At 43.5% G+C, this 144,179-nt stretch overlaps 1 protein-coding gene across 3 annotated transcripts; it reads right to left on the bottom strand.

Moving 5' to 3' along the window:
• Nucleotides 1-60,759: 60,759 nt before the first annotated feature.
• Nucleotides 60,760-100,237, bottom strand: LOC120901845. Of its 3 annotated transcripts, none has more exons than XM_040310166.1 (3): nucleotides 100,053-100,237; nucleotides 97,057-97,289; nucleotides 60,760-70,745 (listed from the first exon to the last, which is right to left on the bottom strand). In XM_040310166.1, exon 3 carries the CDS (start codon nucleotides 69,640-69,642, stop codon nucleotides 67,015-67,017), a length of 2,628 nt encoding a protein of 875 aa, XP_040166100.1. In that variant the 5' UTR covers nucleotides 69,643-70,745; nucleotides 97,057-97,289; nucleotides 100,053-100,237; the 3' UTR covers nucleotides 60,760-67,014. The 3 variants fall into 3 exon arrangements, with proteins under 3 accessions (XP_040166100.1, XP_040166099.1, XP_040166101.1); XM_040310165.1 differs by having other exon boundaries at nucleotides 97,057-97,286; XM_040310167.1 differs by having other exon boundaries at nucleotides 97,057-97,286; nucleotides 100,109-100,237.
• Between the last annotated feature and the right edge of the window lie 43,942 nt (nucleotides 100,238-144,179).

The raw sequence follows: 144,179 nt of genomic DNA, 5'->3' as shown, positions 1-144,179 counted from the left end.
GGCGTTTCATTTTCTAATCACGTAGTATTACTTCTGCCCCCGTGGTTTTGATTTATTATTTTCAGCTTCACTTGCCCGTATCCACCAATACGGTATGGTCTGGTGAGCACCGTCAATCGGGGGAATGTGATTGAATTTTTTCGCGTAAGTTATGCTTCCTTGATGTGTGACTTTACCCATAACGATAAGGGCAAAACAACGGAGCAGCGCTGCCCAAAGAAGCAACGTTACAACCCTGCAAACATTGCGTTTTGTGAATGGTTGTGTTGCTTCTAGGAAAATCAAGAGGTATCTGCAAATGGGTGAAGCGTTTTGTTTGGTTTTCATTTATAAATTTTCTTTTCGAACAAGCTGTTTCCTTACTGAGTTATCTCATGCGACCTTGATTTGGATCTCTACTGCCGGTAGAATAGAAAAGTAAGTTCAAAAGTCAACTGCTCTTACGTGTGCGCTTTGCTCAAACATGATGCTTGGCTTGCTGAACTGAAAGAATCCTTGGTTGCATAAGTCCTCTTAAGCAATTCCTCTTTACTGTGTGAATTTTTTTGTTCAGTTATTCACGTGTCGACCATAAAAAATAAATATTCAACGTCCAAATGAAATTGTATTATTTTAAAAGTTAAACACAATTTTGTCTGAAATATGCCCGGCTAGATCAAATTCAATTACCCGCTTATCCATCTACTCAGTCCAGCTAGCCTACAGCAAATTATTTATTGTTTACACCAGGAAATGATTTCAGTTTTGCCTCAATTGGAATTGTATCGTATTCGTTCATTGGAATTGTATCGGACATCTTATTTAATTTTATTGTGCAATCATTGCATATAATTTAACATTTTTGCTTTCGGTTCTGAGAACAAGGGTGCAGGGTTTTTTAAGCACACGATGCAAACCATTACTCATAGTAAGAATATTGTTGGAATTATTCAGCATTTGTATTTAACATTAATCTTCAATGCAAAGATATTCACGGGAATGTAATGCCAAAGAAACGGAACACCTTTCTCATTGTAAAAATTCAAATAGAAATAAATCAACAGAACTGCTCCACTCGAAAGCAAGAGGACTTTAATTACGGTACACTTAACGGTAACGGTTTTTCTGCCATCGACCGGTCGTATTGAAGCTTCCCTGGCAGAGCAATGAATGGCATTAAAATCTTGACGTCGGTAGCAATAGACTATGCTGACTGTATTTTTTTCTTTTCTTGATCTTTTTTTTCTACCCAGTCTTTTCCGGCTATCATTGATCGAGGGCTCCCATTTCGGCAGGTCATTGTTTGTGGCAAAACAAGGCTGTGAATTTTTAATTTTATGAAATAACCATCTTCATGAAGCCTCATGCCCTGGATCATTCGCACCATACCATACCTGTGTCATTTATGAGTACGCCATGTTTATAATGATGGAAACATGGAACGAACGATCGATGTTTTTCGGGCGTAGGAAACACGTTTCTCGAGACTTATCTCGTACGGCACGAGAAGACCGCCACTGGTTCACTCTGAGCTGACCTTAGCCGTGAAGCGTTATCTCGTAAAACATTAAAACCAGCTCGGCAGTATAAATTTTCACCAGACGAGCCATAAAGCTCCATTTGCATAGCACCACTTACGGCCGAGCGGTGTTTCTGTTCGAGCAACGTTACACATTACAGCCTCGATGCCTGATCTAACCGGCGTTTTTTGAAATCGATCGTTTGCAGCACACCATTAACGAACAATAAAATGTAGCAAATTGAACGCACCGGTACACCGGCCTGATGGAAGCAAATAAATTGAATGAATTTTTGTGTGTGTTGTGCTGGAATGTTGCTTGCCAATCGATGAAATTTCTTGCCAAGGGCTTTGAAACCACACCAATACTCCCGCTAGGGTGTTGAGGAATGTTTTCAACATTTTACACTCGTAAAAAAAGACCTTCAAGAGCTACACCCACTAGAGTGAGTGTCTGGAAAGTTTGTGCCGCCAGTGCAAAATAAGATAACGCAATAAACGAAATAAAAATAAAGACTGCGGATAAAAACAGGCTACAACGAGATATGCATGCTAAGCCATCAGAGCATCGTTTCTATCCCTCAATTTTGGTGCGTTTTCCTCTTCCATTGGTTCGGGTTGTAAATTAAATAAAGCAAGCAAGCTCATTACCTAAACAAAAACAATCTCCAGTCTTTCAGGGACAGTGTGGCAATGCACCGGGCAGCAATCAGCTCCTGCACCACTGCTGAGAGTGCCTTTTCCTTCTTCATGGACTGTGCGGTTCCTGTAATTAAAACTCCAACGCTTTGCATCGATTGTTTTGCGATGAAGCATTTCTTTGCTAATTAAAATGAATAAAAGTTGGTAGGGATTGTGCCGTCGGCGTCATCGTTGGTTGGTTGGTTGGTTGGTGAGTTGTACGGCTTCACGTCTCGCACTTTTGTTCTTCTATCACTGTGCATGCGATTTGAAACGGTTGTGAGAAAGGGAATGCGCGGTAATGGGGAGAAGGTTCGTTTGCATCCAGACGGAACTATTTGCATTTGAAAGGGGATGTCGATTTCCGTGCATTTTAAAATGTTTGTAGCAGCTACTGGTTTCGTTTTTAACTATGAACCGTTATTCGTAGAAATTTGATGAATGTTTTTAAAAGGTTTTTTACAAGTATTACAGTGTATTGATGTAAAACGTTTCTGTTTATAGTATAAACTCAATGAGGACATAAACTCAAACAATACAAAAAGGAAAAATAGTTCTGTTGGGATTTAAAAAAGAGGTACTTTTTCAAACAGTGTAAATATCCTTTTGCCTGTTATTTACTACAAAATGGAAAATTACGCTTTAAAAATTCATTTGTTGATGTTATTTACTATGCAAGAGCATAAAAATCATAGTTGGTATTGCCACGGCATCATATGATTAATCAGAGAGTAAGTAATTAGAGAGAGTAAGGTTAATTTTCAACTCATTGAATGACTATTTCATTTACTTTAAAAGGTTTTAGTGAAACCATAAATAAATTAAATCCAGATGTAAATAAAACATTTAGAATTTTCCCTGTTTTGCTTTACTCCTGCTGCGTTGTTTATTTAAAAATAGTCTCACCCTAATCCCACCAAATCTTCCATCATTTTGCTGCACAATCCATCACACCATAATCTGGAGCTGCCCTTAAAGCAATACTACTTCGGGCATCAAAGCTGGTCTGCAATTTGGTCGGATTCGCTCAATTCACACTCACACGCAACACGGTTCCGTTTGATCAGCTAGCGCACACTCTGACATCACACACATGGGACGGACATGTGCAGTTCATTAAATTCCGCGCGACTCATTAGGGGAAATCCCCGTCAGTCGGTCACGGCTTCACGGTGGGTTAATGAGCCGGATGCTCTATTGCTCGAGCAAAGAACGGAGCACCTTTTCCGACGCAACATTTAAATCACGCTCTTGGGCTGCGTTCCCCAACGATCATAGGGTTTATTTATTTTTAGTCACGCATCCCAACGTCATCCGTTGCTGGCTGCTATAAATCCACAGTCACGGATGGTCTTTTGCGTTGCATGGCTCACGTTTGCCGAAGGCGGATGGAATGCACGTGCTCCGGCCGCGCGGTTGGATGGCACTATTTTGAAGATTAACAAGATTTGAGAAATTAATGGTCGCTTCTCGCACCACTCAGTCAAAGGGCGGGACTCGCCAAAGCGTTCAGCGCTGTGTTTTGATATTTTTCCGGGTCCGGGGAGTTTGTAAACATCGCTGTTTTTTTTAATTCCAAGGGACGAGGTGCTCGGGCGGCTTTGGTGGGACTGGGATTGTGAAATTTATTTGTGGAAGCACTAATTTTAACTCAACCACGGCGGACATCGCTTGGAGCGTCGCGGCATCAAGGGCGCAAAGTATTTTCGTAGTGAGCTGTGAATTTTCCAAACCCCCGGCGCACGTGCACCAGCCAAACAGTGCAACCGTTTTCGATGGATGGAGATTTATGATGATGGATGACAGTTTCAACTAATGACTACAAGTGCGGCTGGTTAGTCGTGCCTTTCCGTGCAGTCGTTCGTTCCCTTTCGGTGCTGTGTGTTTGGCAAATTCATGTTTTTATCCGCTCCCTTCCACATCCCAGCGCCGGCAGCGATTTTGCCCCACATTAGGAAGGGCAAATAGGTCCATTTTTTGTATGCATGTGTGTGTGTAATGCTCTTGTTTGGTTCCGCAGTTGTTGTGGGCTAGTGCGCGTAAATCATTTACGCTCGCCCCCTTTTTACTCATCGGATTCGGATCGAAAATCCGGGTACAAACACGATCGATCGGGTTCGCGGGGTCGATTATCAATTGATTTATGTGGCGACCGATTTGTTCGGCCACTGTCGGGGCAGGATCGGCTGGAGCTGTACCTAACCATCAGCATTGTTGGCAACGAGACACAATCCAGGACATAAAACGTCGGCCCCTACCGATGCCTACCGGCTTGTTCCCTCTACCGCGAGATGTTGGCTTGTTCATCGAACCCTGTACGAGACCAATGAATCGTGTTTGATATACTGATTATGAGAATTGCAATAATTTCAATTCGAACTCAGAGGCAGAGCTGTTCATAGTGGTGGCGGTTGTGGCAGGCTGCCTTTGGAATTGAATAACCGGACAAGGCATGCATCTCAATTACCGGGCGTGTTGATAATTTTCGTCGTAAAAGCTGGGGTCGATTCGAAATGCAACTGATTAGATCCTCGAACCCGTCGGGATTGTTAATGAAGAGTGTTGTTGCTGTGGTATGTTATGGAAAACTGGAGGGATTACATTATGCACTGGATGGATGTAAATTAGTTTTGCATAGAAAATAGGGAAAATATAGGATTATGTGTGCTGGTGCTATGCGGTTAGGAATGCTTGTGGTTTCATCGAATGATATGTGTTTGCTGTTGTTGAAATGCATCAATAGTTGATTGGTTCAAAAACACAAGAACAAAAACTACGAATAAAACCACGCTTTAATTTTAATTTATTTTCATTACATCGATCCAAACCATGGTTTCGCGGAAACATTTTAATAATCGTACGATTTAAAAATATATATATTTTTTTTACTATATAGAATATCGAGAGATTGGTATTTCAAAGGAAAATCAAAGTTTTAATCAAAATACTGTTTTTGAACAGTTCTGAAATAAGTCTGCTCTTTTTGATATTTTGATAAAAAGGTGAAAAAAAGATCTTAACAAACATAACAATTTACTCCTATTTTTATGTAAAAGATCAAATTTATCGACTTCGTGACAGTTAATGTGTTTGATAAATAAAAGGACTTTCTTGAAAATATATAAAACTATGGTCATTTTTAAAATTCGCCATTAAAACCTTTTTTCAAGAAATTTTACCATCAATTGCCTCAACTAATTTAGATTGTTATGCACTTTTTAATTTTTGGCTATGTTTTTCATTACAATTATATAAAAATTGATATGAGTGTGACTGTTTGGAATAAGAATATGCAAGCATATATTAATTCAACTACCTATTCACTTTTTCATGATGTTATCATGTCGTCTAAAAATGAAACTAAAAATTATGCATGTAAATATATTAAACAGCATGCATGCTATCACGAACTAACATAAATATACTTACATATATAGCTAAAGCCATCATGTTCGCGTCACATCAACCTGTTATTATTTTTAAGTAACGCTTAAGCAAAATCCATAAATTATTTCAAAGTAAATTATACGCTACCACATCTGCGTGCACTTGTGCATAACAACACCTTTACCACTGGGTACTTTCTCCAACAGTCACTTTATACTCGATGCACATTCAGCTTGCTCCACCCAGTACTTGAAACCAACTATTAAAAAGCAAAATTGTAATAATAATGTTTACAGTCACATGAAAGAGGAAAAAATGAAACAATCGCCTTCGTTTGAATCGAAACAATTTACCGCACGGAAACCCACGTCCCCTAGTCAGATAAAATGGCTGAAGGCAATTATTTTCCGTTAAACATCCACATTCCCTTCGCCTCACCCTTGCCCCTCACCCGATCGATCGACTTGAACCGACTGCCAACCACCGTTTGTTGTACACTGTTACTGGGCGGCACCAAACTCGTGCTTGCTTTGAACCAGCGTACGGCAGTAACGGGGGGTAGTAGTTCGGTGTTAAGCTTTCACTCCCGTTCCTTCTCTGTCTGCACAAAATGTGATTTTAATCCTTCCATTTCTTCTTTCCACTCGCTTCTGTATCGCTCGCCAATTTATTAACAAAGCACAGTACACACACACACTGGGCTGTGTTTGCCACCGAACGGGCGGGAATCGTTGCTTACCTGTGCAAATCTGTCAACGGCGAAAAGGGAGTGCAATGCGCACTGCACCCGGTAGACGCAGGGCGCAAACCCCGGTAAGCAGGTAATTTATTTGCTGATCTCTAAACTTTTCAAACAATAAAATGCTTAAATGCATAAATAAATAAAAGCAAACAGGCTTCGTGATGCGTACCGCCGCGAGAGGAGTCAGTTGTGAGGGGGGGGGGGGTAGAAATGCATTTCAAACCTTCATTCCAGCTGCAGTGTTGGAAGGTTGTTGGAATTGTACATGGTCTACTCCTTTGTGCAAAGAGCCATAAATCAGTACCGCGAAAGCGAATTGAAGCCTCGAAAGGGCGTGCAGACTGGTAGAGCGTTGGCTTGATTGTTTATTTTGAATGAATGCATTCACATTTGGTGCACACGGTGGGGTCGACGCGAAACAACACAATTATTAGGTTAGGTTTCTGTTTGCTCGCTGGTACATTGGCGATAATTTCGAACACAACCGTCCGCCAATGTAAGCGAGCTGCTATGGAAAGATGCTATTTTGTGATTTCATTTTCAATCTCCTACCCAAAAAGGGGACGTTCCATGATAAATGTGAATATATTCCTCAATTTTGTGCTCATCCTTTACGCGTTTCAAAACTGATTTCCAAATGTTTTGTTTCTTTCTTTCTATTTTGTCTGTTTTACAGAAACCCCCAAAATTCGCATTAATTTCTGCAGCACTGTTTGACAGGTTTGACCTGCCCGCAGACTGGGCGCATACGGCGGGATAGCAGCAAGTTGTCGCACCCGTTTCTTTTCCCACCGGAAACGGTGCATATGTTGATTCGGTTAAACGTTTGTATCTGAAATTGAATCGCCACTAATGGGCAGCTCGTTACCATACTTATCGGATTGCATACTTTTACATTCAAAATGCAAAATAAAAATTCATCCGCGCCTTTTTCCCCTTTCTTGTTGGACTGCTCTGTGCTAAGCGCCATGTTGGTAGGGTTTTGCATGTGACTGGGACCGTTTCCAACAGGGGGTTTCGCTCTACCGATGAAGTCAATCCAATCGTCAGCTTGGAATGGAACGGAAGTGGTAGGTTTTTTTTGTTGTGTTTGAGTTGTTCGAGTGAGAGGTGCCCTGCAGCAGTGACTGGAGAAAAGAAATCAGGAAAAAAGCCCCGATTCCCAAACGGCTCGTTTGAAAGGCTGCACAACTGCAACTGTGGTTCCGAATGGGTGAACGGGGTGAACTATTCTAGGAATTGGATGGAGCCGCCTGGTGCCAGTTTGCAATTGCCAGCGAAATGGTAACGGTGAGAAACATGTGGTGCAGCATCAATCGGAGCGAACCGGTGCTGCCCGGCAAGCTGGTCGACAATCGAGAAGCAAAAAGTGCTTTTTTTGCCCAGGCACTCACAAGTACCCTATAGGGTAGTGTGATTCGTACCGGCTGCGTACGAGAAGGATGCCTTCAAGCGGTTTGATCATACTTTTTTCTAGACCGGTCTGAGATACATGCGTTTTCGTTTGGATGTGGTTAAATTGCTTACGGAGAGGCAGTGGCTCCATGCACCATCCTTTCTCCACGAAAGAAGCACTTTGTACAAGTGTGCTAAAGTGTGCAGGGGGAAAAGAAAACAGATTATATTAGATGAAAGGTTTACATAGAAAGCTTTCATTTTTCGCTTGTTATCTTGCAATTGTGATCAGCTTAAAACTGTGTTGGTTTTTGCCCATTGAATGGCTTGTAGTAATGGTATATGCTTTTAAGAATAAAAGCACTTTAATGAATTTCGATTCTTGGTTATGAAATATCTTGCCTATGGATAAAAGGATAAGAAACAGTTCAAAAAGTTTTAATCAGGAAATTAATGAGAAAATTGATATTTTTTTAAATCAACTAGTATTATCTGCGAAATGCGCGTAATGCTCTTGAAATACATTTTCCGAATTATATTTATTCTTGCTGTCGATATAAGACAAAAATACCTCCACCATATAATATCATAATTCTTCTTCTTTGGCTCAACAAACGCAATCGGTCAAGGCCTGCCTGAACCACAGTAGTGGGCTTGGCTATCAGTGCCTTACTAATTACACATATCAGGATTGTCAGTCCTACGTATGGTAACAAGGTCCATTTGGAGCTTGAACCCATGATGGGCATGTTGTTCAGTCGAACGAATTGACGACTGTACCACTAGACTGGCCCAATTAATAGTAATCAACTATAAATGTATTTATTTTTATTTTTTAATTAATATTGTCATGATGATTGCATATAGTTACTCTCTCTCTCTCTCTCTCTCTCTCTCTCTCTCTCTTTGAAATTCTGATTTTTCATCCATTTTAAATGAGATCCATATGCGTTATTCTTCTTTAAGGTCAAGTTTGAGTAAATGTTGTAAACAATGTCTAAATGGTGCAATTGTACAGAGTTTAGGTTAGCAAAATGAATGTAAACTTGTCCAACCCTGTCACTGCCTTTAGAGCAAGCCTTTTAGAGTGGGTTTCTTGTTGATGTTTTAAATTACTTCTGGCGGTGCGGGCCTTACACAACGAAGATGCAATTAATTAACCTTTTCTTTTGTAAAGAAAAAACGAGAACAAATCAAATAAAAGCGTTCCAGTAGCAAAACAAAGGCTTGAACAAAGCAACTATTCCAGTTACAATTTGCATTGTTCGTTGCTGTCGATAAAATGACGTTCGGTCGTAATGGTAATGTGGTAGTGTAAAGGTGAATATAAATCCTTTGGGTAGATGTAACGTTAACAATCTTTAGCAGTAGTCTTTATTGTAAGCAGAATAAATTAAATATATATTACACGTGAAGTTAATCAACAACAAAAGAATATATTAAAACCAATATTAAACTCACTCAAACAATCTCCATACAAGTCTGTGTAATTAAATCATACTTTTACTGGAAATATCCCCTTACGACGTAATGAAGCTGAAATGAAACCGTGGAGGGAACGCCATGCAAAAGCGTTGTAATCGTGAAACAATGTCCGTAGGTTGATTTTTACCACCTTGTGGGGCTTTGTGCGCCATTCTTATTCAACGAAACCACCATGAACAAAATCGGGAAATCTTCTGTTCGGTTGGCTTTCCTTACACTTTTTCCACCTCGAGCCGCTCACTGCAGCACTCACCAGACCGCCATCCCACGGGGCTCGGAAGTGATGGGTAGAAAACCAAATCGAAAAAGCAAGAAAGGATACCTACCCACCCTCCCCCGAGGGAGTGTTGTCAAACGGCCATCCGCACCGAGCTGCGCGAAGCGGTTAGAAGTTTTCGCCAGCTATCTGCGCTTATTGCTTTCATTATTTCAATCGCTGCCAGGGTCCAATCGGTGCCGGGGTCCGGGTTCACTTCCATGACCTGGTTTTTTTGTTTCCCTCTGCTCACGGCACCCTTTCCACTGTGCAATCTTCGATGGCAACAATGCATTTGGTTGTCATTGTTCGTCGCACGCCCGGACTGGCCAAGGCTTGGGCTTGGCCCGGGATGGTGCAAACGACGTTTCCAAGCTCGTCAGCAGCTGCATCGCTGCACTTATTGTCTTTTGTGGTGTTTCGCGGGCTCCACCGCGAATCGAGCTGCTTCCGGGAAGAAACGGCAACGCCCGCGGGCGCAGTGTAAAGCATTTTGTACTGTTCACTGTTCACTGTGTTTTGTGTTGCCCGTTCTTGGGAGAGCGCGCAATACGCTGCCTGTGGTCGCTTGCGTTTGTATTCCCTTCCTTGGGGGGACTGGTTTGTTGGGGACTGTGTTATATTAAGTTAAGATGTACAGCTTCACTGCAGTGACACAGCTTGGTGAACGTTTTGCTGTAAAAATGAGTGTTTTGAACAATTATTTTGAACCGCCAACAGCCAACAGAATGGTTTAGTTTAATTTCTTTTTTTAGTTGATTACTCTTGAGTTTAATGAGTTTTTGAAAAAAAAAAGATATATGATGATCGAATAAAACATATTTTTTTATTTTTTGGAAATTATTTGCAAACTATTCAATATGCCTTATCTCATTCGTTTCCATTGCTTGAACTTCTTTTTCCATTCAAGCTTGTAAACTATTCAGCAAAACGAACGCATACACACACACAGCATGATAACCAGTTTTGTCCGCAGCACTGTGCCAACGAGAACTACAAAGAAAATAAAACAAAGCAAATAAAACTTTCCAAGTAAAACGAAAGGCACCACGGTGAGAGCTGCGCTTCAAAGCGCTGTCACGCGTTAAAAGAAAAAGCCGCAAGAAAAACGCATTCTTTTCAATTTGCCTTTGTTTCCTTGCGTTATCGAAAGTGCACTTGGCCACATTGGCCACAAAAACAGACTCAAAAAAAAAAAGGAGTCACAGGAAGGAGACTTCATTCCAATTCAAAAACTAAAACAAAAAAAGGGAAAAAGAAAGTTTCCAACTTCTTGCTTTGTAATAAAAAAAAAACCCTGTAAAATACGGTTTTGGTTGGAGATTTTGTCTTTTTTGTACTAAGTACAGCATTACTTTGTTTTGTCAGCTTTGTTTTCTTAAACATTTCAAACTATTTATTTTAACGTAAACTCGACTGATACTGTTATAATATTGCCAAATTGTGGAGCCTTGAGGTAAAAGTCAATAGAAACCAAAAGTTGTGTGCATATTCGACGTCATTCCACATCAAACGAAACTAAACAAGGACGATTAATAAACACCTGGCCAACAAGCGATTATTTCGCTGCCTACGCTTATCATTGGCTGTCAAATAAAAGCATTCGCAAAGTTCGCACAACACATGGCATAGTTTTCGATGAGCATATTTCATGCTAAGCTTTATTCGCCGTACAGCTGCCTTGTTGTTGTGTTTCGCTGCTGCCAAGCATAGCTCATGTTCTTCTTGAAGAAATAACACACACACACACACACACACACACACACACACACACACACACACAAACAAACAAACATTGCAAAACCGCTCCATCCCCACGCCAACTGGCAATCGTTCAACTTACCTTCGTTCTTGGGACGATCTTTGCCCCCGTGCACCGGTTGTTTGCACCGGAATGTACCGGAACACGGTCCCCTGCTCCCACCTGGGGCTTTGGTCCCGTGCACCAAAACGCAGCATACTTTTGCATCCGGGGCAGCTTGTGCAGTTGCTGTGTAGTTTGCTTTTGAAGACTTCGCACAGTCGCATAACTCGCATACACGGCTGCCGTGCGAGTGTAAACGTGCCCTCGCCGAGCCGAGGGTCGGTGAGCCAAAAGCGTACGCCCGTGGACTTCCGGGTCGGGGCAAAACTTGCAGCAAGCGAGCATTGTTCGAATTGTTTCGCCTCGTGCACTCGCGCTTTGCCGCTCCTGCTGCGGAGCGGTGGTCACCGACACAGACGGTGGGAATTCGTTTGCTGGTCAAGATGCACGCGTCCAGGCGCGCACGCTTTTCCTTTTTGCCGAGCGGACGTCTTACGGTCTGGTAGATCCACGCTGCTCCATAGCAGATCGTATGCACGGTTCGGGAGGGGGTGCAGCTTCACGAAAAACTTGTTTGGACAGATTTTCCGCTTCATGCTTGCCGGCACGCTTAAGGGCTTAAAATATGCTTCCATCCATCTAGTGCAGCAGCAGCGACACAGCGACGTTGACGGAAGCGACGTGAAGCGTTTCTTGCTGCAGAAGTTGTATCGTACACTCAGCACAGCGGTGCAGATAATGCCTTCAAACGGGAAGGCCAGCCTCAAAACTTTGGCAACCTCGGCAACTCACCGTGAAAAGAAATGAGACGCGTACGCGCACCGAAACCCACCAGTGCATTATGAACCGCTCATTCCAACGGAGCTTTTGATGGCACGGTTGCATACTTGAAGGGGTACTTTCGAAGAAACCCTGACGGACCCCCGCATTCAGCAAGCAAACAAACACTAGAAAATGTCAAGGTGATGTTTTGGTTTTGGTGCTTTGTTTTTGCTTTGCACAAGCCAAAATTACCTTCAAAGTTTGCAGGAACGATGCGTCCTATTTCACATTGCAGCGGTGGCAAATTAATTGCTCACCACAAAATGCGCTACGCACGCGAAAGCTAATGAATGCACAAATAAACCTGACCAGTGGTGTAAATAAACGAACGCGGCTTTGAGTGACGGCGGATGCGATGAATGGGGTTCGGAATATGCTGCATCGGGCGAGGGGAATTGGAAAACCCCAAATATGCCCCTTTGTAGTGGGCTTGAGTGGTGCGTGTGTGTGTGTTTTTTTTTAAATCAAATAACTTTCCGCGGAAGGTACAATGAAATTGGTTGGTATTTTGTTGAGTAAGCTAGTTAGCTGTGAAACGATTGGGATTGGCCCGTGGATTGATGAAATGAAAAATGGATGAAGAATCAATCAAATGACGGAAAAAACACATGACATGGCGATGCTTTTATTGTTTGCTGTGTTTGCTATCACATTCCGGATGAACAGTTCACATGATATAAATAATTGAAGTTGTATTGGTGGAATTTACAGGGTGAGAGAGTGCTTTAACCGTACAAATGTCAATTTGATTTAATGTGCGTTTTGCTGAATCTCGTTTTGCCATTTTCATGATCAGAGATTCGGGTATATTCGATTTTTAGATAAAAAAAAAATTCGAGGTAAAAACGATATTTTCCCTGGTAAACTTTTCAATGGTGCAACAGCAAATGTTGCTTTTTGCTTGTTGGATGACATTGGTACCCATTACAGGGTTGCGATGGAGCGGTATCTAAAGGAAATTTAAAGTGCAAATGGGAATGTTACCAGCAAGCAAGGATGCACGACGTTGAAGTGATCTCCATAGATTTTATCTGAAATACGGGACATAGAATACACCAGAACGCGCTTAAGCACTTGTATTAATGTTATAATTAGATCGTATATTGAAATTTCATCATTACATCGTATCGAGAATCAGTTCCATGTAGCCCACCAAGGTGATTTTGTTAAAAATCTGGACCGCAGATCGAAAATGTTTGCCTGCTTACGAAAAGGTGCTGCTAAAAGCATTCTTTTAAAACGTTAGCCAAACGGCTTAACCGTTATTAGTTAAAAGTAGTAAGTATTTATCTTCAGAATCAGTTAATATTATTGTACCATCATATATATCAATCATACATGAGAAGCGCATCTGTCCATGCCTCAGACGTATTTATACAAGAATACGTTAATTTTCGTACTCGATCAGTGGTAATCTGTTTCGGGTGTTGTAGTGCATCCACTCAAACTTGCTTACAGATATTTCCAAGGTATTTCCGGCCGTATTATGCATAAACTAGTTCGAGTTCATTTTTAATCAAACCCTTGTTGTCAACCTTCTATTAGTCCTAATTTAAAGGATGCCAAAGGTAACGGACAAGCACGCTTTGATTAATCTCACCGCGAGGCTACATGAGGTGAAATATACAGCGGAATGAACTATTTGACAGGCGAAATATCTGACAGATACAGCTAAAGGGTTGGCGGAGACACAACATCCGCTTTCTAAATTCACTTAAAAATAATATATTTTTAAGCAGAACATTCCCTAATTGGAAGAAATTATGAACTATTGACTCAAAATGGACGAAGTACTCCATATTGAAGTTATTCAATGGGTTTAGTTACGATTTTGTGCACGTCATTTGTTTACATTTGCACATCAGCTGGTTGCTGTGATGCTTTATCCGTCAGATATTTCGCCTGTCATATAGTTCATTTCGCTGTATATTTCACCTCATGTGGCCTCGCGGTCATGTTAAACTTTTATATTCGACACGCCTTCTCTCGAAATCTTAAAGTTATTTGTGGAAAAAGTAAGTGCTTTTAATGATTTAAGATAGTTGATGTTATGATTTTATGACGCATTAGATCGAATTTTTTAAATAAATTTGATGAGTCATAGTCTCGTTAGAAATATTATATTGATTTATTTATTGAATATTTAACTTAAAAAACCATGTTTTTTCATAGCATGCATATAAAAATATGTAAAAGTTTGTATTGCATAAACTCTCGAGAACAACATTTTTCGAGAGAACATTTTTAATATAAGGGACATAAGGCATTAAAAATTTCCTTTCAACTGAAATAACCCAATATTTATCGGTATTTGCTCGGGGGTTTTTTTCTTCTAATTTTTCCAAAAACGACAATCCTAAATACAAAGAAAAAAAAATTAAAAATTCAACTTGGCAGGGCCAGCTAAACTGTTCAAACAATGAGGAAAGAAAACGAATTCGAACCCATTACAAATCTACAAGAGTACCGATTGTACACTGTACACAAATTTCAAATCAATAAAAACTTGTATACTACTACTGCTACTACTACTTATCGGTATAAAAACCCCGTAAAATACCACGGTCAATTTCCCAAGGTTCAACACTGGACATGATAGACGCTGGATGCAGTCTAACTGTACCTACATGGGTCTTAAATGCCAGTTCAAAATAAAGAAGCATTCTAATATGTTCAAAACTCAGCTAGCAGCTGGGGAATACTTCATTGTTTTACCATGTAATAAATACACCTCACTAAGAATCTGTTTGTTTTAAATTTAAACTATCTTATCCTTTGCAGTCGTCATCACAGAAACGGTTCATACAGCTAAACATCATGTTGGAAGTTTCCTTGTAAAAAAAAGTGATTGAATTGCTTTTATGAAACGTTTACATCCACTTGTGTCCAACAGTCCAACACAACAGGTGATGTCAAACACTTTGCAAAAGCGATCTCTTCTCTACTCGAAAAACGAATATAGATAATTGTAACCGATATCAATAGACTTCCTCAACCGCTTCGAAGCGTTATGAATACATTTGAAAAGAGAAAATGTTCCACAATTGATGAGTGCCATAAAAGTTGCATTTGCTAAGCACATTTTTCAGTGCACAACGATGAGCTCCAGAGAAAAGCTTTTTTGTGACATTGTTTGAAGAGCCGGCACAAGAGCAGGAGGGACAACAATTGCATTCTCACGCGCACACACACACATAGGAGCCCTCCAAAGCTGTCCATAAAATGTCTTCATCCAATCCAGATCATTCACCATCTTTCGGCAACTCGAGATCGATGCACTTTGAAAGTTGTTGTCAATGGGGTACCATCCATCTTGCGATGGTAGCACACTCCACTTCCGGCCGCAAAAAAATAAAGACGGTAGGCAACGAGGGGCGAGAAAAAATATCTTTCAATCTCGAAATAGTTGAATTTGTTCGTAAAATCACTAAACATCTGCTTCGCTCCATCATTCGCCCTTCGGCAGTGAGTGTCTTATTGTTGGGTGGCAGAATAGTGGTTGGAATGAGCGAAAAAAAAACTGCAATCTCCCTTTTCCGCCACGAACGTCTGCACAATGTACGGCGCTGATCGTTCCATTCCGTGCTCCGTGTACCGCATCGAACTATACCGGATGGGATATCGTTGTGGGAATCAATTTGCTAAAACGCTCTGTAGGAAGTGAATGGAAGGATTTGCTGTCACTCGCTGTGTGTGTGTGAATGTCTGGGTTGTTTTATTCTTTTTTTTTTATTCCCCCCTATACACGATCGACTAAAGCAAATCGAGTGAAGGCGCCATCGGCTGCTCTTGCAATTTCGATGATGATGATATTGTGCACGCCCATTAGCATCTCTTCCTTTTGAGCACACTCACACACAGTCTCGTTTCAAGCAAGAAAAAAAACCCCCGAGCTCAAGGCAACCGAGCGAAGATTATCTTCCACCGGCAGTTCGTTCGTTCGCGCCGTTTGGCAAGCTCCCAATGGGGTAATAATTTTCCAGCTGCTGGCGAGAAATAACTTATTTCCACGTTACATCTTTGCGTGTGCCCGCGTGCTGCAGCAGTTTCGATTGTGTTGCAGTGCGCCGTTTGTCGACGATTGCGGTGCAGCATAACGAAAAGCTGTGTGTTTGTTGGTGAGTGAGTGAGTGCGGAAGGGTACCAGAGAACAGAACCGTACGAACCGATGCAACCGATTCCAGTGTTTCCTTCATGCAAAACACTTGCCTTACACTTCACTTGCTCCTAGGGCAGCGTGCGCACAGCGCAGGAGGAACGCATTTTAAGCGGCTGTCTGTGCGGCTCTAGGAAACTATCTTTTCCGCTGCCGGTTTTGGTGCCTTTATAGCCGACTGCACTTGCGATTGGTCGAAATGAAATGCCACTAGCGGGGAGGGGTTGAATTTACTCGACTCGATTCTCGTAATCCTTGGAGGAATGTAAAATTCCAAAATTACTGAATCCGTGCATTGGGAAGCGTTCGGTTGGCCTCATGCAGTTAGTCACTCAAACCGGTCGAAAGTTGTTCGTTGCACTCTATTGAAGAATTAATCGCCGTTGCGTGAAAACACTTACAAGAGAAATTAATTGCGGGTGAATGCGGTGTGTGGATTTTTGTTTTATGTTTACCTCTATTTCAATGCTGGAATTCTGGGAAACGGTTTTCAAAACGGTTGGTCAATTTCCGTGGAAATATATTCATAAGTTATGAGGGAGTTTTTACGATTCCAATTTTTGTTACAAACAGTTCATTCCAAAACTACGCGTGCGGCTGACGCCAAACTGTTTTATTTTATTTAAGAGGGTTTAATCAACTAAATTATGTGATTTTTTTTTTATTGTAGGGTAAATGTATCAGTATTGGGCAGGTTAGTGCAGCAGTTTCACAAAAACTGCTCGTACACTTACAATATTTATTACTTTTAATGAAAGTGACGTTATTTTGAACGATAAACTATCGTATTATGTTGTGCTATTTTTTATTTGCCGTTCCAAATGCATTTTCTAGCGATATTTATGAAATTGCAACCACTGTTTTTGTTTCTATTTTCGGCAGTTTGGTCCTATTTTCGGCAGGCTGTGGTCCTATTTTCGGCAACGAGAATACGGGTCGGTAAATGTTTTAATTAATGCCAAAAGGTTTAAAACAGTTTTACACTCTCACTTTCCTAAAATTGGTGTAGAAAAGTACTTAAATTATTAGTTTTATGTTGCCCATTTTGGGCATTTTGCTGGCAATTTTTGCATTTATTTTGATTTGAGTTACAAACAAAGTAGGCATTGGAGAAATGAGACTGTTTGACAGCTATAGAGTACGGCTCCGACTGACTTACAAATTATTATTTTTCCCTCAAGTTATTGGATTATGTATAGTGAAATTGGTGAAATTTGATACAATAAATGTGGTTTTATGTGTCAACATATGCGTTGTAGTGCTCTGATCAAGTTATAAATGAATATTCAGCCAAATCAAAAGAGTGTTATTGTTTCAAGTTTCGGCAGTAGCCCAAAGCATTGATCTGTCAAAAATCAACATTTACCGTGTACCTTTTTTCGGCAGCATTTAAAGAGAAAAATAACTTGATTTTCGTGATTTTTAAAATCCAAGCAGGCTAGAATAACTGCTGCAGGCATACAATCTTCCATAAAAACCACACTTTAATTGTGTTAGTTCTCTAGTTCTCTTGATAATAAAACCTGCCGAACTATTGGCTGACAGCAAATCTGCCGAAAAATTGTGAAATCCGCACATTTTGATTGATATTTTGAAATATATGTGATACTTCGTATATGAAGAACAAATGAGTAAATCTCTATTTAAAAATTATGTATGGAGACTATTTTCAACGCGTTTTTTTCATAATCACACGTTTTTAGCTACCCTGTCGAAAACAGGTACACTGCCGAATACTGGTACAGTTACTCTAGTTCAAATTGGGTCAATTAAAAAAAAAATATATTTTCAGAAGTAATATTCGTTTAAATAACACTTGTAAATGAACATTGTGAATGAAATATTACTTACAAGAATCCTATTGGGCATCATTCTAATGGTCTATTGGCCCTATCTTCAGCTAGTAAGCAATGTTCATGATATCAATACATAAATTATTTGATATTGTAACAGTAAAAAAAACAATCCAAATATTAAAAATAAAAAGTTATTAGAGTCTAAAATATGTTCACCTCAGAATTCATGGAATAGATTCCGCAGAATTAAAACCCTAGCTGCCAATCAAGTTGATGGTTTTGATCAATCCATTTCCTCTGTTTACCTCAAGACCAGGTTAGCGAGAGAGAGAATGAGTGAACATTTTCACTTCCCCATTCCATGCCATTTTAATAGTTCCCCAAACAAAGTACACTAGCACACAAACACATAAACCCCAGCGTAAAGCAACCATAAACACAATCCATCGCGTTTTGGCGCCCGACCCTCCCGAAACACTGCGCGGCGTGTAACTTAATTAAATTTAATTAAAAATTATTCGATATTTAAATTATTCCATCCTTCAACCCGGCCACCCGGCATCCCGGAATGGAATGGGAGGCGCGCCAGTCCATGTGCATGCTGTTCACGTGCGCTAAAACAGAACTAAAAAGCGACCGCTCCGTTAAAGCGGGCAAAGTATTTGGGGAACGCTCACAGTGCGCTGTTTGGTTGGTGGGTTTAGGTTGTGTTTTTTTGTCACTCTCCCTCTCTCTTTATTTTGGCGTGTTTGCACTCCAAAAGATTCGCCACTTTCTCGGAAACACCGATAGGCCCGCCGCTGCACGTGCTAGGGCGCGATTCGTCGAAGCAATAAAGGGGTATACAGTGTGGGACGGGAAAGGGGAGAAAGCTCAAAACTTCCAATCACCAAAGACGAGCCAAACGAACGGTGTCGAAGGCCCCTGCCCGTGTAGCGCGCTCCCTTTGCCACTTGGTTTCCCAAGAAAATGGCGGGGGGAAATAAACACGCGGACTAGATTTTTCTTCGCTCCCATCATATCGCACCACAATGGTCGTTAAATGCCACAAGGCACTCGTTTCATTTGCGTGCCGGCATTTCCTCCTTTACCGATGCAAAGAGGCTCAACCACACGTGTGAAATAAGTGAAAGCACCCGAACACACACAAACACAGCTATTCGTTCATACACACGTCCCTGCTTTTTGAGAACAGCCCGATTGTTTGCGCCGAGGCAGACACTCTGCGCTTTAACACCGGTTGATCCGTGAACCATGAATTAATGCAAAGTTCTGTGTGTTAATTAAAAATTATAATTCATTCCGCACGGCCTAAAAGCGGGTGACACGGCGCTGGCAAAACCGGTCGCGTTGCGCCATCGAGAAGAAGCTGCAGCGCACTGCTCCACACTGTGCGGTCTGTTGGCGTATTATTGCTGCGAAACGTTTTCTTCAAAACCGAGTGCGGGCTTGGGTTTGGCATATCGAGCGCGTTGGTTGTGCGGAGAATTGCGGCGGGAAAACTGGCGGAGATAATTATGCAAAATAAATTATAAAGCAACGTATAAATCATATTTTTATGTGTACACACCACAGCGCCCGGGCGAAAGGCAGTTTTGCCCGGGGGTTTGCTTCCCACCAACGGCAGCAATCACCTTCTTGGGGATCTGTAGCACCATCGCCAGCAGTGTAAATGATCTTAACACTCGCAACAAACAGTCCAAACCGGTCGTCCCGTACCCCGGAAGCAACTGGGAATGGGTACGGTTTGGTTGCAACCAGCAAATTCAACCAGCTACCCAGCCCCATGGATGGAAAACGAAAAGAAAAAAAAAACACACACAACTGGAGAAAAAGTGCTTTGATCCCGTTTGCCATTTTTCCCGGAAGGTCGCGGTGGTATTTGGTGGTGTCTTGCTGTCGGGAACCCTCTCGAAAGGTCGCTCGCGAACGGGAAAAAGGGGTTTGATTAAATTTATGAAACGAAAGTGACAAACAAATTCCTCACGTTTAGCAGTGAAATCAGGGCTACTTATTCAGCATTATTGATTTTGGCGATACATTCTAATATCTGCGTGCAGCTCGTCGGCCCCTTGGAGGGGCTGTGCTTTTAATGAGATGAGATCCGGGTTGCACATTACGTGACATTTGATCCTTGTTGTTTTTGGGGGAATGCGGCGCTGCTAGATGATGTGAATGTGTCCTTTCGGTTGAATCAGAGCTGGCAAACACCATGTTACTACGTGAGTGATTTGCAATGGTTATTGTTCATGATTTAAACGAAACACATTAGCATTTATTTGTTTACTTTTCGTTTACATGATGTCTAACAATCCAAAATAAAGTGAAAATGGAATTAGGATATGAAGCTCTGATACAATTATAATTTTTTTAAATCTTATTTTATTTTAAATTCAAGTTTCATCAGCACCAGTTTGTTATGTGATAGTAACAAAAAAAGTTAAACATTATAAATTCTATTTGTAGTAAACTTGTAAATTTGGGAAGTTTAAATGGTTGTGCAACGCAATTTCAAGGATCCCCTTAACTCTGAAGTGTACGTCGAAACTGAATTAAAATGAGAAATTGATGACGACCCCTTAAGACACCTACAACCAAAATCAAACGCATACCGATCTTTAAAACGATTGATAACCCATACTGGTTCAGGAACTGATGATGACCTGATGACTGTCCTGATATTGTATCTATACCCTGGAACTGATCACGAACCCATATCGGAATTGTAACTGATCATAATGGTCCTGTAACGGATACTGAACCCAATCCAGTCCTGAAATCAATAAAGAATCCATACTGGTCTTGGAACCGATCAAGAACCCATACCTGCCTTGGAACTGATAAAAAATTCATGCCGGTCCTGGAACCGGTCATGAACTCATACCGGGCTTCGAAACCTATCATCAACTCAAACCGGGCCATAATCTATCATGAACTGATGCCGGTCCTCTAAGCTATCATGAACTTAAAACGGTCCTGGAACCTATATGAGTTCATGATAGAAACCTGCCCTGGAACCAACCATGAACCCATACTGGTCCTGGCCCTTAGCATGAACCCATACTAGACCTGGAATCTATTATGAACTTATACTGGGTCTGGAACCTATAATGAACCCATACCGGTCCCGAAATTTATACTGATCTCATATATGCCCCAGAACCGCTCATGAATCCATACTGGTCCTGAAACTATTAGTAAATCCATACTGGACCTGAAACTGCTACTGAATCTATACCGATCCCAGAACCAATCATGAACCCATAACGGTCCTGGAATCGATCATGAAACCATAAAGATCCCGGAACAGTACCTGTATTTGGATTTGGAACGATACTTGAACCTGGTTCAAGGAAATAGCGTAGGAAATGTAAGAGAATTTGAATAGTGATGATGCTATGATACACCAATATACCTCAGTTTTGTATTTCACGTTCCCTCTTATCATTATTTCAATTGTGTCTGATGCGTTCATTGTATGTGCGCCTCTGTTGTGTTATATTTTATCTTGTTTTTCAAGATTTAGTGAAAAAAAATCAAACCATTTGAACTTCATGTTTGACATGCCTGCTGCTTCTAAATAACCCATTTGGAAGGTGTTTTTTATGTCCCTCGTTCAAATCCATCCGTCCCTTATCTAACAGCTAATCAAGGCTCGTAATCTGACATTTTTCTTTCGCCAGTTTTTGCTTTGTTTTTGGTGCCGTTTCTTTGAGTGTTGGAAAGATTTATGAATTTAGTTTGCAGGCACACAGGTAGAGCTACGAAATCCCGGGAAACGTTTCGTCTCGTCGAGAGGCGTGCTGCGTTTCTCCGGAAGTATGAAAGCATAGAAGAATACATTATTTATTCACGTGAACCCTTTTTTCTCGTCCTTCTATATGGGTGGAAAAATGTTTCTATTTGTTTATATTCAATCCATTTGCTAGAATTATTTGTATTCTAATAAAAGGACACTTTTTATAAACACACTCCAGAGTATATTTGAATGTGGTTGAAGAGATGAGTTTGCTTCCACACCACCATCGAATCTAGCTGCTCCTACCACCTCCTATCAATAAACGCTTCAACTATCCCACCCCCATTCGTAGGCGTGTTCGCGAAGTGCGTGTGAAGGAATAAATTTGCTCCTCTCCTAACGCTTGCTTCCGTTGCACGCTATGCTGCCGTGGAGACGTGGTCGAAAAATAGCCCAAAACCGTGTTTTATATTATTCTTACGGCTGTTTCCGAGACAAACACATCCAACCACTGGAACCTGCGTTTGTGTTTTATTCCTTTCTTTTGTATACCAAAAATGCGACTGCAAAGGCAAAAGAAAGAATTGGCTCGTGTTGTTTGATTCACAATGCTTAAAGTTTTCACTCCGACCACGCTCACAGAGACACACAGCGCGATACGTTCCCGCCCTCCACGGAAGCGGCCGAAAGAGTTTGTCCCGAAAACGGGGCCTAGACACAGCACAACCGAGCGGAGAAAATGGGGAAAGGATCGCGGCCGCTGCTCGACTGCTCGACTCGGCTCCGTTGCGCCGATGGATGCGGCAATCAAACGCCAACCATTTGGCCGATTTCTGGTGTAGCTAATTTGAATTTCTAATGGACGAAATATATTAAAAGCGCCCAGCATGTCGGGTGCTGGGGAGAAAGGAAAGTTGTTTCCTCTCCTTTTGTTTTGTTAGACGCTCGTAAATGATGGTGTGATGAGCACACTGTCAAGACACACACATACCCAAACACAAATACGTTGCTGTAAGAGGGCTGGTTTACGAATTTGTGTGTGACCATTTTTTATTGACGTTGGATGGGTTCCGCATCCACACATTTGTTTTCCCCGTGCTCCATGAGATGCACACTGGGGGCTTGTTGGGGTATACAAAGTAAACACAGTGCCGAGGAAAAATGTTGGGTCCATATTGAAAGGGGAAAAAAAACAGGACGACGATTTTGTAAGGAAAAGTGTAAAAGCAAAAACACAACACGTCTGCCGCTGCACGGCTTCATTTTCGACTCCGTTTGTTTGAGGGTTTTTCTTCTTTACTTTGTTCACTATCGCCTGTTCCCTCTGTTCGTGTCCAACGCCCGGTAAATGGTTTTGTTTTTAGTGATTTTTTCCTCTCTCTCTCTAAGCGCTGTGCTGTTTCTTCTTTCTATCGGATTTTCCGCTCGGACCGACCGTGCCAAAATGCTCGTTTTTGGGGCCAACTTCCGAATGTCGTACACCGTGCCGCAACAGCGAATGGAGTAAAACCAGAACAAATCCCTTCGCTACCATTTCGTTTGCTTTTCTCTTTCTTTCTTTCTCTCGGTCTTTTTCTGTCTCTCTCTCTCTCCGCCTTCCAGCCTGTAAACTCCCGCTTTGAAATATGTCCTGAAAAGGCACGGCAGCGTCGTTTCGTTCGCGTCACACTCGTGACGCTCTCCATGCTCGTTTGCTGATTTTCATTTTTCACTCCATTTTCGGCCCATTCCGCGCTGTATGCGCTGTGCGGGAAACCCCGGGACCCGTTATTTGGATGTCAATCGGAAGGAAGTGGATTTTTGTCGCATGACCGAAGATGGAAAACGGTGAGTGTGAGTTGGTGTGCTTGTGACACTTCATACTCGGTGTGCGATGGTGCAGCACCGCAAGGAGTCGCCGTGTGACACGTCCCAGCATACACCAAACAAAAAAAAAAGGACACCTTCCCTTCCATCTAGCTCTAGCACCCCAACCCCTGTCAAGTATGTTGTGCGCTGGCAAGTGTTTGAATAATCCAAGCATCGGATCGATTTTATTATTCGTCCGTTGTTCTTTGCTCACCCGCTGTTCCTTCGCCTTCTCTACTACAACCCCCCTTCCCACAGCAAAATCGTTGCACACCGTCCTTGTTCCCAGTTGCCCGGATGAAGCGATGATTGACTTTTTATTATGCCGGCGAAGTAACACGATAATGATTGTAGGGAAAAGATTTACATAATAACGCGGAAACAATATTGTGTATTTGATGAGGCTGTAGTACGGAGCTGGGGTGGAGGTTCCTTTTTCGTGCAGCCTTTTTGCGTGTTTACCACCCGCAAAGTGCTACATTCTTTGGCAGTACCCGTTCGCGTTTGCCTTGCTCGGTGGCTGAATCTGTAATTAAAAAAGGCGACTCATTTGCTTGTGCGAACTGAAAATGCGCGCCCGGTGCGGTTTGCAAATGGGAACTCGTTAGGAGATAACATTAAGCATAACTTTGTCATAAATGGTTGAGTGAGTTTCAGTGGTTTCATTGTTGTATATTTTATGAAGTTACTTCACAGTGCGTACGGCGGCGATGATTGCGTTCGAGTAGGTTCGAAGAAATTACAATGAAGCGATTTGATGAGCATTGTACTGAGAAAAAAAAGAAAGTCATTCAGACTTTGGTTGGATTGCGTAGAATTGTTGGATGGTTCAATTTGATTACGCAAGGAAATAATTTTTCTTTAGTATCTCTGTTAAAAATATGTTTTAATTTTTTATATTTTTTGGTTGATAATGGACTATGACATCCCGAAAGGCCCTACTTCTCTTCTTCTTTTTTGGCACAACAACCGTTGTCGGTCAAGGCCTGCCTGTACCCATTGGTGAAGTGAGCTTGGCCTTGTTTGACTTATTGTTACCATAGCAGGATAGTCAGTCCTTCGTATGGGGGTACGGTCTATTCGGGGGGTGAACGCATGACGGGCATATTGTTTAAGTCGTACGAGATGACGACTATAACACCAGACCGGCCCAGAGGCCCTGCTTATTGGTTTTTGTGATTCAAATGGAATATGTGAGTCTGACAATGTAAAAAATGCTACCACACGCATTGGTTTCAGCGCTCCAGGGCTGCATCATTCGTTGCATTGGTTGCATTCCATGTGGTCACCACATACACTAATTGCTGAATATTGCCAGGAGCATATAGATTGACGAATGCCATACTAGATATGTGTTTAAAGTATTAGCTTTCGGAATGTATGTTTAACGATTTATTGGTTCATAGCAATTGTATCACATAACAAAAACATTGTATAATTGCTTTACTTGCTCTTAATCAGTAGATATCGGCATGTACTTGCCTTGAAAAGGATACTTAATGATTCATTTTTATGCATAACGTTTGTTACCGTTTTAAAAATATTTGAAGGCTTAGAAATTCCTTGAAAGACGACTAAAACTTGATTGTAGAACTAATATTTTCAAAATAAAATTGTTATTTTCAGAATTCTAAGCAGCATACTATATGTTGATCACTTCTTAAATTTATCTAATTTTTGTTGTTGTTATGGATACAATTGCACCAAATGACCGAGCAAATGAAATGTTTCTTTACCATGTGCGTTTCAAAATCTCTGACCGAAACTAAATCATATTTGAACAATCATTTGGTTCCATTCGTCCAATTGCTATTGTCATCTAGGTAAGAAAATGTATTTCTGAACTTGGATTCCATTGCTACCATCATTTTCTTACAGTCAACACAACTAATCAAAACTTTAATCATTGTCTTGATGAGCTATGGCACTCTCCGCTGAATGCTTACTGCACAGTTGATTGTCTTCATTTAACTCGTCAAATTTTTCTATTGTTATTTCAAGGTGTACTGTTGGTTTGCTTTTTATGCTATAGCATCTTCCGACTGCAAACAAATTTCACTGATGGATGGAATACAAGGCGGAAACTTAAAAAAAAGTTCTTAGTGTTTGTGAGCTTGTTTTTCCAATGGTTTGTATGGTGCTGTGTGGTTTGTAACGAAGCAAAATCGCTGACAAAATATATTTTGTTTGTGTTGGCATGAATTGTTGGCTGTCCATTTTTGGATGGGTATTCGCATCTCGTTGAAAGTGTCTTGAGATGCTGATGCTACTTAGGCATTGAGTTTTCCTACGCTGGCCCTCGAAAATAAGTTGTACCTTAAACTTGAAAGTGACAGAGAGCGTTACAGAGCAAAAGGAAGGATATTAAAAACGGGAGACCGAGAGAGGGAGAAAGTTTTCTGATATGCTAGAAGTTCTATAATTCTTTTCAAACAAACAAGCATAATGACAGCACGAGCAGAGCAGAGCGAGTATATATAAGAGCATGTAAAACCAATGAACATGGACAAAAAAAGGTAATGAAAACAAACTTCTCACGAGCAGAGCAGAGCCAGACAGAGTGGTAGGGAAAAACAGACACAAGCATAAAAATACGAATAACTTAACACAACTAACGGCAGAAGAAAATCCAAACTTTTCCACACGCCTGAATGTGTTTTTTTGTTGTTTTGCTAAGGGGATGCCTCTGCCTACCAGATTGTCAAGAGATGTTCACATGAGTAATTTATATTTCGTTTCTTTTTTCCTTTTAATGTGTGTGTGTCTGGTTACCCGGACTGTGTGGGTGGGTATGAAAAGTGCTTGATCCTTCCCACACATACACACACACACATACATTTAGCGTGTACCGGTAATAGACAAAGTCGCCTGCATCACGTTCTCCGGCTCGTCAAGCGAAAAACTTTTCATCAAGTGCCGGGAAGTAATCCGGGCCCTAATCCCGGTGCGAGTGGCGTAAAAGTATTACACATCTCGTTTACGTGTGCGTGTGTGAGTGCGTGTAAGTGATGAAACGTTCGCACGAGCGCAAGGACAATATGGTTTGGGCACCGGCTGGTAAGAATGTTATCCGGGACAAGAAAGGATAAAGCACTCAACAGCAACGGTTCTGCGTTCTGTGCGTACTGCGGTGGGTAGAATGCTTTTAATTTTCATTTTTAAAAGTTATTAAACCATTGAAAAGTGAGTTTTCCTTTTCACGTTTCATCTGGGCGAACGAGCAATTGGATGTTGTTTTTTATGTGTATATGTGTGTGTGTATTCAAAATATAAGAAAGGTTTCCTCCCATCCCAGCAACATTCAACTGGAAGCGAAATGAAGAGCTCGGCGTACATTCAAAGCAACTGTCCTGTGACGGGACCCTGATTCGTATTCTGATATTTTCTGCCAGACAAAATGGGGCAAGTTGGACAAATTTCCTGGGACCGCCATCGAGATGCTTCTGCAGGGGATGCAAAGTTTTTAATTTGGAAAGGTTTTAATTTTGTGTATTTTTTTCTCTCTATTTTTGGTGTCTTTTTCGGGGAGTTTGTCATTCATACGCTGGCACAAAAGTTTCATTTCATGCGTTGGCACGTAATGGTAAAGTGAATGATTTTTTTGTTGTAATATTTTGGAGTTTTTAATGTGAAGGTGAATTGTGAATGAACCAGATAAAACGAAGGAACAAAAGACGGTTGATCTGAAGGTTGTGAGGAAAGGAAATAATGAAAGAATGTTACAGAGCCAATTCATTTCGATATTGAAGTTTCATCTTCTTGCCATGGTAGAAAAACTTCCTTTTTTTAATTAAAAAAAATAATTCAAACATGGTAGTAGTAAAATTTATAAAATTTGTAGCAGTAGAGATATAATATTAAATTAATTGAATGAATTTGACGGAGACTGATGATTTCATATTGCCGATTATTTCAATTGATTTTTTTTGTCGTTCCAGAACAACAGTTTTTGCTATAAAACATTAAAAAATTACGGTTACTATTCATTTATTTCCTGGCTAACGAGTTCCACTGCACTCATTATGGTGTTATTGTTCCAATCGTATAGTGGTGGAAATTAATAAAACCATTGAAATTGAAATCAATCAGATTTTGATAAAAATGCAACCGACTAGTCAAGCTTGTTTAACACATTAACATTGCTGATATAATATTGAATATTTACCGTAATTAATTTTAAGATGTATGTTTGATTTTTATTGTTGAAATATCTTACAAATTACAGTTTCATCATCAGCAATTTCACTCAAGCATAATTGCTTCTCGAAGTTATTTAATTTGTTATTTAATTTGTCAACAGTTATGTTTATTTTGACTTGAAAATTAGTCGTTAACATATTTACACACAAGATTTCCCGTTGCTATGTTTTGCATATGTACGAATGATAAAAATGTTCCTTGTAATGAATATTTTTACCTAGTTTTATGACAACAATCATACAAACATTTCTTTTTCCATTCAAACATGGTAAAAAAACATAAAAAAAATTGAAATGAATTTGAATAAATTAATAACATTTAAAAATATTGTATGAAAGCTGCTTAATAGCAATACAACCACAGTAGGTACGTCAACTGTTTTAATAATAGGTAATTGATAGACAGAAAGCAACTAATGTTAATAAATACTTCTTTTATATAGAAATATTGAATTTGTGTTCCGATTGACCGCACCGTTTTTACCACACAACCTTGCTCTCACATGATTTATGGATTATATTTTTGATGTTGCTTGTTTGCTAGTTTGACCATACCAAAAAAAATCACATAATTGCTTGACGTTAAAATAAAAACTGTTCCTACTTCCTTCAGAAAACTCTCATTGAACAGAACTCCCTTTCCCGTTTTCCGCAATTTAAATTCATTGTTCCGCTAAAACTCTTTTCAAGAGTTTTTTTTTTCACCAGAGTTAATCACACTAATGACAAGCATTTTGGTGTGTTCAGTGCTCTTCAACAGAAAAAAAACTCATTTTATTCACCCAACAGACGCTTGAGGCACGAAGACACATTTCAGGGGGTGAATGAAGCCTGAGCACATGGCGGGGAGAAAAATCTCCTACATCTTCATAATACTGACAGTGCAACGTGACCAGAACCATCTCCCCTCCATCCGCCCACCTGATCCGATTCACGTGTCGAAGCTGAAGTTTTCGCTGGCTGCTTTTTCTTCCAGCAAGGGAGTGACCCGGTTTATGCCGCTTCATACCAACCCGCCAAGGGCGGAACGTTGTTGGACGTTCAAGTCCATCGAAAGAATTCCATCGAGCTTTAGCGATAAAAGTTTGTCGTTCCCTGGCTCCCGGGCGGTGGTAAACGCTTGGACCCACGCGATGGACATAAACACATACACACACATACACACACTGTGGTATGGCAAGCAACTACCCCGACAGCACGTCTGTACGTGGGCGACGAGCAGGAATTTTCGGATGAAGAATGGACCACAAACTATTGCACCGCATTACCGCCTGTGAGATCGGAACCAGTGCTAGGGGACGGGTGGAAGAAGGGGGGCGTATGTTGACGCGGACGAAAGCGGGACCGATTTTCATATTTTAGCTGCAATGCCACAAAGCATCCCGAACGTGCACACATACTGCCTGCTTTTGCTGCTGGCCGCACTGTTTTGCTTGGTGTATCACTTTGTGTATGCAGCATTATGCTATTGCCAAACGCTACCCAACGCCAAAGCGCCCCCAAAAACGGTTCACACAAAATGAGACCACAAAGCCTGCAAAGGTTGCCTCCTTCTCCACTCCGCCTCCTCCAGAATGTCTCCCGACAGCAGGGCACGCTTGGAGAATGGGCAGCATTATGATAAGAAAGTTTTAAATTTATTCAAAATAACAGCTCATAAGAAAAGATGAACAAGAGCATTATTCTTGTGGAATCTTCGTGCCAAACTTCCCATTCATTTTCTTCCACACCGCGTCTCTCTACCGCGTGTCACCATTCCTTCGTGCGGCTGCTTCCGAAGAGTTTTGGGATGCAGCAGTATGCCCTGCGCTGCATCAGCAGCTTGGCATCGTTCGGCGCGTCCATATGAATGACGGGCGTGCTCAGGATGGCTCGCCCAGTCTGCCCCGTGCCGTGCTGCTGCTTTGTGTAAAAAATGTGCTTGGTTGTGGTCCCGTGCAGGCCAGCCACAGCCCTTGCCACATTGTCCACCCAGCAGCTGCCGCACATGCGAGCGGGGCTGGCATCTGGAGCGTCGGGCTTTGTGCTTGCTTTCAACTAATTTGGAAGATTAAACGGGCGCGTCGAGCATCGAGCAAGTTCGACACACCCGAAACAGCCCCGGTCAGGATGAAGTTTTTCCAGCTTTTTTTTTTTTTTTGAGGGGTGGTTTTCTTTTCTTTAGAAGGAGCTTGTTTGCATACGGTGGAGATTGGAACGTGCGCTAGCTCTACCACAATGCGCTCGCTAATGCACTTGCATTTGCATAAACGATTGTGAAAATACAGAAATTGAGCAAGAGAATGGCAGCGAGTGCGTTCGGGCAAGCGAAGCGATTTGGAAACGATAGAAAACAGGTGCCAAATGATCGTGTACTGCTGCAGAAGGCTGCTTATGATTCTTCATGTGCGAGGTGAACGAGGCTGTGCGTTAAACTTGAGTGTGGGTTGGTAATGATTCGCAAGAAAGTAGGGGGCCATCCATACATTTCGTAGCGCTCACATAAAGCCATGAGTACTTTCTTCCGTTTGGGGTACCGAAACCTCGGCACAAAACATTTCAAGATAGTTCAATAATTCCATGTACCTCATTGGTAAAAAATAGAATTCGATGTTGTTAAAACACACAACATCTAATCATCATTCATAGAATGAGATTGCTTCTTGTGTTACATTGTGTTCCACTGAAAGAAGAGGAGATCAAGAATTATAAAAGTTGGATTGAAATAATGTATGGATAGATCTTTAGAGCATTGTCAGAAACCCTCAGAGCCATGCTTATAAAATAAAGTCTTTCTGAGATTAATTGTTTGTAGTATGAAGGTTTTAAGGGTAACATATTTTTTAACAATTTTTCTCTTCAAGAAGTTTCCCTAGCATAAATTTCTATAAGCTCTAAGCTGAAAGTTCTTTTATGCTGAATCATTTAATGATTATGTTGAATACGGACAATGGATGACATATTCCGGACAGTTGTTTTCTAGGTTACTTCAAAGAACATTATATTACCTAACAAGAGAAACATCAAAAGTCCTATGAACATTCTCTCTAAGTACTAAACAGTTTGGATGCTCACTGGAAAGTATCCCGTTGCAAGGATATCATATCATATGGACAAAGCATCCATTCTGGAGCAAATTTCTGAGAGCCTGGTGATAGGATAGGCAACATTTCCAGAAATCAAGCCATTCCAAATCTAGAACCAACAGTAAAAACAAAATCAAATGTCCAATTAAATTCCTTTGCCCAGATATTGGCATGATTAAGTGCTCGATGCTCCATTAAGAAATCAACGCCTAGCCCCCGATTCTACGAAAAAGTAAGGAAGCGCATCTTCTGTATCCCACCACTCCGGTCTCTCACTCCATGTTACTGTCCCCGGTTTGAATGAGGCTATAAAATTGGGCAATTAATTTTTATTTCTTCGCATCCTAATACTTCCAATTCCGGCCCCGATATTGGTGGGCTTCCGGAAGCTCAGCAACGCTGACACATTGCTTGGTTGAAAAATCGATCGAGCTTTCTGAGAATGGAAGCTTGGAAGCTGGGAAATAATTTATAAATTAACCGTATCACTCACAGACGCTAACTCCTGACAATCTCCTTTCCCATGTCCATGTCGGTTGCGCGCCTTTGCTCGTTACAGGCAAGAGTACGCATTACCTCGTTGTCGTTGTACCGAACTATTCGAAACGTTCGTCTATCCTCCAGGAGGTCCTTTTTCTTGTTACCCCAACGAGCAAACCAATCTCCTTTTGTTGTCATCCCTCACGGGAATCTTCTGTTCTCCTACCAAAAAAAAATCCTCTCCACAACCACGAGATGCTTTGTTTTGTGGTTTCTTCAAGATATCGTACTTTACGTGTTTTTCTTTTGCATTGCATCAAGCATTCTTGTGCTGTACTGCCATCACCCGGGAAAAAGTTGTCCCCGAATTGTTGGTTTTTTACATCCCATCTCTCGTCTTGTTTTTGTGTAAACGATTTGCACATACAAAAGCTCCCTTCAAGTAAGGATGCGTTTTTCACCAATCGTGATGCGTCGCTATCAAGCAGGGCCACGGCAACGCAGGGGTTTTCTCTTTCCGTACGAAACTGACAGAGGATTTGGGAAAGCATTCGTCCCCCGCTCACCCGAAGCAGATGTCGGTACGGCGAAGATGTCCTTCGCGATATGAACACATTTCTTGCACCCTTGTGTACGTCTTGTATGTGTGTGTGTGTGTATTTGTGTGCTGGTGTGCATGGCTTCTGTTACGGTTCCCATCTCCCGTCCGAGCGCTTCGCTAAGTCCGCCCGATAGTGCTACTTCAAGCTGTCTTTCTTAGGAGAAAACCTATCTCGTCCGCTAGCGCAAAGCTCTGTTTGTGCAGCGAGCATATCCGCACGAAGACAACGGTGTGTGGTATGGGTTGCGGCAGAGAGTTTATTTACTGTCATCAATTATCCTGTCGAACGATAACTTCACTGGGATCTCATTCGTTGCTTTTTCTTCTCTTTTTTTTTTTTGTTCCATTTGCCTGTTTGGTGAAGGAAATGCTTCCAACACTAACCTCAAGCAATGGAAGAGACGGCGTTCTTCTTTTTTTGCGTTTGCCACCCCGTCCTTCAAGCTTCAAGCAACTCGGTGCGTCTCCGCCTTGTTTGTTAGTTTGTTTGGCTTTCCGTTTTGCCCAGATGACAGTTTCGCTTGTGCAGGGCAATCGAAAGCAATCGAAACGGGAAGCATTTCGCCTGTTTTTGTTTTGTTTTCTTTCGTGTCGCTTTATTTGCTGCGAAAAAACACACTCTGAAGTACTGCTGTGCCGAGCGATGTAGGTAGCTAAATGACATTAAGATTTCCAATTTCGAAATCGAAGCACTTTATCTCCTGATGATGCTGGAAAGAGAGTGTGCGAGGTTAGGGCGAGCATAAGGAAGAGAAGAGCAGAGCGGCTTCATTAAAAAATGTATTACGAAACAGAACACAAACGCCAAGAACAACTACGGGGTGACAAAAACGTTCCCAGATTCGCGTTATTTTATTTGCTGTTGATTTTAAGAGGGACAGAGCGTGCTGAAGTGAGCTGAAGAAGGAAATGTCCTTCAATTGGACGTTAATTTTCAAGCTTTTTCACCATTTCGTCCCCTTTTCATCGTAAAATATCCGCATCGTTTATTTCACGATCCTCAAGCTCGATGGACGAAAATCGATCACGCTTAATTGGTTAATGACTGCAATTGTAGTAGAGTGCACACTCATACACACACACAGTTTCAGTTCAATTTTGGTTAAACACATACCCTTCTTTTTGTCTGCTTCAAAACCCACCGAACCGAAGCTTTGAAGCAGCGGGGTGTCACGTTATTTTTGGAAAAATAAAACGACGCCACCATCATTACCGCACCGTAGATTGATTCGCCAAACAGAAGCCGCACGCAAAGGGATGCATCGATTGCAATTACAATCAAGCAGGGGAGTAAATTAAGGGCAAACTTTGCTCTCCGCGTGAGTGTGTGTGCGTGTGTGTGCCAGTTAATTTGTATCGTTTTTCGTTGACAATTTAAAATGCACTTCAGCTACGGTCCCAGCACGATAAAGCGGCAATTAAAACGCCGCTTCCGTACCAACCATCAATCTTTAATGGACGAGCGATTGTCTAGCAACTTAAAAAAAGAGATGAAGGAACAATTGAGAAGGAGAAGTAAATAGCCTTTAATTTACAAACGTTTAGCAAATGTCCATTACATAACGATCCACCCGGATGGTTGCGGGTTGCTGGCCCCTTCCGGGCGAGATGCTCCAAAATGGGAAACCACAATGCATCCACTAGCTTCAATAATGCAACCGCAACGTTCGTTCCCTTCCCTTCAGGGACGTAAGTCCTGCAACGATTCACGTCGCAAAAATGCAACCCCAAATGCATGAGTGTACAATGAATTTTGTAGCTTTATGTGCACTGCACTATTAGGACTATCCCCGGTTCGGCGCTTAGTGCATACATACAAATACACACTCACTAACTCATCTCGTCGCTCTAAAAGCGGGCTGTAGGCTTGTAGCTCCGTTTCTACTTGTACTTCACACGCCCAGCAAGCACTTCGCAATTGGCTACCTCTCTCTCTGGAATGGTGAGCCACAAATCGCATAAAAACAAGTGCACTTATAAATATTGCATTTATTAAGATGAACGGAACGATCTGGCCTGCCCCGGAAAGGTGTTTGCTGCAAGTGCACTGGTGCATGATGTACTTTTGTCGTCGCTGCCTGAAGAAGAAGATACGTGCCTCGTCCTTGAAGCAAGTTGTAGTGTGTGGCTTGTGCTTTCTTGTGCCCCGGTTGGATGGCATTCGAATCGAAATTGGTTGTTGCTGGGGATTTGAGAAGCAGCTTGAGGCAAGTGAGGCAAGTTCCTGGAAGCGATCTTGCGATGGAAATGGGAGCGTTGCTGGAACAGGGAAAGTGCAAGGGGAGATAGTTTGAGGGTGCATCAAGTGTTCGCTTTGAGAATGTGGGTGCTTCTTCACAGGCTTTGCTGTGTGGCGTAGGTTAGGGAAGCTTGATACACTTAACGATTGAAACGAGATGTCTCGGGAGAAATGTGAATTAATATTTACACGAAAAATGTGTTTTTTTAAAACTTGTTAGAAACTGGCGCAAGCCAGATGAATTATATATTTTTATGTTGTTAATAAGCGAAAGGCCACGGGAGTGACAAAATGCTGGCAAATTTTTCAAAATGTGAGCTTTTGTCACTTTTTTGAGCTTTTGTCAAAATGTTGTGACCTGGAGCAGCCAGGAAAAAAAGTTGACAAAAGTTGACAAAATTTGACGTTCGTTAAAAAGCGTAAACAAACAGCTATTTGGCGCAGTTGTGACCCATTGTTATGATAATAATGCTAAAATGCATGATTCTAATTGATTTATGTACCTAGTTAGTGCTTCTTAAACAAAATATCGATGATATTCAGATGTTGAAGCTTTTTGTCGCTCTCGTGTCTGTTTTTGGTGCGGCCACGAGAAAAGCTCTTTTTTGCAGTTGACAAGCAATTTTGACAAAGTTGAAAAAAATTTCAACATTTTTTCAGCTCCGTGGCCACGCGCTAAATAATGGACAAAATAGTTTGAAATGGAGGTTGGGGCGGTCCCGTGGCAAAGTCGTCAACTCGAACGACTCAATAACATGCCCGTCATGGATTCAAGCCTAGGATTCAAGTCTCGAAAGCCTGTATTGGCCGGTATGTCCGCGTAGAACGTTAAGCCAAATAGAAGAAGAGTTGTAAGTCTTACAATTTATATAATAGATCAAAAATGTTTTAAAATGCAAGGATGATTATTACCGGGAAAGAATAAGGTTAAGCATTAAGTGTAAAAGGATTATTTGAATACGTGGGTTGAAACAGTTTTTGGGGTTTTAAGATTTTTTTCACATTCAGAAGTTTTCGTAGTGAAATCATTCCAAAACCATACTCTCAACACCACACATACCACGTAATGAATCGAGTCAATAATAAACTTAAATTTAAACATAATAAATACAAACATTATCATAATCCTTACATCTTGTTTCCAAAGACAGATGCCAGGGAGGAGAACGAACTAATAGTTACAAGAACTTGGCAGACGGATTTTCAAGAAGGAACCGTCCAGTTTTGGTACGGAAAACTAATTTAGGTCACTTTAACCGAGGGAAAACTCGTGCAAGTATGGCACATGACTGACGTACACACGCAGTGAAGTGTATGGTTTCTTCCCTTTTCGAAAAAGTCCTTTACGCTGTTGGCCACTGGCCAGGATGGCAATGGCTGGTCCTACCTTCGCACCCGTACAACACCCAACCCCGCGTAGCTTAGCGAACAATCAGTTCGGTTTCGGTTGTTTATGTTTCTGACTGGCATCCATTGACGGAAAAAGGCTCCTCCGGATGGTTTCTTCGGGGCCGGCACGAACCCTCGAGAATACCCAGGACACTCATTTAGTTTCGGCAGTTTCCGTGGCCCTGGCGCCGGTAGCACACAGGGTAGGTTTGTTTTATTTGGCAGGCGAAAATTAAGAGCAACTTTCGTCCACCGGCGTCTCGCTGGGAGTTTACCACCGCGCCAAGTCAAGACGCTAGGGCCGTTTGGTCGGTCCCCATTCGCTTCTCGACCTCTCCCGGAGTTGATGTATTCCCGGGAGCGTAGCACGGAAAGTGTGTGCACAAAACCGGGCGCAAAAGTTTTGTGAATGTTTTCTTTGGCATAGATTTTTCCACACCGTGTCGGTGTTTTTTTTCTTCCTTCCTTGTCTTTCCCTTTATTTTGTTTTTTTTTTTAAAGAGCACAACTTTCATTAGTTGCTTCACCACGGCGCAAGTAGCATCCGGTAGGAAAAATTGTCGCTGTCAGAAATTTTTGAAAAGTGTTTAGCCGAAAGCGCGGACTGTTCTGTTTCTATCGGTGCTTGGGGATTCCACACCGTCAAGGCATGGGATGTTTATTTGAGTTTTTATTACCGTTTTTTGTTGTTGTTGCTGTGTTGCTGCTGCTGTTCGTCATTGGTTGTGCTTTGCCCCAAACGTCGGGCAGAAGAGGTGGAAAGTGCAATCAAATTTGTCCCTAATAAGCAGCCCTCGGTGGCAATTTGCTTTGGCAGTGGCAGCTGCGGAACGATGGTCCAGAGGGAGTTGAACAGCAAGATTTGTACACGTTGTTTGCTTTTGCTACTTCAACGGAAAAAGCAGGCGTATGCAGGGGAATCACTTACTATTGAAAATTGAAGGTAAAAAATGGTGTTTCTGGTTCATTCGAATTCGAGTGAAACGAGTCTATGTGAATTGAACTTTTTTCCCCCCGGCAAGAAGACTTCAAACGTACATTTCCATGCAAATGAAATCTTTTAACATGTTTCTAGTTAACGGTGCTGATAATTAGAAATTGATTCATGTGGCATTGGGGATTTATAAATTTCGTTCAAACTCAGTTTTGGAAAAGCAATCACAGCAATTCTTTGGGGAGACGTTCACTTACTTTAGAAATGGTACAACAAAATACACAGAATATCGTTTTAAGCGCTTTTTCAATAATATTATGATAAAAATATATTTTTTCCAGTAATGATGTTGAGTTTTGTTATTCAAGTGCAAAATTATGTAGTTATCATACGCATCAAAACCAAAACTGATCAACCAAGAGATAGGTACAACATTGCACAAAATAGTAGTTTTAAATATTTTATTACAAACACGGTTTTATTAAACGGAAGATGTAGTTTACATTCAGATGCTTAAACAATTTGAACAAAAATATTCGTTTTTAACCGTTTGCAATAAATATGTTTGGTTGTAAACTACTTAACTTTTTAAAAGTTTAAAATGTTGCTAGTTATGGTTCTTCTATTGTTGAGATAGCGAAATAAAACAACTTCATTACATTAGTTTATTGAAAACAGCCATCGCATTGTATCAAAACCATCCCGCTAACCTGCAACAATCGTAAAGATGCCAAAACCCACCACCGCAGGTAGCGTAGCACCATGCCGTCAATTTCGTATCATAAATTTTGCATTGATCGGTGAAGTTGCTGAAAAGTTGACGGACCAACTCGGACTGCCGACGACGACTGGTGCCTAATCTCACCACCGCGCCATTATCGGAGTGTCCGTAGAGTAAACCCCAAAATGGATCGTTCCCAAAGCGGGAAGGAGGGGAACAACACCAGGGTACGGAAAGGAACTAAATGGGAATTTCATCGCCTTGACACTGCGATTGTGGGAGAAAACGAAGGAGACGGAGGATTTTTTGGCGAGATAAAGCGAAACCGACTGAAACCGGTAATGCTAAAAGTTTGCCTCGTTTTCGGGAGGGGCAGAAAAGGAGCAAGGAAAAGGAGCATTGCAACAACAACAAAAAAAGGGACAGCTGGAACACTCTGACAGTGGGCAATCCCAACAACCATGGGGGTGGGGAGGTTTAAGGACGGCGGAAACTTTCTCTATTTAGCTGAGTAATTGATCAGGTGGGAGCGATTGGATCGATATTTATTCGTCTCCCAGGATTGGCTCTTGATCCTCCCTCCCGACCCTCTGTTGAGAGGAAAGCGATGGCTGACTCCCGGGAATGTGGGGATGGCTGAAGAAAAAGTTTCGCCCGTTAGCTTGAGGTTGATGTGCTGCTCGATTGGAATTTGTTCAACGTCACCGTGTTCGGCAGTGGTTCGATCGGTTTTTGGAAATAAATACATTCAAATGCGCACGAGCCGAACGTTTTGCGGGGGTCCTAAAGCTAAACAACAAACCGAGCAACAACTGGCTTCAAAGAATGTTTGATTTTTTTCCCTCTTCTTTGTGAACACATCAAACGCCACTGCGACGATCTGAAAAGGGAACTTGGGGAGAACTAGGTGCAGGAGAGGGGGAAAGATTTGCTGTCGTTATTTAGAAGCATTTCTTGTACGCTTAAGCTGATGTAAGCTGCAGCATATAAATTGGTCCCAAATACATCAAAGACAGGCGTTTGAATGAAAGTAAATCATCTTAGTTTTTTCTTTCTACTTCAAATGCACAAGTGATGTGTATTTTCACAAGATGTTTATAGCAGAATAACAAAACCAACAATCTGAATTCAGACATTCAGGCTTCAGAATAAGCTCAACATAGCATCCAATTCACTATGAATAGCGGGTTTCGCGATCATTACAGAGAGCTGTGCTTACTATTCTTACCCCTCGCATACATCGCACTCACCAGCAGATTTTACCCGTGACCAAATTTGCTAAGATCGCTCGAGATGCGAATGGCCGCTACTGGTCCGAGCCGAACGTCTCTAATTAAAAAGGTAAACAACTTCTGGCAATCAGGAAAAATTACACAGACACCCTAATTGTATTAGCCACAATTAACGAACGAGCAGCACCCGAAACTAAGAGAACGACACGCCCGGCACACCAACCGGACAAGAACCGCACCCCGTACCTGGACCCAAAACCCGGTCGTACTCGGTTGAACGAGCAGCAGAGAATCGGAACGATGATGCCTTTTTCGATGCTAACCCGTGGGCTATTCTACTGTGTCTCTGTGTGTATGTGTATGTGTGCGTCCTGCCGGAGACTCACTGCTCCGGAAACCAGTTTACGGCAAACTACAAAATGGCTGGCCGGATTTAACACACACACACACACACACACACACACACACACTCGATTTGGCACACTGTCGTCGTCGTCAACGGTGCCAAAGCTTTCGCTGCACCGGAGGCTGTTTTATTATAAATTAAATACAGCTTCCTACGAGAAGACGTTTGGCTTTAGGGTACCTTTTCCAGCTTCCCGTATGGAGTTCGTCTCTGCTACCCTTTTTAAACACTTCCATCTGAACCGGAGTTCCGGTCAAGCGTTTCCGCTCACGAGTAACAGAGCCCATCTGTCACACTGGTACCCTTTAAGCTGAAGATATTTTTCTACCTTTCCACCTACTTCCAGAACATGGCCGGCATAGCATCAAGGTGGTGTTGTGCAAAAACTAACAACATCTACCGGGCATGGGACAGGGCCCATTACCGCGACCGCACTAGAATCTTTTCAGCATTGGGGGTTCGTGTAAGCGCATGGAAGCAGCGAAAAAATGTTTGCTACTACCAGCAAACGCTCCAGCTCGGTACGGAAGCACACACACACACACCGGCTCACGCCCACTTATAGATAGCCTCGGGAAGGATCTGGCACCTTCAGTTTGCACACCGAACGGCAGCTCCATGCAACGAAACCAGCCATAGCGATGGGGAAGGGCAAAAAAGCACGCAAAAACGGTTGCAGAAAGCGTACTGTGGTTCGCTGCTGGTAAAGGAACGAGGGGAATTCCAAACAACGTGCATGGTAAAAGCTAGCAAGATTGTCCAAATTTAGACACATACAAACCCCAAACCTCCTGGTCTGCTTTTTGTAGCCATTTTCCAATTGCTTCACCTTCGGGCCGACAGTTCGTTAGCTTTGCCTGTTGAAGCCTTCCATCGCACGGTGTTACGGTTGTACAATGCACCCACACAGAAGTGCATTAGGAGCGCGTCGGTAAGTAGCATCGAAACGCAAGAAGATAGTATACAATAATCAAGCATCTTTTACCGTAGATTGTGATGGAAAGGAACTAGCAATGGGAGAAAAAAACTACGAGCTGATGCTACACTGAGGGACCACTGGTGGTTTCAGTACAAACTAGAGCCTTCGCTAGTGCTTGGAATGCATGGAACGAGCGCCAAATCAGACACAACGCTACCCAAAAAGCTATCGTAGCGAGAAAATGGCACGCCCCCCTCGAACCGACAGCCTTCAAGCAAAGGCTCGTAGCTGTTTTGCAGCCATACAGCAGCAGCAACAGCCGCCCGGTGAAAGTATTTCAACCCCAACGGTTGACCCCATCAAACCGGGTCGGCAACGATCGAGAAGCGCAAGGTTTAAATACCACTCCCGGGGCCTCAGCATCACCCGGCACACAGACACGGGCGCTGCGAGTATTAAAGCATTGCTTTGGGAAGGGAAATATTTCTTCGGTAACTCCCAAACAACCCCGAACACATCAAACAAACGAGTGAACGGGTAAGGCAATACAAGACAAGAAAAAATGCTACACCATTCACTACACACAAGCCTTTACCGGGAAGGTTGTACCGGTCGGGTTGTGTAAACACATGTTCCGATCGTAAATGTCTGCCTAGCTGAAACGCTGGCAGCTGATGATGTGCTTCCTTCGTGAAGTCACTGGAAGAAAACACAAAGAACGCGAACGGATTTAGCAGGAATCGATTGCTACTCGTACACTGTAAGTTACCGCTTTACGATTTGGCTTCCGCTTGATGAGCAATTCGTGAGATGAGCTACGTTGCTTCGGTTTACGCCAATGCACGCGCTATCACTTATTAATCAGACATACTTACTATTTGATTCGTTTTTTGCGAGTATGAGATGTGTTTGAGCTCGCAACGATAAGTGTACCGTGCCATCATTCACATCAGATGGAACCTGGTAGCAGTAGGGTGCATTCGATGCACCAGAATTTTGTAACATTACTGTTTAATTTACGCGGCAAAGCGTCTTCTCTTCTTTTGGCGAAGAATTTGATATCATTATGCAATTTGGTTGATAATAGCGTGATTTGTTTCGCTTACACAATTAATCAATTAATCAATTACAATTAATCCGGGAGAGAGTTTTGAGGTTTAAAGTGTACGTTTTGTACAAAGAGAAGCAAATAATTTATCATAGGGATCATCCATCAACTACGTGACGCTTACGCATACTTATACTTAAGTGTACCATCTAACGTTACGATTGGTTCCAGAGGTGGGAGAGGAAGCTGCTGTTTTAATAAACATAATTTCACATTAATTTAAATATATTTCCTTAACTCACTTGAACATTTTTTCAAGAATTTTTAGTTCCTTTTCAAAATTATTTGGATGATTCTCACATGTTTTTTTTAAATAGTTGCTGCGATTTATTGAGAGTTATCCGGATTTAGTAGGATCATTTCTATTCGTTTTCGATACTACGATGACAAATCACAGGAATCAAACAAAACTATACGGTGAATGAATCGTGAGAAGAACCTAACAATTATGAGAAACTACTAATAAATCGCAGGAAACGCTGTAAAGTAAATGCAAACATTCAAAACTTAAAGAATTCAGTAAAGAGTTGATTCTCGACGAATGTTAAAACTCTCCAGAATCGCGCTAAGTAATTTGATCACTTTAAGCGAGTTGAGGGTGGGAGTCCGAGTGCTTCATGCAAAATCTTTATTAGTGTTACTTAATTTCTTAATTTGTTGTTTCTTATTTTGGAGTATTTGACTTAAATTTGTACGTTGTTAGCAGTAAAGAATGCGTTTAACTCGCATCAGTTTGATGGTAGAAATGATATTCAACGACTACCACTCACTTGCACAGATTGCTTGTTGCTTAGGATTCAATATCCCCCTTTCAATGTGTATAATTCATCAAGGATGAAGCTTTTCTTCCTGCAAAACAACCACGCCACCGACTGCAGCAGGTGCGTTAGAGAGATACGTTCACCGGAACCATGGTCCCAGCTTGTGTTTCTTCCACTACAGTGCTTAGCATATACACGCACAAACACACTTGTGCATCGCACAGCCGAGTACGATGTGTACTCCTGCCTTTGCGCAAAACTTGTTGTTTGTTTCCCGATTATTCCATTATAGAGATTTCGAAATTTAATTAAATGTTTGATATGACAAATCGTGCTATATTTCCGACACATGCATTTATTCAAGTTTAATTAGGTTTGCACCCGTGCGTCAAACGCTACCGGTCGCCCGATGCTTTCCATGCACCCAGCAACGTGCCGTGCGACGTGCCTTTGCAGGACGTCCAAACAGCCATCACTGCTGGTCGTAGGTAGAATAATAAATCCCACCCATTTCCATTTACTCGTACAAAACAGGCCGGCTCGAGCTGGAAAATCACGGTGCGATCGGGAGTGAAATATAATTTTCACGGTGCACGGAATTACTTAAGCCCCTCCGCACCGGCTGTACCCACGGCTCGTTGCGAAAACGGTTCCCATCGAATGGCTGCAATTTGAATGGGAGGTGCAAATTAGATGCAGGTGCGTGTGCATGCGTGTGATGCAAGGGATGCGTGTTCATTTTTCGAGGTCAACTATAGATTTGATTGCTGTCCAACGGTACACACCGGGATTCGTTCCGGTGGGTGCTGGGCCGTTGGAAGCTGCCACTGAAGCTGACAGCGAGCAGTTGGACAGATTTTGCAATCGTAATTTATCACATGCCGCACGCTGACAGTGCCCGCTGCAATGCTGGGTGAGGTATTAGAATAATTTGTGATCGGTAGAGAAAATAATGCAAGTCCCCCTTTCGGAATTACTGTGGATTTGGTTTTTTTTGTCTGTATTGTATTTTCCCTACCCGCCATTTAAAAATCGAATACGAACTAATTTGGAATGGTGCTGATTTAAATAGAACCTGGTATAAATTTAACTACGAATTATGGTAAAACATTATCCATACAGACTACTTAATGCTGCGGGCATTAAGCAGTAAAGCTCCCGCCGGTCCGTTCCCATCCGGGACCGCTGGGGCTTTCATAATAGATTAGCGTCTGGTCGGTACCATGACCACTAGGATTAATTGAATGGATTTAAATGATTGATGAGCGTGCGTTCGGGCTCAGGGCCGGTCGTATCCTGCAGGTTGGCTTTTGATGTTGATACTATGATTTTCATGCTGGCGGCAATCCATCAATAGTTTTGCAGGAACCTGAACTAGCTTCCCGGTAGAAGAGTGTGTACTTACGCTGACTGTGCATTGTGTATTTTTAGAGAACGTTCCTTCTATTCGAATTTCATTGACCAACATCGGAGAATTAACAGAATGTTACATATTTCAATCTATTGATTGTTTGATCCAATGTTATATAAAGGTACATATGTCTGATTAAAATTTATTGTTAAAGAAGATGATTAAATTATACGTTATTATTTGGATTGTGAATGAATACTTGGAGCAGTTTTTAACCAAATAGATAAAACAAAATTATGCAAACATTAAGCTAAAAACACAAATAAAGTAAATGTTTGCATGTCTTCTTTACATTTACAATTACATTCAATTCATTTAAAATAAATAATTTATTACCATTTGCGAGAAGTAGAGCACAACCAACACAAACATAACTTCAAAAGAAGAAAGAATCAAATACAAAATTCATTGGGTCCTCATAATTTGATGTTATATCATTAGAAAACTATATTGCAGAAATAATGTACTTAAGGAAAGTTTGCTAAACCATTTCCTACGCACCGTGATCGTGACTCTTGGGTAAGCGGTAAAAGCTCATTTAAGCTCCCTTTAGCACCAGGATTAAGAGGTGTCCACTGAGAAACGGTTTGTTCTGCAGTGTTGCAACGTAGACGGGACACCTGCAACGCACCTTTTTCTCGCGGACCAAAACCCTCAAGAGCTCATACTGATTAACAATGGAATGGGCTTGGGTGAACCTTTGGTGGACTCGTAGCTTTCCCTTGTGAGCGCAGCCGGTGTGGCTCAAGTCACGTCAAAGTTAGCTCACACTAACGAAGCGGATTTCGAGTGGTCATCCACCCGGTGTGTTGCGTGTGCTGCCGGTGACGTTCGTGATGCCGTGTGCGAGCCATCCATATAAAACTGCAGCACCGTACCAGGGTAGTAAGGGTAGCACCGTGGGACACCTCTCACCTGAGCATGTCACTAAGAATCGTGCGTGTGTTACTGGCAGAGCTGTACGATCGCCGTACGCGGCTCCCGCGCCTGGTTCCCAGTCAACAAAGGCAATATGCATATAAAATCGCAATCTACATTTATAATCAATTCCATCGGGAGTGCCGCAAAGCACTCTACGGAGCCGGTCCATCCTATACTGAACCGAACCGAACCGAACCGTCCGAAGAAATGAAATGGCACATCATCGTCATCATCATCATCATCATCATCAACCTCGTCGTCGTCGTTGTGGTGAATGCAGTGGACCGATCGAGGTCCCGGAATCCCAGGGTCTCCCAGTGATTGTGTGATGCACGTGCTGCTAAATGAAAATTGTGAAAACTGGCGGCATTTTCTTTTGCGAGCAGCGAGGCGCAGCCTAACCTCCCAGCCCAGGTTTTGCATTGGATAACGCTCTCTGCATATCAATTAAGCGCTAGTCAGTCGGATAAATGGATACCTTGCGGTGGATTTCCCACCGCACAAGAAGCACACTCAGCAGCGAGAAGCATTCTTGCCCGGTCGAGAAGTAAGAAGGCACCCGAAAGCAGGACATACCATTGCCCGTTGCGGTGGTTTAAGTGGCTTTCGAAGTAGACCGAAACCAACCAACGAGAAAAAGAGAGGGACACACTCACCCAAAACGAAGTGCCCCTGTCCGGGGCAGTAATTCTTCACCGATCGTATTTGGTGGACCATGGCAAAAATAAAAAGAATCCCTCCCGATTTGCTTACACAGACAGTTTTCTTTTTTTGCCGTTTTGCCCTCCCAATGTGGTTCGCGGTTGGTTTGTTTGCTGTTTTTGTCAGTTGCAGTCTTTGTTGCGCTGTTTGCCGGTCATTTGGTTACCGATCAGTTCGCTTCTGAAAAGTGCAGCAGTAGCATTTGCGGCCACATTTGCAACACACGAGCATTTGCATACGAGTATAGGGTGCCTTCGTGGCTGGTGGGTTGTGTTTTGCGCAAAATATTGAGATACGCAGAATATTCATATCCCTCCGCTCTGTTCGCTCTTCCCAGCCTAGCGGGGACCGTAGTTTTCGCGGGTGTTTGCTGTTATTGTTTGTGAAATGATTTCATGAATTTATACGATCCACAAACATTGGGGTGAAAATAAAAGGAACACAAAGAGGAATGCTTCTTCAGAGACAAAGAAACCTCTCGCTTTAGGGAGGGCCTCTAGCTTTGCTGCAGCAAAATCTGCAAGCCAAAACTATCTTCCCGGGAAAGTGGATTAGGTGCTAGTTAATATGCTTCGATTGTGGTTGTACGGTTTTGTATGGTGAGATTTGCAGTGCGGCAGTATCATTACGTTAAGCGACAGATGAAGCAGGTTGGCTTTATTCCGCATAAAACTATTAAGCGCAATGATCACTTAAATTATAGTCCCCGATGGGCTTTGATCCCTCTTCTACCGAACGGGCCCAAAAGTAGCACCGCCCTCATCTATTAACTTTCTGACACGTTACGACTTTGTGAATCGATCGTTTTTTATATCATTCCTTCTCCATTGGTTAACTGTGGACAGACCAAAAAAAAAACTCTTACATGTGTCGTAACAAACACAACAGTAAGGAAACATTCAATTCCATTTTGGCCCGCGCCCGGATGGAACTTTTCTACCCATTTTCTATCCGCCGTCAGTCCATAAATTGACGTGATTTATCTAAAAGCCAAATAAAAACTGAAGTTACTTCCGTTCAGTCGTTCCACCCCGCCCGCGGAACAGCCGGTGACAAACAGCAGCGGCTCCCGGGCTGAAAGTCAGCCGGCTCATCCTGCTGCGAGCTGCGTAACTGACCCAGGACAGGATGAGCCTATTACTGTTAACGCTAACGTTGGGTGATTTCGGTTCGATCGAAGTTGTGTGACGTTCTTTGTGGTGTTTTTTTTTTTGTTATGCTACTCCACCATATGTAGTCGTCTCGAGTCCGCTCGAGGTGTCTTATAAATGTCTTTTCACCGTTGCTTTCACTCTTACACCGTTACACACTCGGTAGAGATGAAGCAAGGGGATGATTGTGATCCGATAAAGTTGAATCTTTTTTGTTGTTGCTGTGTTGGACTCTGGACTGCGTGTTATTGCTAGTCGCACCATTTTTCGACCTACGAGCTACGCTTCGACAGGCGACGGGGCTCAGTGGTAGGGGCCGAGAAAAATCACCTCGTACGTGGCTAGAAGCACAGCGAACCAATCAGGCAAAGTAGAATAGATTTTTTGTTTTGTAGTTGGAACGTACTATCGAAGGAAGGCAACCTCGGGACACTCTCGCTAGCCCGAGATTGTTCGAAGATAGAGAGGAATACATGGGACACCGGTAGGACAGCGTCCAATGCACGACATTGTTTCCCGAGAACGGACGATATCTTCACCATCAGTGGCCCGGTGTGGCCGAGCGAGAAAGGCCTCCGTGCCCTAGAAGGAGCGTCCAGAACATGTCGACCCGAAAACTCCAACCGTTCCCCCGGAAAGCTAAACCCGGAAAGATAGCATCGTGTGATTATGTGCCGGGCGAGCACACGGGCGAACAGAACAGAACAACGGCAAAGGTATTTATAGACACCCGAAAACCCCGGACAGCGAATGTGTTTCTTTGGAATGTGTCCCCGTGCTCTCCGCAAGCTGGTTGCTCCCAATCGTTCAACGTTGCTCATAACTCTTCACGGATGCCCCGGCCAGCCGCCGGTCGGAAGGAAAGAAGGATTCGAGTATCAATTTTATCCGTATCGTGGCACAATCTGATCCTCCATTCATTTTCTTATTATAACATGCAGTGTAGAGACGGAGATACGGAGTGCGGTATGGTCCGTGTCCGAACATGCACGGATGGGGACACATACGCCGGATCAGAGGGCTAAAAGGCTTTAGCTTGTGGATAGAGAGTGTGTGTGTGTGACCGTCCCGGTTTCGCTGAACCTTCAGCTCATAGCTCCGGAGTGGACAGCTGCGGGGGAGAAACTAGGGTCTCCCGGTACGTTTGCTACCGAATGTACCACACCATAAGACACCTAAAAGAATTGGAGGATTAGTGCTGGGAGATCTCTGGGACTGTTTGCTCCCACATGGGAGAACCGAGTAAATACTGTTGACCTGGATTGGTGATTTTTTTCTCTCTCTCTCTCTCTCTCTCTCTCTCTCTCTCTGGCGAAACAAACTAGCTTTTCCCGAGCGAGCAGAACAAGCCAATTTCGGGTGCCAATTTCACCGTGATCAAGATGCTTGAGAACTGTTTTGCAATGTGTGATTTCTGTAAAAAAATACAAACTAAATTTCATGTGATTTTTCACTTCCGATTAGGAATTGAGCGCTGTTTGTATCGCCGTGCCGAGTTCGTCTCTTTGCTGAGCTCTTGCTGGAATAGCAATTTCTCCTCTATTTTGGCGATTTTTGTTCTTTGTTCCATGAAAGATAAATAGCCTTTAGAACCTGTATTCATTCTTTTTTACTTGGAATCTTATCCGATAACCCGATGGATGAGTACAGACGAAGCTGACCGCTCGCTAGGTGATAGCTGTCAAACAGTTCTTACAGTAATGGTTTTGTGGTATTGTGACATTTCATACAGCACCTCAAAGGCCACCAAGCAAAATCTTGCTAGAGGGATGAAGAGACATCTGCCTAAGCCACTGTACGGAAGCAGACATGGCAGTCTGTCCGAGAATCATCGCTGTCGTTGGCGTTATTATTAGCACGAGGCTACCATCTGTCCGTGCGGCAATCTTCTACCATCGGTAATGATGGCACGCTAACGCTTTCGGCAAACAAGCTTATCGAAAAGTTCTGGTCGAGAGTTTCCCTTCCCAAATGCTCTTCTTGTCATTGTTCGAGGCCTGCTGTCCCTTCAAATCGTGGACAAATCCCACTCACAATCTACGGTGGCAATGCTTTTGACTGTCAAAGAAAGAAGCAGAAACGAGAGAAGAAATGGAGAACCTGGCAGGGGACAACAATTGACAACTTTTCCACCCTCGGTGCGGTTCCTTTCAGCCGGTGACAATGTTTGGTTTGAATGGTCGGCGGGAAAAACAACTCATGTGAAGCGCGCCTACACGACTCTCGGCTACTCTGCACCGGAGTTCGCTTTGGAAAGCGAAAAAACACACGATCGAACTCACCACACATCAATCTGTCGCTTCCCGCTGTTTTGACACACAAACACTGGGCGGACAGATTCCATCGCCATGTGCGCCTCAACCTGGTGCCCCAAGCTGGCACTCCCGATGGATGGAACGGAAAGATCGATTTGTCTTTCTTTTTTGCTGTTGCTATTCTTCCACCAAAATAGGACACCGTGCCAAACCGTTCGGTACCGTTTATCGGTCCCACGCTTTGCTAAGTGGTTCAAACAGTTTTCACTTAATAAAATTGGCATAATGACTTTCGCGCCCTTCTCGGGGCCCCGTCGTTGGTGCTGGTGGTTGTAGGATGTAGTGTGGTTAGCGGGAAACAACAGGGGTTGTCAGTTTGGGCGCTGCCCGTTCAGTTTAGTCCGGTTGGTTTGTTTGTTAATTCTGTAAGAATACGTTTCGTTTTGTATGCTAAGCGGGAGCGGGATGAAGCTCTATTTGTGTTGCCTCTCAAACCGAAACACACGGCGCTTATTGGAAGGAACAACATAAAGCATGCTGGGTGGGGGCAGTGGTTGCTTTTTTCGATGCCCCAAAAGCTTGGGAGGGTTCGGGTTCGCTCCCTTTCTTCTGACCGGAGGACCCTTACAGCAGTGGAAAGTAGTTTGTGTTTGTGTCATCCGGAGGGGTGTTTTTTTATATATTATTTTCTTTTGTTGCTGTCCAACTTTCACCCCTGGCACAGAGTTTTGAGTGCTTTGTGTGTTTGTTGATTGGTGACCGAGAAAATGACCGTATCCCGGCGTATTTGCGGTGCAAGGAGCGTGGGACTGTGGGGTTTAAGATTGTGATTTGAATTGTGGACAAATCTTGAAGTGAAAAGTTCCACCCTCAGGGTTACGCCAACCAGCGGAGCTGCCTCACCCCATTCTAGAGTGTGCGGCTGGTTGAATCCAATTCTAGATCATCTGCTTGCCGCCTTCAAATAACGAGACCGCTCGAATCGTTTGCCATCGTTTCCAATTTCGCTCCCGCCGTTTCTTTCGCTCTTTGTTTTTCTGCTCCTTAATTTGCTTGTTTGGCTGAGGACACTTTCCAAACCTTTAGCCTTTGTGTCATGTTGGCGGTGCGAGGTCTGTTTGGGTGTCTCTTTTCCACGGTCTCTATTTTCCTACTGAACAACTTTCTAGTTTACGATCGGGAGCAAAAGTTTGCCTCCCCTTGAACCCTTCCGAACTTCATCCGCCCGTCCGATTTCCGCTGGGAGTCGTTAGTTTTGATGAAACGCTCTCGAAACACTGGAGACAACGTTAAGCTTCGGGCGCTTCCCGAGCGGTCGCTATCGATGTGCCGATCCTTCGCTAACGAATATCAATCAAATTATTTGCAAAGTTTTCTCTCGAGTCAATTCAATTTCGCAAAGTTATAGGTCAAAGGGAGTGCGCGTTGAGAGTGTGTGGGAGAGAGAGAGAAAGTGCGGGCAAGGATCGAAAGTAGCCAACGGTGGTGAAGGTGAAGTTAATTAAAATGTTTTGCAGTGAAAGAATGGCGAAAGCGATGGCGATGGGTTGGTGTTTTGTTGGAAGCTGAGGGCTTACTTCAATTTAAACAATTAATTTTACGATGTAAAATTATCTATCGTTTGAAATTTGCGCACAAAACGTCAATGTCAATTAAAAGAGCGCAAAGCTTTCATCATACGGAGCACGGACGATGCTCGAAAGGTTGGTTTAAGTTTCTTTTAAAGTCAAACGTGTTCTTAAAGATGAGCCGTTTTCAAAGTTTGGTGCAAAGCATCAAACCATCAGCGAACGTTGTGGCTATTGATCAATTTACCCTTAACAGCTGCTGACACTTTGACATACACTTTATCGCATCGCAACATGCGCTGTTGTGCCGGTTACTACGGGCTAACTACTGTTCATGGTCATCCCGCAGCAATAGCTTCCTAACCATCCCCGAACCGATCAGATCCAAATGGGTAGTGGGAAGTGGATTCTAGCCAACCGAGCTTCCAACCAAGAAATGGCTTCGTACGGTCGCTATAACAGCGATGCGAACTCTGGCATGCATCCTCGCATCTCAGCGCTCGATGATGATAGATGCATGGCGTGCATCGGTTGGTCGAAGCAACGGTTCCAATTCCATCGACGTTGCAGCGGTCTGTTGGTTTCGTAGAATGTTACTGCATATTGCGGCAAGCTCGCTACACAATGATGCTGCGTCGTGCTGATGCAGCCTGCAACCCTAACCAGCTGCGAGGGGAAACAATCCTTCCCGCTGCCGCTTTTCTTCGGTGGTGCGCTCGCGCGCCCGCGCATGTAAGGTTGATTCTAATGGAAATTGATATTAATCTCCTTGTTTATTAACACCGAAAACAACTCTGCCGGTTGAGGGTTGCTGGTAAAGCACTCTGCAACGGTTGCTCATGGCTTTGGGTGCACTGTTGTTGGGATGTTTCTAGCAATCGTACAGGCTTCTAGGACGTTGTGATCGAAGTATCGAAAGAGGTGAAAGTTTTTAAAGATTCTGCAAAGAAGCCCATTATAAAGTTTGCCTTCCATGCTGAAGTTTCTGGTAAGTCTTTACTACGATCTGATCCAGTGAGAGCTTCAGACGTCTTGATTGACAATTATCTTTGTGTGGACAAACATGTAATAACATGTAACTGGGTAATTGCTAAGGCTAACAGGACGGCAGGTATTATTCTAAGGATAAGTAAAATATTTCAACGAAACAATATACCTTAAAACGGAGCTTAAGAGTCCATTTCATCATTTTCTTTATCCCTTAGCTCCAATGACAAGGTAACTCGAAATAAATGTTTACCCAAGGCACTAACCTGTCAACTAGTGAACCCAATTACTTCCCTTACCCTAAGGTGTCACAATTGTGTATTTGTAATAACTTTTCACCACGTGGTAGAAACATTCTGAGCGCAAATCAACAGCACACTTCCAGCAAATCGTTGTACAAACCACCAGCCTAATTACTTCCCGGATTTCAAAGTCAATTTCTCCCCTCTTGTTCCAAAAACTCACACACCAAACCTAATATGTGTAACGAGAAACATAATTTCCTCCTCCAACGCGGAGGGCAAACTTCTGCAAAGCAAGGTAGCTAGCAAAGGGTCCCTGGAAACAAGCAAAAATAATCCTTGCTGGACTGGGTGAGGTCGGTTCACCTTCGTAACAACCACTGGGTTTGACTAGTTTTCGAAACGGGCCACCCCAAAACCCCAAACACTCGGCTCCCTCGCTGGCTGGCTGCCCGGGGGCCGATCGGGTGGATTTTAATAATTCATCACAATAATGATAATATATTTACGCCTAATGGTAGAATTATGATAAACTACCCGCAGCCGACCGGAATTTCACCGCTTCTTATACGCCAACGCAGCAGCGCTTGTGATGCGAATATGTGTGTATGTGAGAAACCCTTACGCCGTGAGAGGGGTTCCGGGGCGTATTTTCGGCATCCTGCTTTGTCTGGCACCACTTCCGGGACCGGCAGGGACTGTACCGTTTCGCTCTCTCCGTAGTTCCTTCCAGGCGAAAGAGTTTTGCACAGAAAAAGTGCTTCGCCGACGGGGGATTTTTCCATTGGTCTGCCCGCGTTTGGCGGCGATGCGTAAGACGAATTTCAAACATTGCCCAAGGATTGTTTCACTTGCTGCTGAACGCATCGATATACACCCCGATAAGCCTGGCGGGTGCTTTACTTCAACTCCCCCAGTTCATTTGTTTCCGCCAAGCATGTTGTGCCGTCGCTGGTGGAAGGCTTGCGTTTGGCATACGATGGTATGCTCACGCACAGCAGCCACCCATTCCACTCCGGCAGTCCCACGAGAGTTCATGAGTGGGGTTTAGCTCCTTCGCTTTCACCCTCGCCAATGCTGCTGTTGGTTATTTTTCTTCGCTTATCAACACCATCATCATCATGGGTGGGGACCGAACGTTCCTTATGAATGGGTAGGGCAAATGGGGGAAAACCCCGGACGGAACGTTCTAGAGTGGTGTGTGTGTGTGTGTGTGTGTTGTTTCGGATGTTGTGTAAAGAACATTATACAAAATGCAAAAGAAAGGGCACCGTCCGAAAAAGGGCGTCCAGCTACGCGCCAAAAACGCGCGAAACGGGCACATACGCACAGTAAGATAAATTGAATTTCAAGGGTTTGCCGAAGGGAAATTGGCATATTTCGCTTATCCCTGTCTCAAGCTTGCCTTTTTACGGATTTTCTTTCGCTTATAACGAGCAAGAAGTACACTGGATATCTCTCTGTACGGGACAAACAAGCTGCTAGCTCCAGTTTGGGAGAAAACTGGCAGGGGACTGCCTTGTTTTACCAGCGAGCTATCCCGGGACCTAATCCCAGGAGCGCTCAGGATTAGGCCAGAACGCAAACGCAGCAGCTGGGTTTTTGTTGTTTTCCACCGCCAAAGATAAATGATGATGGGCTATGGTTGCTTCGTCGATGATTGGAATGTTATGATGGTTAAAAATGAAAACGCTTCATCGATCTTTGCGTGCGCGGTGCGGTTTTGGCGTGCCTGGAAGCAAGCGAAGGATGTGGCAAACAAATAAAAGCGGCACCGAGCCGTGGGTTAACCGTGCAGGGCGTCCCGGCCCTTTGCGCGATGCGCGTTTACAAATGTGGGCCAGATACCGGGAAGCGTAAGAAAAACAGTTCACGAAATTATTCTTGCTTCAAGGTACTGTTTTCGAAATGGAGCTTGCAGTAGGAGTTTCGCTGGAAACGATGAGATTCTCTTGGCTTACGATGTGGGATAATGAGATGCATTGTTGGGATGATCGGCCCCATCATTCAACACAGTTTCTGTGGCCAGCACAGCCAAACGGATCTGATGAATCGGAAATAAACTACTAGCAGGAACAAGAAAATAATGATTCACAATGATTGGGTCCAAATCGGTGTCAAGGTCCAGTGTGTAGTAACCTTGACAGAGACAACCGGTGATGAAGCATAAGCTCTTTTCGAAGATTTAGATGTCATAGTAACATTGTGTGCCTATTTTGATCAAAGTAATTTAGAATCATTAGACGAATACGGATTGAAATTCCGAAAAAAGTATGGGTACGACGAAATTACGAATCTCTATTATAAAATTCTAGTAAAGGCTGATCAGCGTTACTTTCCAGCGGTAGCTTGGATGTTTTTTGCTTACTTTACATCCATACAATGGCAACCACATCGACTGTAGAAAACGCAACGCCGACTTAGTTTTTAGTGTTTTGAAAGGTATGGAGAAGAATGATACAAATTACAGTATGAATTGAATAATTGAACTTTTTTCCGTGGTCTTTTTCTATGCATGGGCCTAATTTTTGGTTTAAGCAAAGCTAAAGAATGTCTTCTACTACGCGTAAGTAAAATGTTCCAATCAGTGGTCCAAAGAACTGGATCCGGATGTATGAAAACGTTGCGAAAACATTTATACGAAAAAGTAACTGAAACAAATAACCTTTTTTTAGGAGTAACAGGACATGCCGGTCTATACAGGCTTTCGATACTTAGTACCACTTAGCCGGATAGTTAATCCTTGATTAGGGCGACGGTCCATGGGACGGTCCATGGGACGGGCATGTTATTAAAATGTCCGAGTTGGCGATAGTACCGCGGGACCCCTCGATGCAACAAGAGATAAAAATAGGAAAATTGGACTGGGTGGTTCGATTAGTGAATCAGATTCAGGTACTATTCAGGTCCCGAAATATATAAGGAAGCAGTATCTGGGCTAGGAATCAGGATCTGTTCCATGACAGACATGGAATCTTAATCATTTCAAGGATCAGTAGGGGGTTCTGTTCCAGTACCGAAATGTATATGTTGCTAGATCTACATGGAGTCAGGATCAGTTCCAGGACCGTTATGGGTTCAGTATAGGTTCTGGTGTGGGTTTGGGATCAATTCCAAGGCCGGTACGGTTTTTGGAGCTGTTATACCGATATTTATACAATTTAACTACCGGTAGGGTAAAAATATCAATGTAAGGGTACAAATGTACTTTGTACTACAAATGATTTAAAGTGTCAGGAAGGTAAATTTATGAATATTTCAACAGAAAGCAATGGGAATATGTTTTATCTTCGCAATCACAAGCATTTTAACCATAAAACACAACAAATTTACGAAAAAAAGTATATTTTTGTGACTGCTTCGTTGTACCTATAATGGTGGTATAGTTCCTATAGTCGTAGTATTGTGTTACTATCGTGTTGGTAAACAAAGATACCTAAAAACTGTGTATAATACACACGGAACTTAGTTTGAAGCTGTTTTCAAATGAATAGTAAGAATCACATCCATAATATTGTTTTCTTACATAATTTGATCGTAAAAATGTATTAAGTGTGATTAGTGATTGAAATATTAACTAAAAAACTTTATAACTATAGTCTTTAAAAACCAGTAAGAGTAAGCTTGATTCGAAGTCGGTTATTCACACAGTTGAATATACGAATTTTTGACTTTTTTGGTAAATTACTTACAGGAAACTCATTTCCGTTGCTTATTTTAGTGTAAACAATACGAAATGTTAACAATATCGCGGAAAAAAATATAAAATGTTCGGTTTTTACTAATTTTATAATTATGACCACTATAGCAACATGGCTGTGTTTTGTACCTATAATGGCACTATGGTAAAAAAAACAAATAAAAATGCGAAAATATGGTCAAAAGGCAATAAATATTAGTAAATCAATAACATGTCACGAAACTTGTGTTAAAAAATAATATTTGCATTGTTATGTGGTCATTTAAAACGTTAGCAAAAATATGAGTTTTTAAATCCTAAGGATTTTGGAAGAATGTTGACACATTTCACAAAATATGTTGTGTTTCTATCACTGCAATGGGGCCATTCCATAAACTTTAATTTAACTTTTATAGCCTTTTTTAAAAGAACAGAGAACATTAAACAATGAAATAAATAAGTTAATTGTTCTTAATAATCTTATTATCACATTTTAGAGCCATACTACCACTATTGTTACTACACCACTATAGGTACGTTTACCCTATAGGGTCAAGATATTTTTCAGATCCGGTATGGGAATGGGATCAACTTCCCGACCGGAATGGATAAGGATCAGTAAAAAGGATCAGTAAGGGGTTAGGATCAGTAAGGGGTTAGGATCAGTTCCATGATCAGGTTCATGACTAATTATAATACCTATACGGGAATGGAATCAGTTCCAGCACCAGAATAAGTTCTATAAAATTTCAGGATTACATGGGTTCGGGATTAATGCATCACTTGGAATTAAAAACCACATGGAATTTGCGTTGTATTTTAAGAAATCCGTTGCCTGCAGGTTATTATATACCCCAGAAATTATCTTGCATAACCCTGTAACCGGGCCAAATTAACTAGTAAATTATCAAATATACGAAATTGCCCAATTGACGTGTTAGCTATCCTTGAGGCTTGCTCGTGAAGCTGGTTGATTCTCTGCGCTCATGATTTTTTGGGTTATATTATTACTTGTAAGCTATAAGCTGGGGCTATCTAGTACCTATATAGTACTAGCACTCACAAACGCCTCTGAGACATGGACACTGTCCAAATCTGACGAAACCCTCTTAGCCGCGTTCGAGAGGAAGATACTCAGAAGGATACTTGGCCCCGCATGTGTGGAAGAACAATAGAAGAGTCGCTATAATGACGAGCTGTACGAGATGTACGGCGACCTCACTGTCGTACAGCGTATCAAGCTTGCCAGGCTCCGGTGGGCTGGCCATGTTGTACGCATGGAAACGGACGACCCAGCCCGTAAAGTCTTTTTAGGCCGTCCACAAGGACAGAGGAGGCGTGGTAGGCCCAAATTGAGGTGGCAAAATGGTGTGGAGGCGTCCGCCATTAAGGCCAGGATAACGGACTGGCAGAAGAAGGCGCGAGACCGTGAGCGGTTTCGGCAACTCCTAAGGCAGGCCAAGACCGCAAAGCGGTTGTAGCGCCGGATAAGTAAGTAAGTAAGTAAGTATTATTACTTGCAATATTAATACTTTAAACTGAACTCTATAATGGTCACGCCTTTTTATAAACAGCTCATGCACATCATTATGCGGTCAGAAATTTTAAAATGATTTATTAAAAGGCTGATCTAACTCAGGAAAAACGTATCACCGTAAAAACATTTATATTTGTCAGCTACTGATAGAGCTGCAATCTACACAGCAGTTTGCTAACTACTGGGATTCTTCAGCAAGCTCAGCACCAAAAATATTACAATTTAAGTCAATTGTGTATTCAAAACCATTCTAGCAACCTATGTTACCAGCCATTGTCATTGAGCTGGCTCTAATATCTCTGTATTACAATAAAACAACTACATTTACCCTCCACACATACGTTTTCTACCAAATGCATCGAAATATGATGGACAACTGTTGACACGTTACATCATGTTGCTTGATTCCTTCCCAAACAGTAATCGAATTCTTATCACTACTGGTCAGCAACAGTGGAAGCATTCACCCTCAGCAGCCTTCACATATTGCACCTATAGCGGTAAACATTGTCAGGCCTCAATCTGCTAGCGATTGGCTACGATGTATGCAAGACAAACTTTCTGATCCCATAGGTAGGCAAATTTCGGCACACACGCCCAAGGTGTATTGGTCCGTTACGCCGCCACCTTTGCACCTGAAAACCTGCAGTAGAGAAAACGGCTACGACATATCTTGCCAACCATTCACTGAAGGACTGCGGCGGAGATGTTTTTGGTTGTACGGTTGTACTGTTGTGAAAACTCTTACCTCCTGCCACATACGGACGGGCTCGGCTCGAGGAAGAAGCCCATCGTTAGCTTGGCACTGCGTAACGAGAGGCTTCTTTGCCCGGTGTGTTGCTGTTGTGCTGTGAGTGCGTATGTTGTTTGCTCGTTTGTCGATGTGTTTTGCATTGGGAACGCGCTAAACCTTCCCACCGTCACCTGTTTTTGCTGCTAACCAGTATTTTCCCACTCGGCCTTCCGTTCGAGTACAATCAGACGAGCAAATAGCATTTGGAGTGTTTTCGAAATTTAAATCAACACATACGGCGGCGCGTACAGGCGCCGGGCACATGCCGGGCTCTTACGGAAACCCCTTTTCGGTTTGAAGGTTGTCGTGTCGGCTTCCCCCGTGGCCTGAAACGTGTTTGTGTTTCGGAAAAGGGAAAATGTTTTGCATCGGTAATCGGACAGAGCCCCGTGGACCACACATCCGGTGCTAGCCATTAAACAACCCATTGAAGGGCCGGCTGGCTGGCTTCTTCGGGCGCAGTAATCCTTGCGTTCCATTAGAATGGCGACTTTCGATGTGTCTTCGGGTGATTTTGTTTGCGCTGGGAAAATACAACGTTCTGGGTGCTGTTTCTGCACACGGTGACCTAATGGTTCTGTTCAAACGGTGCTACCACCGGTACTTCACCATCGGTTAATTTTAAAACCGAGCAACCCGGCAAAAGACACTCGTCTGTTGAAGCATAATGTGTCTCATCAAAGTGAATGTTTGAGGACGAGCATCGTTCGAACGGTTCAAACTCGAAGTAAATTGAAGTAGAATTATTTACCTACGTAGCTTTAAGCGGTTGCTTGAGCGGAGAAAGGGTTTGCATGGAGTAGGGTGGGCCAATAGCCCATTGCAGTACAAGCTTTATCACGTTATATGTTTAATCGTTATCGATTGAGGACACTGGGAGTTTCATCACAATGTCGAGAGCTGTCGTACTCGATCGAATGTTGACTGTGAGTTTGATGTTAATTATTTCGTAGAGCATTGGTAAATCATTCGTTGTCTGATGACAGGTAGCTTCAGAAGACGTTGAGGCACTAGATAGATCTAACAGTTGACATTACCGGCTCTTTTTATACACTGTTGAACAGAAAATTCCCAGTTAAATGTCATTGTTGGTAAATTTTAAATCTTTTTCTTTATTTGCTCTTTGACATGATTTTATGAATGTTCATGGTTTTTAGTTAAGCCACTTGCTGAGCTGTATTAGAATCCTATTGAATTGTGCAGTAGTGTAAAAAATTATAAGAATTTGATAGCATAACAAAACAGATTGTTGTTAAACTGAATTGAATTGAATTCAAGCTATTGATAAGAAGTAAGTTGGTAATGGCTATGAGAATCGTCTGAGAGACTTTAGACGACACAAAATGTTTGCACACTTTAGAATGAAATTATACTTGAGAATAATTTAAACTCAAAATTACAGAAAACATCATTACGGTTCTTCAATTTTTCAAGTTCTTTGCACTTTAAAGTTGCTTAGAACTCGTTGAAACCTTTATCAAACCTGCTGAAACTCAATCAGCCTGTAACTATCAACAAATGGAGCCTGTTGACAAAGATCTCTGCCTTACTTTGTTTGTATAGCTCACCTTTTTAGCAGGAAATAACGTGTAGTGATGACATTCATTCCACTGCACAAAAAAAAACAAACTTCTCAACACAAAGGGTGCAACAAATCTAACGATATTTCTCGGAAGAAATCGAGCTGATTGCTACTTCTTAACCAATCTGCTTCGCAGCTCCGTGCTTCCTACCCGAGCCGGATGAACATGGCTTTACCGCAGTATCAGTAACCGAAGTACTGTTAATTCCTTAAATCTCGTTAGCAAAGCCGTTGAGATCCTTCAACACTCGTGCACACACACACACACACACGCGCACGCTAGCATACACACGCATTGCCACGATCGACCGTTGCTGGGATAACACCCAGCTCCATTGGTGTATTCTTCATTGTCTGTGCTAAAGGCTCCGATGCTTTTAAGATAGCACTAACACGTGTGCGATGCATTTAAGAGCCAACCCGGAACAAAAGCTCTCTGACACACGCACACACACACACATACACCCACGTACGCAAGGGTAAAACACATACACAGTGCTTAATCCTTTGATTCACTCGTTTCGCCTACGTTCGCCTTATGTCTGACATTATCGTCTCAGCTTCAACATCAAAAGATTTGTCTTGGATTTCGGGCCCGACATGGAAGTGGTATCTTTTCCACAGTACCGCTTTATCGTCTGCTTTATCGAATCAAATTCATCAACACGATCCAGAAACTACGGAACAGCCAAGCGGTGACGTACATTGTTGTAATTTATCGCGCAAGCCAATCCACGGCAATGGGCCCTGCTGCACGTTACGTCTACCAAATCAAACAACAGATAGCGAATGTATTGCGTCGTTGACTCCAAAAGACGACCTTTACGCTTGCATAAAAATAACTCTCCTTTCTGTGGGTACGATAAACAAACGAGGCCATATTGTGAAAAGGGTGTACCTTTTTTTCCTTCTATTTTAACCAATACATCTTAACCAGAGCAATTTACGCTTAGCCGCGGGCGGAAGCAGCAGTCGATTGTTGTGCTCATTGTGCTGCTAAGGTCCTAATTTTTTGCGCTTTCCAAAAACGGGTTATCGTTCTTTTTACGCAATCCCACCCATCGCTCCCTTTGTTGACGATTTTAACAATCACTCGCACCAAACGGCGGTTGATCTGTCGCCGTGGCGAAACTTTGAGAGTGGGGCAAAAAACAACGACAACGACACCAAACGTGCGTGTGGGAGGTTAAAAGCTCGCATCCGCAACAACGTTTGCTTCCCTTTGGCGAAAATGTATAAATATATTTTATGCCGGTCGAAAAAAAAACAGGCTTTTAATGGGCTCATTTTCTGTTCGGTACACTGCGGACGGAGGTATGCGGGGACGCAGCTGTTAAGGAAAAGGGGAAAGAAAGAAGACGTATTTGTGTGCCTTCCCCCTGTAGCCCTAAGCCACGCACTGCTGTTTTATGCTTTGTTGCATCAATTTACGAAACTGCTGCACGTTTTTACAAGGCGTCGTTTGGCAGGGGAGGAGGAGTTAAGAAAAAGCCATCCACAGAAAAACGATCCATTTTCTACAGATGTTTTAAAAACCAAAATGAACACCAGAAGACAACAGCCACAATGGCGGTGTGTGTGTGTGCGTGAGTGCGTTTTGCAAATTTCCGTATGTCTTTTTTTTTTTGCATGAATCTTTTTCTCACCCAACGTGGTCCCTCCTTTTCCATAAAGTGGCTCGCGGGTGCTCTGCCGAAGAACTTCATTATCGAGCAAAGGCGAAAATTGAGACATAAACCATCGGCGTGGCATGGTGCAGTGAGGTATACCAAGGGGCTGCCCGGGCTGCTTTATCGTCACCATTTTGTTCGCTCGATTTGAAGAATGGGAAACAGATTAAATCGTAAATGGCAGCGAATTGAAAGAAGCTGAGCAAACATCCACAGTGTGTGCGTGTTTTTTTTTCTTTCTCTCGCCTGTTTCCAGCGGCGAAAAACAAAGAAAAATCAAATGAGAGAGGAAAAAAAGGAAGCACGAAATGAGCGCTAAATGATTCCGACCCATGAGGTAGTAAAAATGCGTATTTTGATTAGGCGTTTGGAAAAAAAGGAAACGTTTGGAAGAAGACGAAATGCAAGCAGAGAGGCTCCAAGGGACGAAAAACAAAGCTCCAGCGTCGGTTACTTCGTGTGGGATAAAGCTGTGATATCTTTCATAAAAGAAGAGAAAAACGAAAGAAGAACCCCCAAAATCGACATAAAATCAAACAAACGAAAAGGAGCCGAAAAGAAAAACAAGAGAATGAAACGCACACAAACACCCAAGACATAAAACAGTATTTTTTTATGTATATTTTGTTTCCAGTTTTTTTTGTGTTTCCTTTTTCTTCCCTCAATAAAAATTACCTTTGTTTTATAACCTATTTATAATTTGTGTTCAATTTTATCTTTCGCTTCTTACTGCAGTTTTCTTTATGCTTTATTTTCCGTTCTCCCTTTTCCTGCAGTCATCTGCCCGCACACGCATGCTAGTTTCTTTGTGTTTTCTTCTTTTTTTTCTACTTCAATGTTTGTTGTTATCATCGTTTCGCTGTCGTTTCTTTTTTGTTGATTCTATTTCCTATATGCTGCTTTCTTTGTTTTTCGTCTTTATTTTGTTTTTGTTTTTTCTTCTTCTGCTGTATATCTATTACCTCCATCACCATTTACCATCGCTCTGCCTCTCTTTACAGCTTCCATGGCTTTGTTTGTCATTAGGGTTAGTGTTTTTGCTTCTCTTAATTTTACTTCTCCGTATGTATCTTTTTTTTTACGTTGGTGAAGTTTTCATAACCTTTTTCGCTTATTGATTCACTCTATCGTTTTTTCTCTTCTTTTTTTCCTACACGATTGAAACTCTAGTTTTCCCATCGGCATCGGAAGTATCGTTTCATTTTCTTCTTGATTTATATATGCTCTTCTAAATGGGTGAGTGTTTTTTTTTCTTCTTCTTTCTTTCGCTTTGTTGCTGTGCAACGAATTCGATAGCCGTTTGATAGCTAATTTGGAATTGCGTTTGATTACCAGCTGCCGCGGAGGACAGGATTTCACGTTTATAGTTTCTGTGTTGCTTCTGCCGTCTTGCTCAGTTTTATTTCCTCCTTACCCACGCATTTACTTTATTACCAAATATATTAACAGCAAGGGGTTGGTGCGCACGCGCCTCATCTTTACAGCCCGGTGTGCATGTGTGCGTGAGTACGGTTTGGGGTTTGTTTTCTGTTTTTGTTTATTTTTTGTTTTGTTTTGTAGCGTTTCGCTTACTTTATATCATCGCCATTATCAACGGCTATCGTTATCGTTACCGATGATCATTCTATCCACGCTTATCGACGCTGAATCAAGTGTGCCAACCGATTATCTTTTTTTTTGCTATAGATTATGCCACACGGACCCGGGGGGGTTTGGGGTGCAGGGGTTGTTCGGTTTTATTCGACTACCACAGACTGCTTGCCGTCTTCGAGGTCAATTGCTCATAATTTCGGTCAGAATAATAATCAGCAGTGAGTTTGAAGAAGGAAACAAATCCGAGGTCGAACGCATCCCAGCGTGTGTGTGTTTTTGTGCACGCATGTGCTCTGTGTGTGTGTGTGTGCCTTAAGTGGGCCGTAAGTTTTGTGTTGCCCAACATCGAAAAAAAAAGGATCGCAATCAGGCTTTCGCAATCAGCCATAAACGGGGCCGTACATTTTTCGTTTACGCTCGGTACGCCTTTATGGGGAGCCACCGTGTACACCTTCGTCTTGCCGCTTTCTTACCGACTTGGTCCTGCCCGGCACCGAAGACCCTAAGCCGGTGTAATCATTCACACATAAATGCTGCCAATTTGAGAAGCATTCCAAAAGCCCATATTTCTCGTTCGGCCATGGTCGAACGTTGCGTGTGTGTGCGTGTATTTTCCCCGTCCTAATAATATATTTTTCCTACCCGATGGTTTACCGTTTTTTCCTCCCCATGTCGCTGCTTCGTTTACAGCCCAGCCACTGCCGCTCTAATCGGGCCCGGTGTGCTCTTTTCGGTTTATATCCCACCGAAAAAGCTCCCTGGAAACGCACAAATCAACAGCATGTGTGAACAGCTTGGTTTGTATGTTAGTCCATCCGTTTTTCCTTCCCACTTGGCTTGCGTCACAGCGAAGAGGAAAAAAAAAGGCAAAAAACGAAAGGCCCGGGCCTGATTTCTTACCCCGGACACACCGTAGAATGCTGAATGTTTTGCCATGTTTTATGCGTTTTCCCGGGGTAAGTGCGCATTTGCAGAAAAGCAATTGCGTATCTGCAGCTAACAACTGTCGAGCGCCGGCCGCCGCTCCACTGTGGAGTGTATTTCGGCCGGGTTGAAACATGCAGGACAGAACAGGGCAGGAAAGAAGGCAACAAAAACCAGGCAGTGCAAGAAATAAGCATTTTATGGCAATTGGCCATTTGGTTTGTGTTTGTTTTGTGTGCCCCAACGAGTGTTATGCCGAGAGAAATGTGTTTTCTGATGGACAGCAAAGCAGACCGGCAGAAGCGGCCTGCGGCACGACCGCACGTTATGTTTGGCTTTTCTTATGTTGTGCAAGTGCTTTTAGTGGCAATTAAACCGAAAATTTATCTGTTGCCCCACTCCCACAAACATCAAACAATCGCGCGCTTTTGGACCGGTCAAACCATTGATTTTAAGTTATTTTTTTTACGTACCATTGACACAACGAAGGAAGGAAGCAAACATTGTATTGTGCACAACATTTTATTGCTTACACATTATCTAAATACCCACCTCCAATCGTGTGGATGAGTGTGTGTGTGCATTCAATGTGCAATGAAAATCGTTCTCTGCAACTGATTACACACAGCAATGTGTTTGTGTATCTAAACAGCGCCGGCTGGAAAATGGGAGGTAGCAGCAATCCTATTTGCGCTGGAATTAGTGCAATAAATCAGCTAAAAGCACACGCGTTAATTATTGGCAGCCGGTCCGGCCGTTAATGACATTCACGCCGCTTGATGCAATTATGGAGATGCTTCAGCTCGAGCGTGCGACGGTGCATTGCGTGCATCATGCACACACAAAAAACAACGCCCATCGCTGCCCACTGCCTAAACGGATGCAGATTGCATATCGAGTGAAGCGAACCGAAGCGTTGATAAATTAAAATATGATTTTAACAATTTTATCAAACACACATCCCACATGGAAAGCCCTGGACTGGAAGTGTGTGTACATGTGTACCGGACTGCTAATAGGCTCATGCATCCAATGCAATCAAATCGATATTTGATCAATGTTTGTAACACTTTCCGATAACACCTGCACAATTATGAGCGCTTATCCTTAAATACTCAAATAAGCTTGTTCAACCATTGCGTGAAACATCGGAATCAATCACTGGAAGGATAACTTAAATATGTCTGTTTGTATGTTTCACAACGCTTTGTTTTTTGTCGGTCCAACCACCTCCACAGCCAGCCACTCTGTTTGTCCGCAATGGAAATGCAAACAAATCGCTAAATCGCATTAAAAAGTGTTTCGATTTACCGCCTCCCGTTCCTAGTGCCAATGCATTTTCCGATTAGCTGTGCAGCGGAAAAGCGTCCACGCCACACTCCACAAACGCACTCAGAAGGAATTTATAATAATGGTAATGCAATTCTAGCCCCTTGTTTGCGAGTAGTGTTTATGCAATATGGCTTTAATTAAATAATAGGAAAACATTCCCTTCTCTCGTACATAGGTGTACGGAAAACATATTGAGCCTCTGTTCTGGCTAACACAAGGTAGCAAAGGGTTTAATTTGTAATAACGCATAAAAATCCTCATCGGAACGTAGCTTTAATGGCGTTTTTTCCTCGATGCACTGTTGCGACTAGTGTTAAAACATGTTCCAAACGGAATGCGCCATATGCCATAAGCGCTATGGATAAAAAGTTTCGAGTTTAGAAGCATTTTGTTGCACTTTTGCTTACTACTTGATTGCTTTTCAAGCAATCACTGATAACATAGCGTGAGTAAAGTAATGTATGTACTAAACACACAACATTTCCTGCTATAAAACGCTTTCCTATTTCGCTCCGACGCTGAAATTAATCCGTGAAGGATATAAAAAGGAACAATCAACCCTTTGAAGCTGACTGATGCCATTTAGGTAACATTTTCACGAGTCACATAGTATTTTAACTTTTCCTACTGCACTTTTCCACATTTTCTCCGTACCCTCCCAGTACCCAGTGAGGCACAATCTAGCTCGCGTGTTGCGACTTTTTGCTACTGCTGTTGCGTCCATTTCCAGCGGCTTATCTACAATCCATTTTCACCTCCACCACGCTCTCCGTTTTATTTACAATTACCCCTTAATGCATCTATTAATCGATTACGCATGCTTACCATTTCATCCCGCACATAGGGGGTGGCGTTAAATCGACCGCCCAAATGCACCGACCTCATACGTGGTGCATCTCTTTCCGTTTTTTTTGCTCCTAATTTCATTTTCCAAACTATTATGGCGGTAATTTGCATTTCCTATTTTTTTGTTATTTTTTTTTCCTCCCTTTTGAAATCGCTCATGACTTTTTCGAACACGCAAACACACACACACACATACAGGCCATGATGTTGGACATTCTATCACTCACGCCCGAACGGGCACAGCAGCCATGGGGAGGAGGGCGAAATGGTATAACAATGCTGTCGGCTACAGTTAAATTTTTCCTCGCGCACGCACGCACACTCACACCGAAGACACTCACAGTTTGCGTTTTGCGCTGCAGCTCGTCGGTGCGATATCAACGTCAACCATTTTATACATTCGTTCACATACATACACATACCCATGCACACGTTTTACACCTCTGTACAGTTTAGTGCTTGCTGCAACCGGAACCGTGGCACTGTTAACGTAATTTTGGGTTTACATGTTTTTGTTTTCGTTCTGGGAGCTCGTTTTTTAGCTCGTTCATTTCCGTTCCATTCTCTAATCGCAAGCTCCGGGCGCATGCTTCAAACGGCAAAGGGGGAGAGGAGGAAAATAAAGCAAAACCATCACAACGGGTCTGTTCATTGTTTCATTTTTGCATTCGTTTATTCGACTCTTTTTTGGTAGTTTTCTTTTGAGGAAGCTGAAGGCTAAATTCCGTATTTTTACGGGCCTAAGAAGAGGAGGTTCGATTTCAGGAGTTTCTGGGGTCAATTTACACATTGTTTGAGCCTTTAGTTTTAGAATATTCAACATCCAAAGTGACACGCTTTCGCTTTCCGCAAACATTACTACTTTCAATCAATTTCAACTTCTATTTACGGTTTGCGCTCGTTTACTTGAATTAATGTACTTTTTTTGTTGCTGTTTCTTTGCGCTTTAACTGGTTGTTTGTGTCGGAAAATAGTAGATTAGAAAATAGTAAGGGCTACTGATTGGAAAATAATGCTGAAAACTATGAACTGAAATAAAAGTACGAGGATGTTGCTGTTTGTAGTAATTTCGCACTTAATGTTCGCTACTTTGAAAAGAAATTCTTCATCTCTTTACGTAATGCTCATAACCTATAGGATCTTTTCGCTCTTTCAACGTTTCAACTGTATTCCCTTGTCCGCACAACAAGTAGCTGCTTTATCGAATCACTAGACGGCATGAAACCTGAAGAAATGATCTAAAGTGTATGCTGAAGAAACGATTTCATCTAGCGAGAATGTTTAAAAGACATTCAGAATCGGTTTATTTAAAAAAGTTTGTAAAAACTTTTGCAGATAAGTACATAACAAGGTAAAACACAATGGAAATTACTATTTTAAACCATAATGAAATGACAAGAAAATAACAAAAAATACAGGAAAAGACGAGTTGTGAAATGTATGAAGATACATATCAATGTTCTGTTTAAACGTTCTGTAAAACTATTGTTAACAATGTAATCTTTTCGAAGAATTTAACGCCATCATAATCAATTGAAGATATTCAAATTATTACAATTATCTTAATGATTCTTCTCAAATTATAAATCAATTCAAATCTTTTATGAATAGTGGTATGTTCAATCTAAATCCTGTTTGAAATAATGTTTTCCTTTTCCCTTGAAATAAATATCATTTTAAGCTGCCAATAATGACTGGTTATGATACAAAAACTGAAAACTTCAAGATAGTTGCCAATTTTACAACAAAACTACTTATTTCTTTGAACCAAAACGATTGGAAGCAAAGGAGCAATGTTTTAGTGCAGAATTGTTTCCATTCTAAACCTAGGCTATGATTCACTTACCCCGTACTTGCTTACTGCACACAAACAAACACGGCAGCACACAATTGAACCGCTCGCTCGTTGTGTAAACACCCTAGCACGGTTTTTCCGATCAGTTTTCCCCCCGCTTACACGTTCTAAGTGGCGTTCTACGTTATGCTACAAATGTACAAAAAACACTAAAACCCGCACGGCACGGGACCTTACCGCCCACCGCTAGTCTTATAACGGCACATCGTCCGATTCGAGCTGATGCTGCGGGTGCCGGTGCTGCTGCTGCTGCTGCTGATGGTGATGGTGCTGCAGCAGGCCCGGGTCGTGCATGGGTTGCTGTCAAATGTCGCTCGTCTCGTGACTGTCGCCGACGTACCCTTCGTCCGGGCTGTCCGCCAGCGGGCCAGTCAGATGCCGCAGCTTCACCGTACTACCGCCTCCACCCCCGTCCTGCTCGTCCTCCTCCTCTTCCTCCTCCTCGCGCTGCTCCGGTATGACGTCCTTGTCCAGCTCGGACGTTTGCGCACCCACCGAACACTTTTTCAGCGCACTGCCCGGCTGCGTCTGTGGACTGCTCAACAGTTGCTGCTGCTGCTGACCGCTGGGGGATGGCATCATGGGAGAGGCTAGCAGGGCACCGCCGGCCGGTGCCATGATGGGGATGAGCTGCGGATGGAACCCGGGCAGAAAGGTGGGCCACTGCTGGGGCGGCCCAGGCGCCGGCCCCACGCAGAAGCCGGCCGACGCAGCCGCCGCCGAGCTCATGTAGGCCACCGGGTGCACCTCGCCCTTGTAGCCATCCGGCGGGGAAGGGAACTGGCCGTGCTCGTGCTGCGGGTAGCCCTCGGCCGTGTACCGCACGTCGGTCGGGGCGTACATCTGATAGGCGGCTGGTGATTGTGTGCGGTTAATAAACTCGGCATCGTTCGCGTACCGCGCGATGGGCTTCCCGGGGCCACCCGGCTGCTGCTGCTGCTGCTGCAACTGCTGCTGGTGCTTTTTGTGCGGTAACGTGCGGTAGTAGTTAACCGGTGGCCCGCTCGGGGCCGCCATCAGGCTCAGATCGACCGGGTAGCCGTTCTGGTCGAGGAAGCAGCCCGGACTGAGATGAATGTCCACCTGATGCTGGTAGGCGGACAGGTCCTTCCCGCCGAGCGATGCCGTTCCACCGCGCGGCAAGGTGGAGAGCGCGGAGGAGGCGAAGCGCGGACCCCGCAACACCATCGGTGGATAGTAGGGACCCTGTCCCTGACCTTGCTGCTGTTGCTGCTGCTGCTGGTGCTGCTGCTGCTGCTGGAAGCTAACCTCACTGCCACCGTCCTGCACACTGCTCTGCTCGTCCGAGTCCTTCTCGCCCAGGTCCGAATCGATCGCGTCCGGTCGGGGCCGCGCCTTGTGCTGCCCACTCTCCGCATCGTTGATCAGGTCCGGGTTCTGGTCCTGGTAGCTGCGGGCCGACGGTGGGCTGCAGAACTGCGCCATCGCCGTCATGTTGTTCAGCGCCGCCTTGTCCAGCCCGTTCGGGTTCGCGTTCAGGTAGAGCACGATGTCCTGCGGGTTGCTGCCGTCGCCCAGCCCGAGCGCACCGTTCAGCTTGCCCGCCGTCAGCGGCTCCCCGAGGTCGTGCGTAATCGAGGCACACTTTTGCTGGCCGGCCGGTACCCCACCCAACCCATCGGCAGTGGCACCCTTGGCGCCGCGCGGCTTCTTCGCGCCACTGCCCGATGCGCGACGCGCTCGGGCACACTTGCAGGCGACGATGCAGCAGAGCAGGGCGAGCAGCACGGCTGTCGCTGCACTCGCCGCCACGATCGCCAGGAAGTACTCCTCGGAAAACGTGACCTGCTCGACCACCGGCTCCTCCTTCACGATCACGTGCAGCGTGTAGTTGGTCTGCACGCGGCCGGCCGAGTTTTCCGCCACGCACGAGTACGTCCCGTTGTCGTCCGCGTTGATGTTGTAGATGAACAGCTCACTATGCTTCGCCCCATCCAGCTCGTCGACGAAGTAGTACAGGTGCAGGTTGGGCGACAGGAAGCTATCGTTCAGCAGCACCTGGCCCTGGAACAGCCACGCCACCGTCGGCTCGGGCGTTGCCACTATCCGGCAGTCGAGCGAGATGTTACGCCCCTCGGCAATCTCGCGGTAAGACGTTTCGGGCGTCACCACCGGCAGACAGGCGAGATCGTCGAGCGTCAGCGTCTTGACCGTTTCGCCCGCCAGCCTCGCCGGACCGCTGCACTTGATCTCCTCGCGCTGCGGCACGTTGAAGCTGTTCAGCCAGGTGTACACGTCCGTCAGGTGGCAGTCGCAGTGCCACCGGTTGCTCTGCAGATTGATGCCGTGCAGCGACTCGGGCAGCACGTGCGCCCCGCGTATCGTCGCGATCCGGTTGCCGTCGAGCCGCAGCCACTCGAGATTGTCCATCCCGATGAACGCTTCGTCCTCGACCAGCTCGATCTGGCAGTTGCTCAGCTCGAGCGTCGTCAGGTAGGACAGCTGCTTGAAGGCGCTCGCACGCAGCGCCCGGATCGGGTTGCCGCTCAGCGACAGCCGCATCAGGGCCGCATAGTCCTGGAACGTTTCCGTCGGCACCTCCGACAGCGTGTTGTCGGACAGGTCGAGCTCGACCAGATTGGTGAGCCCCCGGAACGCCCGGTCGTGTATCTTGACCAGCTGGTTGCGGGCCAGGTAGATCTTCTGCAGGTTGATCAGCTCCATCTTGCGGAACCGCTCGCTCTGCAGTATCGTCAGGCTGTTGCCGGAGAAGTTGAGCACCTGCGTGCCCGGATCCATACCGTCCGGCAGCCGGTTTAGGAAGCGGCCACCACACTCCACCGTCTGCTTGCCGCCCTTCCACTTGCACACGCACACCTCCGCCGGGCAGCCGGTCGCCGGGGGCAGCGCGCTCCAGCTGACCGTCAGCGCCAGCAGTACCAGTGCGTACGTGTCCCACCGGTACGGCATTGCTGAGGCAGGCAAACACTGGCACCACACGTGCAGGATCAGGAAATGAAGCACGATCCTTCCTGTACACACAACTCCCTTCGCACACACACACACACAGAGCACCGACTCGACCCGTTGAAGGTTCCAGAAAAGGGAAGAGACGGCACACGCACACACACGTACACTCACTTTTTACACTTTCCCGAGCTATCGCCAGCGCAATGCCCCAAACGACTGTTGGAGCGTCATTTTACTAACTTTTTTGGGAAGCTGTGGCAGTTATCTAATGTCCTCGTACCGGCACGGTACAACCATCGCACCTACACACACACAAGTACACGTTTCACTCCCACCACACCGGTTCGTTCACTGCGGCCATCCTCCTGCCTAGGTGCGTCTTTGAAGAAGTAATTATGAATGACATTTCCAACGGCAGCACAAACCACTGCGAGACACGTTGGCACCGCTTGCTTTGATTTACGTTTGATTTGCGCGACTGTCACTACACGCACACCTTTTGGTAGGGCACAGAGAGAGAGACACACACACACACACCCACTGGACACACTGCTTAAGGATGAGCACGTACCACGGTGGGATTCTTTCCCGTTCTTGGAGGCCGGCCGAGGATCGCCTGGAGCAATAAAGTGATTTTAATTTCGTCACGCCCGGCCACAACCCCGAAACAGCCAACCCCCGCAGCCTCAGCTAGGCAACACAATTAAGCGCGTGCATAATACGCGACCCACGACGCCACGCCACGAACGTGCTGCTGAGCCGGAGCTGGTGTTGCTGGTGTGATGTTTAATTCCGGCACCACTTGAAACGCGAGCGAGCAGGTTGCTGTTGGGTGGTGGTGAAGGTGGCGAGAGCTATGAGAGGACATTCTGCCGTCCTTCCCCCAAACGGGGAGAGGGCTCTCCAGGACCGGTCGTGTTGATTGTTGGGCGCTTGTTGGCGTGTCAAGAAGTCGTTCCGTGGCACCCACACAGATGGTGATAATTTGTCCGGGTTGTGTTGTTGTTTTTTTTAGTGCCACACTAGCCACGCGCGACCAGATTGAAGCCTCTGGAGGTGCATCGCCAGTGTCCAGGAAAGCGGGTCACTGCGCCGTGAACAGGCTGGAAAAATAGGGAAGAGAGAGAGAGAGAGAAAGAAAAAATAGAGCGTGAGATATAAATAAATATTCGTGTCACCGTGGAGCCAGTGTTGGTGGGAAGTGGATTGAGTGGATTCGAGAGACTATTTCGACAGCTATCTGGATTCCGGGGAGCATCATTGACAGCAGCAAAAACAGCCTGAAGTGGAGTTTTCCAGGTCACTGGTTTTATTCTGAATCGTTTCCCGATCGTCATTCTGCCCGGTTTGGCAAGAAGCGTTGGCAATGGCAGAAGAACAAACGAGGCTTTACGGTCTGAAAATCGATTAGACGTTCGAAATCTTTTACCCCGATTGACAGCTTCCACTAGCATTTTTGGAGTGGTTTTGTGAAGTGTTTAGCCTCTTGAAATGACTTCTTGGCTTGGGAGAGAGAAAACAAATGTCAACCGAAGGAAAACAGTTTCTTCACACGAACGCCATATGAAGACGAAGTAAACGAGGGAAATAATTAAATCCAATTGTCTGACCGACCATAGTCTCTTTAAAGTGTTTCAACTCGTTCCAATCGAACGATTACTTAATCGATAGTAATTTCCCCTTTCTCTCGCTTCATTGTCTTCTCCCACCGGGGAAAACGCTTTTGTGTCAGCAGTATAATTACCTCCGATCTGTGCATTTCCCCCAATCGATCGCCCTCGAGGTCAAATGCAATAAATCCCATCCCAACTTGCTACCAATGCTCTTCCAATTGCTACCATTGCTTGCCGAATGTTCTTCGATTCGGGCGATCCTTCACCCATTCACCCATTCACCCAAGCAGCGATAAATTTCGCCACCAAGCTTTTCACCAAGCTGAGCACCTCCACTGACCCACTGGTCCTGGATCTACGCATTAGTTACAGTGTGCAGTGTTTCGGTAATAGGATTATTTCGGACTGTCGCATTGTCTGCCTGGTTTGGCGGTGGGAGCGAGCCCTCGCAATTGTTGCACCGAAGGATTTAACGCACTTTAGCATCCGCCGCCCGGTCCCGGTTGCGTTGGGGCAAAGTAAAAATGGAAGCCGTCCCACAATGCTGCAGTACTGCATGCGTGAACGGGAGAGCCGAGCCGCATCGGTAATTGTTATTAAGAACGGTGCAATATATAATCAATCGGATGTGAATAATGGTATTTGCGTTGGAATTGGGTATACTTATTGTGCACAGCGAAAGGGTGGAGTAGAGTAGTGCTGCTGAAGAAGATATTCATAAGCACAACACGGGTTTGCAGTGAATTATTTCCAAAACCAAAAAAGCGAAACACAAAAGCCAGCCTGCTTTGGTAGGTAAGCTCAAAACACTCATTAAATTTGACATAATTATATCTGCTTTGGAAAATCTGGATTATGAGCCAACATCTATGAACAGGGAAAGAGGGGTTCCCTTGGTTTTAATTCCGTCCCCGAACTCATTACAACCAAACCGGCTTACTTTTTAATCACCTCTTCATCTCGCACACCCTCCTCCGGTACTACGGGCACTGGAGTGCTTGTTAATTGAGTTAAGTTTAATGCAGGCAAACGCGCTACACGACACTCTGCTCTGTGGTAGTGCATTAGGTAGGTAACACACCACAGGGCCTACAATCCACACCCGGAACCCAGTGGCGTAAATCAGTGCCACCGTCATTTCACTATACACACTCAACTCGTTCGTGTGTTTGTGAGAGGTTTCGCATGAATGTGAAAGACACACTGACGCCGGCATTCACCTTATCGCCAGGACACGCTGACTTAATCACGCAATCCCATTATCGACATTTGCATCTACTGCTCCACAGCTTTGCCTGGGAACTACCGAACGGAACCGAGTGCTTTGGTGAGTGTGCGTGACATGTGGGTCACCAAAACACACCTATCGACTGCTGCTGCAGTCACAGATTTCGATCCGGTGCCTGTGTGGTCGATGCTGTCGCTGCCATCGAACTTTTTATCACCACGGGCGTAGACGTATCATCTGGTACTGAGGTTTGAAATTTCTCACACAACCTTCCAAAAACCCTCGAACGATGATCAGAAGCTTTGGACAAAAAAGGGAAACATCAAGCAACACCTCCCCAGGAGCCTCGGTGGAACGTGTACAAAACGGAGGACTAGCACAAGCGGCAGGTGACTTGTACGCAAAGCTGGTGCGGAATTCACGGGAAGCAGCCGGCGATACGGGAGTGACGATGGGTTTAGTTCCATGTACATCCGATGCCCTGTAACGGTGATAGCAAAACGTTCTCAAGCGCAGAATGTTACGCTTGTGAGGATGTGTTTTTTTTCTCTCTCTAGCAATGAGAAAAAAAAACCTTTTGCCTTTCATAGCAGTTAAACCAGGTAGAGGGCGCTGCAAGCACGCGGTGGATTACATTAAACATGTATGCATAGTCCCGGGGTGAACCTGGGTAGCTGCGTGCTGCGTTTTGAAGGTGCAATCAATAGCCCCGACATGCATACGGTGCTGATGGATACGGGGGCAGCCACACCGGAGTGTATGGGAAAGTTCGATCGATTCTGGTGGTGAGTGAATATTGAGTTTAGCAACCTTGGTGCAATGGATGAAGCCACAGTAGTTGTTCTTAATGGCTCATACTACAGGGCGATTAGGGACGGGCGATGGCTTAAGGTAGCATGTAACCTGTCTGAACGTAGTTATGATGGTTGAGGGACAACACAGAGGCTACATCAATCGACGTAGTTACAGTAAAGTTGACAACTTACATCATTTTCCTGTTTTAACAAATTCACAGAATTTGTCGGATATTATAGAAAGATACATGCGTAAAATTTTGTAATATGGTTTTTTAAGCTTCCAGATATTTGAAAACAATTTCGTGCAATAGCATTAGTTTTTATTGGAAAAAGAAACCACAAAAACGTAATGTCGAAAATTCTCTGAAACTGAGGATTTACTCAAAAAAAAAGTATGTGCAGTAAATGCTCTTTGTTCCATTTTTGAAACATCAAACAAATTAGTATGTGTAGCGTTATTGTATGAAACCTTATCAATGTTTTCAATGGCATTTCAAGAAATTTTAAAATTTATCGTTTGGAAGTAAAAAAAATGTAAATCCCCTTTACAAACGTGTAGTGAACAATTTCCCGAGAAGCAACCATACCTTTACGTATCATGTTTTGCATCTGCTTCAACCAAACCAACTGCTTCAGCGTGTCAATTACTACATTAAAATCACTGCTTGTGACACCAACGTGCACCCAGCTGTCACCGAGCAATGCCGCTTCATCATTCACCGCACAATCATTGCAGCGTCTCTGCACTTGACACACGGTGCGATATCACGCTGATACGTCCTTAGCACGAGTGCAAAGTTCATCTTTACATACCGCGCCATTCTGGTCGCGTTGAGTGTGTGTGTGTGTGTGTGTGTGTGTGTGTGTGTGTGTATGTGTGTGTGTGTGAGTGATGTATTTCTCGTTTTTTGCATGCACTTTATTCTCTTTTTTCTGGCAACCTCACTACCACACTTTTGTACGTCAGCTTGAAGCCGCCCGGTAAATGGTGAATGAAAATATGAATACCTTTTCTCCTATTAATAGTGAGATTATCTTTTCGACAAGTGCACACACACACACACACACACACACACAAACAACCACGCAAAGAGACAGTTCAACCCTGGTTTTGCTTTTTTTTCCTGGATGCTGCTCGCTCATCTTCAGGTTAATGGGATGTTATACCGTGATGCTCTCAGGTGCATTATGGTTGGTATTTTATTCCCACTCAAAATGCAACTTCTCAGTGCAAAGTATGTGAAAAATATTTGCAATCAATTTTTTTTTCCCAGTTTTGGCTGGTGCATCAGGCAGTGGGGGGGGGAAAAAAGTCTTGTAAACGACACGGCACATGAAGGGAAAACTGCATCCAACAGCAAATCGCAATGGCGCCGAGAATGGCGAAAAATTGTGATGCTCCACTATTTCGGTCGCAGGAGAAGCGGCCGAAAGCGAAGAATGGGGCAAAACGTAAACGGACGCTCCTTGCTGAAGGCTTCATCTTTTACTCGTCTACTGTAGCGTCAGCGTCAGGCAGAGACGGTAAGCGAGGACGGCAAGCGTGAATAGAAGGTGCGCTGCTGCTGCTGCTGTGGAGGGACTTTCTTCTCGTTAGAAATCAACACGTGTGGGCTGGGGCGAGATGTTGGAGAAGTTGAGTCGAAGCCGATGCTAGCAATTCGTGGTAGAAAAATGTGCTATGTTCACCACCGTTGTTTCCAAAAAAAGTAAAAAAAAGCGAAGAAGGGCCAAAAAGAAGCGACTGATGTTCTAAAACAGGAGAAGACCGAGTTCGCCTTCACGATGACAAATACAAAAATACACGCGCACTCGACTCGATCGTTTCACACACGGCACGGCAGGACTGCGACAGTGTGGCCGAGACGAGACGGGCATGCTGTGCGCAAAAAAGAGGCAAACAAAAAAGCGACAAAAAGAAAGGATACGACACGAGGACGAACAGGACACTGCAGCGCGGCCCACGGTGCGGTAGCGTAGTCGCCATCCGTCGTCGTTATCCGGGGAATGTCTTTGCCCGTGTGATTTTCCACCAGATTTCCATTTTTCTTACCGGCTGCCGACTGGGTTGGGGTTCGGGGATTATGTTCGCTAGCATGTGATGTTGGCGTACCGGTGACGTGATTCATACTGATTGCCGCACCCTTGAAACTTGCCGCGGATGAAACGCACACTCACACACGCACTCACCTTTACATTAGCATACAGTGGCGGAATTTGGTCGTGCGTGTGTGTGTGTTCTGGCGTACCGACATTCTTGCACTGACATTCGTCCGCTCGCAGCAGGTGCCGGGAAAGGATTTGTGCGAACAACATGCTGGCTGGTTGGCTTGGATCCCGTTCGCTGCCGGTATGTGCCGGTGTACAAGTGGAAATTGCATGTTTTGCTAAGGTTAAAATTTTGATTTAACAGCAGACCAAGCTACAGCAGGGTGAGATAGGTGGAGTACAAAGGGCACCTGACCTGAGCGGAAGCGTCTCGGGTGTGCTTTGGTGTGTGCTTTGGTGCCAAACTGGGGGTTTGTTATCCTTAAACAATCAAGTTGCGTAGTGTAAGGCGGTTTGTGGTGGGGAGCGCTATGTTTTGAATAAATTTAATTTCGTCTGAAAACATCAAACATATCTCATCAAAGTGTGTTTAATGTCGATAGACACTGAGACAGCTTCATCATCAATCAGAAAAGAGTTATATTGAAGCATCTCTCTCGTAAGCCTCTCATAGCATGCATATAAAATTGGCGTTAGTGTGGATGCAAGACTAAGTCATTAAAATTTTGATCTCAAATTTTGGGAATTATTGAATTAATCTTCAACATTTGAGGATTTCGAAGGATTTAGGAATCGGATAGGAATCATGAATAAATTTACTAGGCATTTAAGTAGATTTATGAGAACTGAAATTTTAAATCACAAAATCATTTTTAAAAGTGTAATTTTTTTGTTTTTTTGTTTGCAAAAATGCCGATTTTGTTTACTCCGTTATAACTTCCAAATTTGGCATTAAAAGTGTTAAATTTTGAAATTCTATCAATGTAATTATTAGCTACCTAACTTATATTTAATATTGCAATTTAATATCTAAAACTGATACGTTAGAGACAAAAATTGATCCGTAGTGTCAAAATGACTGATGTTGACTTATGACTTAGGGGAAAAAACTTTACAAGCTGTCAAAAAATAATGTTTTTAATAGAAAAGAAAAGCAGGTGAGTTTGAGCTATAATTTAGAGCAAACGACTGTAAAATGGACAAAGAAAAGGTATCGTCAAACCTACAAATATTGTTTGGATTGGTGTATCTAAACTAATGTGTTCGCAATTGTTCACTCGAATTGAACGTTTTATTTAACTAAAAATTATAACCTTTCTTTAAAATGTTTGCATTAAAAGATTCAGTAGTTAATTTAAAAACTGTCTGATGAATTCTCTGAGTTTAGATGTTGTTTATATATTAACTTCCGAAACTTCTACTCACGCTTTAAGCGCATTTGTTTGTTTTATTGAATTTGATGTTTTTTTTTCTGAGAAAATACCATCAATTAAAAAAGTTTGAAGCTTAAAATTCAAACAATATTTTGCCATAATTTCTACTCTTAAAAAAAATAACTTTATGTTTTATGGTTGAAAAGTTAATGCGTAAATTTATGTTTTTCCCCTTAAAATATTCCAGCAATGCCTTTAGAGGTCTTAAAACCATTTCTATTTTAGGCATCTTCAAGATAATATACCTTAATAACAGTGACCTACATTTTAAAAGCTTGAAATTCATGTTCCCTCCCTCCCCGCTCAACAAGTACGAAAAAAATGCTTCCTCCGCCCAGCAATGCCTCCCCCAAAAGCCCAAAAGTGGCTGAACTCTTTTAGAAGCAAAAATTTCACTTAAAACAACATGTGGCACCATTTGCAAACAGTGCCGGCAGTTGGGAAAAAGCCGTCCAAGCAAGAAAAAAAGGTAAACCGCTTCCAAGCAGCAACTCGTTTGTTCTTCCTTTTTCCTTTTTTTTTGCTTTTTCGGGAATACTTTCAAGCAAAAATAATAAAAGCGTACAGGCGAGCACGTGATGGAACCAGTCATTCGGAATTGTGCCCATCCGGTACCCGGCGTCATTTGATGCGGAAGTAGGAAAACGGCATAACGGCTTGAAATTGAAGACATTTTCTGAATAGGATCGGAGGTAAAAGCATAAGATGCAAACGACGCAACAAGGAGCAAGAGTGTTAAAAGGGAAAAGAGTAAAATAGGAATCTCCTCCCGCTGAAAGAAAAGAATCCAAATATTGTTCAGGTTTGTGTGTATGTGTGCTTCTCCTACGGTTAGAATGGAAACAGTGAACAGCTTCCTATTCTTTTGCTTCGAAACCGGGAGGCAAATACATTACACTCAAACCTCTCGTAACAAACCTCCCGCCCGGGTCATTGGAAGGGAAATGGAAACGAAAAGGTTTTCGTGCTAAAAGTGGGCTGATTGGATGTCGATCAATATCAATATCGCGCGCCCACGCGCACATACAAGAGCAGCGGGAAGTGCGGAAAAGAGAGTTCTCCTGTGTCTGTGGAGCAATTCAGTGTAAATTCTATCAGCATTAAGATATGTCGCTCCGTCTGCAGCACACGTTCTGGTTGCCATTTGGCACGTCTCCGTCCTCCATTTCATCTCACTTCGTCCTGTAGCTTGCGCGTCGCCTCAATTATTGCACCTCACGCTCACATCCAAACCTTGTCCTGCCTGTCTGCCCACCCAAGAACGCAACAAAGCGGGAGGTTTTGGTCTTGCAATCCCACTGTTTGTGTGTGTGTGTGTGTGTGTGTGTGTGTGTGTGTGTGTGACTTCGCTTTCTCGTGCGCTTGTGTCATAATAGAGCCATCCTTCCTAGCTTTACCGTACATTACTTCACGTTTCGACAATTTGTATGGAAATTGTTATGTTATTGAGTTGAGACGCCGTTCGGCACTGTATAGTACCGAGCCGTGTTCTATCTCCGCGGCACCGGGACGGATGTGAAATTGTGTTTGAAACGGGAAATGCAACACACTCACACAGCCAGCGTACACAAGATGTACGCCAGACGCCAGCCGGCTAGACATCGTCGACGCTCGCAAACTGCCCTTGCCCTGGGATCTATGCCACGGATGTGTTTTTCCCCTTTTTCAAACATCCCCTCCCCCCCCCCCCCGCACCGGCTGGCGACAGCTCGTGGCTAGCAGTCGGAGCCAATGTCAGAACGATCGCACTCGAATGCATTCCCGTCCGCGCATCCGCTTCCGGGGTGGGTTGAAGCGAAAAGCCACAAACACACAGACCACTGCGAGCTCACGCGAGCAAGATATAAATACTCAAAAAAGAAGGGGCTTGAAAGAATTCCGGGGCCTCGGATTTCGGTGGTTATTGCTTCCGGGACAGTGGCAGTACAGGGACAGCCCATCGTACATACCCGCGCCCGTGCGTCCACAACGAAGGGCCATCTTTTGTCGGTAGCACCATATTTGTCTTTCACTCGTCGAATTGATAGAGTGCTGCTGCTGCTGCTGTTCCCGTCGGTGCTGGTTGTTTGGTCCGCAAAAGATGATTGCGAGTAGACAATTTGGGGCGCTGCTCTTCGATGCTGCTGCCCTATTGCAGATGAAACTGGCCCAGCCCAGTCGCATATCGATCGATAATGCTGTCCGTTTGCCAAAAAATCCACCGCTATCCGGTGGGGGATAAGAGGTGAGGGTGTGAGAGAGAGAGAGAGAGAGGGGGAGAAGAGAAAGAGCACATTTTTGCCCCTATTTTTGCCCTTCCCTGATGGCTCCCAGATAATCGGATCCAGGGTGGGATATGGTTCTGCTGGTTATGGGTGGATCGGTGCTAAAGCTCGCCAAAGCTCGTTATTTGCTTGCTTGATTCCAGTGTGAGCACTCCGAGTGGATTGGTTGTGGCTCTGTCGGTGTGTGTGTGTATGTGTGGGAGCATTTTCATGACCTCATATTCGCTCGATTTGCGGTACGAGCTGAAACGATAACGAACTGGCCAGCCGTACGTGGGGACTGTTTATTTTGCACTCTGGCTGCATTATAATATCGTTTTGTTTTTATTTTTCATACCATATTTTTGTGTGTGTTTTGTAATAGGTGAATGAGTAACGTTAGGTGAAAAAAGGTTCAACAACTTGGCTTATAATTTTATTCTTAATCTATGGAATTCCATTCACGATTTCCTGTTGTAAGTTCAAATGCAGACATTCAACACAGCTTTTCTTAGGTTTTGTAAAAAAAGAGATATCTTTTGTGACAATTTTGCTTACGCTGCAACGTTGATATGCCTTTAGGACTTGTTCAAGAGTCTTTGGTCATTTGTTTGTATCAACTTAGACGAAGGAGCTAAGTTTATTCTATTAAGGGTGAATTTTTATTACCTAAATGAATCGGATTGTACTATAGATTTGCAAACAATATTTCTGTTTTTGTGTCAACAATTATATTATCATCTATTATCGTCATCATTATCTTCAATTTTAAACTATTTTTAAAGCATTTAAAATTGATTTATTGCAGAAAATCAAGGATTGTTGTCCTTAAAGCTAAACCATACTATCATTACAGCAATAATTAGTTTTAAAAATCATCAAAGTTAAAATGTCATTCTTTCATCCTGATGTTCATTCAGAATGCTTTTTTCGATGTAAAGTCATCACTCATTAAAAATAATCAGTCTCTGTAATGAATACCTTAAAAATTAGAGTGAAAACGCAAAAAAGAACATTAATTCTCCCAGTTTTTGAAGCGCAATATTCATTTATCATTAATAATCAGCTTGTACAGTGTTTAAATGAATAGTCGATTTTTTTTAATCCTGGAGCTGATTTTAATTGTAAATAAATTGTGAAAAAAATCATATCCCTCAAAGCTTAAAATACTGTGTATGCACACACACACACACACCGAAGCGTATTGGTGACATATTTATTTCATGCAGAGTCGGAGTCATGCAGAGTTTACTGCACATTCCATTACTGTTTGGACAGTATCAATCAATAAGTTTCTGTGTAAAAATTCCACCAAACCAATCGTTAGCTTTAAAGCGTGTTAAACACTCACCGCACCAGGTGAAAAAAATGATGATCATTAGCAACGCTTTAATATGTGTGGACGAGCCAGAGTTTTTTACGACCCATTTCAGCCGGACATTCGGGCCTCGGGATATTTACGACCGGGAAATCGTATTTTGAATTTTTGACAAAGTTAAATCGATCAGAAACATAACAAAAAATCGCGCGAAAATGGACTGCATTAACTTTCACTGGTGGAAGCTTGAAAGGAAAAGCTTTTTTTGTACTTCACGTTGGCCACCCCAATTTAACATAATCTACTTTTTTTGTCGGAGTGCAAATTGTACCCCCAAATAAATATCTTTTTTTATGATCCAGCGCCCTTCCCTGGCATCATAATCTCGCGCTTGAGTAACCTATAAAAATGGCTAATTTTTATGTGCGAAACCAGCGTAAAATGAACCACCATGCAACCTCTCCCTCCGCACGGTCATTACGTACCGGAGGGGGAAGCGCGCAAAGGAATTACTGCTTCACCGGTTATCTCAATTTCCTCGACCATCATTAATTTAACCGCAGGCTACAAAAACCAATCGATCTGCTGCAGCACTGAAGCGTGTAGCGAAAGCAAATCAATTCGATGGCACTGGCCGGATGGCCAGGACGGGTGAGGGCGAAGGGAAGTTAACGAAGTTTAGTTTACAGCCGCGTTTACAAACGGGCGCGGGCGCTTGGAAGCAGGTGCACATCGTGCGCCCGATTCCGGGGTTCGATTCGGGACCGCCGACGCTCTAGCTGCACGTTCCAGGGAAGTTCTCATTACTAAGGGTTCGAAAGTGGGCAGTGGCGGGAGGATGCAGGCTTGGGAGGTAAAAGTTGCCGCTGATGAAGCGAAATGGAAGTTAAATACGATTTTCCTCGCTTGGTCTAATCTTGTGCCGCCCACTGCCACCATCCAGCGCTGCCTGGGGAGGGAAAATCCGAAACGGTTCAAAGAAATTACATTTCTCCTAACGAGCGCATGATTTTATATAAATTTTCGATCGTTACCAAGCGCAAATGGAAATGTCCTGCCAACCCCGGGCGCTCTAGTCTGCGGGTCAGCCCCGGGTCGAATGTCGTTCGATTTCGTTTCCAATTCGGTTCGGCGGTCGCAGGACGTTGTGCGAGGCTCGAGCCGCCCCATTTTCAAACGATGGCGATAATAGCTGCAATTACCATTGTCATCAGTATCTTCATCAACGTCATCGTCGTTCGCGGAGCGTTTTATGTGGGTGTGTGTGTGTGTGTGTGTGTGTGTGTGTGTGTGTGTGTGTGTGTGTGTGTGTGTGTATTTTTTATGTTTTACTGTCCCTAGTGGTTTGAGTGAAATTGTAGTCAAAATTGAGTGCTTTCCAGTCATTGCCGTTGCCGTCGTACCCATCGCACAATGCTCCGCACATTAACCGCCGATACAGAGTCATCCGATTCGGACATTTAATTGACGACTTTCTGCAGGAACGTGCGTCTATCGTGTGTTTGTGGGTGAGATAACCGCTCTCTCTATGATGGAAAGATGTATCAGCAGGAACGAACTGTTTCGCATTATCGTGCAATATCCCTCCCCACGGCAAATAGATTACGATCGATCGAACCGATCATGTTGCGTGCAATTTCGCAGTAATGAATTCCCATTTCGGAATCGATTTTATGGACCCACCCAAAGTAGTGGAATGGTAGGCCACAAAATCCGGCAGCAGTCATTGCGGGGGAGGCTGCAAAACGCAGACGGAGTTCGCCCAGGAGCGAACCTCAACTCGAACGATCGGAAATGGATTTTAGTTTTACCGATGAACACTTAAGCGCGTCAGAGGGGTAGCGGAAAAGTTTGCTGACAGCGGCCCGACCGCCCTCGACCCTCGACTGTGCTGTGCTCGACCGGGAAACCAAACTCGCCTTCCTTCCCGCTGGTGGTTAGGAAGCGCTGAGCACACTTACGGGAAATCTCGAAACGATGAAGTAATATGATAATATTTGCACACTGTTTTCCACCTGCCGCCACGGTGCGCTGAAGTGGTGCTCCGGCCGTGGGTAGATGAGAATGCTTTTCAGCGGCACCGGTTCTGACGACTACCCCCCCCCCCCTGCCTGCCCGTGGTGAGGCTTTTAATGAAAAAGTTTGCAATTCTCGCCGGCTGCCGAGTCGGCGGAAGTGAGATTTCGGTTGGAAAAGTTTAACCGTATTTCCGTTGCGAAAAAACAAACACACGCACACACTCACACACATGCAGAGCTTGGCGGAAGGAGGGGAGGGAAAAATCGAGCAAACAGCAGTGGGGATAGTGAAGGTTTCGTCGTTGTCGACGTCGTTGTTCGGGCAGTCAAGCTTGCTGGAAAGGATGTGCTGTGACTTTTTCAATCGCTCGTGTACGCTTTCTATGAGCATATGTGAGTCTGTGTGTGTGTGTGTTTGTGTGTGTGTGCCTTTGTACGTGCGTTTGTATAAGTTTGCACAGCAACTGATTGCGCGAACGGCGTCCTTTGCTTGCTGAAATGTTTAAGAAGTTGCTCGGCTTGCGTTTACAGATTTCATGGTACGTTAAGCCGTTTCTCATGCGTAATGGAGAAAGAACGTTTCTAGCGAACGGATCAACTGAATGGAATTCTTGTCCAGTGAATCGTTGAAAGTGATGTATCTGTTTTAGGAAAAGCGGGAAAGCAAAACAAGTGTTTTGAGGAAATTATACAGGTAAACAATGTAATCGAGATTGGACGTCCCGTGCCTATGGTTTAACCGATAAGTGATTGATAGACAACAATCCGTTGGTGGTTAATGGAAGGCCTAGACCCATCGCAGACGTTCCACCAGAAATGAAGATGAAGATTCTGATGTACAATTCTTTTTAAAAGCAAATTATACGGAGCCTACTTTCGTGCCGGGAGCGCTTATTGGCTCTGCAAAAAGCTGTTTCAAAGTGTAATCCAATCATTCCATTATTTCCGGTTGTAAATATAGTCCATTCAAAGGAAATGGAGATCTATGTAACAAGAATTCGAATTAAACTGTTAGATCGAAAAAGTTACTTTCAATAAAAAGGTTACTTTTTTTTAAATAAATATAGTCTTTGTGTCTGTGAATCCACCAGCAACGATTGTTTGTTCCATAAAAGCGTAAAACTTAGTTTGCTAGCTTGTAAGGTACAAGATTCTATTTCATTTTCACTTTGTTTTAATCCACTAATCTATAGATGCACAGGCAATAATCGTAATGAGTTTCCAATGAACAATACTTAAGTGAAACGCTCGCTTCATGATTTTAACACGATCAGTAGTAGTAGTAGATGTAGTATACAGTATTAGATAATCAGTTATCATCCGAAACAGAAAATCCTTATATTGTCGATCTTTTATTGGTCGTTATTTCGATGAAGTGAACTGTTTGGATGGATCACATCAAAACCCACAGCAAAAGGAATGGTAAAATTCTTGCATCAAACACCATGGACATTTCGAAAGACTTCCTCATCTCAGCACAACAAATAACCCCATTCCAAGGAAGACTGCACTGATGCAACGTACGTATAAGTCGTATTTGTACATGATACATGATGCATTATCCGAACACATCATATTGAAGCCATTCACTTACAATGATTGCCCCCCACCCCCCCTCCACTGCAGCACACCGCAAACATGCTGCCTTAGTGCAAACCAGCCCTATTTCTTCGAGCGAAACAACTTCCAACTGCCGAATGCCACATCTTCTCACCCGGAACGGAATGTTGTTCCCCCTTTCCATACTTCACCATTCCATCAGGTCCTACACCACCCGTTTCAGAGTGGTATTTTTATGAATATACAACAGCAAAGAGGAAGCAAATGGCGGACGGAAGACCCCTGCGCAAACTACAAGCAAAAACTTTCACCATCGACATGTTCGTGTGCGATGTACCTTGCTGGGGCTACATCGGGGCTTGCCGGGCGAGCGATTTTGGAAGCAGAAGAAACAAATACTTCCCATGTGCCTCAGTACGTGTGCCACATGCACGCAAGAAGTTGGCCACCAGAACGTGGCCCCGGGAATGGTAAATCGTAGAAAACGGTAAAGGGGGAGTTCGGTTCGGTAGTTACAACACTTGCCGTTTGCGGAAGCTGGAAGTGCAACTTTTGATGGGATGGGGTGGTGAACAGTGGACCAGGCAGTAAAACAATTAGTCAAACGACCATCAAACGAGGATTATTGCAATCGATTGTTGTTGTGCTGGCCGGGATGGGGCCGGTTTGCCTCTGGGAAACATAATCACGGCTTTTGCTCGAATGCAAACAATATGGTTCACTTGGCGCTAGTTGTTGGTGATGAGAATAAATCGTTTGTGGTTTGTGAAAAATTCCTGTGTGTATGAGAATGTTTACATGATGGTTTCATTTGCTATTTAAAAAGGCTAACGGTACAAAATTCATTCGAATTAGCATCATCAATAACATTGTTGTTTTAGCTTAGTTCAAAAGATTAATAGGATAATTTGCTTGTATATCTAAATTAATTATCATGATTTTTGATGCGAAACGATTAAAAGAAGGTGGAAAATGTAAATATTTTGGTGGTGAAAAATCACAAATTTAGTTTTTATTCCTCCTTCGTAATCTGTGGCGCAAAAAAAGAGGTCGAAGGCATTTGCTTCGGCTCTATTTATACCGCTTCGTTTTCTCCCGTCATCGCCCTTTCCGTTAGCAATGGAGGGCACTGTAGCCCTACGATTACCTTTGCCGCGGAACCCTACAAAGTCGTATCATGACGAGAATTTGTGTGGTTCCGCAAACGTAAACAAACGACGTTGTCACAACAATTTTTGAACACATCGATGCTATTTTTGCCAGGAAACAATTTTGAAGGAAAAAACTCAGTCAGAAATTACTGATTCAAGCAGATTAAATGCCCCGACGACTGAGACATTATCGAGAAAAACTAATTTAGCAAGCATGTAAGGAAGTGAGGAAGGAAGTGTTTTCGTGTATGTGTGTTTTTTCGAAAATTGGAAAAAGCACGATCATGCATTTGTAAAATTGACGATTCGTTACCCTAAGAAGTCTTCCAAGGCTCTGTAAACACCTTGTGAAAAGAAAATCAATCAATCATCGGTGTTCATTAGTGCCAATTGCAGTAAGCCTTCTTCGGAGTGGCCCAAGGAAGTTGTTGTGCGTTGGCAAAGAATTCGCATAAAATAGGTATATTCTCGAGAAAAGTATGAAGTAAAAGCAATGAATTATATCAGCTTCTATTTTGTGACATTCTGTAATTAATTTTACTAAAAACTAAAAAGAAAAGATATATGATGAATCAAAACTGCTCAGACGGATAAGCAAATGACGCATTACTTGCTACCAAATTACCTTAAACTTACTAGTATGTCATTGGTAAGGCGTAGTTTGAATGCCAGTCTGCCATACTGAGACAGAGAATCTTAATAATTTATGAAACAAACAGCAACCATCTATTAAAAAGAAAATGTACGTTGTGCTACAAACACATTTCATCAATGGCATCGCTCTAAAGGCAAAAGACGCATGTTAACGTTTCCAGTTAATTAGTGAAATCATCTCAAACCCCATGCTCCCTTTGCTTCAACCACAGGGAAGCAATACACGCCGTTAGAGAGCGAAAATATTTGTGTGGTTGCGCTTCACTTCACCCACGGCCCAGGCCACAACCAGTCGCCAAAGGAAACCGTCATAGAGCTTACCAAACTGTCATTCCACATTTGCCGTCCCGTTTGCTACATTTCTAGTAGCGGCTGATGGGTGTGTGTGTGTGGCGCACACAAAACTCGCCCAATAAATCATTTGCAATCGATGTCCGATGATTAGTGCCCGTGAAGCGTGAAAAGGAAGTCAACTGCCATTCGAAATTGGCCATAAATCAATCGTGCGGCGGGAGCGAACGTGAGGGGTTGGAATTGGTTGAAAACGCGCGTGTTGCTGAGTGGTGGAACTTATTTTTTCCAAAAGCTCCTACACACACACCCGCATCATCACGTGGCTGGCTCGAGGGCCATATAAGCAGGGCCATATAAACTCGCGGCTCGAAGGTCGGTTTGGCGTGGCATGATGTGTGTTGGTATGTTTCCGAGAAAACGCCATGCGCTCCAATTGAGTGTGAAGGTTAGGGGAGGCGGGATGAAACCGTTGGGTGTACAGTGGTAAATTTAATTTCCCTTCACTTCACATCACGTGGCCGAGGTTTCACTTTCATTTCACTCTCGGTGGGATGGGAAAAATAAGCAGCATGCAGGAATGAACTAGGGGAGAAGTATAAAAAGTATAACACAAGCAAAATAGCGAATACATAAAACCCCTTCGGTGAAATATTTCCCATGAATTTAATTTTGAAGCCATGCGGATAATTCGTATCGTATGAAGCCGGGGAAGGTTTTGTGCGAAGTGCACCTCCACCTCCACCTCCCGCTGCTTTGGCATTTGCCGGCCCCGCCCAACCGTGGAAGGCCTTTTGGCTTGGGCGAGGGTTTTGCGAGGGTCCATCACGCACCGCGTCAATCCATAGCACCGCGAGGCTTAACGTATGCGCACATGCAGGCAGCGCAATTCCCCGGTGGAATTCCACCGATGGATTTTGTCCAAAAACCGTAGTGTAAGCGAGGGATTTTCCCGGGGAGGAGAGAGAGAGAGTTATTTTGTTATTTATTTTGCCCCCCCCCCTCCGGACTCTCCGGACTTCTGCACTCTAATACGTAATACGCGCTGTCTTACCCACCGATGGTTACGAGGAGAATGTTGAAATGCGAGCGAACATACAACAACAGCAGCGAAAAAAACGATACGAATCAACATTCTAGCTCACATGCGAAAAGTTCCTCTTCAGTTGCAGAGAAGTGACAACACACACACACTCACGCACACCGCTCACTAACAAAAACTAAGCACCCTTTTTGGTAACGCTAGAGGCGCGGGTGGGCCCGTCACGTCAGGCACGTCGACCCGTCGAGACAGAGTCGCCTGTCTGGAGTGGCATGGGCGGTTTTGTATTTTCTCTCTCTATATCCATCTCTCTGTCCCTCTCCTTTGCTCTCTATTGAGTGGAATAATTTAAATTTCTGTGCCCCTGCTGGTCCTCAACCGCGCTTCATCAAAGCTTTTTTTCGCCCCGTTGGTGGGTTTTTTGTTTACCTAAACGAGCTACAGCGCCATATCGTGTGTAAGTGTGCGTACATTCCATAGTGGGTTTTGTCTTTTTTCCCTTATTTCGGAGATTTTTTTCCCCCACACAGTTTCTCGCAAACAGAAGCACGTTTCTCATTTAGAAAAAACACGCGCACAAGGGTTTTTTGTGCTGCGGCGAGACTTCCCCCCTCCTAAAACAGCACACCGGAACGAAGCTCACCCACCACGATGAAGCCATCTCTCCGATGACTTCTTCTGCTTCTGGGACGCCCCAGGACAATCATGCAGTTAAATCAATTCCGAAGCTCGGTACGATGGTCGTGTTTTGATGTGAAAATTTGGTTGGGCTGTCTGTAGAAAAAAAAAGACAGCGCTAACATCAGAGAGAAAAAAAGAATTAAGAATTAAGTTGAAAGAATTGGTAGTTTCTGACAGCAGGATGTGTCGTTCACTTTGCTTTTGAAGACTGTTTTGCGCTCTCTTTAGTTGTTGGGTTGGAAAATGTTACAAAAAAAGGGAGCATGGAAGCAGAAACATGCTTCAGTTTAGGGCAACCATGAGTTGTTGTCAAGTATTTACTAAGCCAGTCATTTTTCGAGTACTTTTCGAGTAGTTTCGTTTCAAGCAAACGTAAATATGAGTACTTTTCGAGTAACTTTGTTTCAAGCACAAAGAGAACATATTTTTTTTTAAGTTTTGCATTTATCTTCTGCGTATCTTCTTCTTCTATGGCTCAACAACCGTTGTCGGTCAAGGCCTGCCTGTACCCACTTGTGGGCTTGGCTTTCAGTGACTAATTGGTTCCCCCCCATAGCAGGATAGTCAGTCCTACGTATGGCGGCACGGTCTATTTTGGGGCTTGAACCCATGACGGGCATGTTGTTAAGTCGTACGAGTTGACGACTGTACTATAAAGACCGGCCAATCTTCTGCGTATATTCTGCGAAAAATCATAGGTGTTTTGTCACATTGAAATGAATTCCTCTTCACTTTAAGTAGCATATCCAATTTGATTATCTGGGATGAATTTTTATTGGACAATTGACCATACATTTTTAAAGAACTGGTCGAAAGAAGCCATATTTCAGACATTTGGGGCCTTTGATGCTCCATAACGACAAGTAGATTTAAATTCCCTGAGTAGTTATCAATTATCATCGAGATTAACCTACCTATCCTCTATATTCTCGAATTCCATGCCATAGAAAAATATAATGGTTTTTTTTCGCAATGAAGACAGCAACAGCAACAAATCTAATGCAAAAAAACAAAATAATTTAGTTCACTTTCACATGTAGCTTGTCACACGCAGAACATGTTCATATTCTGTCATAAAAAAAACACTTGAAAAATGGTTTCGTCCCATCGCAAACCACCAAACGCCGGTAAGGACGGTGTTGCCCGCACTGCTAATGCACTTCCGATGTATATCCTGCGTCGTGGTGTGCAAATATTTTCCCAGTTTTCTACGCTTAAAAAGCATCGTCAACAAGCGTTCTTAACATAACCTTGCACCATCTCCGGCAAACGATATTCTGCACCATATCCCTCCCGCTCCCCATCACCCTACATTTGGGGCAAAAAAAAGTCTGAACCTGACATTAGAAGGCCAAAACCGGCGGCAAGATTGAAGACCACAAATGGGAATAGCTCCAGCATGTTCTGTGTCTCTGTATCATGTTGCAGATGATATACGATACAGCACGACATGATGCCCACAGACACACTCACACACACACACACTCCGAGTTGTCGGGTGAGCGCATCGGGATCGTATGCATTCGCCCACGTACGGCGGTTACGAGCCGGGGCGGATGCCATCAGCTTCCAGCGCTATCTATCTTTTCGCGCCAGGCCAGGGCCAACCTGATCCGCTACCCAGCAGGCGCGTCATCCTGATGATGATATGGGAGAAGTTTCACAGCCGGGTGCAGCAGGGCAGGATGAGTTGCATAAATCCATCACAAAAACAGATTAACTTATGACGGTGTCCGTCTTCTGCCGGGGTTGCGTGGGAGAATCACTGTGCTTTCCGCTGGCAGGCAACGCTGCACAAACACCATCTATCTACGCCGCACAGATCCGTGAAGGATAAAAATGGACCTTTGCCGCAGTCTTGGCGGTAGTTGAGTGACCAGCGTTGCCGTGAGTCCGCAAGAGCGGCAAGATCACACACTGGTTTTTCGCCAGCACATGCCAGTGGTGCGATGGGACAAGGTGGAGATATTATTTCAAAAATCTACCACCCGAAAATCTCGTCACATTGTAGCCCGGATGTGGCAGGCTTGTACGGTTGGAGCCTCACCAAACGGTCGATGATGGCATCTAAGGTTAGCATGCTATGTTTGCAGGGCAAATTGGCACAGGTAGGTAGTGCAAAGTGTCAAGGGAAATTGAAAGAAATGAACATTGCATTAGACATTGTTTTTTCCATTTTGCCTTGAGTTATTGCAAGTTGCAATTTTGTAGAATTTGTCATACGAACTTTGCTAAAATTAACAAATCCTTTTCATGAAATTGTAAATTGTTTTTGATGGCTTTTTAAACGAAATTTAATATATTTTTTATCTTAAAAAATCACTCATCTTGTATTTGTTCATGTTTTCCACATATTTTATTAACTACTTCAACAATATTCCGTTAAATCATATCTTCTTAATCTATTTCGTGGTATTTTAATATCGTTTTGCTTGCTACTGGTTGCCTCTTTTTGGCCCATTCTGCAACCAAGCAGCATTTGCTTGAATATTTAAAGCCTTACAAATCCATTCCTCCCCATACACCCCCAGACTAATCGTGTCGATGACCCAAATTCATTTCCCACTCAACCATTCCGCACACCCCGCTCCGGTAAAGGCTCAGCAGGAGTAGGGCTAATATTGGGCAAAACAGTTTCTTGCCCAAAGCTTAAGACCATAATCGAGTGAACCGTTAAGATAGCGCATAGCATTTGGTTTTGTTTGTCCCGTTCATGGCGTCCTTCTTGTAAGCCTAAAAGTCAGCTAAAATATACAACCAGCCTGAATGGTTAAAGCTCTACGAAGTTCTCGAAGGAGCCAAAAAAAACGGAGCAGGGAACACGATTAAACATTTACAGGTGGCCGTTAAGGCAGACGGTCCTTTGCTGCTGCTGCTGCTGCTGCCACGGACATCTTAAACCAGGGGTGTGTGTGCCAGAGTTTGTGTGTGTGTGCGTGTGTTTGTTCTGGCGAATGTCATCAAAAATTCAACAATCACTAATTAGCTTTGTTGCGGAAAGAGGCAAACGTGTAATGGGGATGAAAACTCATGGCCAGCCGTGAACGTGAGCGTTCACAGCTGGGATGGTGCGATGGTGCCTCCGAATGGTGCCGGTGATGAAATTGTTCGTGATTCGGCTACATCAACCCATTTAACAAGCGGGCTTGTTGATGGTTTCGTGTTTCTTCGTGGGCCAGATTGATTTTTGATGTTAAACCTAACACCTTCAAAAGTGAGATAGAGAGAGAACCTTCTTTAAGACGACAAAAAGAAAGAATATTGCTATTTTTTCCTTAAATGTATTTGAAACAACTTTCTGTGCACTCAACGGTTCCAATTAAGCAAATTGGAAAAGTATAAGCATCTGTGTATCGTTAAAGCTGTTAGGATAACATTAAGCGAAACTTGAATTTCAGTACTTATTAAATATTAATGTTTCATTTATTCCCATGGATTTTATATTATATAAACTTATGAACTACTTTTATACCGATTAATACAACATTTTACCGTGCTCACCCAAGCTTTTGAACAAAACACCATGCGTCTCCATGCAAAACAATGAAAACCACTGGGCGCCTCCACGTAACACGCGAGGGACTCACCTTTTTTATCTTTAGTTTCTAGTTAGTTCTTCATTATTTACCAAGCCACACTAATTGCTATTTTGCCTAGTCTTATCTCCCTCTCTTTCTGCCTCGCTCTCCAAGCGGCTCTCGATTGTGCCAAAACAGTTCAGTTTCAACTCCAACTCATCCACTGCAGAGACACCCCAAGGGAGGCTGTCGACAGCGGAATGAAACTTCTATTAGTGGCCGTACCAGCAACGTACATTGTTCGCAGCGACTGTATAGCAGCTGATAATGACTACCGTCGCGAGTGAACAACACAATATGGCCGCGGAGGGGTAATGCATTGCGGTTGCAAATTTTCCATTTTCCATTAAACGAAACCTTCCTACCGTTCTTTTACAGCAGAGCTAGAAGAAAGAGGAAAAAAAAAAACACACACACAATGAAAGCACCCCAAGTAGCCGTACAATGCCACGCCACGAGTGTAAAGAAAATATATGGCACACAAATTGAAACAGGGTGCAAAGCAAATGAGACATTGACCGAAACTTTTGCCAGAGAATGCAAAGGAAACAGAAAGCCACAGAACGCCACCAACCCAGTAATGAATTGCACAATGATGATGAACACTGATGGTGGTGCGATGTGTTGGGCACCGATTGTGGCAAACCACTTGCCGCACTTCCCCTGCAGCCAAACGACGGCAAAGTTGCTTGTCTTTTGCGATGGAAAAAGTGAAATCATAAAACACGGCGAGAACGATTCCATTTCGCGCCCCACAAGGTGGCGAAAGTGAAGCACCGTTTGGTGTTCGGTGGACCGTAAGGCTTGGCTTTACGACCAATACAAGGGCTCGCGTTTCCCCCCCAAAAGCAAGGCTCACACCTGCTTCCTACACAAAGGAGGGCGGGTTGGGCGGTGGGGGATTCAGGGGGCGCTGTGCAAAATATAAATTGGAAATGATGCGTGACAGCAGTGAACGGGAAGCAGCTTCCGGTGTTGAAACATCTACCATTCCGCACTGCTCTTGGCTCGTGCTGACTTTCTTACTTTGGGCGCTGTTTGTTCGCTTTTGGTCGATGCTCACTCGAACGAGAACGCGGTACGACTGTGGGCGGGACGGTCCGAATTGGGGGATGGTTTGAATTCTTCGCCAACACCATCAAGCAGTACGTGACGGCATCCACTTGACGGGATTGTGATAACGGAATAAAAAAGTCAATCAATTCTGAAACGATGGTGCTGCGAGTCGTTGATAGAAAGAGATAGGGGGAGTGAGCGAGAGAGAGAGAGAGAGAGAGAGAGAGAGAGAGAGAGAGAGATAGAAAGCGAGAGAAAGTGAGTGGTAAGGAAAGCGAGAACGTCTGAAATCGGAAACAGAAGCGCATAAAGTCAATGATGGGCTTTACCAATCGCTTCAGCCTTCAGCTTGTTTTTTATGATGTTGCAGGGGTCAGACTGATTCGATTGAATTTTGAAGCAAAACCACCCGACCACAGGCACGTTGACGCCGCCGATCATCTGACATCCAACAGCAGCAGCAGCAGCATTCGAGCACGATGTACGAGCAACGCTCTTGCCCTTTGCTTTTATTCAAACACGATTCATCCGGCCGGATGAAGCTTTTTTGGTTTGCGAATTTTGTGAGTGCCGTATGCTAGCGGGTGAAGTGAAATATAGGCCTATCGTTGAATTGAGTCATTTTCCAACGGCCAACAGTGCAGGAATAGTTCTTCGAATCGGTTCGTGCATGATTGATTCTACGACACCTCAGTATGGTGGTCAGAAAAAAAAATTGACAGCTCAATCTGCTCGCCAAACACGACGCCAAGCTCAAGGATGCTTCCCTTTATGACTGCTACACACACACACGCGCGCACATTTCCAGAGCAGCATTTCGAATTGCTTTTCATCGAAGAAGAAGTCAAACCTTTGCTTGAGAAATTCCCCAGTTTAAGGCACGGCACAAGCAGACAGGGTGTGGATTGAAAGATAAGGGCCTGGAAGACGCCCTCCGGTTGTCACAGGCACGCTCGCTTAATCTTGCCTCACTGCTTAGCCTCGTGCACTTTTCTTTTTTTCGAAGGCCACTCAGCCAGAGTCAAGCGGGTTTTCTGGGAGATTTTGGACAAAACTGTTATTCGAAACAGTCGTATTTGCGTAATAATAGAGTTTCCTTCGGAGAAAACAATTTCCCTTTTCGCCGCATGCCGGCTGAAAGCAAGAACCCTTTTCTGCAGCGCACAGGCACACACACACTATACCACGAGAGCGGGATGATGGTTGGCCTGCAACCTGCCAGGTAGGGCCCCCACCCACTCCCAAACCAGATGACAGCAGCTGCTGACGAAGGTTTTGTTTTCAAGGAAAATTTTCTACACCTTTATCAGACGGTGCCGACGGTACCATCGGGTTCCGAAAGGTATTTGCCTGCCCTCACTGTCACTGTGGGTGTGTGTGTGTGTGCGTATGTAATCGAGAAGTGTTGGTGTGGAAAAAGTGTGCTGTACCCTTTGCCGGGTGAACAGTTGGCAAAATGGAGGGAAAAAGGGGCTTTTATGGGTCATTTTGTGCGTACGTGCTTATAGATTTAAATGTGTTACTGAATGTGATCCGTAGGTTGTCATATGCAATCAAGGTTCATGCGTTGGTAAGTAAAAAAAAATTATTCTTATTTTAAAAAATCATATAAATACTTAGTTATAGTTATAAATCATAGTTCATTATTTCAAACAAGGGACTCAGCTATGATGGTTTTACTTATTCATTGGTATGTCGTTAGGGCGGGCAACTTGTTCTACCGTTCTCAGAACTTATAGAGCTTTATGTTCGTTGCTCAATGAGTTGTTTAATTTCTTATGATCATCACAAACATTATTACTATCATCCACATGTATTGCATATTAGTTATAATAGACATTAGATAATGTGTTTCCCTAAGAATGCACAACAACAGATTTCAGACAAAGGCAGCCATAGCAAATCGTGAATCTTGTTAAGGTATGTAAACTAGAATGAATACAAACCATGTTTGATGGTTGAGACTTCAACATGTTAGCTATTGTGTCATGTTTTCCATAGTCATTCAATTAACAACAGAAAAGATGCTCTGTTGTTGGAGTACCCTGCATACTTCTTTGTGTTCATCCTAAGCGACAAAATCAACATGCTTTCTCGCATTCTCAGGTTTACTGATCTATTGCATAGAATAAGAAACCATGTCGATTTTGTTAGTTGGGATATGTACCTCCATGTTATACATAAACTCACAAACTGTCTAAATAAACACCATCATTCTTAACCTTCATAAAAAACGCGGATTGTCATATAAAGACGTGATTTCTATTTAAACTGTCTACGAGTTCGACCAAATCGCAACCAGAAAATATCAGCCGTAAAATCATGACTTTGGGGTCCTTTCTGTTTTAAGTTCGTAGGCTGAAATTTCAGCCTGTCAGCTGTTTGCATTGTATAGCAGTTTTCGAGCAACTATCTAAGTGAGTATAATATACAGGTGGGCTTATCCCAAGGTGTATGAATTTAGAAGGATGATTTTTATCGCTTCTACTTCTGAATAAAGATTTTAAGAGCGTTTTGAGTATTCGTCAAGCCACAAGAAATCTTGTTTGAACAAATGTTTTCACCCATTCTGTCAAAAAGTGATATTCAAATTTGGTTTTTAAAAACATACTATGAGACCATCTGGACTACATACACTTTGATTCTAGATTCCACCACCTGCTCACTCTTTAATGCACCTTGAGATAAATGTAAACATCACCTTGTTGTGCTATTTTTCGAGCAGCTACTCGAATCTAATTCTACCTTTGAGGCTAGAATAATCTAGACTGAAACTTGCAGGCTAGTTTTGTGCGTGGTTTTGTATGGAGTGTTTACATGATTGCAGCCTCCAACTGTCAAACTCCATACAAAAAACTAACTAGAATCGTGAAGGGCCCCTTTAATAGAAAAAATCAATTTATTTGTGTCATGATGTTACAAACATCAGATTATCAGATGTTACAAACAGATTAAAATGAGGGTATGAGGGATTCTTTGGTTTTGTCGATTAAACACGCTCAATGGTTTGTATTAACATTTCCACGTATTTCCACCATTCCCTGGACATTATTTTGAAAAACTTCAATTTGTTTTATCCACAAATAATTTTATTCAGCCACTGCCACTTTCTTTTTAATATGCCACTGTCATAGTGCCGGAAGAAATTCATCGAACTCTGCCATTTCGTTCCCATCTTATTGTTACTCTGCATGACCACTTGGGTCTTTATGGTAGAATGAAGAACGAAAAGTCAGATATCTTACCATTCCTGAATAAAAAACAGACGAATTATGGCGAATGTAATACAGACAAAAATGTAATACTTGAATATAAAATGTAAAAAGCAAAATTGGAAAAGTAAAAACCCGAATGAATATTGGAAAGAATTACATTCGTTGTAGTATTTCACATTCAAGCCCAATCCAAAAAGTCCATCAAACAGGGAATTGTTCTGTCCTCCAAGTAAGGTGCAGCGTGGATTTTAACCCCTTTCCCCTACTTATGACAGGAACTCGAAACAGGCTCTTCTCTCTGTCCGAACCCGTAACCCCGAAAAATCGCTTGCGAGATGAATAAAACAAAAGTCTCTCCCATAAGCAATCAGCGTAATGGATGTTAAACGTTGTACGCACGTGTACTACCCACTGCCCACGAGCCCACTGCCACAGACAAAGTTGCCATCCCGCTATTCCCATCCGGGCAATGTTTTACCCAAATAGTTCATCCAAGTAATTTAATATTCCAACCAGCTTTAATCGACAACGGAGTGGTTGTTTTTTGTTTAAATCGTCTCTCCCTTCAATGCTGTACTGTTGCTGCTGCCCTTGTTTTTGCTTGAAAATCTCTTGCCTATCGCTTGTTTGCCTGACCGCAAGCGTATAAAAACATTTTTCCTAAAACGAAGCACGTATTGGCAGCAACTGCAACGCCACACCCCGAAAAGCCCGTTTGCTTGATGTTCGTGCACATGTAATGGTTTTGGAACATGTTGGCAAAGCAGAGGTTTTCGGCACGCTCTGCCACTTTCCTACTCCGCTCTGATCGAACAGTTTGCTCCAGCTTGGGGCTGGGTTTTGGGTGTGTGTGTAAAGTTTTCCCAATTATAATACCCGAAAAACACATACACACACAAACACACACACACACACACAGAGAGCCGGCACCAATGAGCTGGTACGGTGCCAGAAACCGCAAAAAGCTTCGTGAAATTTTGCCACCTTCTCATCCGCTTCGGTCAATGTGCAAAATGCCCCATGCAGCACGATGGGGAATAAAATAAAATGCGAGACTAACACCCGCACACACACACACACACACTTACATCGACAACTCGGCTGGATGGGGTGCTTGGAACAAGGGGAAAAAGTTTAACACCAGCCCGCGGTCAGTACACGCGCGGGCCATCATCGGTTCGCGCAAACGGATTCGGCAACATTGGCTTGCGGTTTTGCTTTGCAACTGTCAACAAGCCCAGCGGGTGGTGGACAGGTTGTGTTGCGCAGGGTAGTTTAGTTGGCAGGGATTTTTTGCTCCGTTTGTTGGTTATTTGCTCGTCACAAACTCCAGCACAGCGGTTCGCTGGAGTGTTTGATCCCGGGGATGCTAATTTTGCCACTCAACCTCAAGCCCAAGGAAGGGTCAGAAAAAAAGAAGAAAAATAGCCACGGGGGGGGGGGCGTATAAAAAAGATTCAAAGTCTCGTCTGCTGTTTTCAACTCACCTTTTTTTTACCGACCGGGGTCAAACGGGTCCAATATTGCAATAAAATACCACTGGCCACTGTTCTGGGGATCGCAGCTACTTTCGCATTATCACTTCTGCCATTTTGCTGTTCTATGTTTTACTTCTCACTTTTCCCCTTCTTACACTCCCAGGGCAAAGTTGTTTCACTGGCCAGGGGGCTTAACCCGTGCTGTCAATTGCCGCCCTCGCTACAGAACGTTCTGAAAACTGCTTTTCAAAAAAAAGAGAAGGAAAGAACGCGTAAGTAGGTGGTGGCGCGAAGAACCGGTCGGTTGAAAAATGATCCCTTCGGGAGGTTTATCCTTTTCAACGTGCGAGGTAATGCTTATTTTTATGATCCTTTCGTCGCCTGCCTGCCCGTTCACCCGCCAATCACACTGCCACTGCCTTTTAATATATATACGAGCACACAAACACACAAACAAGGACACACACGCACAGCTACTTTGAAGCCGGATTTTTTTTGTTATTGTTGGCTGTCACAAACACGCGCACCGTGCTACGTTTGACACATTGAGACGTATTCTAGGAAAAAAAAGGTTGTGGGGGGAGGGGGGGATGCCGAGAGTGGTGGCTCTAAAACTGCTTTTTAATCCATTTTCCAACGTTGGCGTTCGCGTGATCGCGCCCCGATGATGGCGTTTGCAGGTGTGATGGAGGCGATACTAACGATGGTTCCTTTAATCCTTCGTTATTGAGCGATAAATCCTTTCGCTCGTCACAACCCGCTCATCGAACACACGGACAGGCACAGACACAATACGCACACACATACACATACACATAATAGATAGACGCGTTGGAGTATATTGAGGGATTGGGTTTTTTTTTTGCTTGCGTAAAAAACTCTTGGCAAGAAAAAGCACTAAAGTACAGGTAGGAGGAAGCTTAGCGCTGATCGGTTTTTCTTTTCGTTTTTTGATGGTTTTTATGCTTATTTTTGTTATTTGGAATAAAATAATGTCACATAAATCATGATTTTCTCTGTTTTATATGCTTTGAATTAATATACAACATAAATCGTTAATGGTTTCCGGTGAAATTTATATTCGTGTTATCTTTCTTCCTAGTCCATAGTTACATTTCCTCTTTGCTTCATGTTCTAAAGACATGCTGCTAGTTTCCTGTTTGTGTTTTCCCTAGTTGTACGAAACTCCACTTACACTACTCCACGACACACTCAACACATTCGACCTAAAACAACATCCATCCATCAACGACCCACCGTTGTGCCGGTGTTGCCGTGTAAGCAGGCGCAAACAGGCCCAGCCGGATGAGCCTGCTTGCCAATCGTTTGCCAACCGTCGTCCTCCTCTTTCCCAGACGACACATTCGACACCGAGGTGCTTACTTGCTCCCCACCGGAAGCAAATTATTTCACGCACCGGGTGGCAGTCGGCTCTAGTCAGTTGTGGTGTATCGAGTGTGGTGCAAAAGCCGCCTGTCCGCCTGTGTTTATGATTATGGAAGCATCGCCAGACCCAGCACGCACGCATGGGGTTGGGATGGGTTTCGAATGGAGCCTGCTGGGATGTTGATGAATATGTGTGAAAAATAAACCTACGATGGAATGGAAAACAGACCCGCAAGTGGGAAGGATGGGACGGATTGGGGATGAAATCGAATTAGCATGTGAAAGTGATGGGTTCGTTGTCTAGCGCAAGACTTCTGCCGGAACTGCTGTTCTGGAGCTCTTTCGATGGGACTTTTGTGCGTGAAGGATGTGGAGGTACTAACGCAGCTCGCCAGACTAGTCTGCACGCATTAAGGGTTCTATTTTTGGGAGGGTTATTTTCTTCACAAAACACCCCAATCAGGCCGGCTGAAATCCAGACGAAGGTGGGAAACTGCAGGAGTGATTTATTTGCAACACAGTTCCACATTATTGCCTCGTTTCATGTTCACCCAAGTGGAAAGGCAACCGTTGATGGAAATCTTGACACTTGCACACGGTGGCAAAGGGATGTGTTTGATTATATTTTTTTCTTGCTCCTTTTCACAAGCTTCTCCCTTCACTTCAGAAGGTCGATTTTCACCGAAATCGAACGATACAACGCCCAGTCGATTGATTTTCTGGCGAAACGAACAAGAAGAAAGGGGGCGCAAAAACCCACCCCGGAACGAAATGGATGCTAACAAACAACACTCATACACACGGCCACGCACACACACACACATACACTAGCTTCACGATTCGACGGTGGATGCCGTTTCCGGCAGGTTCCGGGCCTGTTTCACCGTATTTTCCCACTGCGAGTCACGTTTTCACTTTCCAACTTTCCACTCGAATGCGTCTGCTTCCTTTCACGCACGGGAGCGCTCTTGCTCTGTCGCTCGCAGTTGCCTTTACTCGGCTGCAGCCACGGGCAGCCGTCGAGGCGCCTTGATGCCTGTTTCCAGCACCGCTACACTATACACATACACACGTACGTACGGCACCCATATATCCGCCCACTCATATGCTTGCTGGTGCGGTGGAGCATGGGAAACGGTGAAATAGGGAAGCGCAAATAACAGGAACAAAACACGCACACCACACGGGCAAGATGTCTTGACTCGATTTGGGGGCCAGAATTTCACTCAACCACTTGGGCTGCTGCCCTGGAACCGGAAGCAAAACCCTCCCCGAGCCGCGGGTGGAGTGTTTAATCGCTTTTTCCCACAAACTCGAGGCTTGAAGCTGCTTGGTTGTGCCTTGCTGGTAAACAGCATCCTTCAGCAGTGGGCTGCACGATGCGGCAACAGCAAACAGCTCCACTCTCACACATTAATCGTGAAGCGAACGAGTCAAGCACACACACACACAAACACGACACAGGCGTTTCGTTTGAAGGGTAAACTCCTTCGTCTTTGCTTCACTCAGTGGTCACTGTTACCGTTTCATCCGGCAGGATCGTTGTACTTTTATTCTTTTCTTATTGCATCTTAAATTCCTTTTTCCAACTTTTCACAAACCCACACGCACGCACACACCTGAGGGAAAACAGCGTTTGCTGTTGTTGTTGTTGCTGCTGCTGTTGCTTCGTCACCTCGTCACGAGATAGGTGGCCGCGCCGGAACCGGTCGCGGGTTTTACACGCGGCTAGTACACACCTACAAAAACCCGACCGTGTGGCGTCTTTCGCACCGAATGTGTCTGCCAGTACTGCTGGTGGACAGAACCGGGCTGACCGACGGCATTTGGCGATGCTGCACAGCGGGCCCGATCTCCCGAGCATCTCCCGAAGCGGGCACCATCGAGAGCCATCTCTTCGGGCGGTTTGCTGGTTGGTGAGAGCGTGATGAGTGTTTTGCTCTCGCGAGCGCTCTCCATTTTTGTTTTTTTTTTTCTTCTGACCAGCACCGCGGGACCTGTTCGGTCGCACGGTGGCTGTTCGGCTGTTGTTCGGCGGGAGAGCGCATGCGTTTGTTGTGGGTAGGTGACGCAGCGCCACTGTGAACGGTGGCGGGAAATACGGGAACTAACCTGCGCATACAGACGCACAAAGAGAGAGATGCTGTCGGAAAGGTGAACGGGTTGTTTTTACTTCCGAGTTTTGATGATGGTGCTGATGGAGTGCTGAAGCGATGGAGCGGGTCGGTGAACAGGCGGAAGAGAAAGAGAGGATTAGGGTGAGGAAAAAAGAGAGAGAGAAAGAGGGAGAGAGCGAGATAAATGCGATGAGAAAGCCTTTCTGACAGAGAGGATGTAAAGTTGAAGGGTGAGGTTATCCAGAATGGGTCGGGAAAAAAGAACACACACACAGAAACGCATCTCTTGGTTTTCGATGCTTTAATGTGGGCGAAAATACATTTGAGGGTATTTTGTACTTTAAAAAGTGACAGTAGTGTGGACGAGTTATAAAATTCTTATTGATATTATTTGTTACCTTCACCAAGTGCATTTTAATATAATGTAATGTAATGTAATGATTGATATTTCCCTAAAGAGCAAGCCATATTTGCAATTTAGATAAGAAACTATATGAGGTGCAAATCTGACATCCTAAAAATTAGGCTTATTTTGGGGTAAATTTTGGAAAATCCTTCATAAGCTCTGTCGAGCAAAGTGAAGTTTTATTTCCAAAGCCATTTTTTTCAAAAATATGTCTTATTATACTTGAAAAGGAATGATTGGGTTCCTCTAAAAATGACTGCAACAAAATATGTAGAAATTAAAACAAATCGTTAAACGTTAAACAAAAAATCAGCCCTATAGTTTACTTTTATTTTTGTACTCAACAATGACTCAAAGAATGCCTCAAGAGCTCCCAAAGATAAATGTTCTATGAGTTGTAATACAATGGTAATCAAAAAAAAAAAAAACAAACGAGCGTGACATCGAAAGTTAGGGAACAATGTTTGCTTCAAAGAAAAACATACAAAAACTTAAAAAATTGAGACATATTACTCATAAATACTTACTCATACTCATTTAAACATTAAAAGCAGCAGCGCCATCTATTAGAAGAGCAATAATACCAATCAAATGTGTCGACTTTTAATAATAACCGAATTTTAATAACAACTGTGTCTCACAGTTTTTTTCCTGACAATTGTTCCAAACTGATCCCTGCGCATTGGTTGTTGAAATTCTTAAATTTATAAAAAAAATCACAATAAAAGCTTAAAATTTTCAAAAGAGCAGGCATTCGCCCTACAGTCGTCTTATAAAGCCACTTGAGCGCATTTGCACAGACAAGATGACACAAGAACAAAAAAAAAAACTGCGCCAGAAATGACAAATCTCTCCCACTCTTTATGCTTCAAAATCCATTTCATGCATTCCCGTAATCATCTCACATTTCAACCACCCTGCTCCTCGCTCTTCACACGATCCCTTATCTTACGCAGCCTCCGTTAGGGTCGCTTTCGCCCAAAAGAGAGCGAGAATACACTTCACGGCTGGATGGCAAGCAACCGGATAATAACAACGGTTTAACCGACCATCAGATCACAACTACCGTATCCTTTTATGCTGTGCTACTGTGCAGCAGCGAGAGGGGATAGTGTGTAGAGCTTCCGGAGGGGGCAAATGTTTGGGAGAAGAAGAGTTCAAAATGTTTAAGCCAAGAATGCCTGCTTGCTGCCTGCCCGGGTGTGAGTGTGTGGAAATGAATGTGAAACAAGCAAGAGAGAGGGAAAGATTGAAGCAAAGCAAATCAAGAAAGAAAGAGAGAGAGAGCGAGCGAAGGGCAAGTAAAAGTCGGCAAGGGATGGTAAATGAGTCGTACCGTGATCGTTACACAATGGATGGACTTTGACTTATGCTTTTTACGAGCTTTTTCCCTCCCTCGCTTCCTTGCCAGTGGGTGGTTTTTCAGCTGCTGATTCTATTCATTCAATTCTAGACATTGGACAGTGAATACGGGCAAGTGTGTGTAGGTGTGTGAGGGAGCGTTCAAGCAAAGTGGGATGACTATTTTTCATAGCCCCGTAGCCCCGTACTGTCTGCTCCACAAACCAGTTGGTCAGTTTGGTCACCACCACCATACCATCACCATGTTCCTCAACGATGTAAAAAATCAAAAGAGCAAAGCGCAAAAACGCAACGAGAAAAGCTCTCGAACCGAGGGATACAAATTTTTCAACCCACCACTGGGAAGGACCGAGAACAATAAAAGGAAACCTTAAAGCGAACAATGGTGAACAGGTTCGAGGTCGGGGAGAATCCCTTCCGCAGCGCAAAATGGTCAACCACCGGGAACGGGGCGGTTGAATTGAAACAGTAACTAATAGATGCATTGCGGGCCAGAGTTGATCCCCGGCTGGGAAGGGTAGTGAAGCGTTAGCATTGCAAAAAAACCAATGATTCCCGGATTCAAAAGCCAAAAGATACGCTCTAGAGTACAAACTTACGACTGGAAGAACTTTTTTTTTGCGAATGTGTGTTCTTTGAAGCTGAAAAAAGGGAAGAGGTAAGCTGTACGCCTCGAAATGACGTTTCGAGTGAGTGAAATCGGCATGACGCATTACGCCACGGTAGAACAGGAATACGAACAGGAAAATCTGAATTACACGGCAAAAAAAAAGCAGAAATTTTATCTTCACAAGTGCAGCAGCAAGCGTCCGATGGACCATCCGACCAGGCCGATCGTGCCAGTGGGCGGGCGCCGGCTCGAGCTTTAGCGCGGGTGATGAACGGCCAAAGTTATTACCACCATAAACATTGATCGGACATCGTAAAGTTGTGCATGTTTCGAGGGGTCGTTAAAGCATCAAGTGTAATGTTTTTATGGCATAATGTGACAGCAGAAAAGTGCACTGGCCCACAAACACATACACTTATACCTAGACGCTTCTGCAACTCTTTCAACAATACATCTGCGGGTGAGGGGCGCCGAGGAGCAGCTTTTAAGATAAATTTTGCAAAAGCTTTCGGATTTATGACGATCATTGCCCGCAATGATAAGCTGCTCTGGGTGAGGAGAAGTAAAAAGGAAAATCGTTTTTCCACATGAATTTCTTAAACCTTTCTAAGTAGATACCGTCGGGACACTACCCGTCAAGAGCGTTTCGTAGTCCGGCACGCTTTACCTGCCCTTCCATTTTATCCTCATCGACGTTGCATCTTGATATGGTGCAGAGAAATGGAGAAAAAAACTCGTATGTGTTTGTGTCACTTTTCTGCATCCCCCTGTTGGAACAATAACAGTTACACCGGTACACCCCAGATACGCCCTTCGAGTTCTTCTCGTTCGCTCGTCACTCGAGCGCTCTCAACACCTTGGGGATAAATTTTCGGCAGGATAAATATCTTTCCCTACGCCGTGTGTACGAGCCATGCGAGAGAAACCAATTTCAACGTACATCATTTGACAGATATCCAATTACGATACCCATTGAAGCATCAAATAGAGTCGTCTTCGTCGATAGGAAAGACTGGATCGAAAATAAATGCGCACCAGCCGCATCGCGGCGGAGAGGGCGGCAGTAGCAGCAGCAACAGAACAGTAACAGAATGCTAGTGTAAAAAGCTACTGCTATGCGCGTCCCAGGAGCAGAGCGTCCCCCTCCGGCGCACCCCTGATTGCTGCTGTCTGACAGCAAATGTCACCAGACAGTTTTTACCATTCGCTTGCCCCGTTCCAAAATAAACTGGAATTTCTTCATGTAGCTAAGTAATCGGAAAACGAAACAGGTAGCATCGTAGAGAAGATAGGATAAAGAGGCACATTGGCTGGGGTGTACCGGTTTATGAGTGTCAAATTACAACCTCGCCAAGCAGTAGCAGCCAGTTATTGGGCGGAAGAGAGAATGATGAAAATATGTGTGATGTTATTCAATAGATTCGAGGAAAGATTTATCATCACTCTTCCTGGAACCGGAGAAGCACCGTTCTGCTGTGGAAGCCAACATTGATGGCACCGGCTAATACACTTGTTGTGAACATGAATGTGTGTATGTGTATGTCTGTGTACTCTATGCCGGATAATGAACGCCCCTGGCAGCATCAGTAAGCCAACCAGAATGGATAAAATATATGTAGGCAAACCGGTTCTTAGCAATATGCGATATGTACGGGTTCAGTTTCGTCAGAAGCGTCTTCACAACCAGCCTCAATAGTGCTTCATCATTGCTGCTCCCGGCATGCTCCCGCGCGTACGTCTAATAGACCCACATAATCTTGACGATACTATTTTCAACACTTCCCGAACACAGCCGAACAGGCTCAAGTGCACGGTGGCTTACGGTCATGGGTGAGGACCGTAATGGAGAGGCATTACAAAATGCCACGTAAGGAGCATCAGCAGCTTCTGCAGCACGGGGGAAGGTACGACGAGGGACAAAATATGCTTTATTGATATTGTGTATGCATTTCGGGGAAAGAAGAATCCACCAGGGGCAAGGGCTAGGAGTTGAGCAGAATTGGAACGAACATGTTGTAAAATTGTATAATCCCATCTAATTGCTACTTGCAAATGACGGCACTTTTTGCGGCACTGTTTACAGCGGTGACTGTAATTGTAGGACCGATGTTTCTGGTTATGCACATTGTTGTGATTTTTTAAATGTCAAGTTAAAATGTAAATTTAAATTTGAGAATTTAGCTTAAAGGACTTAATTACATAAATAAATGTTGACCTTTAAATCCACTTCAATTGACATGCCCCAAGGTTTTTCAGCTGAGAGCAGCTGAACAATGTCTTCTGTTATTGATTCTGCTTGCAATTATCATCAATTCTTGTCTATAATCTTGTCTAGTTGTGTGATTCCAGATTTCTTAGTACGTATAGAATACAATACATTAATTTCGGACGCCTTTTAAAGAATTATATACAGGAAATAATCAATTTGAAGGAACTTAGATTGATTTATTTTAGATTTTTTTGTTTGAAAATAGATGAGCCAAACTATTCGTTGGTTTTATTTTCCTTTATTACAGTTTGCTTTTTGTGCATTTTACGTCATCAAATCGAACGAATTCATTGCAAAAGTGTGTTTCTTTGCGTTAATATGCGCATTATGTTTTCTCAGATTGCATACATTTAGGCGAAAGTGTACTTACACAGAGAATTGCTTCTTTTATTGCTGTTACTACTACAAACATCACTCTACTTGCCCATGATGGCCTCATGCACGGGTGAAATGTGAACCATAAGCAAAGTTTGAGCCAGAACCACGCTGGAAAAGCATTTAATGGGTATCAGTGAGAACGTCGATGAGTTCTTGAAAGTCTTACACGCGCGCACCAGTCATCCAAAGCTTTTTCCCGCACACGCTCTTGCTCGCCACAGAGTGGAGGTTGCGGGACATGGGGAAAGAAACTTCACAACTCTTCGCCCCAAGAGTGCTATCCATCCGTGCCATCGCTCATCAACCTCCACACTCCACAGTAGACTCTACGGGACGGGAAACGAATGCCGCGCGCGATCCACAATAATGACTAGCGGATTGGTGTGTCAGCGTACAACGCACCCGGTGTGTGTGTGTGTGAAGTTCGCTGGCTGCGTGGATAAGTACTGCCGCAGGCATACTAGCGGCGCTTACGATGACAACGAAGTGCCTAACGACCAGTCGTCACCAGGTTGAGATGGTACCAAGCAACTCTTGCGCGTTGCTAATAAGCGATGCCGTGCTACGGGAATGGATGGTAAAGAAACAGCTAACTACTATCCCGGATCGCGTGAACTACACCCCGCGAAACGCTCTTCACCTTCTCCTGGCAGTGCACTTGCGCGCCCCCACTGATACAACCACTGATATAATGATGATATATGTAGGAGAATCGTTTACTTAGTGGGTTGGTTTCGCATAGTTTCGGAAGATAAATTGTACACGCATAATTTACTTCGGACCCCTTTTTACCCAGCAATCCCGGGGCCCGGGTCCGGGTTTCGGAAGGTATGAGTAATGGGAGTTGCTACTTGCTTACGTGCCCCCACCCCCATCCGGCACCAACCAATGTGTGTGTGTGTGTGTGTGTGTGTGTGTGCTTTATGGATTGTGGTGTCGCTTGAAGTCGGAAGCGTACTTTTTCATTAGTCCGCTTGATGAAGTTGCGTACAAAAACGATCACGGAGTGTTTCTTACCGAGCGTACTGGCAGCTTCGGCAGAGGGGAAAGGAATGCACAGTGCACACCCAGAGGATCACATCTGTTTGGAGTGCTTTTTAAGGAGAGTGGTCGGTGGGTGGACCAGTGTAATCGTAAAAGGATTAGATTAATTGAACGAAAACAATCCGGAGACACAGGCGGCTAATTAATTGACGGATTAAGCTTAAGAAGCGGGATGGCCAATGGGACACCCTCTTCGTTTGCCTGCTCCCACTCTTGGGCAGGGTATTTGTGGTGCCGAAATGCAGCCGATAAGATTAGACTGCTGCTGCTGCTGCTGCTGCTACGCTCCAAATGACCCAACCATCAGTCAACCTTCGAGTTGTGATCCTTTTGGAAATGTGATTCAACTTCCTTCCCATTCAACAGAAAGCACCACAATGGGATGAAAAGTGCTTGCATGTCCGTGTGTTTGTCTTGTAATCTTTTGCAAATGTGTACTTTAGGAGCAAATCAGCCACCCTCTTCCCACTACCAATCCATTTTCCTTCTTTGTTCTAGCGGGAGGGGCTTCAAATTCCACAGAGCAGTAACTCATCGTATTTTAAACAACGGCAGCACCCTCCAACAACCACGACAAATCATAAATTCTTAGTACAATCACTATCTTTTTTGGGGGGTAAGCTATTATTTACGTTTATGTGTGTGCGTGTTTTTCTTTTCATACCCCACAAACAGCCACACCAAAGCCCAACAACCGCACCGCAATCAATATCCTTTTGTTTGCCGAACCGAAAACCGAAATGTCGTCTTTTGTTTGTGTATGTGTATGTGTTTTGGGCAGTTCGCTTTTCTTCCCATAATGTGGCTCTGTGGTTGTGTGTCTGTACTCGACTGTGTCCAGCGTTTACTTGTTTTTTTTTTTCGCTCCCAATCCTTGTTTTTTCTCCTCCGGCAGACGTAAATCAGCAAGGTAGCAGCTGCCTGCTGGTGCGTTTCTTAATTTGTATTGTGATCGTACGGGAGCAAAGCAAGGCGAAATAAACACGCAACGCGAATGCGAAACCATTTTTCATTCCCATTTGGTTGCATCCATTTAAAGTACGGTCGTGCTGGATTCGGTACGGGATCGTGCGTAGGTTGTGGAATAAAAATATTAATGCCGGAAAAACATTGCCACTGGCCGGGATGAAAGAGAAATGCCAAAAACCATCACACTGGCAGTGATTTGGGTGACGGGTGTGTTTGTTACTTTGCAGTAGCAATGTCAAGTTCATGGTTGCTAGCTGTGTTTTCTGCTTGTTCTAGCATTTTTTATGGAGAATGTATAAGCTTGCCTTCAATACATGTTTTGGAAAAAGACTGAATTGAAAAAAATAAATAAACTAGACATAAGTGACGCTATTCGGCTCTTAGAATTCTAAACATAAGCTTATTTTTATTTGCAAAGATTTTCTTGCAGGAATAACTATTTTCATAAAACGAAATAAATTTTCAATTGAGCAAAAAATACACATTGAGTACATACAATACAAGATTACAAACCACTATGCAAAGACAAAAAGGTAGCATGTTTTCATACTCAGTTACTCTCAACATCGAAAGCAGCAAACTTAAGATTAAAAAGAATAATACAAATTGTTCGCTTTTAAAACAACCTTTTCAAGCAGAATAAATAAAATTTATGAAAATAAATGTTAAAGTCAACAGAAATTAAGACTACATTCCTAACAGATCCAAGCTTTAACATACACGTACAGAGATGTTTTTCAAATCCTGTTCATATTTTTTTTTGTGTATTCTCGTGCATTAAAGCTTGGTCTGATTTCAAAAGCAAAGTATCATGTTCAGCTTTCCCTTCTTGTTCTTACCTCGATTACACAACTTTCAACATCCAATGAACATTTCGTGGGGTGAAATTCGGGATGAAAAAATCAATCCCCTGCAGGTGTTTCATTTCTTCTTCCCCCGTCCGCACCGACTTATCATCTTATTAGCTTTCGTTTGTTTGGTTGTTTGGTTTGGCGTTTCGTGCATTTGCTCTGCTTTTCGGTACATTTTCCATCCTACCTCCCCTTGGCCGAACAAAGGACAAATGACCGTAGCATAAATCAAAAGCGAGCCATTTACACGACCGTACTGTTTGTGAGTGGTACCGGTACCGGGCAAGCTGTGGAATGCGGGCAAGAATTCCCCTTCCCGCTTTCTTTGAAAACAATGGCAAAGGATGGGGCCGGAATTAACCGGAAATGCGGAGTCATCCTTACAGAGAAGAAGAAGAATAAGAAGAAGAAGAGGGAGAAAAAGCAGAAACAAACGGCCCAGCTGAGCCAGGATCTGCTGCTGGTCGTCATCGTGAACTGTTTGACAGGATCAGAAACATGGCCGAGGGCGGGCGGGAAGGAGCTCGTATCAACATTTGAAGCCTAAAGACGGGCGGAGAAGGGATGAAATTAAAAATAAACAGAGCTAATGCCTGTTACAAAAACATATCATAGCAAATAAGCATAGGGAAGGGGGCCTCGCACACTAAGACCCAAAAAATCCATCCCTGATGGGGAATGGGAAAAGCTGGATTGAGGTCATTTTGCGCTAATCCAGCTTGGCTTCCGTTTCCATGAACTTGCTCATCGTTTTATTTTTTTCACTCTCTGTTTCTCTTTCTCTCTCTTTTTTTCTCTCTCTCTCTCTCTCTCTCTTTATTCTTCCATTATCTAGTTGTTGTCCTGATTTTAAAGATTTGTGAGCGATGGCAAAAAACTGCTGTCCCATGCCGAGTGCGTTAGCTTAACGCTGGCCGAATTCGGTTGGCAAATGGCTTTGAAATAACGGAAGAGCGGTTGAACCATTTCGACATGAACCTTCCTACCCACACAAACACACACACACACACAGTATAGCGACCGGGAAACACAGGGGGACAAAAAGCGGAAAAGATCATTATCGTCGCTAGCGCGTAGCGTGCAACCACCGACGCTGAAATAGATATCTGAGGCAGAAAGCCAGTAAAGAGCTAGCTCCAGCTGAGGCTGTGGTGTACGAAGGATGATGTTTTTCCACTGCCCTCGACATCGCCCAAAAAGACAGTTAAGGTTTGGCGCAGAGATGACAGTTAATGCGTTTCACCGGCGGAGGGGCAGTGGCAAAACGTATCGAAGTGGGTAGTTTGGCCGTGGGTTTAGCAAAGGAAACCAAAAAAAAAACCGACTGTAAAATACTACCCCGAAGAAAGGCCAAACGCCTAAACGCCATGACACGCACACACACGCGCGCTCCGCCACACAGCAACCTACGTGAGGTAAAGTACAAACGATGAAAAGCTTATTAAAACACATCAAAGAAACACCGGTGGCTGGTGCTTTTGCACATTGCCGGTTTTTCCCGTTTTGAGCTTTTTTTTTAAATTCTCATTCCGTCTGCCTTTCCCAAAGGTTTGGATGGCAGAATGTCGTTGGTTTTTAGGTTGAGCTACTTCGTTTCATGTTTCGCACCGTTCCGGAAGGGGGATGGATTTTTTTTCCTATCTCTTTTTTATCTCCTTTCTCCCTTTATCTTTCCCATTAAAATCGTTGCGTTCAGCGTCCAGCGAGTAAGGTATGAAATGCAATAAAGCATAAGCCAAAAAGGCAATGGCAGCACAAACACAAACATGCCTGGGCATAAAAGTTAACCACATCATTTACACATATCCATGAATAGCAACATCACAGACCGCTTGAAATGCGAAACAGCGAGCTGTCTAAGGTAAAGATTCTGCTCGGTAATGGTAAAGGATTTGTGAGGAAGGATCTTTTTTCAAATGTCTTGTTTTTGCAGTTCAAACGATTATGAAGGAATTCTTTTGAAACTTAATTTATACTAGATTGAAAATAACGAAATAAGACAGAAGCTAGACCAAAGAGGCCGTATAATAAGGTACAACTAAAATTAAAACCAAATAGGACCAAAGGTATGAAAAACATTAACTCGAATCGCGATCAAAATTGATCTTTTGCAGACTGAGTAAAATATTTGAAAATTTGTCAAGAGCATTGCCCAGACTAGTCAACTCTAGATAAAACATTTTTCAATCTTTCCTTGTTGATCCTTTTATCAATCAATTACGTACCTTATCAATATAATGTTATTTTTTGTAAGTGATTTATGATATAATTCTAGTTAAATTTGTAAAAGGCTAGTCTCATTAAACTTTCATTGATAAAATTCTCAGGAGTAAAACACATAAATTCACTTAATTTGGCTCAGTTTTTAAAAAAGAGCTGTTCTTGCGAGAACTTTGAATTTTATTGTCATTTTGCATTTTAGTAGATTTGTTATTTGTAACTCACTTTGTACGAAAATCGCTGTAAACTTCCAATGCGATACAATTTTTTTACAGCCTACAGGTTGTTACTCAACAGATGTCACATACAGATACAGATGTCACATACAGATGTATGAATGTGTGACTTTATCCACCAAAACAACTGCAGCATTTTTACTATTATGCTGAGGTCATTTAAACTAGGAAAAACGTTTAATATGATCTTTTGCGAGTTATAAATGTCTTTCTAGAATAAATCATTCCATACTGGTCATACATCAGCTATTTCTAATTTTGAAAATCTTGTTGTGGTTTGTTCATCATCAAACGGTTAGCATTGGTACGTGTGCTTCTCTTGTAACTTGTAAAAAACAACTCATTCTTTCATTCCAGCTCTGCTTATTACTGAACCTGCTACGTAAATTATGCTTCACACACTCACACAAGCTGTAGCCAAATTAGACCATCCACTCGGCGAAAGCAGACGTGCACCCGGAGCAGAAGTGCCATCTCGCATGAAGCTTTTCGGGACAAACAGCTCCTTTGAAGAATGTCATTCAGCATGCTTTCGGTGTGCAGCGAGCGAAGAAAAATGCAGTTTCAAAAAAATTCTTTCCACTCACTGCCATTGCCTACCATTTTGTGCCTCATTGTGTTGAGCCCGTGGGAGCGTGTGACGAACCTTGCATAAGGTGAAATAGTGACGGCGAAACCGTGCAGAATGGTAAAAAATATTTGCATTTTAACCATCCTCGTACGTGGTGTGAGACGTGCGCGGGCAGACAACGATACGAAGAGAAAAAAACGTTCCCGTGCCATATTGCTTCGCTCGGTTGAGGTATTTGTGTGGTCACGGTTGCACTTGTATGCACTTTCTATCTAGTAAACACACACAAACGCACTGGAAAGCAACACAACCGCATACCTGCACATGAGCGCACCCGTCGTTCGTGCGCTCGTTCGTTCCGTTTTGGTGTTTGCAAAAGTTTAGAATCGCTTAAAAGTTTTACATTTTGCCTGCGGTAGTAACACGCATCCGTGCACGATGTGTGCTAGTGATGGGTTCGCGACTTTGCCGGTTTTTCGTCGAGGCTGCCTGGCAGCACGTACCGGCAGTATGCTCCAAGGTGCACCGAAAGTGCTAAACGAAGAAAAATTGCACCCAACACACCCAGCAGTGGGTGGATGTGAGTGTGCGATGGTGGGAATACTAAAAACCGCCGCTCGCGCTCCAATGCATTCCACTCAGCCGAGCTGTCAGTGGGTGAGAAAATATCGCTAAATGCGTTTCAACTCGAGTGACTCTGGTTTGCCCGTTGGTGGATGGGTAAGATGCTTAGAGATGGTTTTAATGGTGCGTGCGGTAGTAGTTTTGATGTTTGGAAAATGCAGTATCGATGGCGTCGGCTCTTTGAATTGAATAAAACTGTGAGCTGCTTTAGAATAAAAATAAATCTGTTTACAGCATGTCTCAGTTACTAGATTCTTATGCCTTATGCTTTAAAAAGGTGATTTTTCTATCTCTTACAAAATGAAAAGACATGTAAAAAAAATTGTAGCATTAAAGGCGTTTATGAATGATTTTGTGTTTCAGTCTTGAGTTATGCAATTTAGTTGACAATTTAAGGTTTTTAGAGCGGTCTGTTAACCAGTGCAGCAAAATGTCACTGTCAGTGTCATAAAAAAATCTGACAGAAAACAAAATCCATATCAGCGTCACGTACTCAATTGTGGTAATCAGAGGTGATACTCAGAATGGTTGGTGTGATCAATACATGCTCATGACATGTTTGCGACCATCGCTTGGTCAGTCACTATGTCATGACTTTTTTTTTGCTGTGATTAGTTTTGCAAAATGTCACTGACATAGTCATGACAAATTCCGGCTGAAACAAAATCGTGTCAGCGTCACGAGCTCTACTGTGATGATCATAGGTGAGCCTCAAACAGTTGGTGCGAATATCACATGCTTGGTGACATTGTGTGCGACCAACTCTTGGTCAGTCACTTGGTCGCGACATTTTCAGTCGGTGATCATCGCGATGGTCATGGGAGATATGCGGTGCGTGCGAGTGGTTCCAAGAAACAAAATGAGCATGTTTTCTCGCTCTGTTTGACCCGACAGATAATCAAAACAGATAGAGGGAGAAAGCATGTTCATTTTGTTGTTAGAGCCCACGCGTCAAGTATATTCAAAGAATGTCGTGATTATCACCGACAAAAATGTCGTGACCAAGTGATTGACCAAAAGTTGGGTGCTAATCAAAATGTCACCAAGTATGTGATTGATTCTCCGACTGTTTGAGTATCGTCACTGATCATCTCAGTTGTGTACATGATCTGATTTGAGCTTCATTTCAGTCATGAGCGTTGATGACTGAAACATTGACATTTGGCAGCACTGTTGACAGCCATAAAAAATCATGATTATGCTTGCGCCGGCATTAATCTAAGCTTGTCAGTCAGAGTATCACGTTGGGCTCAAGAATTCACATGTTGTGTTCAGCATGCCATGACGCACTTTTATTGACTATCAGCAATGAGCATCAAGCTACCACGGATATGTTGATGGTTTGAGTTTGTGAAAATCTCGTGATACTCATGACATTTTGCAGCACTGCTGTTAACTTTTTATTTAGTTATTTGAGGTACAATGTATTTCAACTAGTAATTTATGTGTTACGGCTCCATTGACACGCAAAGTGCTTGAATCTTACTCCGAAATTTTCTCCATAGAACTGTCGAGTAATGTTGTACGTAAAAAAATAGCACAAAAACAAACGTTCAAAAAGGCTAAAGTAATGTAATTAAATTATGTTTTACGCCTTTTTAAATTGTGTCAATGGTTTCAAACTGTTCAAGATAACTTTTACTCTACAGAACTAGCTAAATAGCTTAAATAGTTATGTATACAATTTATTTAAAATCATTAAAATACAATGTGCAGCAACCTTCTGTGGCTCCAGAATTGCTGTTGACGGTTTGGAAATTTCTCTCCTTGCGCTTTACGAGCTGCCTGTGTTTATTGGCCAAGAAGCGTCGAAACCATCAACACCCACACTACAAACGCTAAAGTAGCTATATTAGCTTCTTTTTACAGTGCAATTGCCGTTTCCTGGAACTCCGTTCCCGGCTGGGTCAGATTGAATCACCTTACCCACACACACTCACACACACACGGTGCTGAACAAAAAAACACTGCAAAGAAGAAGAGCAAAAAACCAGCACTCACCCGTCCAACATCCATCGTTTCGCACACAGCGGCTTGGGCCACACAAGTTACGTTTCGTGTCAGCTCCGGGGCAGCATCCACTTAAATTTATTGTTTTCAATTTCCGAAGGAAAACATACATTTACACTTGCTTTGAATGTTCCTTGGGGATGGGTTTGGGCCCGCTGGCTTGGAAAGGGTTGCATCTACCGGTTGCTACTCATTTTTAAGCCTCTTTAAGAGAAAAGAGATGTACAACTTTTTTGTGTGATCTTCACACCCTAAACGACATCAAAAATGTGCAGCTTGAAAACAAATATTTGGTGTTAAATAAATAATATTATTTTGCACCTATATTTCAGCCTCGATTGTTTCCAAACTAAAATAGAATAGCATCTTCATCCACTGCGCTCTAGCAGCATTTCGATTCGAGTTCACATCACCACACCGGGGCTACGTTTCGATATCCGTCCAGGCTCGGGTCTCGGGGTACGAGCGTGGCAATCGAAGCCGTGGCTAAGGAAAAGGATAAATTTTCCTCACTCTTCACACCATTCGACACATAACTTTCTATTCGTTTATGCTGCAGAATGGCTTCGGGCTGCCGCGGGCAGCAGCGAGGGGATAGCAAACCACTATCACAAACACACGCCCTCCGGAAGACTGGTTCGGTTGGTCGGTCGGTCCTGTCGATCGTTGCCCCGGCAAACTGCATACATGAATAGGAAAGCAGCGAGCACCGATGCCACCGCAGCGCTTACAGGGAAGAGACGGGGCCAACGAACGTGCCACCCTCTCCTTTTCGGACGGTCGGTGCAAAAATGCTAAGCATCGATGTTTTGCACCAACACCGATGCACATAAAGTATATTTTTCACTTCTTTACGCTATCAAGAACAAAAGTTTAATTCCATTAAGGTTTGCAACGGGCGGAGTTTCTTCGACGGCGAGTCTTCTTGCCAGTGGGTGGGTTGGTGGGTGAAGAGAAGAGAGTGCAGAGTGGTTGATCCCGTGTCTAAGAAGTAGCCCAGTTACGTACACACCGCCTTGCCTATGGTCAACTTAGAGTGGCTTCATCTTCGCTGCAGTCTCCGGAGCGTGTTTTCCTGCCCACGATTGGTAAGGTGCCGATGGAAAAGATGGAAGAAGATGAAGACGCAGTGTGGTGTTTCTAGCAAGACAAAAAGCGAAAAGCGAACCCATAGGGGTGCAGCCAGTCGGTGGCCACACTGTTCGTATCGCATATCAGCATAACTCGTACGGATATTCGGTGGCTTTTCTATCTTTTGCGGTGTTTGCGGTGATCGTGTCTTGTGTCCACCGTGCCACGGTTCGACTTTTTAGCCTTCCCTCTCGCCTGTACGCCACCCACCAAAACCAGCTCGGTTAAAGCGAATCGATGTTCGCGCGTTGGTGTCTCACACACACAGCCACACAGCCACACACGCCCAGTCAAGAAGAAAGCCGGAACACCGGAACCGACAACGAACAAACGACATCGTCCGTCCGCTCGGTCATCCGTTACGAAACCGTAAATCATTTTCCGGCTATGGCTCCGGAAAACTGGCCTCCCCATTCCCTTGGCACCTTTACCCTTTCGCACACAGGGTCACCACCGGTGCTGGCAATTCCTGTGTGCGCGCGTGTGTGTGTTCGCGCATTCTGGTCAGCGTAAAAGTTTTGAATTATTCCGATGGCCACTCTCCTGGTGCTCTTTGGTGTACCCCGAAAGCTCCCCCAGCCCGTGGGTGTAGGTGGTTTCGGTGAATGCAACGAATCGTTGAGTTTGCAGTTTTGTCTTGCATGCTCTCTCTCTCTCTCTCTCTCTCTCCCTCTTTCCCTCTTCTTCTTGGTCGATCCTTTGGTTTGGCGGAAAATTCTACGGACGGACAAAGCGCTTAGGTCTCGCGTGAACTATGTCACCACTTTGATCACCCCGGAACACACATACACACACAGAAGGGAAATCGATCCCCGGACCGAGTGGGGGGTTTTTGCCATTTTCTTTGAACATTCATACCCGCACCACCGGGCCCACCCAGGGTTTTTGGCCGGAAATTACCGGCTAAACAGATGTTGCAACCAATGCTCGGTTCGGTTTGTCTTTTGTTAGAAGCAGTGCGCACGGTGCCTTGTTAGGAACGGACAAAAGGATTTCAAATTTCCTGTTTAGTAGTAAGAAATGAATTCGTTTTTTTTATTATTATTATTCTTCACTCACAACATTACAAAGCGAACGAAATTTTACGTTGCGCCTTCAAATAGTATCAATGTGTTTTGTTAGAATGTTGAGAGCATTTTGTTTGGAATTTCTTGGAATGGTTCACATAACTCTATGCACAAATTCTGCCAAATCCGGTTATCTGGTGTACTTTCACGTGTACTAACCTTTTGAGCTAACAAAATAGGTTTAAAACAATTTTTAACAGATACTGGATTTCTTTAGCAAATTTAACACCGTAAATGTGATATCCAAGTAAAAGAACAGGCCATCAGGCTACAATTAATATCCTTCAAATGTAAATTATGATTTTGAAGTGGCTGCTGTTATTTTGACTTTGATTTCGTGAAATTAAACCAACTTAAAATAACGTCGAAATTTTTTAAACACAATTTTGAATTTCATAGTCCTATCATTGGTTCCTTTCATGATGGAATAGTTTAAGCTGATTGATTTGATGCCGTTCTGTTACCATCCAACCTATATATTGAATGCTCTTTCTATGCATTGCCTATTTTTCCACACCAAATCGAATGAAAACTAATTTCGGTTGCACATGAATCCAAAACCAATCATTTTTCTATCATTAATCTTTGACAAACGGAACGAAACTTTACAACTATCTGCACACGTGGTCACAGCCGCACGGGAGACAAACTTCAGACATCAAGAGCATCAGACGAGCTAGCGAGGTAAAGAAAAATCCCCCTTTCAAGGTAATACTTTTATTCTTTCCCGTGCCGTACGTGAGGAGCTAAAGTTGTTCCGCGCGACTTTGCGAACGTGATTAACCGCGCTTTGCGATGGATTCGCGTTGCCGCTGTGAGCAGCCTCGCAAATGTTGAACAAATTCTTTGAGCTTTATCAAAAACAAAAAAAAAACAACATCTCCTCTGGGAAGTGCAAAAGTTGCCCGATAATCGATGCACACGAGAAGAATTAAATTTATGCGCTACGTGCAGTTCGGGTTTGCTGCAACTTTGCCCATCTTCCCGTGTGCGTTATTAGAAAGATTAAACAGAACAAAAAACACCCTCCCAACAACTTATGCATCGCGTAAGCGATATCTTTTCTGGCAGCTTTTTCTGCTGCTATACACCTCTGCTAAGATCATAAGACTTCTCATGTTCCGCTATTTTATCTTGGGCGTTACGCGAAATGGGACACGTCGGCATGGGCTAAAGCAAAATTCCCGAGGCTACATTCTTCGCACGTTTCACATGCCTCCACATCCGTTCGAATCGACGGTGTATGGCTGGCCCACCCTCCTCCGGCTGCGAGAACACTTCTTTCAAGCGCATTAACAACACTTTGTAGTTGCTTGTTTTTGGGGGGGAAGCGTTTTCTCTTTTTTTTTTCGCCCCAGATTTGCCAACCGGCACATTAGTCGACGGCGCGATTCTAACGAAAATCCCCGAGATTGATGGAAAAGAAATTGAAAATGCTTCAATACTCGTTCGACGAACGTGATGCTTCAATTTCGGCGATCATACGCTTCGGGCAGGGCAGTTCCTAGCCGGCGCCGGTGGCTCATGAAAAAGTTATACATCCGCTGAAGTTCTCTTGAAATGTGAAACAGCCCATTCGCACCTTTCGGGGGGGGGGGGGGCGTTTCGTTTGCCAGAGAAGCGAGGGAGCAAAAACTAACACCTGTCACTTGAGTGTCAAAGTCTTTGAACTTTTTTGATTTATACCAGAAATTCCAACGTGTCTTCGGGCTGCCCCGCACCTTTTTGAAAGGAAGAGTAGAGAACTCAAACAGATTGATCTTTCATGTGATGTGTATTCGCAGCATTGCTGGCTTTGAAGGTGCTTCGCTGCGAATTCGAGACGATTTCTGCCCGTCCTAGCAAAACGTGACTGTGTAGGTAGATTCATAAGACATGACTTAAAGTTCTAGGACTTTAAACAGTAAAAGGTTTTTCAGATTTGTCCTAAATTCCAGATCTCTGATATCCTTCACGGATAGAACAAAGATCTTTTAAGGATATCAAATATCTGGAATTTGGGACAAATCTGAAAAACATTTTACTTGGTACATGAATTAATCTTCAGTCTGCTGTTCAGTTTTTCAGAACGATGAAGTATTTCTAAGCAATGTAAGTCTTTTTCACGTTTTCCAATGTTAAGGGATAGCTTGAGAAAATGCGTTTTGATAAAAGTTTCTCAGTTTTGATTGCAATCTAAAATTTAGCTCGAAAAGAAATGCTTTAGGGAATCATCAATGTTCCATAAGAAGCTAAGAAACATGTATGTAGTCCATGCTGGAATTACTTTGAATTTGGTTTGAGCATTTCTATGGGAGGTACCGTTTTCAAGCCAACAAATATTGGAAAAGACATATTTCGAGGGATTCAAAAAATCTATTCCTCGATTTGAAACATTTTCATTCTAAACTACAGCCAGCAAGATACTTGCTAAACTCCAAAGTAATGGCCATAAGGTCATTTGAAACTTCGAGACTCCTCCCGTCTAGACAACATCATCTTACTGCTAGCAATTAGTCTAAGAGCAGAAACCTTTCCATGCAATTAATAAAGCACCCGCGCGGCATAACTAAACGCAAATCCTCACCATTCGATCACGAACTCCTCTCGCTCACAGTGCATCATTCTTAGTCACCTTCACCGCTCTTGCGATTGATTCAATTTTTCTGGAACTCACAGTCACAAGTAACCCGCTGGGCGATCTGTTTCTCCTAATCTGCCTTAGCCGTCGGCTGCTTTTTTGTTGTTGTTTTCATCCGCACTTTCGTCCGTCCTTTCGGTATCCTCGTGAGGACAGTTCGAGCACGTACCACTGGCGGTATAGTTACCCTCGGCCGGCTAAGGAAATGCGACTCACTGCGTCGTCGTATCCGCTGGGCCAGCAACCCCACCCGGTCAACCACAATAAATCCTTTTATCAGATTTAAGGATTAATTATCGTGATTAATCAGAGTAATAATAATTAATTTGGAAGGATTTGGTCACCCGGTCGACCCGCTGCCCCCTCGGTGCGCTTCGTGCACAGGCCGCATGAAACTTCGGCTTGGGGATGGCTGTAAGATTTTTGGGCGACAAAATTTATACCGACGAGCAATGTGCAATGTGGCTTCGGGTCATTTCCGGTGTGTTTCGTTCCTCCGAGGGCAGTCTCACTCGATTAGTGCTCGAACCGGAAGGTGGAGCGCGGATTGTGTGCGAACATCCGATGGATATTTTAACAGCGGTGCGGTGATATTCTCCAGATGGGACCAGTGTGACCGACTAGTCCTGGCATAGGTTTTGGGTTTAGCTAATGCTGATTGATTGTCGCGCGTCGCGTTTCGCGTCTGTGAACCGCCGGGCAGAAGGAATCGATTCGATTAGCTACCCATTAGTATTATTATCATCATCTTCCATTTCCGGAGTTCGCATCGGAGCTGCCGTTCGTATTGCCTGGTGTAGCCGTAACAGCTGCCGCAGATACCCGGGAGGAAATTGAATTGTGTTCCCCCGGAGGGGGTTGATAAAACCTAGGGGAGTTTGGGGAACGATTTAATCGATCGATCTAGCAGCGTAGCGCAACAGAGCGCAACCGCTGGGATGGGTGGTAATGGGTTGATGCTGGTGCAATCGAAAAGAAAACTAAAATCCATCCTGCTGCAAAGAGCAAATGTGGTTGGGGTAAGTTTGGGCTGCATCGTCATTCGTTGAGTTTTGACATTGAATTGTGTTGTAAGCTTTATCTAAACAGGAATAAAAAAAAAACCTCTGGAACGAAAGGATATTTTTTACAAACAAAACTCGGTTTGCTTATAATTGGAACATTCACATTCGTGACATATGAAAAGAAAATGATTTAAATTGCCAAGCCACGTTTCATTTTTTGTTCTCTATTTTGATTAAAAAAAAAAAAGCCCACACACGCTCATCCGCATCATCACGCATCAGCGATGGATCGTGGCATCCTAACGGGATTTCGTGACGCAAACCTCATGACCTCCGTTGGATCACCGGGAACCGATTTCCGGTCGGATGCTGTTCGGATAATTGATTAATAAATTGAATTGATTTAGAGTGGCCAGTGACGATCGGCACGAGGAACAAAATTAATTGAATCATGTGCTTTTGGTAGGGCGTACAAATACGCATGCAATAAGGCGTTGGGAGGTGATGAGTACGTGACTATAATACGTCGAAAAGTATTTACAAAAACCTTCAACGCTGCCAGGCCAGAACGCGGGCTTCGCTAGGTGGGGTGGTGTGCATTTAGAATGTATTTATTCCACGCAGCGCAATGCTTGGTTGAGATGCAACGATGCAGATTTTTTTCATGATGCGCGTGGAAACAGATGGGCTTTAATTAATTGTACTGTGATCGATTGGTTTTTGTCTATTTTTTGTTTACAGATGCTTACACCATATATTGGTATACAGTGACAAAGGCATTATTAAATTTGACTTCTAAGTTCAGAAAATAGTTTTTTAAATATTACCATATTGAAGCAGGTTATAGGTGTCAAATATTTGATTTCGACCGATTTGTCCATTTTTCTCGATTGTTTTATGTCGTCTTCAACATTTAAATTTCTCCTTTTCGTCGAGTATTAAAAATGTTTAACTTAAGTTTGTGTTTAGCCCAACACTTATCAATCAAACAAATAAACAAATATTTAGCAAAGGTCCAAAACTTCTCTATTGCTTACTTTTAACTGAAATGGCCCCATGGAAGATTGTTTATTCTTGATATTGATCTAAACGCAATCGATCTTTTCCGACTGAATTTTACCTTAACAAATGTTTTAAGTTATTTAACTTATTTATGTTCATAACTCAACATTGAGTATTTTTTAAATTGAAAGTTGTTTTAGTCCCTTTTACTGCAACAAAGAGCAGCATAAGTTAAATGTAAAATTAGAAACACAATTTGTAATTTTTGAGCAAGATAACCTGATTCTTTCTTCGCTTTTCCCAGTTCTTTCCCCTTTTTTTATTTCAACAAAAAAAAAAACCCCGAATCGTTTCACCTTCTTTCCTATATCGTTTGATAAACGATCTATATTGCTGCTTTGTATTGCCTTTTTCACATCCGGCGTGATGTCACATCTCTCTCACACACACACAAACACACATACACACAAAGCGATCCCACTGCAAGCTTTACCATTGGTGAAAAATGATTCTTTCAGCTGTGTTTTTGAATCGTTCATTGAAATAGATTTTGTTTGTGTGCAGTGTGCACCTTCGAGCTTGGTTCGCTTTTCTTTTCCGTCCTCCTCTATCACTGCCTTTTAGTCTGTTTTCTTGTTCTATTTGTACCGTATTTCATTCAAACTCACTGAGTATCTGTGTGTATATGCGTTTTGTGTCTGTCTTGACATTGTTACGTATTCCAAGCATGTAATTGGATCATTTATAATCCTGATTTGGATCGGTGCTGCATCCGTCACCGGTGGTGCGGTAGGAAACACAAAATCAACTCCGGACCCGGTGGTGTAACTGGAGCTTACCGGAAAAGTGCAGTTGCCCCTGAGGCAGAGTGCGGCCGGTACCAGACGAACCAACACTGATGGAATTTACGAATTAGAGAAGAGTTGACTTTTGAGGAATACTTGCTTTGTTAGTTTTTTGATTCCACATAAGACCCTAGAAAGCATCGTGAATTTCTCGGGAATTATAACTATATGCAAACATTATTGTGTATGTATGTATTGTACTATTGTTTGTGTGGAGGGAATCCCTAACCGGTGGTGTTTATAAAAAAAGGACAATTTATCTGAAAACTTACATGTTTCAAAAGCAAAAGATCCTGCATGGTAATGAGTTTAGTAGAAACTATATTTAATGGTGATTTTTTTTACAATTAACATCGCTCTCGTACCCCCTGCAAAGCAACATCGAAAGACGAAACGCTGGGCTATGTGACAGGAACGCATGTTTGCTTTTGTTAGCATCAGGTATTGGATGATTTTACGGCAGCATAGGTGATTTCGTAAGTATTATATGTCGGAGAACATACAAATTCTACTGAATTGCTTTCTTGCTTCAATGCTCAACTGTCTGATGGAAAAACGGAAACTGGATGCTTGGTTTCGGTTCGATGCTGAAATCAGTTTTCGGAGAATCAATGAATTGCCGAAGCTCGTTTGAAGTCGACTTAGTCTACATAGGGACTGCCAATTGAACCGGCCAAACGCAAGTGGTTTTAACCGTATTTTGCGAATGGCTGAGTGGATATAATTTGCTACTTTTACAACAAATCCTATTTCGTTTCTAGCAAGCAGGTACTCCTGAAGAGCTTTGGACATTGAAAAATGTACGACCATATTGACAATACTTATTTTGGGTGAATTTTAAACATTTTCTTATGTTCAGAAAGTTTTATCAAGCATGTAAGAAATCAAATTTACACTTGCTTCTTTACTCGTCTGTCTAGTAACTAATTTTTCTCCTTTATAATTCAAATAGGACCTACAGGCGTCAAACAAAGGCACATATAAAAGTGCTGCCGAGCAAAATGAAGCTACAAACAAAGCCTCTTTTCCATCAGCGCTTGGGCAATTTTTCGCCACCCATAATCTGTGCTATAATATTGAAATCTTCAACCACTTCTGCCACTTGTCGTGCGTGTAACGACACGTGCTCGAAAGGAGCGGGCCTGAAAAATGTTCGCACAGTGATGTCCTTAAAAAATAAGCACAAAAACACACATCTCACAGAGAAACAAAAAGCTTGAAGGCAATTTTCGCACCAAAAGCATGTTTGAGATCGTCGCACGCTTCAGCAACGGGACAACGTAGCACGAAAGGCCGATGAACGAATAAAAAAACGACTCTCTTGTGCACATCAAGGGGGCACGTGTCATCATCATGGGCTGTTTTGAGCTTCCCCGTGCCCTTCCGTTCCCTGCCTGCCTTCCACTGCCTTTATTCGTGCGTTTTTAGAATGACATAATCGATGGGTCGCCCGCACATGATGACGGGCTAATGTTGTTCCCGCCGGCAAGATGCGAGAAGCCGAGCCTTGCCCCCAAAGAAGCAGGTGCGGTTGAAGTGCTTTAAGGTGGAGAAAAAACCATACCCGCCTCTCGCTGCCGCGATCTGGTCGTCCCTTCCTCGAGCACAGTTTGTTTTCCTGTTGGACGACGGTGACATCCCAAAATAAGGTGCGCCCAGCCCGAGTACCGGAGCGCCATGGTCCTCCTTTTTGCCCCTCAGCCCAGTACATTCGAAGCTCTCGCAGGACCTTACTGAGCGCTTGTGTCATTGTCGTTTAGAAGTTTTAATATTTATGAAACAGTCACACCAGGTGTGATAAAGTGTATGCGCGCGTGGTGGTTCACTTTTTGTTTGGTTTTTATTTTCGGTGAAGTATGTAAGAGCTTTCCGTTGCGTACCGAGCTCGTCCAAAGTATGAATTTATGTTGCAAAGCTTCCATTTTCCGCGCCCAGTTTGGATGCTATTTTTTCGGAGAAAGACTTACTGCGTCTAGCGTTGCTACCTGTGCTTCCCTCTTCCTCTACACTGCATCCAAAAACCATCAATGCAAGCGCTCTGTTGAGCAGAGCTGCTACACATCAGCTTGTGGTACTGCATGGATTAATATGCTTAAAAAATTCGAACCATCTCCACGCTCACGTGTTGTTCGTAGAAGTTTGTGCGAGCAACTGTTGTTGTTGTTGTTGTTGTTGCCGTTACTACGTTCCATTGAAATGGTGCTTAAAAATGGATTACGGTTCCTCGCTCACCTGCATTCCTGGGGCGGCAAGACTTCCTTTCGAGAGGAGCACAGACGCAAAAAAACAGAACCCACAAAGCATCGCTTGAAAGAGATACGATGAAGTAACTCAATATTTTCACCATTTTCACTTCACTGTCGCGCTGTGGCAAGCGTTACCTCGAGTGGAAGCTTAGCACGAAAGCATCGCGGCCACCCTGTTTCCTATTCCGCAACCCGTTTCCAGCCGCGCAGAAAAACTCTCACGCTAGGCAATAGAGCTGCATCGAATGCACCATTAGCAGCGCGTTCACCTGCGTTGCATTGGCATTAAAATGATTACCACTGATTATGCTCCATGCATGCAAACCACGCGTTTCCGGGGTTTCGAGAGCACGCCGACTACCCGAGAAGCAATTGAAGCAATTACAAGCCTGTGAAGTGTCGCACGGGCCGGTCGCTTCTGCAAGCTCGTGGCCCTGCTCTCAGTCTTTACCCGCTGCACGAATTAAGCTAAACGGCTCAGCATTAAGTCCGTCCCTCCGTTTTTGCAACTGTTAACGAGTCGACGGGAACACAATTTACAATGGTGCACTCGTGCGGCCTCGTACCGGTTGCTTGGTTGGTTGCGCTCAAGAGTCGCGAAAAGAAATTTCTTTCTGCAACTGCTTCAGCTTCCATGCACTCGAACCGTTGGCAGCGCCTTTCGATGCCAGATGCAAGCGAGCGGAAGTGAAGGAAGCGGAAGTGAAACTTTAAAAATAAAATTTAGAAGAAGAAAAAAACACAGCTCTACATCAACGATGGAGGAGGAAAACTTTGCAGTGCGGTTGTAGGTCGGGAAATTTTAATTGCACACATCGCTTGCTCCTTTCACTGGCATTGCAGCGGCCGCATTCCGTGATCTTTCTTTGGTGGTAGCAGTGGACGCGTGATTTTTATACATCTCTCTCTTTCTTTCTCATTCTATTGCTTTTAGCTCTTTCGCTCTCTTAAATCATTTGCATGCGAAACTCAGCCCTGTTCAACCGAATGCAAAATGAACAGGCAAGAGATTGCGTTTGTGGTGCGAGCTGCACGATAGTCAGTCTGCGGCACTTGGGAGCATCGTTTTTGGGAGCAAATGACTGGCAAGGCTCTTTTCGCTGGTGATTAAGACACTGACACGACGCTAGAGCGAAGCGAAAAGTACAATCCAGTATAAAATGCTTTCTTTATTTTTAATTTTAAAGCAAACGGCTTCTACTGCAGCGGCTTCGTACCGGTTGCTTGGTTGCACGCTCAAGAGGCAAAGGTTGGGTGGCATGAGCCAAAAAAAAACATTTAAGCTTTGTGTAAAGGATCCATTGTGATGTTTGCCATGCTACAAAAAATCAAAATAAAATATTTTCTAATAAATCGTACCAAACAATTTAAAAGCTCTATACAATCTAATCAAAATTACTTTGGAATGTTTGAATATGTAATTTGCCTTTTAAACACGATCAATTAATTTATTTGCCATCGTTATTCGAGTTATGCTGGTGTTTTTGCAGTGCATTAACCTAGTAACTAAGAAATAGTCATTAGTACCGAACATATTCCGAAAATGATTCAATGACTACATCCAATAAGTTTCAACCAATCATCAACCAAGAAACCTGCAACCTCAAAGTACCCGCAAATGTAATATGAAATGTGCAGGTCAAGCGAGCTCACAACACCTTATCCAAATCGAAACCGCACATGGGTTTGAACACATCAAAGGACACACGAAAACAGCGTGCAATCCTTCGCCACTAATTTACACATCTTTGATCGCTAAAACCATCTTACTTACAGCGATGATTAACGATCTGAAGCTGACTAAATCGACATGATTTATGGATGAATCCAGACGAATACCATCGTGAGTCCACAGACATTTGATGGCTTATCTGCACTGGCAAAGGGGAGAAGGCAATGGCACATATAATTATCGGTAACTGGATGCCCTGGGGCGCTCTGCTGTCATCGCACCAACTTTTGCACCAACCCCCAATTGACCTGCCATTGATCGAGGTGGTTGCCTGGGCGATGAGTAGTAGAATTTTACCCGACCTGCTTGGATGGTACAACAATCCCTTCTATTGACACCGTGACACCGACGTCGGATGGGCTATATGCGAAGGGAAATGATAGAAGCGGAAGAAAGGTATAACATCAAGGATAACTATTTAGTAAATGTTGTGTTCACACCTTTGATGAGGTTAGGCTACTGCTGTGCCCCTGCACACGTTGCAACGATAAAACAACATGAAGCGTAGGCCACACAACACACAAACAGATAAGCCATAAAGGTATATCAGCGTTACGGAAATAATTGCTGAATGCTCACGGCTGTTCTGAAGCTGTTTGGTAGCTTCCAACACACAAACGTACAGCTCTGGCAGGGAAGAATTAGAGAACCTTGAAAGCTTTCCCAACTACAAGTCACGACCTACACTTCCCAACTGTGAGAAATTCATTCAAATACAGATCAAGAGAGAGAGACAGGGGATAGATGCTACGGAACAAATCGTAGGCGACACACGTGGCTCGAGCACGTAAGCTTTAGAGAAAACAAATAAAATTAAAGCAAAGCGACACGCATACAGACACATACACAAACGTCGAGATGGAAGCGGAAAGCCACTAAATCCAGGCACTCCAGGTTGTGACATGCTTACAGCTCATCAGATCGGAGTTTCGGTGCTTGCCGGAGCTTCCTTATTACCTGCCAAACACGTACGCTCGGCGCACACGCCGGTCTGGCGTCCTGTTTCATCAACTGTCACGACTGTGTTCCCGGAAGCCAGCGCTGCGGTGAAACCACACCCGAAACAGAACGGTTGTAAATTGGCCATTTTATTTTTTTTCATGCCACCTTCACATGTACCTTCAAACACACTCTGACGCGCTGATGAGCATCTTCCAGCATATATTGGACCCCCCGCCGCCGGTGCATCGCGCGGCGCCACCGCGGAGCAGCGAAAACGGATACTTAACGCTTGAAACACGCTCTCACATGTCATTAATCTAGCGATAAGATGGATTGTGACATTTTAAATGGTAGAAGTGCGTGTCTGTGCATCAACACCAGGCACAGGCACTCCCACGGGGTATGAAGGTCGACGGGGCACATGCTCTGTGGTACCAATGCGCATCCGCCGTACCTTTATTACGGTGAGCTCGTTACCTACAATTTCGCTGATGGAGCTCGAGGAAGAGAAGCAAAAAAAAAACACCCCGAAGAAACGTTTCTGGCTGACAGCTTCTCAAGACCGCCCCGACAGCACGTCGATCTAGGAAGGATGGCAAAACGGGAGTCTGTCTGTGAAGGTAAAGTTTGCGGTTAGCATGTTTATTATTCTCGGTACGAAAACCGCACGCCGAAAGTCACAACCAATTGCGGTGTGTAATGGTCATGAAGCTGAGGCGTTGCCGGGGAAAACCGGTAACGCTTCTTTACGGCTAACCGTTTATCAATTCTACCGCAGCAGCTTATCATTGGTTGGTTTGGTGGGTTGAAGAGAAAGAAAAAAAATACTGCTGTTAATATTGTTTGTTCATCATTCATCATGCTGGTGGTGATGGTGGTGGAAGTAAAATAAATTTCATTTTGTTGCTTTAGAACGAACATTCAAACAGGTCAGCTTTACACCGAAACTGACGTAATGGTCACCGTAAAGCAACCTTTTCCTATCTTCACCGACGCTTACTTTGAGCATAATGTTAAGCTCATTAGGAAATACGTAAAACGTATTGTGCAGCATCATTCCACCAACGTGCTGCATGCACGGAAAGCGAATGTAAAGTTTCCTCTGTGCACATTTACGATAAACTTTTTATCGCTTTTCTTACCGCTCGAAACGGATCGCCACGCCGGGGCTAATCGCTGCAAAAGCGGTTCTTTCATTTGCTACCGTACAAAACGAAGCACCCAAAAGGATAAGCATGAAATCATTTCCTTTCCCTTCATTTGAAAGTGCAAAATTTTGCGCCAAACCTGCCTCGACCGGCAGGATTGTTTCGGCCAGTTCGTCGACCAATCCGGATTCCAGCTGCCACGGGTCGCACGGTTTTGGTGCCGGGACAAGTGTGCCACCCGACGGAATGGAAAAGCGTTTCTTTGCGAAACAATAACAAATCAATTTTTAGCACTAACGTAACAAAACGCTTCCCCAGTTGGCACACAGGCATCGGCTCTTCCCCTTTCTGCTGTAGTGGAAAACTATATTTTGTACATTTGTAGTAGTACGTTTTGTTGTCCTTCCGTTTTCTTTTATGTCTCATTCGCTATTCATTCCTTCCATTCGGCCTTCCGTGGCCAAAGTGTACGGTGAAATGTTTTGCTAGCAGAGGGAAAGTTTTCTCATGATTTTTACCGCCCCAATTTTGCCAGTGCTTTCAAGGGTGCTAGTGCTCTTTGTATACGTTTCACCGTGTTTATTTTTTTCTGTGGATGTGCTCCATTTCAAAACCAAAAAAAAAACTTTTATTCAAAATTGTTTCGTTATCATAGTGTGTGGTTTTCGGTGGTAGTTTGGCCAGCTGTGCAAACTGCAACGGATTTGAATTTAGTTTACTTACGAAAGTAGTAGCATTACAAAAGCATGAAGTGCAGTAAGGGAGGCTGCTGAAATGCTTAACTTTTTGTAACGTTTGATAAATGGTTGATTTGATGAAGTAAAGTTCCGTCGTGTATACTCTACAAAACTGTGAACTGTATAAGTTTTACTGTATATTTTTAGTGTAGCTGTTTGTTAAAGTACAGTACATTAGATTTTCTTCTAATTCCCTTTAATTATTCTCCTTAGTTTTCTATTACTCTCTTTTTTTTGTTAAGTTTATGATAGTCTCTACGCTCTACTCTTGTTTTTTTTTCTTTTCTTTTTTGCTAGGTCAAGACTAGGTTAGTTAGGCTTAGTTTTTCATGAATTATTTTGTTTATTTGTTAGCATGAAATTAGTTTTAAGTGTATTATATTTAGCCTTGATGGCTGATTTTGTATTAAATAAATGAAATGAAATGAAATAAAATGAAATAAGATAATGTTCAACTGGGTTATTGTCTTCATTTTATGCTATGAATTTTATTGTTACTCAATACAACCATACAATTTTTGATAAACTACCGCTGTATCTTTTTAAAAGCCTTTAAAAACGGTCCAAAACCAGTATTATTAATCATCTTTTTACCGCATAGTATTTGTGATTAAATTGAAATAAACCAACTTGAATTTAAAAAAATGCTTACCACTAAAAACCCACACAATTAGAGCTAAGAAAAACCATCGCCGTCAAACTTATAAACGAAAATTAACAAAGCAAACAGTACTTTTGCACACGCGCAAACGAAAGCGCCCGCTCGAATGGCAAAGTTTTGCAAGCGTCTTTTCTTTTAAAATACAAAAGCAATCGCCCAAGTTGCCGTTTCCTTGCCGGGCGTGATCGAACCGATGGGTGGATATAAATTAATTTTACGCAAATACAAACAACTCACGTTGAAGTGCGCACACTAAAAGTAGATGAAGAATAGAATCAAGCACTACGACTGATTCCTCTCCATGTCTATGTGTCAGCGAGTGTCAGCCGTTCAGGCACCGCTTCTCTACTAATTGGACCGCAGACAACGTTTCCTCACCACGGAGCTGACAATTGGAAGCTCGGATGAATGGCTCGGCAAAGATTTTGGGCGGATGGGTTCGAAGAAGTGATAATGAAAATCTCTCGCATTTGCAACCGCTGTTGTGTGCTGGGTTTACGCGCGATGAAGCGTGATAAATTAATTAGAAAACATTCACGCGAAGTAGTTTTGTGCATGAAGCTTGATGGTAAAGTTTGATGCAACAGCAAAGCAATCGTTTGGTTTGTGGGGTAAGATGGAAGATGCATTTATAGTGCATCAAAAATTCATTAACTTGAAACACCAATCAAGCGTCAACTCGGTGCAACTGTTTGGTGTTGAATGTGTCAAGAAGAAAGCGTTTAGTTTGAGTTGATTTTTGAAATTGAAATTGCAACATTGCGTCAAGATTAAATTGTCAGGAACGGATTTGGCGATAAGTGTTGGGATTTTTCTTTGAGGAAACTGCGATACGGTATAGAATATTTTTGAAAGAAATTTGGTAACTTGAAAAGTACATAGCATGCCTCAACTACTTTAAAACAATAACATGAAATCATAATTTTGTCTACTAGTGAAACTGGATCCCATCATCAACCTACACATTAACTTACCTAGCACACGATAAGATCGGAACTGAGCCCAAACAGGAAGAGCACAAAAGTACAGCGGCAACCCGCTGGGAAATTTCGCACAGCTAATATGCTAAGAAATTCAAACGCACACAGTCGTTTTCACGCCAATCCCCGTTTCATGCCATGGTCTGCCGATGGGGATTGTCGGAAAATAATTAGCGTAAATAATTGATCGATGCTCTAAGCCAATCCAAATGGATGGGCCAGTGAGTGTTTGTGTGGGTGTTTGGGGTGGTAAACCCTCCTCACCAAATAACTGCAACATACCCATTTCACCCTCCTCCCACTTGACACCGAACAGCCCTCGCAGATGGAACGGAAGTTGCAAAACGGTCGCGTGGGGACACACAGGACGCGGGATGAATTTATGATGATTTCATAATTAATCGCTGACCGGGACCGCACAAGTTTGATCTGTCGATTAATTATTGATATTTATGATACGGCCTTCTCTGTGGAGGGGAGTGGGAGTGAAAAAGATGCAGCAGATTTAGTTTGCCAAATGATAAACCACCGCTAGCAATGGCAACCCAGCGAATGAGAGGTATTTGCTTCTTATCGGAAGGCGGAAAGTTATTCCCCTTTTGCTCGACAAAGGGCTGGTCGATCGAAAGGCTCGCGAATTATGAAGATGAAGGCTAGCAGTTTCCACCAGTTGCTCCGATTTTCCCGTGTGCTTGTAGGTAACGTGTGTGCGAAACTTAACACCCTCAAGCAAGGGGGAAGTTTGTTAAACAACGGGCTAGAGAAGTGAAACGATTCCAAGTTCTCTGATGCTAGTTCTCTAGTGACGGGGGATGGCCCATCGTTTCAACACATCCCCGGTACACTCCCGGCTGGCTCGCAGTTCATCAAAATGGGACAGCATGGGTACGGTGCTGCTGGTGCACGAGCTACTACGGTTGCTTAGCGACAGCTCCGGCAGCAGTGTGGCGGGGTTTTAGCGATTTAATGTTGCTTTTAAGAGAACGGTCGTGCCACGGCAATGCCATAACTTTCAATTTTGAAACACATTTTCCATCACCTGAAGCTCACTTTGTAGGGCGAGTGGAGAGACAAGCGGAGCAGAAATCAAAGATCAATGGCTCCACGGTGTGTTTTGGAGCACGCGGTCAAGCGTAAATGCACTCAACAGTTACAGCCCGAGAGGCTACAAAGACTACGAAGATCAGCAATGATACACAACCACACACTCAGACACACCTTGATGCTGTTCGGTAACATAAAAAAGCTTCTGGCAAAACTTATTTATCTACTTGCGTAGCGTTCGCACCGGGGATCCACACCGGGCCGCGTTGGTCGTTCGCCAGTTGGCTGCGAATCGTTTGCAGCAGCTCCACTGCGAGTCAAGTTTTCGTTTCGGGTAGCGCCATTTTCCCATCATATTGCTCCCGAAGGATAGATTTGGGGGGCCCCGGTGGCCACTACCACCACCGACGCCTTAATGCTATCACATAATACTATCTCCGAGTCCCCCAGCCCGCCACTAGTCCATGACTAGCACGCGAACGAAGGTAGCGCACAGCTTTGGCGTAAGCACTTTCCTCTTAGCGTCCGTATCTTATGTCTTACTTTGCCACCGAGAAGCGCATTATACGCCCGAAAGTGGCTAGTGGATCCACCGTAACCGTGCACCCGATGGTGGGCTGAAGTGTGTTCCGCTGCTCAGTTTCAGCATCTCGCCAAAGTTTCGCAGGTGTTTGGGTGTGTGCTCCTGTAGTACCTAGTAAGACATCGCCGCTCCAGAGAACACGTGCCCCGAACGGGCGTAGAGCATTAGTTGCATCTTAAGCATCTTATCCAGGGGAATAGTTTCCGTGCGGCCAGCGGCTTCAGCTTCTACCTTGCTTCACATTGTGGTGCTGTGGTGCTGGCTCGTATATTAAAGGACGATGACTATGCTGAAGCTAATAAGCGGGCATCTTGCCGCTTGCCTGATACACCTGTGCCAACGAAACTCTCCCAGTGGGTAACATTCACACGGATACTGGTGGATTGGTGCTGCTGCTGACGGTTTGGTAGTAGGACAGAAAGTAAAAGTACATCAAAATCTACTCAACGACCTGCAGGCACGTTTGCAGATGGGGTACGTGAGACCTGTGTGCACGGGGACTGTCTTGAGCAAAACGATTACTTGCTCGGCGTTGTTTATGACACTGCACTATTGGGTGAATTTTGGAGCGATCGAGTGGTAATAGAGCGTAGATTTAAAATATTGTAGCGTGGTTCCATTTCATGCCAATGAACTAAGGTCGTATCAATTGTTTACTGGAGTCGTGTGATATTGTTTTGCTGTGTTATAAGTTCTTTCACATTAAGATTTATAGTAATCGTTTTCTGGAATTAGTTTTTCTTGTTGTGTTAGATGTTCGCTTTATTCTCCAAAAGGGGCCCTTAATGCTCCATAGCCCAGGCTTTACGGCATCTTCGATTCTCCTAATCAAACCCGTACGTTCCACCACTTTCTGGCTACTTTTAATAAAGTTTCCTTTCCAGTTCCGGTCATCAAATTCCTGAAACTCGATCCATGGCAGCCATTTCCGTCGGACAAACAAACCAGCGACCAGCACAATACTGCGGGGCAACAGGCAAACCCGGATTCCGTCCTGCTTGGGGTTTTGGAATCATAAAACTTAACGCTCGGGACAAAACTATCCGCAAGCAGAATCCTGCTGAAACGAACACTCTCCTAACCCGGCAGCCCGGGACGGAATGGTACAAATGGGTGACAAAGTGACTTTTGAAAGTAGACAAATTGAGGTTTCGCCGAGTTTGTCCGACCCAAACTCGAAGGAGTGAAAGGGCCGCTGCTGACCAGGGGGAAGATGCGCTGCCGTTGTCTTCGCCGGAGTTGTCGCCTTCGGTGTATGGAGGATCAGTGTTTTCTTTTGCTTTAACCGTCGGCTAGAACGCCGGGGCAAAGGGCGTAAGGGTTTTGGTGCTGACATCAGTCCAAAGAAGAACCATCGTCTTCGGCTTTGCTGTATGTGTGTATGTGTGGGGGTTGAGTTGATACAAAGACCAGCAGCCCGTTAGTACCTTTTCCTTGCTTGGTCCTGGCACCAAGCTGTCCGGGCTGAAGTTTTAATTCATTTTACACAAACGGAAGCTAATGAAAAGGACCATTAAAGACAAACAAGGCACAACCGTAGGCAGCCCGGAAAGGGGAATGAGGGGCAGCAGGAACCCTTTAAACCTGCATCGTTCAGCCCGGTCCACCCGTACCTACATAAAGAACGGGGGGATAAAAGTTGTCGGGCGGAGAAACTAAAAGAAATATCTTTCTCACACTGTCAGAAGAAGCAACACGCAGATGCTCGTTTGCCTCAACCAAGGTACGTGAGCACTTTACTCCGGTGTCCATCATGCGTCCTTGCTGCTGCTGTGTGTGTAGGATTATTAGATATCTGCAAGATGTAACCATCGGTAAAGGGAAGTGTGTTGGTGAAGGATTTAGCTCCAATGTCCAGGTAGGATCCACTGGATGGCGACTGCCATGGTTTGCGAACCTGAATTGCAGGGAGCTCTCAGAGTGCAAGTTAATTAAAAAAGCTTTAGCAAGGAATTTAGATGACACCGTCTGTAAGAGCTTCTACATATGAAACGTGTCTTCATTATGGTGATGGTGATCGTGTTGGTTGCCGTCTCGCACCGAGTTAATGGGTACAGATACAGTTTTTGCGATTCTGGTGTACGATGGTCAAAGCTTATTGCTTTGGGTAACTTTGTTCAAGAAATCGAGAGACTTTTCAACAAGAAAGTTTAAAATTTTAGCACAAAAATACAAGAAATAATAAATGGGAATGAAAACACATTGTACCACAAAAAGCTGAAACTCCACGGCCTTCAGCGATGTTAAAATTCTATTTACATCCGTTACCCGCTGTCCTACGCCCGCTTAGCATAATAGAATCTGTTTAATTTGTTATTCAAACTAGCCGTGTTGGGTAATGAATAAACGTAAAATCAATCATTCAACCTCCACCTCCCTTGCAGCAAATTTTAAGCATTATTTGCAGCGCATAACTCAATTCGAGCCCTTGCGAAAGTGAAGCTTCCCTGCGATGCGATCCAGCCCCAGCTGGGTCCGGGCCGCGATTCGCGGATGTAATCGGCACTCCTTTTGGATCGTGCGCGCGAGCAAGTGCCTCGGAAATATGCATAAGCTTCATTACCATAGAAATGATTTCATTGGATCGACACCGTGTCTGGGTGCGAGACGATTTCGCGCCCCGTTTCGCCAGCTTCACCGACAAAGCTTCGGGGATCTGCCGTTCATCTCACCAAAAAGGAACCACTCTGGATTAGGCCAGCCAAACGCGGTGATCGTTCGTTGCCAGGTCGGTGCGAAGACAAATTTTAAGTACTATTTATTCAACATAACTACACAAAGCCGGCAAAAGGATGAAACCTGGGGTGGCAGTTCCGAGAAGCGTGGTTTTACATAGCATGGAGGGTTTTTTTTCTACGCTTATTCAACCTTCCAAACCCGGCTACACGTTTTGCGGTGGAGATGGACGTTAACTTCTTGCAAAGAGTTTGCTGGAAAGAAAAACCCCACCAACCGAACGGTAATGCAGATAATGAACGTAAATGGTACTTTATGTTTGGGGAGCGCCATTTTTCCCCCTACCCGATCCTAGAACTGCTGGAGGGCGCACAACGTTCGTTTGATGCCGTGGAAAATTTACCTTTTAAAAATAATATCGATTATTGAATTAATTATACGCATTAAACGATTTTCCTTCCCCCGGGGACAAGGAGCAGGACAAAAAAGAATCTTTACGCAGAAAATAAAACAAGAAACGTTGGACGCCAACGGCTTCGGCACAGGTCTGCATACTTGGCGGTGGCACCGTATCTGCATTTACGCGGCTGAAAGCGTACCGCACGTATACAACGCCTGATAATATGTGTATGTATGTGTGTGTGTGTGTGTTTGTGTTTTCCACTCTCCGTCAACTGGACAAGATCGGAAAGGGCGGAAGACAACGACCCGTAGAGCTCATGTACGCATAGATAAAAGCATACAAATATGCTCACATCGGGCAACTCATACATATTCATAGCAATAACTCATTGCATGCGGAAACGAGCCAACGCTAGGCGGCTGGCGATACGGCGCACGATCGTTTCTGAGATGAGGCTACGGTGACTAGGGCACAATCTGGAGAGTGGGGCGGCCTTCTTTTACACGAGAATAAATGTAGGATGTTGTTTTTTTATGGGTGTTCTTCCCCTTTGAGCGCAATGTGATTTTCCCACACCGTAGATGAGTGTTTAGTCAGGAATACCATTACCCACACACACACAAGCGTTTGTCCGGGACAGGGAACTTTGAACCGGTGCTTTAGTACCACACTGTTCAATGTGTGTTCCTCACGCTGGGGCGTGAGATTATTTTCGCCAACGAACCGTGAACGAGAACCAGCCTGGTGAGTCAAACGAGAAGGACCGTTTGGTAGGTAAAGGAATCGTGTGCTTATGATGAGCTTGAATGTACTTTCACGCACAGAATAATTACTTTTCATTGTACTTAGGCTTTACTGCTCTTTGTTTTCATTGTTAACCTCTCTCTCAAGAAGGGAAATTCTTTTCAAAGCTTCGGGAAAATTATTGCTATCCTCCAAGGATGCTGTGAATGGCGAAAGCATGTGTAACGAAGGAATCTAAAAAAGTGATTTAATTATGCTAATGAAGATTATAACTTTAAATAAATGTTTGTCTACAATACCAAATAAAACAGCTTCTTGAATGTTATATTCACGTAGTTCTAGGACTCTGGTGCTGCTTGTTGCAAATATTTACACTTAATTCACAGGTTTAACTCCATGTCATCCTTGACCATTCCTGAAAAAAGTTGTAGTTTCAATGTAGGTCTCTTTCGTTTCTTTAATTGATTATGTCTATTTATTATGATGAGCTTCGTTTAACTGCTCCATAATTATCGATTGGAATAGAGAAAGCATTTAGCTCATTTTTTCAACCTTTTGACGTGTTTAATTTGTTTAGAATTTCAATCATGATATTTTTTTCATATTATTTTACTACATCTTTGAACTGATGTTAAACTGAGGTTATGCAGTTAATCTTGAAACTATACTTGACGTAGACTTCTTAATCTTACTGTCATGCCAATCCACTTACATATACATAATCAATACAGGAATTTGCTTTAGTACATAACCAATGTTTAAAGGTTTAATGAATCAAAACTGATCTTGAGATTGACATATCCTGAACCTATACTGGTGCTGGAAGTGATTCAGAACCTATAAATGCCCTGGAATTCATCCAAATAGCCACCTAGAACTGTTTAGCTGATTTAGAGCTGTTTAACGAAAAATCGTTCCGATATCGTATTTTGTCGATGATCAATAAATGAAACGGTACTTTTTTTTACTATGCCGATGTTTAACGATCACAAGGTACTGCCTACAACCTTTACGGCTGATTAGTGTTACGTGTTGCTAGTGTGCTTCACGATAGAATTTAAAGGCTTGATAAGAATGTTCAACTTGGTAGATCTTTATGGCTTTTTATTGCATGGCATCGGTACATGGTGGCTCTTTTTAAACTAAATGTCACAGACTGACGGTATCAATTAGCTCATAGCTTGTGCACACAATAGATAACTTGTTTGTAGGAAGAATTGTTAAATTATGGAAGACTCAAGAATATTTTCAATAAAAAAATATTTATGTATGTATTCAAAAAAAATAATTGAGTTGTTTGTTTCAACTTTGACGTCATACTTGAAAACATGTGCTTTCCAAACAGTGTGCTAAATTGGTCAACCCATGCAAATTTGGCTGTATGGACCGATTCTGATTTGGTAAAAGAATAGTTCACAATTTTATCCCTCTGACATTCCTAAACAAGATTTGAAGATGTTCATTCCTCAGTTAGAAAGAGTTTTTCACAAAAAAAAATAATAATGATCTTTTTGCCGTGCTTTCAATCTCAACAATATAAATGACATGCCATATCAAAAATCTTTTTATGATAAAAAACGCAATTTCTCAAGTAATCATACAATAACGTCCAGCACGAGAGCGCCCATTATCGATTGAGGACCGGAAGGAAAACTCCTCCGTGCATGAAATGGTCACTTTACAACCAATTGACGGAAATCAATTAACCCTCGCAAACTCACCATCAAACAAGTGCTCGACCGGAATTCATGAATAATCCTTTCAACACCCTCGACCGGCACATGGGGGGCCCGTCGGGAAGGTGTGGTAAGCGTTCAGTAGATGGTTGAAAAAAGTGATTTTAAATGACCATTCTGCCCCGGCACCCGGCACACGCATCCCACTGACCGCGCACCGATTTCCAAACAAATCCACTCCGAATGGGGCACCCCACGAGGTGTGCATGAATTTTTGAACCAATTTTTCAAATAACCACACACACACACACACACACACACACACACACAGGCTCACCCATTCCTGGAACGCCCTCATCAGTTGCGCCCGTGTAATGGCCGGCAAAAACCGTCCGCTCGGTACGGCTTCGCCCGCAAATGGGTAGATTATTCAGACGTGCCCAGAATTTCATTGCACCACGGCACTACCACCGGCGCACAGCACATTTTCGCGCATTTCGATGGTATGTTTCATAAAAATTTAGCTTCCCACGTGTTTCAACCGGTGTCGCAAGCCGAGGAACGGGGACGGTGTAGCTGAAGCCGAAAGGAGAAAAGAGCATCGTGGCGAAGCTTTTTTTTTTGTCGGTCCTCTCCAACCCCGTGCGTTGATGGTGGTAGTTGAGCGTGGTTAAGAGTTTGGTGTTTGACATTTTGAATATTCAATTAAGCTGCTCGAGCAGAACGATTCGCGGCGCGGGTGTCACAACGGTGCTGCTGATTATTCCATCCGGTAAAGAGGATGTACCGAACCTACATATAAGGGATTATTTGCTGTGCCTAAAAAAAAAACACAATCATTGTGGTACATGAACGCCACATGGGACACGTAATGTAGTGCGCGCTTTCTGATTGTCAGTTTGAAGTTGATAAATTAAAATCGCAATAATCAAAACCATTCAGTAATGAACCAAGCCACATCTGGCAAAAAATCTCGTCTTAATGCAAACATGTCACTGTATTGAACTTGTGGAAGGAATGAATTTATTCATGTGGTAAACAATCTTGTAACTTGTTGTCATCGATTTGGCCTTATCCTAAATTGTCAGCAACTAGAAATTGGAAGTGAGTATCATCGAACCAGCACTGATTTGCGCCGCCAGATGTGGTTGGCAAGTGCGGAATGTGTTTTTTCCATCGAAAAACCAAGCCTTTCTCATCAATTCGACTATCAGCAAACCGTCGCTTCTTTGTTCCTTTTCCCTGAGTTCCGTACCATTCACTACTAAGCACCAGTAGCGAACGGATGTCCCAGCGTGGATTGGAAAATGTATTGCGAGAAACCACGATACTGTAACCCGCAGCCGATGATGACGGAAGCGAGAAACGATGACGAGAATTCTACGGTATTTCACATACACACACAGACACACATAGCGTCCACATCGCCGGTAAGGATATCCCGCCCGAGCGGTATGATGAAAGATGCCACGGTTGATGGTTGATTAGCGAAATCGATCCAACCGGGCCAGAGCAGCGAACCAAGCAGCAACTGCAACAACAACCAGAAAAAGCGACACAGGAAACACCAGACGGGAATCGAAACGAATTGGCAATGAGTCGGCGGGCCAGTTGGGCAAGTTGGGTGGACCGGGTGCCGCCGGGGACCCGAAAGTATTCTCGGGAACCTTACCCGAGTTCGGTGGAACAAACCCCGGAAACGTGATATGGTAATTTGGTTACGTAAACGGAACGAATCGTAACGTCGGCAATCATGCGATGCGCAACGGTTGCCAATCGGTTTCGTGGGTTGTCTGGGTTGCGGTTTGGGAGGGGCGCAATACTGCGGTTACCGAGAAAGAATTTAAACGGGATTTGATCCCGGGCCACCCGTTGATTGGAGATCGAAAGCAAAACCTCGGGGGTTGTTTGGGGTTTCGTTTTGCTCGATTGAGCGGCCGGATGAGAGAACTGGGAAGATGTGGCTGCCTGCAGATAAACCCTCTCACGGATGTCAAATCGGTTAAGGGGTATGTGCGTGTGTGTGTGTTGGTACGGTAGATGCTTCAAGGTCGGTATATGGGTTGATTCTTCCACTATGTAGGATTATCGCACACATATTCAATGCTTGGCGAAGGTCAAGTGGCTATTTTTGCTCACTTATAGATGCTATTTTCTCGTTGGAATGTCAAATTTTATATTCGTTCAACATCGTTAGGCGCGATGAAGCAATTGTGATAAGCTCGCGGGCACATTTGTCCCATTTGAGTGTTGAGACACTTTTTATAACCCATTACTGGCCAGTTTATGACTTTTTATACGCAAAATGCTCCTTTTTTGGAAAGCTAGTTTTATCATACTATTTAGCGTTTAGCGTATTGTAAATGATAAAAGCTGATAATTTTAGTGTGCTTTTTGTGTCTCAGTAACTTCATTTATCGCTTTTTGTTGTTTTCGTTGTTGTTTCGTTTCGCAAAGATCGAAGTAAATTGAGTCACGAAAGTAAGTATCAAATATCTCAATTTTTCCCCTTTGAAAGGATTGACTTTTCTTCAAATTTGTAACAAAACGTTATAAGGTAGAACTAAAAAATCATCAAGCACCAGATGTAAAGAAAATAGTAAAACCGCTTAGAAATAAGTTTTTACTTGTAAGTGTATGAAGTTTTATATGCTGGGCTACTAAGGTTGTGTCCTTGAAAAATTATATCGAAGTCATCGGATGTTAAGCCTACCAGAATAAATCATTTGATCCGAATATAGCCGAAAACAGCCTAAACTCAACGTAGATGTGCTTATTGCGAGCGATACACAATATGTATTTGTTTAAAGTGTGATGTAGCCTTCGCAGTGCTCTTTCTAGTACCTTACACAGTGATTCTGGAGCCGATAATGCTACTGAATTATTAATATGATTTTTGCTCAATAGCACCATAAAGTTGGATTTTCAAATGATTCAAATGATAATCTATGTGCGCAGCGAATGAGCTTGCACATCAGGTATCTCATCATCTATAAAATTCTAAACAAAAATCTGTTCTCCTCCAGTTTTGGTACACAACTAAGTCATTTGGATCAAGGTTGTGCACACCGGGGCAATAATGGGTTAAAGTAAGAGCTTTGATATCTTTGTGAGTTGATATTGCTTTTAAATAGCCTAGAAAAGCCATCAGATCATGCTGACGTTAAGTTAAAAATTTGATATGATTTTAATAATTTGACAATTTGGCGCAATAACATAACATTTCTATTATATCCTCTACAAATGCTTCAAATGTATGTACTCGATTAATCGTAAGATAATAAACTATATTGAACAAAAAGCTTCTAATCCTCTAAAAAGAATTATTTTCACCCCTTCAGCTTTCACCAATCAAATCTACCAGAAGGTTGTTAACCCTTTAAAAAGAAGATAATTAAGTATTCCGCGCAACGTCTGCAACGGTTACTTATCGCTGATATATGGCTTCGTTCGCCCACACGCTCACAACATTATCATTAGTCAACCTGTATCCGGTGATTTGTCCATTCGCCAACGAGTAGCTCCGAAGCACGGCGTTCGCGACCATTTGGCTACCGGTGTAGCTGCACATCAACCGAAGTGACCAGCAAATTTTCCGCCACTAAAACTACCTCGAATTCGCTCACAGCACAAACACGCGCCACGTAAACGCACACTCTCGCTCAACGAACCGAGCGAAGTGGACAATTTAATTAAGAAATATTTACTCCAACGATGAGCATTACTTTCGACGGAGCACGAACACATACGACGCGCACGCGTAAGCGCGCTAGCGAAAAGAAAACGGCAATAAACGAAACAATTTATGAGTGGTAATAAAAGCTCATCTTTCCCCATTCTTCCCTCAACCCGGTCGTCCCATCCCGCCCGGCCACCTTCCCCGGATTCACCATCCCTTGAGTGGTGTCGAGAACTTTCTTTCGTCACGCCAACTCATTCGGTCGGGTCGGAACGGTCGGCTGGCGAGGGCTGGATGAGTTTTCAAAAAATACGCATACTTCAAAGTGCTTTCGCACGGTGTGTAGTACGCAAGCAAAAAACAAAACACCCTCGGCCACAAAAAGTTTCGTCATACTCACGCCCCCGCAATAGGTACCGCCTCGCGCTGGTGTCCCCTTTCGCACGGAAAAGCGATTGACGTAAAATGGAAAACTTGTTACATTCGCCTAGCGGACGGTAGTACCGCTCGCTCGTTGCTGGTGGGCTCGTTTGCTCGGGTGAAGCGCGAAACGCGCCATCTGACGCCAGTCTGTGAGCCGACCGGATGCGACGGAGGCAGTTGGAATGGGGGAGAGGAAAGAATGCAATCATATCCTGGAGGACCGAGTGCCACCATCCGGGAACTACGACGGCGGAAACGAACCATCTGTCCGTGCTTTTCGTGCGGTGTCCGTCGGAATGGTCGGTATGTGACCGACTGAACGAGTCTGGAGCGTGATAACCATCGTTACGCCCGTTGAGAAAGCTCTTAGTTGTGTATTTTCCACAGAAAAACTGGCCATACTATACTTCTCTAGTCAGTGGGTTTAATAACCCGCTGTGCAAAACACATTCCGTTGAGGGAGCGATTCACCATCTCGAATCAAAGCCAAAGATCTCGTTAACGTTTGCATCCATTTCCGGACTACTGGGAAAATGAAGGAGTGGAGGGAGGTTGCTCTCCCGCCCCGGCAAAGTTCAGAAAGGCAAACGAAAGGCCCCTAAAGTCAAGGCCCATCAACCGATCGTACGGGCTCGAATTCGAATTCACGATTATCTTTCTTACTGTCAATAAGTATCCCGGTTTGTTTATTCTTCCCAGAAATCCATCCACAGCACCGTGACATCTTGCCCAATGATGGCCTTTGTTTGGTAATGTACCGTCAAGCTGCCGTGACAGTGACAGTTTCATCGAACAGCTTCACAGGCTGGCGGCTGACTTCCTTCCGATTACACAGCACCGCCAACGAGCCACGCTGGTAGAGTCTTCTAAGCACGTTGCCAAGGTGCCACCGGTTCCGGCCGTGTCACGATTCGTCGATGAATAACTAAATGGTCAGTATGCAGGGAGGGAAAATGCGTACACTTTCCATCCGGATGCGTCGGCCGGTTTATGGTGAGGGAGCGTTACAATATCCGCCGAGCGAACTACAGCACAGCGCCTCGTTTGGCTTTGCCTAGGGGACGCATTTTCGCAGCAGGATATCAACGATGTAGCACGCGCTGGATATCGCCTGGTGGGATCGCACAATGCAACGCAATCTCACACCAGTACGTGCTTAAGAAGATTTATTCTTTTACATCAGAAGCCATCCACTGTTTCGAGGAAGAACGATTCCTGCTGCGATGATTACGGGCCAAGAGGTCCCGATGGTATGTGTTTATTTGTTTCGGGCGAGGAAAATAATGCCGCAGTATGTAAGCGTGTGAGTTTGTGTTAAACTTAGCTATACTCTTTCGTATTTCGGAATAACGTCTTTTGGCACAAAATTTACTTGTTTTTAAGTCAATGATATGTTCATAGAGATATGACCATAACATATGCTTCCAGAGCTACCTTCAGAGCAGGAATTGAAAAGCTGGTAGATTGAAAGGAAAACGAGTCCAAAAAATAATTAAGGGAAGGTAGGTAAAGACGGACACCTTAAGGAAAATGTTAAAAATCTTGGTAATATTACATTCATGTTTGATCCGAAATTGTATAAAAACTTTATAGTTTCTATCGCTTTTTATGTTTTCTTCATCAACTAAAAACATGGTTTTTTAGTACAGTTTCGAAATGTTCGGGTAAGACGGACACCTGATATGGGAACGGGTAAAAAGGACACCTTTAGAAAACGTTGGAAATTGAAGAGGTATATAGTATTTTAACACGTCCCTTTGATTTCCACGAGCTGGTACATACATAAACCAATTCTTGACCAAATGCAACGACGGTGCATTCTAACACCTCGAAGAATGCAGAATCTATCCTCCAATATCGGCAAGATATCGGGTTTCGCGAAGTACCTCATCAGCGTCGAGCGAGTAATAGCTTTACGTATGACTGCTGTTTTGATCGGTGTTTCATTTCTCGTTAATTTCAATACTTTCTCTAGTTTGTGGAAAGTTTGTGTCTTTAAAATATCCTTATTATAGATGTTTGATGAAATAGATTCATCACCAATTAATATGAGAAGTAAAATAACTCAACAAATTCGGTGTCCATCTTTCTCTACGCCAGAATGTCCGTCTTTCCCGCTTTGGTGCCAGAATTCATAAAACTCCAAAATAATTTTTTTATTTCTTTCATTCTTGTGTTTTCGCCAGATTTTTGCTTGATAATCACGACAACTCACTCATGTCATAAAATTTCCAAAAATATAAACAATGCAAGTGACAGATATTCAGTAGTCAACTTCGATCCACAAGGGTGCGCACGATTGAAAAATTTTTTTTTTTCGTGGATTTAACCAATTTTGCATATATTATGCCAAAAATGTTCTCAAATGTGTTGTTTTACCTTCAGTTTGGATTCTACATTGTTGAATACACGAAAATTATCTTTTTAATGCATTTATGAGAAGTGTCCATCTTACCCGCAGTGTCTGTCTTTACCTACGTTCCCCTACAATTTGTAACACGTTACTGACGTTGGAAGCTGCATAGAAAACATTAATTATCAAAAATGAATAAAATAACCAAAAAAGATTCTTTCACAATTTAAGTAAAATGAATTAATCATCGACGTAAAAGCTGCCGTAGAAACTTTACATATTTTTACAACATTTTGTGTACTTCCCATGTCAATCCAAAATCAGTCATTTCTTGTTTCTCCACATCAAGGGGCTACGTTAAAAAAAACTCACAACAGTTTTAA

This window comes from Anopheles arabiensis, chromosome 3, assembly GCF_016920715.1.
Source record: "Anopheles arabiensis isolate DONGOLA chromosome 3, AaraD3, whole genome shotgun sequence".
Taxonomy (NCBI): domain Eukaryota; kingdom Metazoa; phylum Arthropoda; class Insecta; order Diptera; family Culicidae; genus Anopheles; species Anopheles arabiensis.
This window is presented reverse-complemented; position numbering and strand designations above follow the sequence as displayed.

Coding starts and splice junctions, on each gene's coding strand:
- LOC120901845 (XM_040310166.1), bottom strand. CDS start 69,642: ATGCCGTACCGGTGGGACACGTACGCACTGGTACTGCTGGCGCTGACG.